The following is a 144179-nucleotide window of genomic DNA, read 5'->3' as shown; positions in this document are numbered from 1 at the left end:
GCTGTAGTATTCAGATGACCTTTGAATTTTCGCTGATTGCACTTTTTTTTGTGCATTCTGATAAATTAAATATTTTAATTAATTTTTACCTATTAAATGTAAACTAAATCCTTGAATTTCAAACGGATTAATTAAACGATTGGATATAAGAAACGACTTTATACAAAACAAAGTTATCTCAAATTACGCATACATTTTTTCTATCTACTACTTTAGTAGAAAAAAAAAATTTTTTTTAAAACATTTGAAAAACCTATAAGTATCGCTAGTAAACGGTTAATGACAAAATATGAAGAAAAAAAAAATTAGAAAGATTTTATTGAAAAGCAAAGACCAAATTATTTTGAATACTAACAACACATATAAAAAAAAGCCTCTAGCATTAAATAAAAATCTATAATCTAATCTAAATATATTGACAATAATGTGTGATGGTGTTGTATTATTTTTACCGCGATTCGACCGTTTTTTTATATATAAATAATTAATAATAATAATAATTAATTAACTATACATTATTTATGAAAATAATGTTAATATAAAGTATAATTCATTAAATCACATTGTTCTTGTTAAAAAAATACTATATTAATGTAATTTCAAATTTAACTTACATGTAACCATTACTTAATATTTTAAAATTTATTGGTAGTTTTGAATAATTAGGTAAAGATTAATACGAACCTCTTTCTTATAAGTCTTTCTACATTTTTGCAATGTTGAATTTTGTGGACTGTTAGAATTAATTTTTGCCATTACAATCCGTTTTTGGCTTTCGTATTTATCTCGCAATTTTAATCGGTCATCTAAAAATAATGTTTTAAATTATAAATATATTATTTTGGGAATAAAAATCAAGTGTAATGAGGTTTTTAAAAAACTCATATAAATAAATATAAAATTACACACATAATCAATTTTTCAAGAAAAAAGAAACTTGATAATGTTGTTTATTGATTAATTTCATCAACTAAAATTAATTTCATACAGAATTAAAACAATTTACATATTTTAATAATTATATTAGTAGATTAATGAAAAGAATACCGTTTGTATCAATGATCTTTATTCCATCAAAATTATAGGTACTGCTTCTTACACACAAATTATCAAAGTTCATATCTTCATCAGTAATATGTTGAAATTTGTTTTTTCAATCCAACTTGAATAGGCATTTTGTAGGTATGACAAAATAACTACCCTGGGCATTGGCGATAAGGGCATATCCTTTCATTTTCGAATAATTGTATTCTGTTCTAAAAAACAAAAAAAAAATTTTAATTATTATTATTATTGATAATAGTAATAATAATAATTATGTTTAAATAAAAAATAAATCCAGCCAATACCATATGAGATTCATAACCAAAAACTGTACGATAGTTCAGCAAAAATAATTATTCATAAATGTCTTAAAATATTTTTTTAATTTTTATAAAAAATTAATCATTCAAACAAAAATAACTTAACTTAAAAATGTTGTATGGCTTATGCTTTTAGAACTGGAGAAACGAGGCATGGAGTAAAAAATATTTCATTTTTGATTGCTTTACCATTATTCAATGTATGCAAAGGAGTTGTTGTAGAGGCAATGCATGCAGTTTATCTTGGAGTAATTCAACGACACACGCAATTACTTCTTGGTAAATTTAAAAATACAAAACGACCATATTATGCTGGAAGTACCACTAATGTTAAATTAATTGATGAATGCCTGTTATCTATTACGCCTCTATCTTGTAGATCACGAACACCAAGGTCTATAACAACTCATCAAAAATGGAAGGCATCAGAGTGGAGAAATTGGTTGGATTATGCTCCAGTATGCTTGCAGAGTGTATTACCTACAAAATATGTAAATCATCTGGCACTTTTGTCACAAGCAATTCATTATTTGAATAGTGATTCTATTACATCGCATAATCTAAATCGGTGTGAAAAGTTACTAAAAGAATATGTGAGACTTTTTGAAACATATTTTGGAGTTGAAAATATGACTTTTAATATGCACTCGCTCACACATTTGGTACAAGTTGTACGGAATTGGGGTCCAATATGGGTACATGAAGCATTTATTTTTGAATCATGGAATAAAAAAATTATGGACTACGTAACTAGTCCATATGCTAGAGCTGAGCAAATCGCAACACGCTTTCTCACACAAAAATTTTTAATTTCTACTGTATACGATGATACCGTATCCTCGAAAACGAAACACTTCATTGCTAAACAAATAAAAATACCTATTGAAAGAAAAGATAGTGATAAAAATAGATTGATTGGTTTAGGGAAATGTACAGATCGTTCACCGACTGACGATGAACGTACTGCACTAAATAGAGCTGGTTATGAACCTACATGTATGAAATGTTATAAAAAAATGAAATTAAATAGCGTAAAATATGATTGTCAAACAAAAAAAAAATTTTAATTTTGTGATTCTATAATTTATGATGGAAATGGAATATTTGGAATTATAATTACAATTGCTCAATTCGATAATGGTGATGAAACAATCGGTGGTATTTTTATTGAGACTATGCAGCATAACAGATTTGCATTTAACTCTCAGTTTATTAATCAAGTAACTCCATCGAATGAGTTATTTTTTATTAAAGAATCTCCATTTATAAAACCTGCGATTAAAGTAGCTACAAAAAATAATATATACATTATGAGACAAGCTAATTGCTGGGAGACTGATTGATTTTCAATAACGTACTAATTATTTACGAAAACAAGCATTAAAATCTACTTGTAATCAGTTTCGCAATAATTAACTACTTGAATCACATATATTGTTTTTCACGAAGTTATTTTACTGGCAGGTTCGATCAAATTACGATTTTTCAAATAAAATAATGCATTCTATGCCGTGACTTGATATACATATACATTAGGGTGATTCGTTTGAAACGACTATTTTTTTTTCTGGTCCATCGACGGACTAACGTTATCATAATGCTATTCGCCCATAAAATAAGTGTGAAAAATTTCATTAGGATCCGGTAAGAATTGTAGCCGCAATCGTGTTCTCAAAACTTGGTTCTATTACATATATATATATATATATATATATATATATATATATATTTGAGTTTCTACAAAGATTTCTAAAAAATACCATTCAATTCAACATCATTGTAAAATTGTATGCTTTTTTTTTGTATAATTTCAGACCTTGAAATTGAATAACATATTGAAAAGATAAAAAATTTAATAAAAGTATTTAACAATACTAGTTCATTCAACGTAATCTCATTTTTTCGTAACATTTTAATAGCACGGATTAATAACTATCTTTTATGAATGCAGCGTGTGCTTCACAATTTTTGTGACGAAATGTACATTTCTCTTATCGTTTCAACTAATTATTTTGAGCTTTCCTTTCTTTTACATTAGTCATTTATAATTGTTTTGCAATGAAATTTTTCATTTGTACAGTTATTGAATTATTGTATATTGAAAAATTGAAAATTGATTGTCAGAAGAAAACGAATCAGGATTGTATCATCTTGAATACGTGAACTCGTTAAAAAGTTCATAATTTATTTATTTCATGATTCCAAAGTGAACTCTATGTGATACCATAGTGGAACCTAATTTAGTATTGTATCAAAGAAACCAAGAATCACGTTCATTCTGAAATTCGTATTTTTTAACCTCAAGTGTTATTCAAGTAATCTTTCGTATTTGTTTGGTGTATTATAGCACGGTTAGATCAAGTTATGCTAATAGAATCACAATTCATATACTATATTGCTAGTGATAAAAATTCAATGTGATGAATATATTCAGTGTATAACGTTTTTACAAGCACTCGAACATAATCTAACCTATTCTTGCATTTTGATGTACTCCATTGATTCTAAGTTGTGCTACATCTTTATGTTTTATTATTTTACAAAATGTCGGGATGATAAATAATAAGTAATTATAAAAAATTTTTGTATTAGTGAGTTATCAAAAGGAGATAGAAGTACCCGTTGAGATAAAAAGAATATTTTTATTACTTCCACATATTCTTAGAGGATGACACATAAATTTTACAACTCATATACATGTATATTGAATTATAGAAAATCAGTCAATAAAAAAACATTTTTTCGTCGTGTTACGTATTATAAATTTTTAAAAGAAACACCTTGTTTACTCGCATTGAAGTATTTGTTCTTGTTTTTTAGAAGCTCAGTTTTATTGAATATATGAATTATAACGTTTTAAACTTGGATGAAATGCATAACATTGTGAAATTTAAATTTTTCATTAATAAGATGTAAATGTTACCAATATTCCAGTAAGAGGGTGAAAGCTATAGTAGTTACTATAAATTTTGAAATAATTTCTATTGTAGTGATAACTTTTACATAATGTTTAAAGTAAAAAATTTCTGCATTTCATATGTTTATCCGGTTATAATATAGTTCATAAGTGTTGTGTGTGATCCAAATACGAATTGCCGCAAGATATGAATCTTTACTCATGTGGACAGCAAAATGGAGTGATTTATTAATTTCAACATAAGCTAGCTGTGCATTAGTATTCGATGAATTTAATATAAGGCATCCGTTAGTATTGAATATTAATGAAAATTATATACTCCTCTTTAAATTTGTCTTGTGACATGATTTATATTGATCTTCTTAATATGTATCTCCTATGAGATCAGAGTTTTTTTTTTTCTCAGGGATTGTCTTTCGATGTCTAAATTGTTTTTTGTTATAGATAGAAAATCTTTTATTTGTAGTTTCAAATTAAAATCAATGAAAAAACTGAAGTTAGATTTCAATTTATTTAGTTCACATATTTTATAAACTGTTTCATTAATTTTCATGTTTTTATGTATATGTATCACTTAATCTAGAATTATTAATTATCATACACACTGTAGAAAAAAATTTGAAAATAACAATACAAATAAAATTAAATAAGAATTAAAATTGTATTTTCTATATGAGAGAAGCTTAGAATTTAATGTACGTACTGTAATAATCAAGCTGGTATTTAAGATTGAGAAGAAAATCTGAATTTTAATAAACAGGATGACTGAAATCACAAAAAACACCAAGTAACGAAGTTTTAAATGAAAAGAAAATAAAAGAATTACTTTTGAATATATGAAAATCAAAAAAACAAAATCGAGTAATTGGAATGTTGTCGATTTAAAAAAAAAAATTTTTTTTCAATAACATTCGAAAATGAAAAGAAAATTATGGAACGTAGTTGGTGTGCACTAACGCTAAAATATGTTATTTAATCGTTTCAGATCTTTTGAGACCTCAAAAGCGCATGTATAGTGTAATGTATAGTATATGTGGGTAATGTAAGCTGTGTACACCACAGTTTTTATTAATGTGTAGTATTGTATATGCTCATTAACATTAATTCGTAACTTTTAAAAATTATATTTATTACAATGGAAAGTTAAGTGTTGAAATGATGGATCTGATTCGAAGTAATGTTAGGAAACCTAATATAATTTGATTAATAATTTCATAGAGATGTTAAACGTTAAGATAGTAAATATGTGATTTAACATAATGGTAGTAAATAATAATTTAATTTATAATAGAAGAAAAATCTTAAATATTGAAGTATTAAATGTAATATAGCATAATCTTAATAAACATAAGAATTAATTGTGGTTTAATAATGAAAAGAAATATAATAACTCTGTACAAACGATACCTGATAAGAAAAAAAAATGTATAATGTTGTTAGTGAATAAATGATGACAGTTTACAAAACATCAAAGTTTTAAATTTATCAATAAAACATTTTATAACATAAAATGCCTACAAATCTTTTATTTCCATGTAACCACACATTGTTAAACAATAGTTGGAATTTTGAAAACATTGTGGAGAACGTAATAAATACATTCATTTGTGTTTTCAATTTCATTACAAATGTACAGAATTTGAAATACACGAATACGGATTTAAAAGTTGATGCTTTGGATTTTTGAATACACATACTTGAAAATTGAAAAAAAAAAAAAAAACAATTGACAATTAAAAAAAAAATAATATTGAAAACTCCAATACGTATATTTGCATATTCAGAAACGTGTAATTCAAGTACCATATGGAATTAGCAATGCAATATCAAGCATGAAGGTATATATTTAATGCGTTAGATATAATGTTTTGAAAATTTCTTTTCACAGTGCAAGGATAGAAATTTTTTTAAAAACTTTTCAAAAATCATAATAAATAAAAAAAAAAATTCTAGGACATCTTGCAATATTGTGGTGAACATCTATATGAATAAATTCTCGAAAGAAAATTTTCACAATGTAATTATTTTAATTTGAACCAGTACTCTGTTTCAAATTAAAACTCAGCATATCTTAAAGGTTAAAACCTAAAAAAAATTATTTTTTAACATTCTTGCAACGCTCTATGATATCCAGTTATTAAGAAAATTTTCATATCATCACCGCAGATATATCTTGTACTCACCGTAAGCAGACCGTGTAATCACCTCAGATACACCGTGTAGTCACTACGTAACCGCCATGAATATACCGCGTAATCACGGTGATAATACTATGAAATTACAGTGGGTACACCGTGGAATTGCGATGGAAATACCGTAAAATCACAGTGAGTACACCGTGGAATCACGGCGGGTATGCCGTGTAATCACCGTGTAATCACCGTGGAATTACCGTGGAATTACCGTGGAATCACCGTGTTTACACGGTGATAAAATGGCACAAACCCACCGTGGAACCACCGTGGATCCACCGTGTTTCCACCTCCACGGTGTTTCCACCGTGATTCAATTCCGCCAGGGCTTCGTGTACACTCGTATTATAAGCAAAAATTGCATGAGGCAACCACATCCCAATCGCTGTTATTTGTAAAATGTTTGATATACTCTGTTAAGACTTGATGACTTCTTTCTAATGAACCATTAGATTGCGGGTGAAAAGCTGTCGTTTTTATTTGTTTCATTTTGAAAATTTTAGCTACACAACCCATAACTTTACCTATAAATGCTTGACCTTGGTCTGTTAAAATTACTTTTGGGCAACCGTGTTTTAATATAAAATTCTCAACTAATGCTATAGCAATGTCTTTGGCTGACATAGATACTAGCGGTATTGCAAAACAATATTTCGAAAGATCGTCTTGCATCGTTAAAATATATGAATATCCATTAGCTGAAGTTTTTTTGGTACTACTATATCTAATGCTAATTTATCCCATACTTCTGCGGATGTGTCTGTAATGACCATCGGCTGTTTTGTTTTTATCCTAACTAATTTCTTTTTCTGACAACTAATAAATTTTCTAACAAAATCTTCGACATGTTTTTTAATATTATCCCAAAAATATCTTTGTCTAATTCTGTTGTAAGTTTTAGTTACACCTTTATGACCTGCCATTGGGGTCTCATGATTTTCGGCTATTATCTTTTGTCTCTCTTCTACTGGAGGTATTATTATCAGATCTCTACAAATGATTATTTTAATATCGGTTCCTTTAAATGTTTTAGCTATAACATTTTTAATATTCGACCATACGGTTTTGGATAAATTACTTCGACCTTGAGAAATACTAATTGATTTTAATTTTGTTTTTGCCATATATAATTTTAAATTTTTAAAAGCTTTACAATAATTTTTTTCGGCGGGTGCATCTGTACTGGTGTTTTGAGTAACCAACGCAAATACTTTTCTTTTCGATGTTCCCATTTTGATTACCTGCCCTACTTTATAATTAGCTAATGGACTCAATTTTATATATCCTGATTCTAATAACTGTTTTCCCATTTCACTTGGGGCAGTACTATCTGCATTAAGAAAACATAAATAACTATTTTTTTGCATTTCTAAATTATCTCTCGTCTCTATTATATTATCATTACTAAAATCGTTCGACATTACTGAAACTACGGATGAATCTTCGTCCGAATCTATTTGTTCATTATCTGGATTATTATTTTCTACGATAATTACATTGTCTATTTGTTCTTGATTACTATCTGAATTTAATTCTGTTAAATTTTGTTGAGAATTTGTTATATTATTAGATGAGTTTGTTTGTTCGATTTGATCAAAGTTTCCGTCATTAAATGAATTTATTTGTTCTCGTTGATCGAAATTTTGGTCATTGAATGAATTTATTCGTTCGACTGAACTCAAATTTTGATCAACGGGTGAATTTATATGCTCAGGGTTTTGTGGTCCTCTATGAGGAAGAGAATTTTGAAAATTCATCGGTTCTACATTTTCATTTATTATACTTAAATTATTGTTTGGAAGTTTATCATTTGCATTTTGTTGGCCGTTAATTGCTTCGAGGGTAACAATTATTTTCGGCAATTTTGGTAGAAAATTATTTTTATTATTTTTAGGTTTTTTTGTTTTTATCTTAAAGTTTTTGTATCTTGTATGGAATGTGTTTTTGTGTATGTGTATGTTTATCATTGTCCGTGCAACACGAACACGTTTTGGGCTTACGTTGTCTTTTTGACCTGCGTAGCTGCGGTTCTCTATTAGGGGAATTATTTATTGTTTGACGATTTGTTACTACACGATGTTTTTCTATGGCTTTACTAGGACTTTGTTGTCGTGGTTCGTCGTTATTTGTTTTAGGATTATTTTTTATTTTTACATTTTCTACATTAGTTTTATTCCTATCAGTGTTTACAATAGTCGACGGCATTACGTTATCATCGGACGACGTCTGTATGTCCATCGGTCGTGCGAGTGAGTCATTAAAAGTAGTTTTATCAATTTCCATATTTACATGAATATTGGATTCGTTATAAGGATCGGCATGAACTAAAGCTTCTACATTTAAAATTTTTGGGTGGTCACCACCTTCTTTTCATGACCATGAAATCGCGCCTCCCATATTTTTAGAATTATTAATTTTTCTTATAGGACTCTGTATGGGAGTCGGGCATAATTTAATTGGACTTTTTGTGACATTTCGTGTGGGTATTCTTGGAGTAATAGGAATAGTTTCTATTGGCGATTCAGTGTCAATGTCGTTTGAGTTACTGGAATATATTTTTGATTTTATTATTTCTGTCTCGTCTGTATTTGATTCGTCATCTGAGGTGTCTAGAGTAATCATTTTTTTAGTCTTGTAATTAGTTTTATCTATTTTTCTGCGTGTACGAACTGCTGGAGAGGGTGTGAATTGTGCTATTCTATGTGATCTTTCAATTTGAGAAAGTATTGATTCATTTTTATTGATTTCTGTATTTTTGATATTTGTCTGTGGTTTTTAATTTGAGATTGAAGATATAATTGGCGTCTGTACGTCTGTTAATAATGGTAATGAAGGATCAATGATTTTAGAACTTTCAGGTATATATGAATGTGAGGATTGAGATGATGCTGATAAATTATAAGATTTCTTATGTTTTGGAGAATTTACAGAATTATTAGATATATAAGACAAACCGAAGTCCGTCATATCAGATTCGTCACTTAAATACGAAGGGTTATTCTTAATGAGTTTTTTTCTTAGAGCTACAGCATCATAAACTTCTCCTGGTGACGATGATCCGTCAGAATAATCAGGAAGTACAATAGACTTATTCGATTCAAAATTTTCGAAGGGTTTTCTTTTATAACTTTTTAAATTTTCATTAGTTTTTACTTTGTTGATTTCTTTTTTATTTTGATTTTCACTATCAAGCTCGGAATTTTTATTCGAAGGGTTTCGAGTATTATAATTTTTCAAATTTTTATTTACTTTATCATTTTTATCTTCCGAAATTTTTTTATATGGATTATACCGTCTAACGTTAGATTTTTTATTCTTTAAATTTTTATTTTCACCGATATATCCGTTTTCTTCATTTTTGTCAACTAATCGCCGATCGATAGGGTAGCTAATCCCATTGCCGTCGCTGGTATTTTTGACTGTTGGGTCCGTAGTTAATTTATCGATGGGCCCAACCATTGAGTTCTTGACTCATTTTCTTTACTTTTTTCGACCGAATTTTCGTTATCAACCGCTCGAGTTGTTGGCTCGAGAATTTGAATAACCGAATTTATTTTATTACTTGAATAACTTTCCTCTGAACTTACATTTCTTTTCTTATTTTTGCTTAAATTTACATGCGATTTATTTTTATTAATATTCTGCGTTTTTAATTTTTCATCTGAGTTGCTTGGCTCTGTATTAGTATATTTTTTAGTTTTTTTATTATGACTCTTCCGGAGTCAGATGGATCCAAAGATCGCAATCTAGCGATTCCAGGTTTACCGGGTCGCTATTTAATTTTAATTGGATAAACTTCGCGGTTTTCAATTATTGGGTTACGCGATAAAGCGTCCGCGTTTGTGATTATTTTTCCCGCCTTATATAACACTGTATATTCGAACTCTTTAAGCCTTTCTCTCCATCTCATTACACGCGATGTTGGGTCATTCATATCATTTACCCACACAAGTGGTCTGTGATCGGTGACAAGAGTAAACTCTCTGCCATAGAAATACGGTCTAAATGTTTTCATACCGAATAAAGCTGCGACCATTTCTTTTTCAGTGGTCGAGTAATTTTTTTCGTGTTTATTAAGTACACGAGAGGCTGCTGCAACAATTGTATCTTCGCCAATTTTGCCTTGTGAGAGGATTGCTCCAACTGCATAGTTAGATGCATCGGTCGTTAAAATAAATGGTTTCGAAAAATCGGGGTATTGCAATATCGGAGGTGTACATAGTTTGTCCCGCAAGGTTTCAAAAGCTACCTGATGTTCAGGCGTCCATGTAAATCTTGCGTTTTTGCTTGTAATGTTACGTCCCAGCCTGTACGTCAGATGACGTGGGCATTTACTTCTCTAATTACCGACCTGAAATCTAACTAATTATATCGAATATCGATAACCAAGTAATTTCCCTAGTATTTCATTAATTATATAAAATAATATAATATAATAATAATATAATATTATTTAGAATATTTGAAACATATTGATAAAGTTATTTTTCTCTTAATATTTGTTATGTACAAATAAACGCTGACGCCTCGAGTAAATCCTCGAGACGTGCAGCTGCACAAACATCTATTTTGTTCTAAGATAACTTTTGTTCATAGATAAGTGACACATTTGTTAATAACAAAAACGGAGAAAGCGTGAGAACGGAGAATGGATCATTGGAGAATATTGCTTATCACGATCCACCTCTCTATATCGAACGACGCGCGGGCCTGATGCCCAAGCGCCTCGTATTGATAGGAGACTTACTCTAGTTTTTCTCGATCAAGAGAATTCAGTCTGAAATATAGAATCATAGAGAGCAGTCAGGCTCAATACTAAACACTCAACTTCTTTCTCACCCTTTCGAAGTTATTGTTAGACGAACTTTAACAATTTATAAATTGATTCAATTGTATATTTTCACATTATTGAAACTATTCTTTTACAATTGAATAAATCGGATTGAGATATAAAATAATAACCAGTTTATTTCAACCACCGAATGGCGACTGTTCAACCCCTACTAAATAATTATTTATAATTATATGTAAGTTCTCATTACGTCCAATTCAAATCGACCGCTCAACCACGCCAGCGCCAAAACATCGACCAGGACGTAACAGTAAGATCAGATAGGCACTTAGAGATGTTTGCGAAATCTTTGATAAATCGCCGATAGTAACCAGCAAGTCCAAGAAATTCTCTCACTTGTGTTGTATTTACGGGCGTTTTGAAACATTTGATTTTTTTGATTTTAGCGGGATCAGGCTTAACACCGTCGGCAGATATAAGATGGCCTAAATAAATTACTTCTTTTTTTAAGAATTCACATTTATCGGCTTGTAGAGTTAATTTTGCGCTACGTAAACGTTCGGCTAATTTTTCGAATCTAGTATTATGTTCTTCTAGAGCACGTGCGTAAATGACTATATCGTCTAAGTAAACAAAGAGATCCGCTCCTTGTAACCCGCGTAACACTAAATCCATTAACCTTTGGAACGTTGCCGGAGCATTTTTAAGTCCAAATGGTATTCTATTAAACTGATAATGACCATGAGGAGTTGTAAATGCTGTTTTATGTTTATCCTTTGGATGCATTTTAATTTGGTGGAATCCAGATTTTAAATCGAAAATTGAAAAATAAATTGCGCCACCCAGTTGATCAAGAATGTCATTTATCAACGGTAATGGGTATGCGTCTTTAATAGTTTTTTCATTTAATTTACGATAATCAATTACTAAACGCCATCGTTTATTGCCTTTTGAATCAGCCTTTTTAGGTCCTGTCCATAATGGGGAATATAGGGGGAGGTCGAAAGTTCTACTATATCCATCAGCATTAATTCTGTAATTTTTTTTGAATTACGTCTTTTTGTGCAGGTGGATGTCTGTACTGTCGAGTATTTACCGGTACGTCATCGTTAGTAGGTATACTGTGTAGCGCGCAATGATTCTCCCGGAATGTGGAACAGGTCAGCGTATTATTCTACAAGAGAAACTATCGTTTTACACTCTTCCTCATTCAAATGTCCTAAGCGCAAGAGTTTTAACACTTGGTCAACACGATTTTCCCGGGCCCTGGTACTGTTATCGTATTTATCTGTGTCGTCTTGCGTCAAGCTAGTATCCTCATCCTCACTTGTCCCGAAAGGGTACAGAGGAATTAAGGGTACTTTCACTTTAACATCCTTATCAAGAGTATGTATTGCGTACAAATAAGCGATACCATTATTATTTCTAACTAAAGCTTCGCCCGCGTAAATACCGTTTTCAAATTCGATACGAGGTGTATAACCCTCTTCAAGTTTGCTATCGACTCGAACAAACATTGCTGTTTTAGTTCGAGTTTTCAAAACGAAATATTCTCCCTCGGTAAATGATAATTCTAAATTATTTAAATGTTTAAAAATTATAGTATTTTCTACTAAATTAATTATTCCGCCATGTTCGCGTAAAAATTCCGTACCGAGTATTCCACTATAATCCAAAAGAAATTCATCTGGGATGACATGAAAGTATGTAGTTTCATTAAAAATTTGTATCTGAATTCTACCCAAAGTTATAGCTTCAGATACGCCATTTAGTTTACAACACTAAGAATCATCAATTAGATTTTTATATTTTACTTCGCCGTATTTTATTAAATTTAAACTACATCCCGTATCAATTAATATTTTTCCCTAACTCGATATTATATCCTTAGATTTAAGCATGATAGACGTAGGTTTGTAGTCTATTGACATAGCACCTACGACATAAGTTCGCGTTGGTATTCTTAATTTTTGTTCGAAATTTGGCGCTGAGTTGCTACGTTTCCCATCGGAGTGCCGTCTCGAGGGAACGCTTGACCGTTTCCCGTACTTGTACTCGGTTTTGAATTTAATGCATCGCGTTTTCCTTCTTTATAAATTTTTTTCCAACAATTATTCATTAAATGACCATTCATTTTACAGTAATCACATTGAAGAATATTTTTGTCTATAACTCGATTAGATTCAATGCTTTTTCTTTGCATTAAATTTCTTCATTCATCGATACTATGATTATTTCTTTTGCAAAAATTACAAAATTTAGTAGTTTGATTAAAATTTCTTTGATTTTGATGTCTATTTGGTCCCGATTTTTGTGCGTAGTTTTGATTATTTTTTTGATATTGATTTAGATTTTTATAATAATTATTTGTATTACGAATGTTGTGGGTAGAGTCAGTATCATTTTGAAAATTTTGTTTCGTGTCTGAAGTAAAAACGTGGTGGTAATCTGTACTTTTTGTTCGAGAATCATATACATTGAAAAAATTATCAACATTTCTCATTTGTTGTACCTGTTTTTCGACTTTTTCGGCTGATTTTTTCGCGGAGTCGAGGTCCGAATATTTATTTTCGTGTAAAAAAATAGCAAATTTCGGATGTAAACCCGATATAAATGAACGAATAGCAGTTTCTTTAGCTAGCGTAGCTTTTTCTGTCTTATTTTCTCCGTCGGTATATTCAATTTCTGACAATGTATTTCGCAAATGTTGGCTTATTCTATAGTTAAAATCCCTAACGCGTTCGTGTGGGCGTTGTTGAAAGTTATCAAATTCTCTTATCCATAGTGAGATTTCTTTACTTTGTTTAAAGTGTAAATTTAAAAATGAAATAAAGTCGTCAATGCTTGTCGGGTCTACAGTACTAACTCTTTTTAACGGTTCGCCTTTACATTTGGTCTGTAATAATTTTACTAAAAATTCTTCGTCAATATCGTCTTTAAAAATTTTTTTAGCATTTATACATGCTTTTGTAAATGATTCTATTGGATAATCGTCTTTTGTACTATAACAGGGCTATGCTGTTACTCTGGTCGTCCTTAAATTATTTTTTTAAGGGCGCTACTGGAAGTGATAACGGCCTCCCAGAACCGGATCTTAAATCTTCCGGGTCGGTGTAATTTTATTTAATTGTAAGAGAAGGATGAGGAAGGATAACTTAAAAATAATTTACTTTTTCAATTCACAAGTTAAACCTTTTATTTTCCAATGACCTATTTAACCTTTATAATTTAACTTCACTTATGACCTTCTATAAATCTTATATTTTATACCTTTTATAAACCTTAAACCTTATAACATTAATTGACCTTATAACCCTTATAACTTCATTAAACCTTTTAACCTTCTATTTATTTACCCGCAATAATTTTATTTAATAAAATCAGCCAACTACCTTTGGCAATTCCACACACTCACACACTCTCTGATTAAAAATCGCTTAACCTTCGCGATACTTAATTACTTATATTTTCCATTAAATTCTTACTTATTTCATTCACACACTCACTCGGCCCCCTAGACTTATTTTACACACTGAATTTTTTAACATAATTTTTCCACGAAATAAATTAATTAATTTGAAGTTTAAATAATTATTAATTAATTTATTAATTTATTTTCCCTTTCCTACTTTATTGATCATTATTCCTTTTCATTAATTGCTTAACACCTATTTTAATATCACGACTTTCACTCAGTAATATACTAACGCGTTACTTCAGGTACTTTTCTCACCGCGATAATTATTCTTATTTTATTTACGCCTTTTACTTAATTAATTACAACTCTTGAATTTCTTAAATTTCCTAATTAATTTACCAACGACTTTGACCACGGATCTCTCTTATCTTTCCGAGACAATTTTAATTGATTTTACTTATTTTATTATTTTTATTAAATTTTATTTATAATTTATTAATTATTGACTAGCAACTATGACTAGATTCGACAGTTCCGGTGCGCGAGTCACTCGACCTACCTGGAAACTTCTAGAACAATTCCGGCTACCTGCCTGGAAATATTTTATTAACGCAATGGCTCCGGCTACCTGCCTGGAGTTAATTAATTACTTAAATTTTATAATTTTGTCTGAGTTAAATTATTAATTGTTATTAATTATTAATTGGCGAAATTCTTGGTTACGACACGACGATTTTAAACGCATACTAAGTAGTTAATGAAATTTTCCGGCTTACCGCCTGGAATAAATTTTATAAATACCTCTCCAGTTAAAAACTCTCCAGATCTTTTCCTTGTCGTGTTTCTGTCCGGGATTTGTCTGATTAATTTTCCTTGTTCTCGTTTTGGTCTTAATTGTGGTTTCGTCTCTCTCTCTGTCTTCACTCTCCTCTCTCTCTCTCTCTCTTTACTCTCCTCTCTCTCTCTCTCTCCTTACTTTCCTTCAACCTGTTACAATCAGACATACCGGCTACCTGCCTGGTATTTGTTATTAATAATTGAGATTTTCATCGCTTGGTTCCACAATAAACTCAAGCTATTAATTAATTAATTACCTGTTATAATTAATTTCGGTGTCTATTTTTCGTCGGTTGTCTCGTCACTTTGTTCTCTCCACCTCTCTATTCGGACGTCCCGATGGTTAATGCCCGATTCTCGTTCCGGTCCTCGTTTATAATTGCTCGCTCACTCTTGACTATAGTTGTCCTTTTTTCTCTCCTACTTAACTCTAGGTGGGGTCGACGGTTGAGCAAGTGAAATTTCCATTTCCGGACGACTAGTCGCTACCTACCCGGAATACCCGGAGTGGTAATGTCACATGACCGACAGTGCGCATAACAGATTTTATTTGAATTTACTTGAACGCGGTAAATAAGAATTTACCCCGTTACAGTACCGTCAAAGTCTGGGATGGTTTTTAGAAAGTCTTTATAATCAATTTTATTAATATTACCATTATTTTGAGTTCTGTTAGGATTTGGTGTGAATTGTGAATTTAAATTTGTGATGGCTAATTTATTCATTTCTTCTTTTACGCGTCGCACTAATTCGGTTTCGAATTGATCATTAAAAGTATTTTTTACTCGTTCATGATCTGAATTTTTGAATTTCATTTACTAATGCTTCTATTGTATCTTTTGCCTCAGTGAGAGAGGTTTCCATAAGTTCTAATTTAGACATTTTTATGAATTTATATTTTTAAGTTTATATTACGCAAAAAAAATTACAAAATTGAATGATATCGATAAATCGACTTACTATTTAGAAGATTGTAAAAATACATTATGGTCGATGCGAAGATCTACGTTGCCGTCGGAAGGTTGATGGCGAAGGTCAGCAGGTATGCACGATGTAAGTATCTCAGCACCTAATGATGTTGAACTGCATCCGTCGGGCGTCGTAAATAATGTTGGTAGATTTGATTTATTTAAAAATTTTTTTTTTATTAACTTCACTCACTTGAATTTTATTATGAATTTTATTTTTAATTCACAAAATTTTTTTTTCTTGATGTATATGATTTTTATAAATTTATATACTTTTTTTTTTTTTTTTTATTTATTATTTTGTTTAAGAGCAGAAAAAAAATTTAATTTCAGATCTTGAATAATAAAAAAAATTTGAATTTTCAATTTAAATGTTCGACGTGAAAAAAAATTTTGTTATTTTATCTTAATTATTTTTGAATTTTGGAATTTCAATTATTTAGATTTTTTTTATTATTTATTTCACTCACTTCAATTCTCACTTAACTTTTCACTTCTGTTTCACAATTTTACTTCTTTTTTTTTTATTTAGGAAAAAAAATTTCCGATGTCGATAAAAAAATTGGGAATATTTTTTTTGTGTTGCTCAATTTCACTTTGAGAACTTGATGGTAGTTTTTGTAAAAAAAAAAAAATTTTCGGATTTTTGAGATTTTACCAGTCTATTCGGAGGCTGTTCGAATCCGTCGCTGCCACCAATTTTAATTATATAATAAGTTGTTACGTCCTGGTAGATGTTTTCGCGCTGGCGTAGTTGAGCGGTCGATTCAAATCGGACGTAATGAAAACTTAGATATAATTATGAACAATAATTAAGTATGGGTTGAACAGCCACCATTTGGTGGTTGCAATAAACTGGTTGTTTGATTATATATATTATTTCATATATCTAAATCCGATTTATTCAATTATAAGGGTATAATTTTGAGTGATGTGAAAATATACAGTTGAATTAATTTATAAATTGTTAGTGTACTCTTAACAATAACTTTGAGAGGGTGAGAACGAAGTTGAGGTTTTAATATTGAGCCTGACTGCTCTCGATGATTCTATGTTTCAAAATAAATTCTCTTGATCGAGAAAAACTAGAGTCAGTCTCTTATCAATACGAGGCGCTTGGGCATCAGGCCTGCGCATCGTTCTATATAGCGGGGTGGATCGTGATAAGCAATATTCTCGAATGATCCATTCTCCGTTCTCACGCTTTCTCCGTTTTTGTTATAAACAAATGAGTCACTTATCTATGAACAAAAGTTATCTTAGAACAAAATAGATGTTTGTGCAGCTGCACGTCTCGAGGATTTACTCGAGGCGTCAGCGTTTATTTGTACATAACAAATATTAAGAGAAAAATAACTCTATCAATATGTTTCAAATATTCTAAATAATATTATATTATATCATTTTCTATAATTAATGAAATACTACGGAAATTACTTGGTTATCGATATTCGATATAATTAGTTAGATTTCAGGTCGGTAATTAGAGAAGTAAATGCCCACGTCATCTGACGTACAGGCTGGGATGTAACATATCGATTGTCGATGATTGATCACTGGGTGATCTTTAACTCATCTCTGATTGATCACTATCAGATTATTCTCCTCAGAGTGATCAGTTATTGATCTTTAAGTGATCTCTTATTGATCTGTGGTTGATTACTGACTGATCAATTATTGATCAATTAACTGTGAGTTGTTGTTCAATCCGTGATCAATGATTGATTAGTCAGTGATCAATGAGTGATCAATCCATTTTTGTTCGGGAAGCTTAAACAAAATCTAGAAGTTAAACCGAGACCATTTCAACGGCGCGCCGAGTGCTCTTTCAGTTGAGCTATCCGAGCTTATGCCATAGTCCGTTCAATATATCAGTATACAAAACATTAAAATAATTAAGAGCGAAAAATCAATATTCGAGAGAAATTTATTAATTAGCGTTTTTACTGTACCTGTACTGAAAGTTTAAATTCCTGCCCCGTTTGAGTGAAGAAAGTCGTTCTCTTTTCTTATATGAGAAAACAAATGATACAAACTTGCGCATGCGCCATTTTTCCTACAAACAGAGCCAAAAATTTAAACTTTCAGGTACAGATCTGGTGAAAAATCGTATACACACCACAGAGGAAAGTAGGAAATCCAAGTCCGAGTGTTTGCGACTCTTGCCTTCGACTCTGGTAGGTAATTATACACTCGATTTGGAATGTCCTACTTTCCCTCCTTGATGTGCAGCATACTATTAAGATGAAATAAAATAATAATCGAATTTTAGTAAATTTTTTAGAGGTCTCATTTTGCCCCAAATTAAAATTTTTTATTCTTGAAGCATATTGATTTCGAATACATGGCAAAAAACTCAAAAATGTAAACGCGGTAAAAAAATCATACATTAAAACTTTTTTTGGGAGGCCCATTTTATCCTGAATTTAAAGATTTTTAATTTTTAACAGACGCAACTTATTAAGACCAAAAACATGATAAGGGGCTAGAAAGAAGTAAAACACGTGAGAACCAATGACGATATGAGCCCTTTTTTCTTAAGGGGCCCATAAAAAGTAAAAAATAATTTCTCTGAGCCTCATGAAGATTTAAAACTGCATACAGCCTAAGCAACTCGTATTTAAGTTCTTGTATAAGAGCCTTGTGCAAGGCCCATAGTTACTAGTGTCTTCTTCTACGTATGCGCTTTGCGCAAGATTTTGTAGCAAAGATCTGACTTAGACATTATGCATGATTTGCTCATGGTATTAGGCATGGCCCTGGTTAAAAATACTGATTGAAAAAAATTAAGAAGCGGTTACTCCATGCAAACTGTATATCTATATATACAAACAAAAGAATTGAAATTAGTGAAAAGAATTCGAATTTCATCATTTTTAATTCTTTTCAATCAATATTTTTAAACAGGGCGATATTGAAGATGTTTCTAGCATGTTGAAGCCAAATGTTTCTGACGTATTTCTTGCCTAAGAAGCTTGCAGCAGATACTTGCACATGGCTTGCTCAAACACGCGATCCCCGTTGGAAAAATCTGATAAATTCCAATAAAAAAAATTTCCTATCAGAATCTAATGTGGTTTTGAATCAGCAGTCATCGGTATGTACTAGTGATAACTCTCTATTTATACTACTATCAACCTATTGAAAATTGCTTACAATATCCAATACATGTAATAGAATATGTAGACTTGAATCAGAAAATGCCCGTTACTAATTTTCACCGCCAATAAAAAAAATTATCTATTGGTTTATATTAGGTAATTTCAAAATCAAATAATTCATAAGAAATCATGAGTTTCAGTATGTATTTATCGCAGCAAAATGTATATGTTTAGAATCAGATTTGATTGATAGCTTTCATAAAATAGTAAGTACTGTTATGTCCGACTTCGCAAACTTTCCTACAGTCACTCATGTTGAACTCTCCATAGGAATACAATTCCATTTTCTCATGAGAGAAACAAGGATGGGTTCAATGGAGTGTGATAAAACCTATTCTACCAGATTTCTTTCTTTCTGTCTCTCATTCTCTTATTCTTCGGTCTCCACTTACTGTCAGCTAAGATTGCTCTAATGCGCACAATTAGCATTGACTTAAATTAAGTTCCGTCAACCGGATGTCACGATCGGAGTGAGTGAAGGCGACGGGCGAAAGGGTAATTTGAAATCTATTATTTAATATCAGAATGCAGATTTTCCTTTTTCTATAACTCAGCCAAGGAGTTCGATTGAACCTCACGTGGTTAGTGTGAGAATATAGGGATTCAAGCACCGATTATTAATTAATAGATTAATGTATGAAATTATTTTCATTCTGTCATCCAACCAAGGAATTACAATCACGTAGCTGATATAAGAATGTTATAATTTCATGGTACTCTACAACTTATTTGTCTATTTGTACCGAGCGGATGTACTATAGACGGTCCCGTTCAATGACCTGCGTGGCGTTAGGGTAGGTCAGGGATTTTCGAAGCGAGAGGGATATTGGGTCGATGAATATGGGCCCTCGAGAAGATCGTGTTCTTTCTCTGTCTTACTTTAAAGTTACTATGACTTAAATTACCAGCACTCGAATGCCAGAGAAAAGGACAGTAAATGAAAAGACAAATATATACAAAAAAACATGTGTAGTATATTGACAGATTTAATTTTACAAAATATTATAATAATGAACTTACCCCAATGGGTTGATATACCTGCACACACACTCACTTCAGATTCACCAATTTGAATCTTGTGTACACAGGAGTTTACAATGTTTTTATGGTTTTATCGAGATTTACAGATTAAATCTTTTCACGAGAATGCTATGCACGCTGAAACGATAGGCCGGCTTTGCTTTCTAGTGAATTTACGATGATATATATATTCTTTAAATGATTTTTAAAGAAGTATTAACTATTCCCGAACAAGGACTCCGATTGCTTAAGCGGTGGACGTCACGTGAAAGAGTTTAGTTAATTTTATCACGAACTCAAATGATTTTACTCCAGGTATCCAACCTAGGAGTCCAGATGCCTAGGCGAAGGACCTCACGAGGAAAGGTTTTAAGAATAAAATTCAAGTCGCGTAATTTATATTTTAAATAAAAGAATCGAGTTACGATTATCGATCTAGGACCCCCGATTGCCTAAGCGTGGAGCGTCACGAGAACGAATTTTGAAATCGACTCAGTGAGTCTTACTCGTGGATGAATCCGATTATCGATCTAGGACCCCCGATTGCCTAGGCGTGGAGCGTCACGAGAACGAATTTTGGATTCTTACTCGCGGATAGATCCGACAAGGGTTTTAGTTGCGGCGGTAATGACTTTTCGATGTTTAATAAAAGAATCGAATTTCGATTATCGAACTAGGACCTCCGATTGCCTAGGCGTGGAGCGTCACGAGAACGAATTTCGAAATCAACTCAGTGAGTCTTACTCGCGGATAGATCCGACAAGGGTTTTAGTTGCGGCGGTAATGACTGACTTTGATTATTTTTCCGGGGTTTTTATATGAAAAAGTTTGAAGGAAAAGTGGGGCCGAAGATGCCTCTTGCATAGGTTAAAGACGAAGAAGACAATAATATATAAGGGTTTGATTTCTTTTAGACAGCTGAGAATGACATTTTATTACGGGAGTTCTTGGAATTTTGTAGTAAACAGGATGTAAATAGAAAAATAAGTCCGTGGTGTACTGCTTAAAAATAAAGTAATGAATATATGATGACATTTATGATCGATATATTACATACTCTAGGAAAATATAATTTTAAAAATAATACAAAATTGAGATGAAAAATCTTTAGTGATAGGTGAAGGAACGGAGAGGTTCTGTGGGGGACCATATAAATTTTTAGAGACTGCGTGTCTATGATGACATTTATTATCAATATTTTAGGTGATTCCGAGAAATGTATTAAAAATTAAAAATAGAAGAGCTTCCTATGGTGGAAAAGAGAAAAGTAAGAATCCGTGAGATTCTGTAAAAACGATGTTTCTCCAAAATATATAGTGACATTTATTACCGATCTTTTGGACACTTCTGAGAAATGCAATTAAAAATTAAAAATAAAATAAAATTAGAGATAGATTTCTACATTGGAAAAGAAATAGTAAGGATCCGCGGGAGACGTGAGGCCTATTGGTAACAGATGGTTAAAATAGAAAGGTCGTAAAAATTTGAGTTGAACTAGAACAGGGAAATGTTTTGACAAATTTATTGAGCCCTTTTTGGTGACTTTTATGATGACAAGGGACTCGCGGCCGCGGAAGATTCAGAGAAATCTTTTCGTGGGACATCTGGAAGACATTGAGTCGGTGGATTCTTCATAAGGGATCGGCCGTAGTGGTGCAGCTGTGCATAGAGAAGGAAAGACGTACTATTTTCTAGTTGCTTGTTCTTATCTACGTCTCTCTCTCTTGTAACTTGACCGCTCATACTCGCATACCTTTCTGTGGGAATTCAGAGCAAGCCCAAAATATGTCATAGATATCTATATATGGTCAACGTACGCATACATAACACACACATATGTAGAAAACTCGTGCACATATACGTATGTACGGATACCCCTGTATTATTGTATCTTTGATGAGTGTGCTCCGAATTCTCCAGGTTAATTCTTATAAAATAAAAAAAAAAAAATAAGAGAAAAATAACTGAATTTAAGGTTCAGTTGAGTGGTGACTCAGGTGTACCGATTGTTACACGGACATCTCACAAGATGCAACTCACTTAAAATTTCCCCTTCACCAAACTCGGACCCCCATGGTTGTGGTGTTCAAAATTTTCAAGTTGAAAACCACTCTACCGAGCACCGGTTTGCATTGCGGTTTGTAGCTGAGTTACCCCTCAGCAAAGAGTCAATTATTAGGTACAGCGGTATCCTTAAATCTCTTATAAAAAAATAAATAAAACCGATCACGTCGCTTTTATAATTCAATTAAATTCATAAAATAAATCATTAAAAATCGCATCGCGAAAGAAAATCATAACAGAAAAAAATATATCAAGGTATACATTTATACAGTCATATATATATAATATATATCTATAAAAAAAAAAAAAAATAATAATAATCACGCATCGCGGAAACAAGTATAACAAAAATAAATATTAAATAAATGTTCAAAGAAAAAAAAACCAATTCCCTTTAAAGAGCACTGTATCTATTTCCTGCGAAGGAAAATAAAGGAATTGTTCTTTTAGTTTAATATAAAATAAAAATTTCTGTATCGAAAGAGATATAAAAAAAAAATTAATAAATAATAATAAAAGTGTTATTGGTTGTGAGTGATAAGTGTCAATAGAAAATTTGCGAAAATTAGTATATCCGAAAATTCAAACTTAAAATTTGGAGTGTAATTAATTAATGTATAAGATAATAAAAATAGCCCTTTAAACAGTATTAGCTCTATTTTCTTTAAAGAAAAATTAAAGGAGTTTTTAATGCCAAATTAAAATTGGGGTTTGAAATAAAGAAAAAAAGGAACATAAGTGATAATAAATTTCGTGTATTATTCATCAAATAAGTTAAGCAATAAGTCTTCACCCCACCCTCATCAGGAGATCGCGGGCACCGAGATCCAGTAGCCAATTCAAGGGTCTGCAACACGGGAACTAGCGCAAGGAAAAATATAAATTTATACCTCAACACTAAAGGTAAGGTAATAATAATTGACTTCATTTCTTTTCCTACTCTAATAACTTTTCCAATCAGCCTCAAAAGTTTAAGAGGAAATAAGGAAGCTATCAAGTCAAAAATCGTATGTATTGATCCGCGCATTTTTGATCTTCATATACCTATAAAGATAACTCTGTTTTTATCGAAATGGAAATGAAAGAAAGTCCACATCGAAACGTATCCCAAAATAAATAAATTAAGGCTTGAACTAAACATTTGAGCCGAAAATTGCATTGGTTAGTCCGAACGCCTAATCCACGCAACCAAAATAATTAATAAATAATAGTCGGACATAACAATGAATTTTCTGGTGGCAGCGGTGGGATTCGATCGTTAGAGTACTATTCTTTTATTTCACTTAATAATAGAGTCATACAAATGATATTATTTCAAACTGTTAAACTCTCGTCTGAAAGAAAAAAATCTAAGTATAATAAAGTTTTTGGGAAAATGTTAAAACTTAAAAATATATTCCTTTAAAGAGTTTTATCTCTATTTTCTTCCGGGAAAAATAAAGGAATTTTATTTTTAATTATACAAAGAAAATCGCGTTAAATTTTTATCGTTTTATTATTACAAGAGATCGGTTATAAAAAAAAAAAAAAAAATAAATAAAAAAAAAAAAAACGGTGTTTTCATTGTTATATATTTATTTTTGTTATTCAGTTATAAACTCGTAGGGTGTAGAAATTTTTATAGCATCCTTCTTTCCTCTTAAGAATAGAGTTAAGTTATAATAATAAGAATGCATATATTTATCTGAAACTTTGATATTTTGATTATTTTCGGAAATAATTTCTTCAGTTATTTAAATATTACTTTAATATATATAAATAAAGAAAGTAAATAGAGTATCTCTAAATTTCTGATCCGTACGAACATAGACAAGGTATTGTTTTATGGTGTTTTTGCTCCACTACAGATTTAATAAATCTATTTCCTGAAAAAATGAGGAATCCATTATATTCCATCATAGGAACATAGTGGAAGTAGAAACTCCATAAAAGAAGCACAAAGAAAAAAATATTACTCTCAAAGTTTCAACCCAATTGTTAGATTTACATTTATATATTTTATTATTTTATTGTGCATGTGATTGAGGCTGATCATAAATTATTTTACTAATATTTAGTTATATACACATTTATATGCCCATACTTTCACAAAAAGCGATATAAAGATCAATAAAAGTTTTAAGAAAAGAAACTTTTCGTTGGAAGGAAAGAAAAATAAAACAAAGGGATCTGATTTTGCAGTAAGATAGCTATTGACCGTTAAATATCGGGGAATTTGTTTGCATTCATCTATTACATAAATTAATTCGTCGAAAAATAATAATACGAATTTTGAGTAGGAAAATTAATGTAACCCTTTTTAAAACATTATAGAAAATTTTGAGAATTTAAATTCTAATTATTTAAATTTAATTTTTAATTAAAATAATTTAAATTTTCATAAAAATATAAGGAGGTTTGTTTCCTTTTTCTCGGTTTATTATAGTAATAGATAAAACTCAAAATAAATAAAAAGTATTCATATATGATATATATCTATACTTAGGCATTTAAACAATTATTCAAAAGTTATTGCAGTCTTATCGCAGGAAGTATCCTCTTACGATCACTCAAGATTCTGAGAGAAGAAAAAAATTTATTTAAACAAAACCCGTAATATAATATAATGATAAAATAAAAGAGAAAAATAATAATATAGATTAAAGAACTATAAATTATTTTCATATATATATCATCTTACGCGCGTCAGCAATTTAATGAATAAAATAAATTACCTTAGGTTTATGTCTACTCGGCAGTTGGAGCCGTGTGAACATTTTCGGTTACTGTAGCTAAGTATTGAAATTTAATATTTAAACTTTTAGTTTAATGAGAAATAGGAGCAAATAATTATTTGTATAGTCAGCGTAACGTATTTATTTTCGTGGGAGTCTTTGAAAGAAAAAAATAAGCAATAATAATAAAATAAATCTAGTTACAAAACTTTCACTTTTATATTTTGGATATTTTCGGTTCTTAGAAATATTTATTTAAGAAAATAAAATATATTTTATTTTATTAGTTTGAAACTTGAAGAGCATATTAAAAAAAAAAAAAAAAAAACACATTTGTGCAGCTAGAATAGGATAGCCAGCATAGGCTCAATTTTATGACCTCCGGTACTTGAGTGTACAAAGGACTCGTTGAGTTTTCATACCGTATAGCCAAATAGTACGATCCTAGCTTAAAAGAAAACACGTGTTTCACGGAGGACAATACGGAGCGTTAAATCTTAAAATTTCTTTTTCAAATAATTTAAAGTTGGACCTTCGACAAACTTTATTTGAACGATTTTATGTTTTTATTATAGGATATTTCGTTTTAAATAAATAAATAAATAAAAGGAAAAGTAACAGAAAAGAAAAATTTTTATACTTCATACAATAAAAAAAAAAAAAAAAAAAAAAAAAAAAAAAAAAAAATTCAAATAAACTCAAGCTGTAAAACATAAAATTATAAAACATAAATAAATTCCATTTCTATTTCTCGTACAATTCGAAAAAAAAAAAAACCCTAATAAACGGAAGTTCTGTATTATGACAGTACACTTGAAATAGAATTTATTTCACAAATTTAATTTGTACCAAAGTTTTCTTTTGAGAAATAGTTTACGCAAGTAAATAAAATAATATAATAATCTATCTATATTTGCCCTTTTGAAAATAAGCATATTGCTTTACGGTTATACAACGTTTGGGCTTCATGACGTCAAAATTGTCCTTTTACCGACCCAGGTACCTATGGTCATAAAAATCTAGAACAAATTGCTTTATCTTCCTTTTAAAAGAAAACGTATAATTTAAACTCATGCTTAATATTATTAAAAATTGAACAAAATATTTATTAGAAATTAGAAGAAAATAGTATTTTCATTTCGACTCAAACATCTAAGGAATAAAATCTTTCCTACTCGACAAAGTATTTTAATAACATTTAGCTGACTATTTACTTTAAATCTATGAATTTTAATATTTAATTAGCTGAAGTACAAAATAAAAAAAAAATTAAGAAGAAAATAAATAGGTAAATTTTTAAAAAATATTTATAGGCGAATATTACGTATATGTATCGTTGTAACTACGCACCAAAATATCACTTCTGAGTTATTAACTCTTTTCTCTAATTGAGAACAAAAGTGAGTGTTTTGTTGACTCTAATCATTTAAAGGGGTTATTAAGAATAGAGAAATAATTTAGGTTTAGTTTAACGATAAATAAATATGTCCGAGGCAGAGATTAATCGTTTAAGAGCGGAGGTAGAGCGCCAAAGGCGCGAACTCGAACGTCAAAGGCAAGAACTGGCGGCCGCCGCCACTGCGAATAACGCCGCGAATAATACTTTGAATAATACACTTAATAACGCGAACCTTACCGTTAACGTAGATCCTATCGATCGTTTTTACACCCCTGCAAAAGATTTTGCTGCTACGGTTCCCATTTTCTCAGGAGATGGTGAGATAACATATGAAAAATTTGATCGAGCGGTCACACAACAACTTCATCTATTGCCCAAAAATAATCAGGAACTATACGTGGGTCACCTGTTAAATAGAATAACAGGGCGAGCAAGACGTTATGTAGAATCAAAAGACTTGACTACTGTAAACCAGGTTTTGGAACTTCTCAGGAAAGAATTTAGGCCTCTTAATGCTATCAGATATTTAAGGAGAAAACTAGCGCGATGCCAACGAGAGCGTGAGGAATCTATTGAGGAGTTTTATTATCGTTTAAAGGATATCTCATCGAGCTTAGATGCGATCAAAAATAAAGAACCAAACGGACCCGCAGCTTATATTTCAGCTTGCGTGGATGCTAAAGACATTCTTTACGAGAATCTGCCGAAACATTTAAAAATTCCTTTTGTCAATCAGTTTAAAGATGAAGGAACCACATTAACCACTCTGTTTGAGGAGGTTAAGGAAACACATAAACTTACTGGCGAGCACGCTAATATTTCGAATCGAATGCGGAGATATGATGGTGAAAATCCTCGCCCTGATGCTTGGGAAGCTTCTAAATTATCTCGGGAATATGACGATTACAGAAATCAATTTAGAAATCGTCGGGAATATAATAGCGCTTCCACCCCTATTTACAGGGCCAGTCCTACTAAGGAGGCTGAATCGTTTGCTTATTCTCCTAGCTACGATAACAAAATCAATCTTTTGGAAAACGAGCCGTCATTGTCTAATTTCAGTAATTTAGAGGACCCAATGTCGAGGACAGAGGGATACCGCATCGCGAAGCGCGTGCAATTTCAAGAGAAGGTACCGATTCAGGGGTCGGATAACAAGAACTAGGAATTAGAATTTTACCGAGAGAAATACGAAGAACTGTTGCAACAAATGGAAACATTAAAAAGCCGTAATTTAAACTCCAATGGTGCTCGACGCATGGGGGGGGGGATGTCGGGCAACCAAACTACCCCACCCCTCAGAGACGGAACATGCAAAGCCTAACACGTGCTGGGAATCTGCAGAAAAAATTAAACGCAAAACCTTTTCCAGAGCAATAGGAAATGGCCCAGTGGTCATTTTAAATAATAAGGACTATTTTAATAGGCCCGTATCTGTGTTACTCGATACAGGGTCTTCGCATAATTTCATTAACTTATTCACATTGAAAGAAGAGGTAGAAGTTCAAGAAATATCAAAGTCTGTAAATGGAATTACTCCAGAGTCTGTTCCCATAATCGGTATAACAACGTTTAATATTTGGGATCTAGATATCGACTTCTATGTAACAGCAGTTCCCATCAACCAATATGACGCGGTCATCGGTAATGATTTCTTTAATAATAATAAGGCTATTATCTCATTCTTTACCAACACTATGGTTCTAGGAAACAGGCCTATACGCCCTATTCCTATTGTATACAATACACAAAACCATAAGGTTATATTGAACCTCGATTCGGGCCCAGTTATTAAGACAGCATGTAGCGACTTACATGAAAACCAACAAAAATTTCTAATTGATACAGGTGGAGACGTTAGCCTGATAAAATTAAAAGCTCTCAAACCCCATCTCTTGATAGATACTAGTAGAATATTAGAATTAAGTGGAATAGGTACTAGAATTATTGAAACTTTAGGAGTAGTTTTGCTAAAAATTTTTGAATCCGAGTATCTCTCGGAAGAATTTGAATTTCATATTGTAAGAGATGATTTTCCTATCGCCGGTATAGGAATCATTGGTTATGACATTTTAAAGAAAGAAAAAGCAGAATTATCATATAATAAACGATCACTGACATTAATAGATATACCAACACGGAATATACCTTTCGTTAACAGTGGTAGGGAACAGTGGTTTTCGTTACCGCCTAGAACCAGTATCTGCTACTCAGTTGCCGTTCAAGCGAAGTCCTTAGAGGAGGGGTATCTACCTCAAGTCCAGCCTTTTCCTGGAGTCATCCTAGGTAATGCCGCGGTTAAAGTAAAGAATGATAGAGCTATCGTAATGATAACCAATTTTAATGAATGCAGAGCTGAGTTTGAAATGCAACCAATTCCTATCGAAGAATATGAGGTAAACCCACATTATATACCAGGGGAAAGCGATAGCGAATCTCAGGATGAATTGCTTAACTCTCATCTAGAAACCTCAGATCGCATTGAAAAAATCTTGAAAAGAATCCCTACTAATAATTTAACGTCGGAACAAAAACAACATATTCGAGAACTAGTTCGGGATTTTCACCATAGATTTTTCCTTCCGGGCGACGAGTTAGGCCTATCAAAAACCACATTCTGCAAAATTCCACTGACTGACGATAAGCCGGTAAAGATCAAACAATTTCGGTTACCCAAAGAACATCAAGATGAAGCTAAACGTCAAGTAAGAGAATTAATTGAAACTAACGTTATCCAGAGATCCAGATCTCCATATAACGCTCCATTATGGATCGTTCCTAAGAAGGCTGATGCGCAAGGATGCAAACGATGGAGAATGGTTATAGATTTCCGAGCTCTTAACAAGAAGACGGTCGGTGATTCGTATCCTCTACCCAACATCAACGATATGTTGCTCAGATTAAGCGGAGCAACAATGTTCAGCCTCATGGACTTAGCTCGTGGTTTTCACCAAGTTCCCATGGCTCCGGAAGATCGAGAAAAAACAGCATTTTCTACACCCGAGGGACACTACGAATTTGTTAGAATGCTCTTTGGTCTTAGCGCAGCACCACCAACTTTTCAACGAATGGTGGATGACGAAACAGAAGATATGAGAAATGCCGGGGAATTGGAGAATTTGATAGACGACTTTTTGATACCCGCTAAAAACCTGACAGAACACAACAACAGACTGAGAAAATTTTTACAAAGACTAAGAGAGGCAAACTTAACTTTACAGCCCGAAAAATGTAAGTTTTTCTGTAAAGAAGTGACCTTTCTTGGGCATATAATCAATCCTCAAGGGATCAAGCCTGACCCAGCTAAGGTTTCAGCTTTAAAGGCCGCTTCCCAGCCCACTAATCATACTCAAATGAGGAAATTTTTAAGGTTGGCTAATTATCTGCGTAGATTCATCGCGAACTTCGCTGAAAGAACTAAACCTTTGACTGAACTAACAAAGAAAAACAAAATTTTTCAATGGTCTAGCGAAGCACAAGCAGCTTTTGACGACATAAAAGAGGCGATTTGCGAGCAAACATTGTTGCTCCATCCCGATCCAGACAAAGAATTCGTCTTGATAGTTGATGCTTCGGAGGTAGGATTAGGTTGTATCTTAGGTCAAGAATTTGAAATAGAATCAGAGTCTAATAATATTGAAAGAATCGTGCAATTTTTACCCATTGCATATGGGTCGCGTACATTGATAGACGCAGAAAACCAGATATACTAAACAAGAACGGGAATGTTTGGCACTTGTATTTGCTATTAAACAGTTTAGACCTTATTTACACTCTCGTGAATTTACGGTGCAGACAAATAAAGGTTGCATCTCATGGTTAAAAGATGGAGTCCATTTAACTGATAGACAAGTAAAATAGAAATCTCTGTTGAACGGGTATAGGTTTAAGGTTGTCCTTAAACGGAAGGTACGCGATCAACTAGCCGATGCATTATCAAATAATCCTCCAACTTGTTCGATGGAACCTTCTCCCACAAATCAAGTCAGCATGTGTCCAATTGACAACCCTCAGAATGTACCAATTAAAAGAGGGCCAGGTAGACCCAGAAAAACAGATAAACCTAACCCGCCAAGAAAGGCGAACCCCGTCTTTCTGGCGCCTAGGGACACCATAGCTTCCAGATTACGACAGAGAGTGACCGAGTCAAGATCAACCGATCATCTCTATAAAAGACCTAATTATAGAGAATTAGAAACTTCTGAGCTTTCATCAGCGGATAAAAACATCAGCAAGTCTAATCCACAATTATCACAGGTAACAACCTCGCCACCCAGAGCATTTCCCAAGGAAACACCCTCCGTGGTAGAAATAGAGCCGAATTTTACCGAAACTGATGGAACTGAACCTGAAAATCCTCAGTTATCTGAGAACACTAGCGCTCAGCCAGTGGATAAAGATTCGAGTCCTAAGACAGTCGAATCGGATAGCTTACAAGACAGTTTCTGCAAATTTGACGAAATCATGCGAAGAAGAGAAGAACAGGAGCAAGCTGCAGCTCAGTTAAGAGAAGAACAAGAACAACAGGAAGCCGAAGCCCGAGGAAATTTCGTGAAAGAAATTAGAAGATCTTTTCACCGCTTTGATCGTACCCTACAGGGCGCGGGAGAGGAAGATTCTGAGGAAGAACAGGGAGAGGAAGCCGCTTCTGATGCAGACAACGAAGATGTTGATGAGTCGGATGAACGTGCGGAGGAATCCGAAATTGAGTCTATTGATGAAGATATAGATGAAAGCCGCAGGCAAGTAACGATGCCCTCTTTCGGTGAAGTAACACCTTCTATCAAGCGTCAACTTATGTCATCCTTTGACGGAATGTACTGGGATGCAGGGGCCTATAACTTATCAAAAACTCCAGTGGGAGAAAATATCTGTTTTTCACCGCGATCTCCATTAAATTTTGATTTAGATATAACTTCAGAAAACCTCGCGGGAAGATCCGATGAGAATCGGAACTCAATTTCACCAAAACGGAATACACCAAGTAAAACCGAAAATCCGGTAATAAATAAAAGCCGAAATTTTGATACAACAGTTTCCCTGAAACCAAATCCGAGTTATATAGTACCCAAAGCAGTTATAGCTCAACAGATAACTAAAGCTTTCGAAACAGACCCAGAATTATCAGAAGTAGATAGAAATCCTGTTGGTACTGAACTGAAAAATACAATCAGTTCTGGCTCAGTAGGGGAACCTCTTTTAAAAATCTCTCATAGTCGAGACGGGCTCACGTACATTAAGGATAATATAGCTCACTTTCTTTCAGCTGATTGTAAATTCACTCAGCCAGTACCTAAGCTACTGCAAGCATTAAATTACATCTCTGAAGTAGAATTCAAGATAAATAAACCTAAAGTAGGACAGGTGTTTGTAACACAGTATGGATAAAGTCGAGTTTTTACAGTATTCTTTAAACCCCATCATTTTGACGAGACCACTCCAGAAATGATATCGGACGCCCTGTATAGATTAAGAGGCGCTCTAGAAAAATACAAAATACTAACTCTAAGAATAGCCGAAAACGGAGACGAAATCGGGGAGGTATAGAACCTTATTTGACTGAAATATTCAAATTCTGCCCTCTAAATCTCACACTTACTAAAGGTAAAATCATATGCCCGACAGAATACCAAAAATTACCAATAATTAACGAGTATCACTCCAGTTTAATCGGAGGCCATAAGGGCGTAGTAAAAACATTTTAAAGAATTCGCGAACGTTACTATTGGCCTGGAATGAAAGAAGACATACATAAATTCATACAGAACTGTGACGTTTGTCAGCATGAGAAATTATCCCGAATAAAGACTAGACAACCTATGATAATAACAGACACACCATTTGAACCTTTTGAAAAGATTTCAATTGATACAGTTGGGCCACTCGAGCTCACTCCAGACGGTAACAGACATATCCTTACTATACAAGACAATTTTTCAAAATTTTGTGCCACGGTCGCGATACCAAACATACGGACTGAAACCATAGCCGAAGCTCTAGTTAACAATTTCATCAGTCTATATGGCTGCCCAAAGGTAATCTTATCCGATAATGGCACTTCTTTTACGAGCAAACTTTTGAGTAAATTAGCACGAATTTTACGAATCAAGCGAATAACCACATCCGCATACCATCCACAATCTAACGGAGCATTAGAAAGATCTCATCATGCCTTAGTTGAATATCTAAAAGTATTCATAGAATCATTCTCAGATTGGGACAAATATTTAGCTATGGCGATGTTTAATTATAATACAACTGTACATTCTGCAACTAGTTTTACACCTTCCGAATTAATATTCGGCAAAAATGCCCGTTCTCCAACTTCATTCCCGGATCATTCACAGATAGAAACCTATCCTGAGTCAATTGGTAATTTATTGACCCGACTAAACGAAGCCCGAGCTATAGCTCGAATTAATCTAATAGACTCTAAGAAACACTCAAAAGACAGATACGATAAAACTTTACACGAGGTAGATTTTTCACCTGGTAAATTTGTGTATACAATAAAGGAACCGAGAAAAGGGAAACTAGATAGTCACTATCATGGCCCTTACGACATAATTAAAATCTTAGAAAACGGAACTGTAGTTCTAGAAACAAACGAAGGACACAGATTTTCGAAACACCCGTCAAAATTAAAACTAGCGTTCTCAGTCCATGAATTAACAAAAAAACTCTAAAATCTCGCCCTTCATAAAGGAAAATCTTTTGTTACAGATGTTAGTTATTCAAATCTTATTTTCGGCAATAATTTTCGGCATATGGAACCTTGCAAATTCAGATAAATTCTATGAAGTCCAGTACTTCGAACAGAAATCTGGAATCTATTATGAGAGATTCAACAATATTCATATCGTAAGGGAAAAATGGACCATGCTAATCACCATCGACGTAGGGAAACTCCTGATGGATCCATCAGAAGAACAGATTGAATATGAGTCCACGTTTCGAGATTGTTTCTTGGAGAAATATTTCTCTCGGGAACTATGTTCTAGAGCACTTCAACAACCGGCAATAGAATATATCAATAATGAGAATGTTCACTTAATGGCACAGCTCAGAGAAGTTATAGATAGAACCCCTGTAAGTGAACGCAGAAATTCGCGAAACATATGGTTGGGAATTGTAGGGGCAGTAGCTAGAAAAGTATTTGGAATATTAGATCAGGAAAATGATGAAAGTTACAGACGAGAAATTAATAAGTTGTACCGCAATGAAGCACGAATTATCCACTTGGTTAATAACTCTACACATATATTAAGAACAGAAATTGATTCCCTTGTTACACAACTCAAAAATAATGTTGAAGATATCAATACACTTGCCAAAAGCATCAAAGATATAGCTCAATCTCAAAATGAGCATATTAATATCATAGACCAGGAATTAGAATACAGCATTTATGCAACTAAAGTTTATAGGCAGATTCTGCATCGCAACAATTTGCTAAAAGCTGCTATTACGGCGATAGAAGAAGCAAAAAGGGGAATTCTAAATTCCGAGTTAGTTTCTCCCGAACAAATGAAAGAGGTTATGAGGGAAATAGAAAGTAAATTCTCGAATTTTAACCCTCCCCAACCGTTAGAGCATGTTGACCTCCAAACATTAACCAAAATAGCCCGAATCTCTGCTGCAAAATCAGACAACCTAATTATAGTTACAGTTGAGATACCCTTAATGGACAAGTATATGTGGCAAAGCTACAAACTAAGACCTTATAGAATACCCTATCTTGTAGGGGAATCACTTGCAAGCTTATCCATAGAACCAACATCAGATTATATCATTATTCAATCAGGGTTTAACAATTTCTATTCAGCTTCGCAAGAATATATAGACCAATGTCTGCCCGCAGGTGAGGAATTGGCATGCTTTCCGGATATACCTTTAGAATCAATTCCCGAGTCTAATGAATGCGGAATAGATCTATTCAAGGCTAAAGTCCCGAACGATATGAGCGCGTGTAATATAATTTTGCTTCAGCAAAACACCACTCAATGGGTCGCGTTAGCTACCGAAAACGTCTGGTTACTCTCCACATTTCAGCCGGAAAATCTTAAAATTAGTTGTGAGGGTGAACTACCGGATACTATAAAGCTGGATGGCATCGGGCTGTTAAAGTTTCCCCCTAATTGTAGAGCCGAGAACCATCGAATCACTCTATTAAGTCTAGGCGAGTATAACGCCGGGTTGTCCGGATTAAATCCCGAAAAAGATCTTCATAACACCACGGAATTTTCAAAATTTGATCAATCTATCAAGGATAACAATCTTTATAATCTTTGGGGTTCTCCCTTGAGACTTTCAAAATCGTTAGTGGGGAATAGTCTAAGTTTTATACAGGCGCGAGTAAAGGAGCTCAATTTCGAAAGTCAAAAAGATAAGAAGTCTTAGATCCTTTTATATGTCAGTATAAGTTTAGCGTCAGTTATAACTATCGTGATAGTAATCGTCGCGGGTTTTAAACTTAAATCTCGTTTTATAACAACCAAGGTTAAATTTATACAGGAAAAGACAATTGAGGAGAATGTCTCATCCGTTCAGGAAATTCACCAATCAACTAAAACCGTGATCTCTATGTTAGCGGAGGAAGCCGACGACAATTTGATTAATACACCAAGCGTTAGCATGCCATCTCCTAGCCCAAGGGCCGTGTGTCTGCAGGCCGAATCGGGATTTTAAAGCAGGATTCCGACTCACAACAAAAAAAAAAAAAAAATTTTATATAAAAGAAGTTTCTTTAAGGAGTATCGTCTCCATTTTCCTTTGTGAGAAGGAAAGGAATTTTTGGTTTAATTTTTATAAGTTAGGAAATAGTTCTAGTATTGATAGGTTACCAAATAAGCGGAGGATCGACTCCATTCCCTTAAAAGGGAGATTCGCTATAATTTTAATTTTAATTTATAGAGTACCCAATAACCATGTCCAAACGCACCAACCCTTGGACCACGACGGAAGCCAAAGTACAGTTGGAGAAGTACAAATACAGAGCCCAGGAGGAAACCGCGAAGCGCAGAAAGGAGTTAGACGCGAAACTAAACAGCACCCGGGTCTACCCAATTGACCCTCGAGACGGCGACTTCGAGTTTTACCACGACATAACCATCCGCGACCGTACTCCGAGACCCATGCCTGGGATAAGTGACGAGGATGGCCAACCCATATTGGAGCTGCTAATCTACGGATTGCCCAGAATCACAACAAAGAAGAAGCTGATGGAGGTCTTGTAGCTTAAATCGGAGGAGGTGAAAAAGTTGGCTATTTTCCCCGGAAAAAACAATTTAGCGGTAGGGCGCATCCAGCTCTACTCACTTTTGACGGCACTAAACCTGCAAACTCAGTCCCGGGACAATAAGTTTATCATCGGTAGAAATAAGCTGAGGATTGTTCCGTTTAAAAGGTTGGGAGGTAGAATTCCATCGGCTAGCAAGATTTCCGAATCTACCGAACTCCACAAATACCTGGACCCTGATAGCTGGTTTGAAGTTTTCCAATATCTTGAATTCGCGGATATCTGCGTTTTGTTAGTGGGTTTTCCGGGAATGTCTTCAATAATTCAGCAAGTAATGAGAACGTTTGAGGTGAACGAATCTAATATCGGCAGGATACTTAGCGTTACCGGGGCAAGGAGCACAGATGAATTGCTGTCTGGGATTTTCGAGACCAGGCGGCTAAACATTCGAATGTTCGAAATAAACGTGTCAGAAAACCACTTAGTATCACCAGAAGTGATTTCTTCGTTCATCCATTACCGAATACTCGATCGTTTAATCTCATTGGATATATCGGGGGCTATCATCTCCAGTAGGTTAATGGAGGAACTACACAGATTAAAAGTATTAAGGACTCTGGCTATCGGAAGATCTCAAGGGCCACTGGAAACAGAGCTGAGCATCATAATAAAGGAGCTTCCCGAATTGACTGAGCTACAAGTTAGTGAAAACAACTTTTTCACTGGGTCTGCGCTGAAGGAAGCCGGAGGCAACTTACAACATCTAAAACTAAAGGGTTTCTATCTTTTGAACCTTGAACATTTGATCAAGTTCTTCACGGGCAATCAGCTACTTAACACACTAGCCATTCAAGATTGCGACCGGTCTCGGCAACGATATCTGGAAAATATCGATATGCTTCCGTTTATCAACTCGATCGGGAGTATAAAGATCAGGGCACTCAAATTCGGCTGGGGAAATTACCAGGACGATAAATGGAATCAATATTCGGATAGGATCACCACTAATAATGAGCTAAGAACAAACTAGAACAAACATCAATACACTGGTAGTGTCAGGCGTTCACTTCTCCTATTATACGATCCATGAGATCCTGGATGCTAATCACAGCATCGAGACTATCGACCTGAGTGGAATCAAATATTTCACTCACTCACCAGCACTGTCAAACCTGATAAAAAAAGAGGATGAGGCCCGTTTGCGAGTGGTCACGGTCCTCATACCATCAAGAGGAAACCTGGGGGAAATTCGGAGCAACACCCAGAGATGCAACAAGCCATATCGGATCCTTGTGAAGATAGTAGAATAGTTAATAGGATTAGGAACTAGTATTTAGTATAATAAAATTAAATAGTTAAAAGTAATATTTTAGAATTCGTTAAGGAGTATCATCTCCATTTTCCGACAAGGAAACTTAAAGGAATTCTTAGGTTACCCTAGATAAGGAAAATATTGTTATATCATAAGAAGATAGTTACCTTATTGAAAATTTAATAAGACAATGCCTTTAAGGAGTATCATCTCCATTTTCCGTTAAGGAAACCTAGAGGTATATTAGGATAGTCCAAGTAGTTTTACAAACATTGTTATAAGAAAATATTTTTACTTGATAGATATACATATATATATATATATATATATATATATATATATATATATATATATAAAACAAAAAGGAGGGAAAAATTAAACAGGACCCCATTTTTCCTTTACACATGCCTTCCCTAAGTAGGAGGAGTTTGGGTCTCTGTTATCCTTCGAGGGTGACGAGAGGTTCAAACTTCTCCATGTTAAAAGGGGGGAGAGGATCTTGAAAAAAAAAAAATAATAATATATATAATGAATAGGCATATATTTTGCTAGAATAAGTACATTAATCTACCTAATTATAGGAATCAGCAGTATATTATGTTTCCCACTAGAGCAATTATATTTATCATTTTGTCATTTTTATAAATATGTCTAATTACAGAATTGGAGCTATCACTATGAACAGTGGTTGTAAACCCTAGGAACCCGAAAAGGATCAGGTATCGAATCCAACCAACGAAAAGGTATTAGCAGGGAAACCTTTGTTTCTAGTGATAGGCCTATACTTTATAATCAGTAATCTCTGTACATGTTATAGTTAGAATAAGATATTTAGTTATAGACTAGAATTATAGGCTCGCAACCAATAACTCAACGATTCTTGCCTGATCATTTATTATTGTAAAGAAGCTTTGTGGTCTACCGTGGGGAACCGAGTCAATTCCTTTTAACTTACTGCATCCATTTCCATCTGTGAACCGGACGTTTCATTTCCCCTCACTCTCAATAGGATGCCACTCTATTTGGTCCTAAGTGGGCATAAACCTGGAATATACAGCTCTTGGGAGGATTGTCGCGAGCAAATTATCTCCTATCCAAATCCAGTTTTTAAACAAATTTCATCCATAAAAGAATCCCATAAGTATTTACGATATTGGCAATCGATCCTCCACCTGCCCAATCACCTCTTCGAAAGAAATGCTGAGGGTCGGATCATCATCTTCACGGATGGATCGTGTTTTCGTAACGGATCCACAGAATCAGCAACAGGATTAGGTATTTATTTTGGACCAAACAATCCTCAGAATTTGTCTCTTCCGTGCTTTAACCGAAAAACCAACAACGGGGCAGAGTTGGAGGCTATTCTGCAGGCTTTGAAAATTATAAGAAAATTTGACTTAACAAAAATAGATCTTTTCACGGATTCGGAATACTTATGCAACGGCCTTAATATCTGGTACGAAAATTGGAAGGAACGAGATTGGATTACCTCCACAGGAAAGCCAGTTTCATATAAAGAGGAGCTTAAATATATCAAAACTCAAATGGAGGCCCGAGACATCAGGATCTACCACGTTCCAGGTCACGAAGGAATCTATGGTAGAGAGCAAGCCGACCAATTGGCCAAGGATGGAGCTAAATTATACGAACTATTCAGGACAGAAGCCAAGGCAGAGTTCAACATCAGTCAAACAGATACAAGCTCCGAGAAATAGATTCATTTCTGAGCTTGGGAAGGGGGGAAAGTTATGTCCGACTTCGCAAACTTTCCTACAGTCACTCATGTTGAACTCTCCATAGGAATACAATTCCATTTTCTCATGAGAGAAACAAGGATGGGTTCGATGAAGTGTGACAAAACCTATTTTACCAGATTTCTTTCTTTCTGTCTCTCATTCTCTTATTCTTCGGTCCCCACTTACTGTCAGCTAAGATTGCTCTAATGCGCACAATTAGCATTGACTTAAATTAAGTTCCGTCAACCGGACATCTCACAAGATGCAACTCACTTAAAATTTCCCCTTCCCCAAACTCGGACCCCCATGGTTGTGGTGTTCAAAATTTTCAAGTTGAAAATCACTCTACCGAGCACCGGTTTGCATTGCGGTTTGTAGCTGAGTTACCCCTCAGCAAAGAGTCAATTATTAGGTACAGCGGTATCCTTAAATCTCTTATAAAAAAATAAATAAAACCGATCACGTCGCTTTTATAATTCAATTAAATTCATAAAATAAATCATTAAAAATCGCATCGCGAAAGAAAATCATAACAGAAAAAAATATATCAAGGTATACATTTATACAGTCATATATATATAATATATATCTATAAAAAAAAAAAAAATAATAATAATCACGCATCGCGGAAACAAGTATAACAAAAATAAATATTAAATAAATGTTCAAAGAAAAAAAAACCAATTCCCTTTAAAGAGCACTGTATCTATTTCCTGCGAAGGAAAATAAAGGAATTGTTCTTTTAGTTTAATATAAAATAAAAATTTCTGTATCGAAAGAGATATAAAAAAAAAATTAATAAATAATAATAAAAGTGTTATTGGTTGTGAGTGATAAGTGTTAATAGAAAATTTGCGAAAATTAGTATATCCGAAAATTCAAACTTAAAATTTGGAGTGTAATTAATTAATGTATAAGATAATAAAAATAGCCCTTTAAACAGTATTAGCTCTATTTTCTTTAAAGAAAAATTAAAGGAGTTTTTAATGCCAAATTAAAATTGGGGTTTGAAATAAAGAAAAAAAGGAACATAAGTGATAATAAATTTCGTGTATTATTCATCAAATAAGTTAAGCAATAAGTCTTCACCCCACCCTCATCAGGAGATCGCGGGCACCGAGATCCAGTAGCCAATTCAAGGGTCTGCAACACGGGAACTAGCGCAAGGAAAAATATAAATTTATACCTCAACACTAAAGGTAAGGTAATAATAATTGACTTCATTTCTTTTCCTACTCTAATAACTTTTCCAATCAGCCTCAAAAGTTTAAGAGGAAATAAGGAAGCTATCAAGTCAAAAATCGTATGTATTGATCCGCGCATTTTTGATCTTCATATACCTATAAAGATAACTCTGTTTTTATCGAAATGGAAATGAAAGAAAGTCCACATCGAAACGTATCCCAAAATAAATAAATTAAGGCTTGAACTAAACATTTGAGCCGAAAATTGCATTGGTTAGTCCGAACGCCTAATCCACGCAACCAAAATAATTAATAAATAATAGTCGGACATAACAGTACAAAATAAAATTGATTGTATCGTAAACTTTCCGGTCGCTTTTCAGATGAGAATTTTTTTAATAATAACAATTAGAATGATCTTGGTTTTCGCATTATTTTCGATACTCATTTTTATGAGAAATACCAGCATTCAACTGATCATAATCTCTACAGGAATATATTAGAACTCCGACAACTAACTTATAAACTCCGATTGAATCCGATTGAAAACGCTCTATCAGATTTAATCGAAAATTTCTTATTGACATTCAATCAGTTTCAATCGCATTTAATCGGAAACTTCCGAATGATTCCGATTGAAAATTAATAAGAGATTTCCGATTGACTTTCAATCGAATTTTATCGGATACTTCCGGAAGGTTTCGATTGTAAATTGTAAATTAATCGGAAATTACCGTTTCTCGGGAAAAAAAATGTGTGTGTCAGCTCCGACACACGGTTGGAATTTACTCTTTCAGATCGACTGTTTAAATAGGCACAAAATAGTCTTACTAGTCTAAGAAAAGGGTTAATACCTGATCAATCGGTAAATAAACGAATCAATGAAAATACCTAAATAATGTATTTTTATTCTATTTTAGTTAAGTTGTGAAGTTGATTTCCTGCGAAAAATATTTATAGGTCTCCTAAAAATATGGTTGATGGTTCAAACTATCCTGAATGGCGTCTAGAAAAAGCCGTTTTTTGAATTTTTTCTGAAAGAGAAAATTACAATTGTTATTAACACAAAACTATTAAAAAAATTAGCCGTCCAGCTTTTTGGCAAAATCTCAAAAAGTATAAGTGAAAGCTCTAGTATTAAAAAAGTTTCTGAAAGAGCAGGAAATTTTAGTAAAAGAGTTCTCGACTTTCCGAATTGTAGCTCTATAGAGTATAAGCTCACATTAGCTTTCCCATTAGGCATACAATGCATGTGGGTGCCTTACTAACAGCTACCACAAGTTCGACCTCACATGAACCTCACCTCACCCAAACACTCCTCCCATCTCAGGAAATAAAGAGACTTTGGTCGAAGTGGGGCTTGGAATGGATCTCCCATGGTACCAAACTTCAGCTCTGGTCGACCGCTTGCTTAGGATTAGTAATGGGATGCACGTTCTTCCCAACCCATAAGGGTTCCCTCCACTTATATAAACACTAAGATTTCAGACACGCCATTATATACACTTGCCCTGATCCATCACCTAGTGTTCTCTTATCTCCGAGTTTTTGTGGGCGCCATGATGTTTTAAGACCAAAAATGGCGGAGGTTGCCCACTCGGGGTGAGAAAGAGAGATACAGATAGCTTGCAACTAGATATTAAGCTGACGGATGAAGTACTGCGAGGCTTCGGTGGAGTCATTGTTCATCCGTACGGGATCGCCAAGGCGAAATTGCAAGTAGACCTCGCTGAAGGAGCGGTCAACGTACACATCGTACCGGACGATCTACAGACTATTCCGGTAATTGTGGGACAGCCATTTCTCGACTTACCAGGAGTCAGAACGGCATCAGGGGATGGTGAGTTGAGAGTGTTTCACAAGGCAGCAGTTTCACTAACAGGGCTAGACACGCTGCCACCTCGTAAGACGTTACTGCGGACCATGGAGGCGACCGTCATCCCGCCGCAGCAATCAGCAGACATCAAGGTAAAATTGAATTACAATTATATTGGTGATTTGTATATAGAGCTTGGTGTACGCGGGCAGGAAGGACGGGAATATTTTATTCCTCGGTGTATGATAGACATAAATTTGTCAATATTGCCGGTCATAAAACTTTCTGATAGTCCACTCGTAATAAATAAAGATAAAATTGTCGCCAGAGCTGAACAGGCCCGAGAGGAGACAATAGACAAGCGTAGGGTTCGAGAAATTTGTGCAATGACGAAAGTAGAAAAAGACAGAATACCGAGTGATCAAGTCCAGGTAGAAGGTCGACTACCTGAGGTTGAAAAGGACGGTCTTTTTCAGTTGCTTGACGAATATAGAGATTGCTTTGCGTTTAACATAAGCGAATTAGGGCAAATGAATGCCACAGAAATAAAAATAGAATTAACGGGAGATAAAGTCGTGAATTACAGGCCGTATGAATTGTCATATGCAGAGCGGGAACAGGTACGAGAGATAGTCAATGAATTAAAGGAAAACGGTATTATTCGCGAATCCAATTCACCGTTCTCAAGTCTTATTTTGTTAGTCCGTAAAAAAAACGGCGAGGCGCGTATGTCTGTTGATTATTGCGCGTTAAATGCAATTACAAAGAAAAATCACCAACCGCTATCGCTAATAGAAGATCAACTGAACGAACTGCAAGGGGGCTCACGGTTCACAAAATTAGATATGTTTTCGGGGTACTACCAGGTACGAGTAGCGGAAAAATCGATCGAGAAAACCACGTTCGTAACACCAGATGGACAGTATGAGTTTCTCCGCATGCCGTTTGGGCTGGCAAATGCATCCTCAGTGTTTCAAAGACTCGTAAATCAAATAATATGTAATGGGCCCATTCGTTCAATTAATTAAGATGTGGCCTTAATTAAACAAGGGTCCACATATATGTGAAACTTAAGGTGTTTTACAACCTTTGCTCGATTAGTTAGCCTCAAGACAGGATTTTCCCCGTTCTCGGCCATGCAGTATTAAATTTTAATAGAGAGAAAATTATTATTAACTTATACTCTTACGGAAAATGTTTAGGAAAATTTATTAAGTAAATATGTTAAATTTGTAACAATCGATATATACGTATCGCGATTTAACCATACATATATATATATATAAATTTTTCATTTTCTTTCAAGAAGGGTTTACCAAACTGCACCCCAGCTCTTCTCATCGAGATCCTTTCACTTGTGATGGCAGACCAGTTGGGGCGGAGCCGTTTCGTTTTTTTTTACAACTATTGATTTCTTATATCTACTACTATACTAGCTACTATTTATCTAAATTACTACTATTCTTATACTATGACTACTTGTTAACTACTAAACCTACTTTTTTTATAATAACTAGGACTACTATTTAATTACTACTTATTTACTATTTGTGATATATTACTATTATTATTATTACTTACGACTAAACCTAAAACTAGGGTACTTATTCTAATAACTATGACTACTTAATGCTACCTGTAACGTTTAATGAAACCTAAAACTATGGTACTTATTATAACTACTATTTTGTACTTAAAACCTATTTTATCTAATACTAACTACTACTTGTTTGTTGTAATCTACTTAAATATTGGTATTATAACTATTATTTACTATTATTTCTATTAATATATTTAAACTATTGCTATAACTATAGTGGATTTATTTACTATGGCTGTGTCATATTAGTACTAAGATTTTGTGTGATATTACATTGGTACGAGTGTATAGAATGGTAATATGAATACGCGCCGAGTGAAAATATTCTAAGTCCCGAGCCAGTAAATTTAAAGGAGAAGGAAAAAAATGTGAAAAATAATTCCATATGAATCTTTTAAAAGATTCAAGAGATTGAAAGGAATATAAAATAAGACAAAATATGAAAAATAATGTGAGAGAGTTTTAATTTAACTTAGTATTTTAATCGCGTATTCTTTCATTCTCTCTCCGTTCGCTCGCGAGTGCGGAAGCCGTAAGGCTAACTTCTCCGTATTAGATGTTTACTCAAAGTCTTAAACACATTCTTTTTCCTTTCAAACCATTTTTATATTTCGTTAAATCATTTTTTTTAATTCTCACTGATATTAAAACACAAAACTTAGAAGAAATTCAATCTCTTGAATAATATTTCATCGTTTTTCTGCTTCCTTTGATTTTTGACGGTTGGACTTAGAATATTTTCTCGATCGCTACACTTTAGAAAGCAACGCTAGAGGGCGATGAAATTTATCCTTTTCCGTATGTGTGACGGATGGCTCAAGTAATAGAAGCGCTCGTTAAAGCCCGTATTGGGCAACTTAGTCTCCCGAGACGTTTTCTGGAGGAAGACCATTCCCTGGACAACATCTGGAACTTCGACTACCCCGAGTCCGACCGGACCAAGGTAAGCGAAATTTTGATTCTCGGGGAGATTTAAGGGTCCCCACTCTGAGGCCTTCTGCCAAGGGGTGGTAGGTAGAACTAGCCGTGTAGGTGGGGGTTTGACGGAGACCATCCGCTTACCCTCAGGGAAGGGGAACTCGTGCAGGGCCGACGGGGAAGTCGACCAGACACCCCTGAAGCATCCGGGAGAGGGGTAGACCCGCGTTACTAGTCCGCGTAAATTGTGTGTGTGTGGGAATTGACCGCGTAACCGTGTGTACGTATTTACAGAACCGTGATAAACCGTGATTGAAATAGTTTTAAATAATTAAAAAACCGTAATCATTTATTGTAAAGGTAGTAGAACAAGGGCTCGAAGCCTATGTAAAGGTTTGATTTGAATAAACTTTAAAGTATTACATTTAATATTGTCTATCTTTTGAAAACCCCCTTTGTTTTCAACCCTGGACTCCGGCGAGCTAAACCGAGCCAAAGGGGTAGTTTTGTATATCTTCTAATTTTGCTTTCTGGGATATTTTATTGGCTAATCATTACATTTCCTTGCATTCAGATATTATTTGTCTATTTACTGTTTTGTCTTTTCTGGTTCTGATTTGGTTCATTTCCGACTTATCAATTAATAACTTTTAATTGGCAGCTGAAATCAACCCCAGTTTTACCCGTTACACACTTTTCGCAGGAACCTATGTAAGTGCGTGCACGATGAGTAAGGATAGACGAAGATCGACAGATATGATAATATACCTGTCTCCCTCTCTCTTTCTTCATCAAAAGGGACAGAGTCTATGCTTAAACCCAACTACGTATTTTAGCTGTATACTCATCTTGCATCCACGCTTACCTGCGTACATCTATTTACAATACAGTTATAAGAGAATGTGTATGTGTGTGTGTACGGGCGTAGTACCCAAAAACAAGTTTAGCTGTGACTCAGCGGGACACCTGCACGTGTGCACCGGACTTCTAATTGAAATTCCAATATATACAAAGATTCTATGACCATCTCATTTCCATATTCCGAGTCACCTATGACATTTCGAAAGTCACCCGGATCTATGTACTTCCAATAGAGCATTTACTCATCCGCTGTTGTTTACACAAAAATAATATGATTCAATTTCCATATATGGACTTTTCTAATTTTTCGAAAGGTACCTAAACCGGATCCATGTAATTAATAAATCTTAAACACTACTCACTTTACAAAATTAATTATAAACTCAATACAAGCTATTTAAGTTTCGCAACAATTAATCAGTGAATAAATTTTGTTCTAACCAACGCAATTTTTACTTGCGTCTGACTACCGCAAATATAGTTTTCTTGCTAACTTCATACTATTTACCCAAAATTCACACTCTTACTATCTCTATATTACTTCTATAACTTTCTCCTATAATCAATTAAAATGTCGGACCACGAAGAGAACGGCGAAAATTTGGGACCACGAGGCAATGGCGGGTTGAACCCACCGGCTAATAATAATGACTTAGATCAACAACTCCATAATATTACCCGACATGCGAATATTACGGATCAAATGATCACGTCCCTTGGGGAAAGTATGACATTGCATCAGGCGTTAATGCAAGTCCCGAGTTTTGACGGTAAAAACATGCCTTTACAAGCATTCTTACTAGATGTAGAAAACGGTCTTACAATCGTACCAGATAATCTCAGGAACACTTATTTTAACGGAGTAAAATCTAAGCTTAAGGACACGGCTAGAGACGCGATCGCGGATAAGACAATTAATACAATGAATACTCTTAGAGACGCGCTTAAAGAATATTTCGCCACTAAGAAGACCTACCCACAATATTGCGCGGATATCCAAGCCATTCGGCTTAAACAAAATGAATCAATCCTGAGTTACTATACTCGAATAAAGAAAATTCGCGCTAATGCAATAACAGCATTAAACGAAAGCTTTAATAATGTAGCCGAAGTAAATGCGATGAAGAAAATGCTAGACGGATTAGCACTCGAGTCATTCAAACGCGGACTACCAGACGATCTAATATACGGAGTAAGTGTACAAAATCCTGATACTCTCGACGAGGCATATAAAATCGCACTACGGCTCGAAGAAGACCTAAGTCTAGTAGACCTAAGTCGGTAGTTCTCACCGTAATTCCAATTATTTAGCCTACGCGCAGTCCGAATCAGCAAATCTTGATTTACCGCGTAGAACTCGAACGGTTAGCTTTCAAGACGAAGAACGTCGAAATACCATACCGTTCAGATTTACTCGCGAAGACAATAACAGACCTTCTAATTCATACAGTAGATCTCCGGTGCGGGATACGACACTACCATGCGATAAACGCAACTATCCTGAGCGTGACAATTCACCCTATCGTTCGCGAAGCCGATCACCCGGAAACTACTATCCATATTATCCTCCACCGGGTTATTTCCCTCCAATTCCATATATACCTCCTATGCCATATCAATACCCACCTCCTGGAGCATATCCACCTCCAGCACCATATAATCCGCCATATTATCAAAGTTATCCTCCTCAAGATAACAATCAGCATAGCCCTAATAACAATTATAGCAACAATAACTCCAATAATTACAATAATCGTAACAATTATGACAATAACAATCAAAGATACGGTAACAATGGTTATAATAGCTATAATAGAAATAATTATGGAAATTACAGTCATAATAGTAACCCACAAAACCAACAAAATAATTCAAGACCAACCTCTCCTGCACCACCTAAGGAACCTTTAAACTCCAACGCGGTTCGACGGAACGACGCGACGTCGAACAGCGCGAACCCCACGGAAACGCGTCCATCATCAATCAGATTCCTGACCGTCGAAAATTCGTAATGTGGTCTGAAGTCCAGGGTAGAGGACCAGTCGTTACTCTAACAGCCCCTGAGTTGCGAAACGGCAGAGCTCGTTTTCTAGTCGACACAGGAGCTGACATAAATGTTATCAGAAAAGACGCACTGGCCCCTCGTACAGTAATTGATACCTGGGATTCAGTATTCATAAAAGGCATCACTACTGAACGACTCGATACTTTAGGAACCACAGAAATTACATTCTTCTCAAATCCCGAGAAATTTCACGTTCTCGAGAACCCATTGCCCATTCCAACCGATGGAATTATCGGCATAGACTTTCTAACTAAAGAAAAGGTTGAAATATCTTTTCATCACAATACCATAGTCGCAAATTCCGAACCCGTAAACCCAATCCCGCTCGGAAACACCAAAGGTGAACCATTTGATACACCCCTGGTAACTATGTTTCGAAGTGAAGACGAACCCTCAGTATTCTTTTTAAAAGCCAGAACTCGAACAGTAATACCAATTAATCTTCGTAAGACAGATCTAAAAACTGGGTTTTTACCTCGCATTGAAACTCGCGAAAATATTTTCATTGGTAATGCTTTGGTCACGAACAATGACAGTACTTGCTACGTCTACGCGAAAAACGCATACGAGGATGATATCGAATTAGTCGTTCCACCACAAGAAATTATTCCCTTCGAATGCGATGGGAGTTCAGAGGATTTCTTTGACGATTCTGAAGATAGCGATATACCGGAAAATGGTCAGGACAGATTCGAGCGCATTTGTGCTAGTCTCCGACTTGATCATTTAAATGTTTTGGAAAGAGAGCATGTGCATGAGCTTATCAGAGAATTTTCGATGCTCTTTCATCTCCCTGGAGATGATCTTCCAGCTACAACAATGATGACACACTCGATTCCAACGACCGATGAAATTCCTATATCAGTCCGTCAGTACCGTTTTCCACCTGTACATAAGGAAGAAATCGCTCGACAAGTAAATAAATTACTGAATGATGGTGTAATATCTGAATCTGTATCTCCATATAATTCACCCCTTTGGATAGTCCCAAAGAAGCCAGATTCGAAAGGTAATAAGCGCTGGCGTATGGTAATTGACTTTAGACAATTAAACGAGAAAACCATAGGCGATGCTTATCCTCTCCCGAATATAGTTGAGATTCTCGATAGACTAGGAGGAGCAAAGTATTTTTCAGTTTTCGACTTGGCTAGTGGATTTCATCAAATCAAAATGAATCCAAAGGACCAACAGAAAACCGCATTCAGTACACCAAATGGTCACTATGAGTATAACAGAATGCCATTTGGACTGAAAAATGCTCCAGCAACCTTTCAACGACTTATGGACCGAGTTCTTCTAGGTCTACAAGACGTTGAGCTATTTGTCTATCTCGATGACGTCGTTATTTTCGCATCATCACTCGAAGAACACGGCATACGTGTCCGAAGACTCTTCAATCGACTAGAACAAGCCAATTTAGTCTTACAATCAGATAAATGTGAATTTCTAAATCTAGAAGTTGCATATCTTGGTCATATTATTGGCAATGACGGTGTACGTCCAGACCCAAAGAAGACTGAAGCTATCGAAAAATTTCCAAGACCAAAGACAGTTACGAACATCAGACAGTTTCTTGGACTAGCTGGCTATTATCGTCGCTTCATCGAAAACTTCTCAGGCCGTGCGAAACCATTAACAGAACTATTAAAAAAAGGATAATCCATTCAACTGGACTTCAGCTCAACAAGAAAGTTTTGACGAGTTACGCAAGGCACTATGTACATCTCCAGTTTTGCAATATCCTGACTTTTCTCAACCATTTATCTTAACTACTGACGCTTCAGATCTCGCTATTGGCGCGGTATTAAGCCAAGGAAAAATTGGTGAAGACAGACCAATTGCTTATTTATCAAGACTTCTCAAAAATGCAGAGCGAAATTACACAACAACCGAAAAAGAATGTTTAGCAGTTATTTACGGTATTTTGCATTTTCGACCGTACTTATATGGTCGAAGATTCACTCTCGTCTGTGACCACGAACCACTAAAATGGATCGACTCCGTCAAGCCGCCAGTACAACGGTTAGTTCGATGGAGAACGAGATTAAGAGAGTATGAATATGTTTTCTATTACAAACCAGGAAGATTAAACGTAAATGCAGATGCATTATCAAGGAATCCTGTTGTTTTGCCAATAGTCCCTACAGGAAAATCTGAAACAGCTGCGAGGCAGTCTAGTTCAATTGCCAAACATCTAGAACGGCTGCGATCATCCGCCGTAAAAGCAGCACAGGCAAACGCCAGTACTATAGGTGAGAGAGTAAGATTGAGAAGATTAGCGAGTAACCCCTCGCTAGCGCAACCACCTCTCATCAGGCGTACAAAGACTATTGCCGAAATCCCAATGCCTCCAACAGAGAATCGTAAAGTTGGTCGACCTCGAAAACAACCAGATACTGGTCAACCAAGTGATCCAACACCACCAGTACCGCATGCAAGAAGCAGTACTTTTCCGAGTCTCGCTAGTAATCGTGTACCACTCTCTAAAGCTTCTGAAAAACCAGGACCGTTATCTACCAAAACTCAAACAACTGACTATCAACTCACATACGTAAATAATCAATCAGGCGAAGAAACTCCTTCACTAACTGAACCGATACCAGTACCACCGCCTAAAAATGTTATCGAAGTATCACCTGGACCATCGTCAAGAAATGATAATTATTACTGGGATCGACGCGCTGAAGATCCAACTTACGAATCTCCATGAACAGAACCTCCAACTAGGAAACCCGAAGCACAACCCCACAGACCATCTGGCGTAACATTTCGACATCCTGTAGGACGATCAACCCCTGCAGTTGCTTCAGAAGGATCAACCACAGAATCAGAGGTAGATGAAGCAATACCACGAGGAGCAGCAAGCAGACGATGGGCTAATTTACCACCGATCGATGAAATCCATTCGAGTACAGACACGGATGAAGAAGTTCATGAAGACGAAGAAGTCCAACAACCACAACAGATAAGAAGAAAATCCATAACCGATACTGTTCCTTGTGAATTATTTTACCCTGGTATGAAGAATCACGAAAGTAAGATATCCTTACACACGACGAATGAAAACTTGACGTATTTCAGAGATAATTATTTGCACTTTATCTCTGCTGATTGTGAACTTACAACCATCACATCACGACTACTGATAGAAACAGACAAAATAGATCCACAGGATCTGAAGTTGAAGAAACCAAAAATTAATCAAGTACTAATAACACCACACGGAAAACATAAAATCCTCAGTGCAGTGCTAAAAAGGAACCACTTTGACTCATTTTCCATACAAGAATTAAAAGATGTACTAAAAACCGTCAAAAATGTACTAAACCACTACAACATAAAAACTTTGCGAATCTCAAAACCAGGAGATATGCTCGAAGGTTTGAGCCAATCACTTGTCACTGACGTTCTTAAGGAATGCTTAGATGACTGCGAATGTTCACTCACCATTTGTCATGGAAGTGTAACCATACCAGACGAGGATGTCCGCAAGGATATCATCGCAGAGTATCATGAAAGCCTAACAGGTGGTCATAAAGGTATAACTAAAACATACCGACGAATTCGTGAACGTTTTTACTGGCCAAATATGAGAGATGACATCACAGAATTTATTCGTACATGCAGAAGTTGTCAAGAACAAAAACTAGTCCGGATCAAGACTAAAGAACCAATGATCATCACGGATACTCCTGCAGAACCCTTTGACAAAATCTCAATCGACACAGTGGGCCCATTACCTCAAACACCATCAGGCAATATGCATATCCTTACTGTGCAAGACAATCTCACGAAATATTGCGTAGCAGTACCAATACCAAACATTAAGGCTGAGACTATTGCAGACGCACTTGCTCGCCACGTTATTATTCAGTTTGGGTCACCTCGCGTAATATTAAGTGATCAAGGCAGATCATTTGTTGGTAAAATATTTCACCACCTAGCAAAAATTTTCAAAATTAAACAAGTAACTACCTCAGGATACCATCCACAAACCAATGGATCCCTAGAGCGTAGTCACATAGTATTGGCAGAATTTATTAAACATTATGTAAATAAATATGAAGACTGGGATAAACTTGTTCCCTTTGCAATGTTTTCATATAATATTGCTGTGCATGAATCTACTAATTTCACTCCTTTCGAACTTATATACGGTAAAAGAGCGCGCATACCCAGTTCTTTTCCACCTCCAGACAAAATTGAAACTTACGGAACCTACCTAAACGACTTGGTCAACCGCATGGATGACATGAGACATTTCGCGGCATCTAATTTAATTAAATCTAAACACCGCTCTAAACGTTGCTATGACGCTCGCCTGAACCCCAGTACTTTGAATGTTGGAGATTAGGTTTATGCTATAAAAGAACCACGAAAGGGTAAATTCGATTCGCATTATAAAGGTCCATATGTTATAGCCGAGTTATTAGATAATAATACGGCTATAATAGAGGATGAAAAGGGCAAACGTTCCCTTAAGCACATAGATAAGTTAAAAATCTGTAACACACGAGATTCTATTAATTCTAACACTGACACTCAATCCGACTAACATATTACTATTTCCCGTATGTCCTACTAATCGTTATGTTCTAGTTATATAAAATTACTCCAGGTGAAACAAGTAAAAATCCAAACACCATGGGGTGGATAAAATTTATCCTCTGGATGATGTCAGCCGTCCAATTGACGTATGGATTCGTGGCATACGACTGTGGAACCCCATCAATAAACGTTACTTCATTATCCTTACTAGACATTAAAGACTGCAACATGCCTACCGCAAAACCAGTAATTAAAAACACCAAGGTCCAACTATTACAATCCAGTAATTTCTCACTTATAAAGATTATTCAGTGCAAACTCTCCATCCAACGTACGATTTTCCATTGTGGCATACTTGACCACCTATTCGGAGAAACGAGTAATAATATGGAGTTTATGCAAGAGTTAAGTCATGAAGCTTGCAAATTCGTCCACGGATAATAACTCAAGACCTGGATCCTCGCGAACCTAGGACTGAACCCGAAAATACACAACAGCCGCCAAACTAACCCCATGCATGCTCCTTACGTCCTTACAACCTAACTTTAAGATTAAATTAAGTTTACCAAATCTCAAGTACTCAGCAAAATTAAAATGAATAATTTTAGTGCAACCATCATCGACATGGCAACTCTAAACAAGATAATCATAATTTTCATCGCCGTCATAAGCACCACGAAAGGAACTGCTGTCCATCTAAAACCACTGGAACCCAGTTCGGGGCTCTACTATGAACACCTCGCCGATATCCACCTTACTCAAGACGACTGGAAACTAACCACTATGATAGATCTAGGTTTTCTAGAGCAACAACTCCCTAACATAGCAGATTTGGAAATAAATCTCCTGGACCAAAACTGCCGATCGACAATTGAAGAAGACGACTGCAGACACTACGTACAACTTGACGACTACAAGCGCATTCTTCGAGAATCAACTGAGCGAATGAAGTTAATAAGACAACTGGTCGGTTCTGGACAAGTAAATAATCGATCATCTTTGGTTGAACAGAACAAACTAGACATTCTTCAACATTATCTCGACAAGTTCAACAAGATTGTTTTTGCTTCCTCTCCTGAAGATTCAGTACTACTCGAGAAGAATAGACAAATAATTCATTCAGACCTACACGATGACTTAAATCAATTAATACTACGCCGCGGTAACTACTATAGATACACAACTCCTTTAAAAGAAACAAGTGGTTTAATCACCAAAAATAATGTAACTTACTTGCACTACGTTATGCGACTGAGTTCTTGGAGTGCCCAGGCTCGAAGTTGTTTCGAAGACTACCACAATCATATGGAAGCCGTTTTGGAAGCAGTTAATTTTGTTCTAGCCGGAAAGATCTCTCCGAGAATTCTCAGTCCAAAAAGGATTTCAGAAGCCATAAAAAATTTCATTAAAAATAATCCACAACATCAATTTCCAATAACTGTCAAGGACCTCTACAATGAAAAAGCTTCTCAGATAATGAAACTTAAATATGAATCACTCAATGATAAATTAATTTTGACACTTCAAATACCACTAATACAGCCATCAAAATACAACTTGTACAGACTTCACGCTTATCCCGTCCAACAAATCTTTGGGAATAACACCAAGGATTCAGCTTATATCCAACCTCGATCTGATTACTTGATGATGTCTGCAAACCACGCGAGCTACTCGCTGATTCAAGAGAATGAACTCAAACAATGTATAAAATCGAAAGGATCATATATTTGCAAACCAAATTTTGTAATATATGAAACTGCCGTTCATCCTGCATGTGAAGCTGACCTACTCACCAACTCAGATTTCGAATCATTCCAGAGATGTGACATAAGACTCAGCAAGACCCACTATTTTTACTGGAAATCCTCAGAAGAAATTAAGGGCTGGATCTACTCTATACCACATCTGAGCTTACTTCAGGTCCAAAATCCAGGAAAACCTACAGAATATGTAAAGATATCCGGCACCGGAACCTTAAGCCTAAGCCCTGAGGCTTCCATACGGATTGGCTATGTAAATTTATTCGGATCTGCAGATTCAAACCTCGAGATTCCGCTTCAATCACAACCTACCATTGGACTAAACGTAACACAACTATTCCCAGAAATAGACAATTACGAATCTCTCAGCTTCACCAACTATACGAACAACAACTCTACAAATCTACCTCTCATCGACTCATACGGATTTTTATCCTACGATTTTACTTTGGATCAAGTAAAAAGAGAACTACAAACAACTAATTTGCCCAAAAATCAAACCTGTTTACCCCCTTATTTCTTGCATGGAATAGTACTTATTTCACTAATTTTAGCGGGATGCTTAACACTCTTATTTAGAAAATTAATTTTTTGTTATACTAGGAATAAATTGCCAACCTTAGAGACCGGAATAACTTATCAGCAGTGCACCAACATCCACGAAGATCTGGAATTTTCAGACTCTGACGAAAGAAAGTTATGTGCAAAGGTCTCCCCAATAATAGACTTACCACTGACGAAGAAAGAGACGCTAGTATAATAACGATCCAACAACATAAAAACTTGAGCCAAAGTTTCGAGGATTTTTGTGAACTCACGTCATTCCTAATCCATCGAAACCACTGGAAGACAGCACAAGCTACAAGAAAATTACGGACAAGATTAAGAATACGAAATAATCTCCTTTGCGACGACTCCTTTAACGAGGAGGCATACAACATAGACCCCATCAAGGAACACCGAGCTTACCAAAAGGCTCTGGGAACATTTCAGTTATTTCTACCATCATCATTGGATATAACTGACCTGGACCGAGCTATCCAAGCCAGTCACCGCGAACACTTCCGGAAAATCTTTTTACGAGAATATTGGATAGAGAATTCACTACATCGTTGCATTCGACACAGTTATAGAATCAGTTCGCTAAGCAATCGGTTCGAAAACTTAAGAAACACCTTCTTTTTCCACTTGTGAACAATACCTTTCAGGGTATTATGGACATAGTGATTGACATCCAAGGATTTTGGGACAATAAAGAAGAATTCATTCCAAAAGAAATTGCATTAGTTGTGACCACCGAAGACATCTTGGGCCACTGGATAGTCGAACAACCATTCCCATACCACAAATTATCACCTAAGGTACGCGAAAGAAACGACTGGGTCACTTCAAAGCATCACGGTATTTACTGGTCAGAAGGTGACACGCAACTCCATCAAGTATTAAAAATCTTAAAGAGATACGCTAGGAACGCACGCGCAGTTTACACCAGAAGAGAAATTAAAGCTACCTATTTACAACAAGTATTAAAACGTGACATAGTAAATTTAGAAAACAGAAAATACAACTGTCCTAAGTTCGACGTCATTCGGAAATCATCAACCACGTGTACCAACCACGGACTCCAAAAGAACCATTACTGCGCCTTAACCAACGCAATCTGCCTGAGGTAGTGGCTACGTGATCAACAATTGAAAACATTTCCTTTATAAAAACTACAATGTCGCATAAAGTAACCAAACATTTCCCCCGGAATCTCTCAGTTGGTCTAGACATGCAATTTGCTTACATCGTCTCGTCCATAATCCTCCAAGACCACTGGTACAGACGAAAACACATAAGAGCGCTGCGACGACTTCGCCGCAGTAGCATATATCAACAACACTCCGACCCACTGGACCTAGAAAAAGATCTACGAGTATTACCCAAACCTGTGAGAATCAATGAAGACATCAAAACGAGCCCCTTAGAAATACACGCCGCTTGGATTATTGCCCAAGACAAACACCTAAGGATACAAGTCATGAGGAATTACTGGAAAAGCAAGAGCCACCTCAGAGAACAACGCAAAATACGTAAAGCCCAACATGAATACTTTCCAGAAATAATCTACAAAGTAGACTTGCTTCGTCTATTTGGAGAGATACCATGGGCGGACGTTCGCACCAGTATTTACCTCGAAGAAACTATAATCCGGTTATCCAACCTGATTACAGTCAGACACTTTCATCAACGACCTTCAACCTACTGCTACCTCGACCTCATGGACGATATATCAAGATTCTATGAGGAACCAGACTTACCATCCGGCCTGTACTCATGCAATTACCAACCCAGTGTGAGTTTATATCATCCATACGCTACTTCCAGCATAATAAGCCGAGGTTCATCTACGTATATGGATGACATGGTTTCCATAAGAGATAGAGTTGCTTATATCGAGAATAACCGCAAGAAACAAGCTCGTCGACGCAAAACAACCAGGATACGAGGTTGTAAAAGGAAGATCCGAAGGAAGAAGAACTCACGGAAGAAGTTAAAAACAAAACTAACCTCTAACTAAGGGATGAGGGTAATAAGCAAACACTAACAAATTGCCGACTTCTCCGCATGCAGAAGTAAGGCAGGTAATATACGTATTCACCTTATAAATACTAACCGATGGTAACGAACTAATAATGTAAATAACTAACCATATTTCAAAAAGGAAAATACAAAAAAAAAGGGAAAAATAAGAATAAAAAAAAGAGAAAAACACAAAAATACAAAAAAAGTATATATATATATACATATATATATATATATATATATATATATACATATATATATATATATATATATATATATATATATATATATATATTCTAATGCAACTATGCATTCTTTTATATATAAATAATAACTAACCGCTTCTAACAAATTTATTCATGCTCACGTGAGTAAATGCTCATACTTATGAATACCCGATCTTCGCCGATCTTAATCATTCCAAGAACGCCGAAGTCATAGGTGTGTCTAATTACTCATAAATATATCTATGCATATACTGCAAACAGTTACGTAATATGCCTCGAATTAGAGATCGATGGATTTGGCCCGTTAATCATCGATCAAAATACATCCTACCATGTAGATAAATATGTTAATATACAAGGTGCAGGGTAAAGTTAATAAATTCATATGTAGATAGAAAGACAAGGAAAAAAAAGAGAAAAAAAAAAACAACAAAATATATAAAAAAAAAAAAAAAAAAAAATTTTCAAAAAAAATTATATTTCACAAAATAAAAAAAAAAGAGAGGAAATACATACACGTATACAATAAGGGTGATGGGTAGACATATAAGAAAATTGTTTAAAATATCTATAGTTTATGAATATAATAATAAATGAATAATGCAAGGTACTAAGGCACTATATTTAAGAATAAGCAATAATAAGAAATATAATTAAAACTTGATATACGATGTAATAATGTTAAGTAAGACAGTGACTAGGTATCGTAAGTTAGCTATTTACTTTTAGTCTAATAGAGCGCGTAATTCTTAAGTTACTAGATAAGTGCATTAATCTGAATAAGCTAATTATGTTAGTTATTTGGCCATAGGAATATTCAAAATTTAGATTTTAATTGTTAATTATAAGGCTAGATATATGTGTACAAACGTGAAAACCGGCATGACAGAAGAAAAAAAAAAAAAAAAAAAAAAAATAAAAATAAAAATAAAAATAAAATAAAAATATTATAAAAGAAACCAAAAAAAAAAAACAAAAAAATATATAAAACATGATAAAACAAAAAAAAAATAAAAATATACTTTTATAAATGTTTATTAAGTAACTTTTCTTTTATATACATAATCTCAAAATATACGGCATCGTTACATTATAAGTATTACTAAATTTTACTTATTTTTAATTTTTCTTCGCATCATTTTATTTAATGCAATTTACAAATAAGAAATGATAAATACAATTAGTTATAAGATAGGACTACGCAAGTGCAGACAACCATCGTCGTCCATCATGAATTCAAGAATACTCACGACCTAGGGCACGTTTCCCTTCACCCTCCACCACCTTCGGAAACCCCCTAGAGGCGAGAGATCTACGGAAAAACAGACACCTGATACGATGAACTCGTGCGTCCACAGGCTCTGTATATGATACGGCACCTATGCTGCGCATGACGTCACAAGCAGCCATAACAACAAGGCCCAACAACCAACGAAGAGACAATCAGAGGGGCCACTTAGAGTAAGCGTGCTTACTCTAACGTCCCTCCTCTTTCCAAAAAGGGAAAGTTCCCACTCGAAGACAAATAGAACATTCGGTACCAGCAACGAAACTAAAAGTCGGACTTAAATGTCCTCATGACAACGTCATTCGGAAAGCAAACAAAAAAAAAAGGGGGAAATATTTCCGAAGATCTAAATTGAATTAACTCAATGATGACGTCAAATGAACAAAATCCCAACATGATGCGAGAGGGAAACGATCAACTCCTCCGCCAGCAAAATTGATAATGAATCGCAACACTCAAAAAGGAAACAACACACCAAGACTTTCTTAATTTAAATGGAAGGAATGGATAAAAGGTTAAATGCAAAAACAAGTAAATAAAATTAAATTCATTTTTTTTTATTTAATAAACTTACAAAAGGAATACAAAACTTATATGCAGCTTAATAATAAAAAGGGACAAATTATATGGACTTGCTCCACTATGCCGAGCGAACACCCTGGGCACAATAGATGCAAAGTGCCCCCGGCACGTGACCTACTCTTCGCAATTCCTCCAGGATGGCGATTATCCTGGGAGGAGCACCCACGGTTCTACCATGAAAGTGCACGAGACATAAACTAACCAGCACCTGGAAACAAACAATAAAATACTATTAAATCCGGCAAGACAATACAAAAAAAAAAAAAAAAAAAATATAGAAGAAATATAATGATATATATATGTAACAACGCAAATAAAGTACTCACCGACAACATTGAATCATGCACCAAGTACTCCATCACGCGCCAGGGCGTGCATTCAACCAGCCACTGGGCATCTTGAGTTGTCATGGGGGAGAGAGCCGCCACCAATGGATCCGTATACGGGATTACGCACCCATGGCCCTCCTGGAACGTAATCCTGAACGGGATCCTGAATACCGGTTGGGTTCCCAGGAAGACATACGCCCTCGACAACGGCAGCAGTATGGGACCTACCGGTGGTTGAGCCAGTAGCCCCCTTAACAAGGGATTGGGCGATGCTGCGGGAGTGGCAGCCTTCCTCTTCCTCGGTTGACCCTTGTCAGATCTAGGCGCCCTCCGCTTCCTGGAATGACCAACGGACGGCCCTCCCTCTTCACGTAGAGCCCCTCGAATCTCACTAGAACCACTAGGCATTGGCTCCAACATCTGAAGGTCAAGACCTCCAGGGCTCACTATAGCGGATCTCTCATACTCGTCAACCACCAGTGCTGGACTTTGCCTGGGTGTCGCTATAAAAAAAAAAGGGATATATAATAAAATAAAATTCATACGAAAAGCAAAGAAAAAGAAGAAAAAAAAAAAAAAACGAATACTTACAATGTACTCCATAATATCCATCCAATGGGATTCCATTGGAGGGGCACTATTCGCCCACTCCAATGGTTCCGGAGTCGTTGGCACTCCAGGGTGCCGGAGGCGCCGCCTCACGGACTCTTCACTCTCCTCCAATTCGGGAAACTAAGAAATAAAAGGAGTTTAAATAAAAAAAAAGGAAAAAAAAAATATATATATATATATATATATATATATATATATATGAATGAACAAAACATTTTAAATTCTAACTTACCATAATCACTTGGTCACCTGTTGAAGTCGATGGCCACGGGTCACGGTGCCCCGTTACCACCAGGTTCGTCCGCCGAGACAAATCCAGAGGTTCGGACTGAACCCCAGTTTCTTCTACGAAGGCCGACTCCACCCGCTCGTGGATCACCACCTGTACCCGGGGATCCTCGCCAAGGAAGCCGCCTACCAGACGGTCACCCAGAATACCATCTTCTTCAGTGACACTAAAGTTCACCACTTCTTCGGTGACGACGATATCATCACCAGACACGATTTCATCAATTTTAATTTGATACATGGTAACCTTCACTTCACTTAGACCACTCGATGAAAAAAAAAATTTATAAGTGATAACTAAGAAATTTTCAACCACCGAAGAAAACTACCAAAACCCAAAACGGCAAGAATAGTGGGATCAAGGGCCAATCAACAACGAAGACGTCGACTAAAATCTAAATTTTGGAAGTGGTGCATCTCGATATAATGCAACGACACCGCGCCGCGATTTCTCCGAAAAGCTATAAAAAAAAAAAAAACAAGAAAGAAGAGAAATCATAACCGATCGATCTCATAACGATAAGGATTGACGGAACACCATCCACAAAGAGCAATCCGATACCAAAAGCTATAAAATTTTAATAAAACTAGAAGAAAAATTTTTCTAATTTAAAATAAAACGGGAATATTAACCATAAATATAAAAAAAAAACAACAACCATAGTGTCCCCTCAAGAGAAAACGCATCCGAATACTGAGAAAAGTCATGAAATTTTAAGTACCACCAAAAGACAACGACGGGCCATAGCGGAAGAAACGGGACCCGTAATCTAAGCAATCAACAAGGACCACCAGTATATAATTTTTAAATTTTTATTCAATATAATGTACAAATGTAAGGTTAAAGCGCAATCCGTATTAATCAGCTCTCTGCATTTTTATTTACGCCAATTGCATAAATTGAAGTCATCGAGGACGACGACGAATCTAAGGGTAGAGGTGTAACAATCGATATATACGTATCGCGATTTAACCATACATATATATATATATATATATATATATATAAATTTTTTATTTTCTTTCAAGAAGGGTTTACCAAACTGCACCCCAGCTCTTCTCATCGAGATCCTTTCACTTTTCGCAGGAACCTATGTAAGTGCGTGCACGATGAGTAAGGATAGACGAAGATCGACAGATATGATAATATACCTGTCTCCCTCTCTCTTTCTTCATCAAAAGGGACAGAGTCTATGCTCAAACCCAACTACGTATTTTAGCTGTATACTCATCTTGCATCCACGCTTACCTGCGTACATCTATTTACAATACAGTTATAAGAGAATGTGTATGTGTGTGTGTACGGGCGTAGTACCCAAAAACAAGTTTAGCTGTGACTCAGCGGGACACCTGCACGTGTGCACCGGACTTCTAATTAAAATTCCAATATATACAAAGATTCTATGACCATCTCATTTCCATATTCCGAGTCACCTATGACATTTCGAAAGTCACCCGGATCTATGAACTTCCAATAGAACATTTACTCATCCGCTGTTGTTTACACAAAAATAATATGATTCAATTTCCATATATGGACTTTTCTAATTTTTAGAAAGGTACCTAAACCGGATCCATGTACTTACTCATCATGTTGTTGTCCGAAATGATGAGATAGACCGGTTGGTTGCATAAGAAACCCTATGACTTCCCCATCAAAATTAGAGTATATAAACTGCCGAAAATCTAACGAAGGCAGTCAATCGCTAATCTGAACGAACCTCTGTCGGATCTCGAGTCACTCGCTCCGAAGTTCTATAAGTTAAAATCTCCGATTAGTTCTATCGGCCCAAGTCCGATTAGTACCGCGAATCAGAGATAAAATCTTAATCGTTGTCCACGTGACGGTCCACCGCCTAGGCAATCGGGCTCCTTGGCCAAATACCTAGATTTTAATCTTGCAAAAATCGCGGTTGATTCGACTCATCAGGATCATCGGTCTCGTGACGGTCTATAGCCTAGGAAACCAGACTCCTAGATCGAATTCCTAAATAAAAATTAAATACTCATACTCGTACTCGACAGATAGGGGAGTGTATCCGCTTGGCACCCCAGTAGCTCCGAGTCCGAAAAATGCATCAAATTCCGCTGAGTAAAATCCCTAAGCCACGGGCAGGGTCCCAGCGAATTAAACAAAACCAATTCCGCGGTCATAAATTCAAAGTGGTGAATTGTGAGAGAGTGTGATCAGCGAGATTGTAAACCATCTCAAGCTGAGTGGTAAGTTAATCATAATTGTTAATTTTAGTACACACATGTAAACAACATTATAATTTTATAAGAATATACAGATTCTTTTTCTTTTTTTAAAATCATCTTTCTCTTATTTATACCTCTCACTCTAACATTCCTAAGTTAACGGGTACAGAAAGAGACAGACGTAAAAGAACAGGGACTTCTCGAGGGCCCATATTCACCTACCTGCTTCCCTCTCGCTTTAAAATCCCTGACCTACCCTAAAGCCACGCAGGTCAACGATTGGGATTGTCTATCGTACTTCCGCTCGGTACGAAATAGACTTATTTAGTAATCAAAACTTGCCAAATATTAAACATTCTCACACTAGCCACGTGACGGTCCTATTAGGCTCCTTGGTTGAGTAATAGAATAAATATTGTGGGTAATTTTACTAAATAATTAATTAATAATAACCCTTCGCCCGTCGCCTTCACTCTCTCCGATTGTGACAAATTAAAATAGGAAAACTATTGCATTTGTCCGACGAAGCCACCTTACAATTAAATGAATGAAAGTGAGCAATAAAATATAATAAATAAGATGGCTAATGCAATGTGACTCGACAATTTAGAATATTCAACAATGACTCTACTAGTTACTTGTTTATACTGACTCTACTGATTTGATAATAAATTTACCAATGACTCGACAGTTTATAATTAATTAATTTTACAATTAAATTTTAACCAACTAGACAACTCGACTCTTTTCAAACTATACAACTCCTTCCAATTCTCCGACCTCCTTTGAATCCAACGTCCTCCAGATCCTCCAATCCTCCAAGACTCCAAATCCAATTCCACAATAATCTCTAAGGTTTCAATAAATTATAAAATAAACTCAGTACAATAAGCTTCCACAGCAAGTGGGCTCATAGGCTTTCGGCTAAATAAAAGGCTATGGCGTATATCACAGGTACTTGATGTAGTAGTAAGGTAGTAGTACCGTAGCGGTCCGGGAAATGTACGTCCGTCGCTGATGCGTGCCAGTCATCAATAGTTGAACTGGTTGCAATGGCCAGGAAAAGCGTCCGTCCGCGATGCGAGACAGTAGCCAAGAGATCATTAGCTCGCAACCTCGAAGCTTTATACCCTCACTCTCACACGTCTACCAACTTCTAAAACCAATAACTTCGTTGACACTCGACGGGAGCGACCCCAATGATAAGTAGGAGTTTACTTGTTCGGCCGTTGTTGTAGGAGGAGGTCGCTTTAGTTTTTGGCGCGAGTCGATTTCAAATTTAAACAAAATACAAAAATTTCTACCCCGTTACAAATATCACCTCTTAAAGGAAAAATTCATGTCCTTGCGTACATGGATGACATTCTTATACTATCAACGAATGTGCAAACCGGTCTTGAAGCATTGAGATGCGTGTTGGAACAAATACGGCATGCTGGGCTAACTTTAAAACTATGTAAATGTACGTTCTTACAAACAACGGTCGACTACCTGGGGTACGGAATAAATGCTGAAGGGATTAAGCCGGGCGGTCATAAAATCGAAGCTATCGCACAGATGCCAGTACTCGAAGATGTGCATGGAGTTCGAAGATTTATTGGTCTTGCCAGTTACTTTAGAAAATTCATACAGAATTTTTCTGTAATTGCCAGACCCTTAATTCTGCTCACAAAGAAAAGTGAAAGCTGGCGTTAGGGCGATGAACAGAGAAACGCGTTCGAAACACTAAAGGAAAAACTTATAAGTTGGTCCGTGTTAGCATTATATAAACATGGGGCGGAAACCGAGTTACATAGCGATGCTAGCAATATCGGTGTAGGTAGAATATTATTTCAAAAACAGGACAATGGAACGTTGAAACCCATCGCGTACTATATTAGACAAACAACAAAGGAAGAACAGCGGTATCATTCTTACGAGCTCGAAAAACTGGCGGTGGTGAGTAGCCTACAACGATATCGTGTCTATCACTTCAATTGCAGGAGTACGATTGTGCGAACGACTACCGATTAGGTATAAAGATGCTTCACGTTGACGCGCTGCGTCGGAATCTGGTCACGTCGGAGCAAGATGCTGCCAGAACCGACGATATTGGATATAGAAACGGGCGATTGGCTGCTGTATGCACAATTACAGGATCGACGGTTAAAATACGTAAGGGAGGTTCTAAATGCTGAACCTAAAGACGCCGAGGATAAGCGTCCACAGCGTGTTTAAACTTAAAGATAATCGAGTATTTCGGAAGGTAGAAAAGGGTTAAGATGGGCGGTACCGCAGGCGGCGAGGCAACAGATCATTAAGTTATGCCACGATGATATTGGACATGTGGGGCTTGACAAAACGTTAGAGAAATTGCGCAGTGATTACTGGTTTCCGCCAATGAAACGTTATGTCAGGCGATACATCAGTTCATGTCTGGATTGTTTATACAATAAAGAACCGGCTGGAAAAAGGCCAGGTCACTTATATTCCATAGAAAAGGTCGCCGAAGCCATGCATAGCGTACATATTGACCATTTGGGGCCCTTCGTGCCGAGCACTTGCAAAAATACTCAAATACTTGCAATGGTCGATTTATTTACAACATACGTATTCGCACGTGCGGTGAAGAACACTCAGACTTCACTGGTTATAAAATTTTTAAACGACACCGCGGACACGGGAGTTGGTTGTCCTCGACGCATAATTAGCGACCGTGGCACTGCGTTCACGAGCAAGGCATTTGAAAATTTTTGTAAAGAGAAAAATATACAACACGTTAAAACTGCGGTACAGACACCCAGGGCAAACGGGCAGATGGAAAGGTATAACCAAACAATATTAGGTATGTTGTCTGCGAGTGTTGAGGAAGAACCTCAATGGGATCGAAAATTACCCGGGGTAATCTGGGGATTGAATAACACCGTAAACAAAGCAACGGGGAAACTACCTTCGCAATTATTTTTCGGGTTTCGACCGCGACATTCGACTGAGTCACGAGTGTTAAATAAGTTGGGTGAGAATGATTGCACTTATGACAATATGAAAGATATTGAGGAGGAACAACGGATTATCGAGCAGACTCAGCAACAGCAGGCTACTCGGTACAATCGGAAACGAGCTTCGTCTCGAGTGTTTAATTGTGGTGACATAGTAATAGCTAGACGCGTTGTAAGCTCAAATGATGGGCTGAGTAAAAAATTACTGCCGAAGTACACTGGGCCATATCAAGTCACCAAGGTCCTCGATAAGGACCGTTATGTCGTTGACGACGACAAGGGAGTGGAGCGGACACAGAAACCCTATACTGGGGTATTTCCGGGCGAGAAGCTGAAGATTTATGATACTGAGGTCAGCCACTCCAGCTCCAGTGATGGCTCAGAGGACTCTGATTCAACACCTGCGCTGCTGGGTACGATCCATATCTACATTAAGACAGAAGAGGGGCCTCTAGAACTGCGAAAAGTTATAGAGTATGACCTGTCCGGTTGGCGGTGGTTCTGACGAGAATAAAGACGCACTTGAACTGCGAACCGTCATAAAGTACGACCTGCACCGGTTGGTGGTGGTTCAAGGTGCGAGGCCCGAGGCTGACAGGACTGCGAAGGGTCGATATGATCACACCAGTTGGTAGTGGTTCTGGAGGCTGGTAGAACTGCGAAGGGTCGTGAATACGATCACACTGGTTGGTGGTGGTTCTGAGGGCTAAGAGTTATCTCGAGTTGCGAAACGTCGTGAGATACGACCTGCACCGGTTGGTGGTGGCTAGAGTGACTATCGTTTTGATGATCTGGCAATATGATCACGTTGTTGAGGTCACCGAGACTGGCGTATGGTGCTACTCGGAAAACGTCAAGTAGCCACGCATGATTTTAGCATGTTGCATGAAATTAAGGCAGTTAGACTGCACCCACAGCTGTCTATTTGCATGTTGTGTGTTACTAGGAATACAAATTACTAATATTAATTTCTACTGTTATAGAAAAACGTCGAGTGACTCGGAGTATGGCCTCCGCGTGCTCTCCTCCGGATGCTGACGTCCCGAGGACGTGACGGATGTCAGGAAGGCCGACTGTAAGCAGCAGCAATCCTCATAGCCCAAGCTCGTGGTTGCGGGCCCGTGGGACTCAGCGCTCTGACGTCAGTGTGACGTCAATCATACCCCCACCGATTACAAGCAGTGGGACTAGAGGACAACGAGGAAACATGCAGTTCCAGCGCGACCCCCGATACCCTCGTCACGTAGTGACCCATCTTGTACATCCCTCACTAGTACCATAATTATAGTATTGTTATCATTTGATTGTATATCACCACTGCCACTTTGCGCGGTATATTGTAGTAGAATATTGAGCACTAAATAAAGTATCTAGTTAAGTCAGATATATAAACCGCTTTTACAATTGGTTTATATTAGGTAATTTTAAAATAAAATAATTCATAGGAATATCATGAGTTTTATTATGTATTTATCGCGGCAAAATGTATATGTTTAGAATCAGATTTAATTGATAGCTTTCATAAAATAGTAAGTATAAAATAAAATTGATTGTATTGTAAACTTCCCGGTCGTTTTCCAGATGAGAAATTTTTTATTAATAACTATCAGAATGATCTTGGTTTTCGCAATATTTTTGATACTAATTTTTATGAGAAGATTCAGCATTTTGTTGATTATAATCGCTACAAGAAAATATTAGATATTGCTGATGTAAAGTGTACTATTTGAATAAGACTTGACAATCCCTGATAAAAAACTCCGATTAAAAACGTCCTATCGGATTTAATCGGATACTTCCGGAAGGTTTCGATCGTAAATTAATCGAAAATTACCGATTCTCGGGAAAAAAAAATTTTATATAATTTTATATATTATCCCTGGTTAACAAAAACAATTCAAATCAATTCGAAAATTGGAATTTGGGATAAGCGAATAGAAATCATTCGAAACGGTTCAAAATTGATAAATCAAATATTTCAAAATCTACATTGAATCTAAATTAACAATTAGTTTGCATGTCATGAAGTAATATAAGATATACTACATTACCACCGAAAATAGCACTTGTCACTGTGTCGAAGGACAGAGGAGTGTCCGTGTCAGAATTGCTTCAAAGTTTGGAATATAAAAACTCTAAAATATTTATCTAACTAGGAACAACACAAGAGGTTGAGTGCCACCTACTGGCGAGCACCGAATGACTTCCAATGCTATTGCCTAGCACTGGTGAATTTCCTCTCCTACATAGATATCTTTTCTCCTAAGGAATTTTTCTCTTGGTTCGAGCAACTTTTTTTTTCTTAGTTGGAGCATACGAAAATCTTTGCGTTTAAAATCCCCATGAAAAAAAAATTATTTAAAAATTATAAATTAAAATACACCAAATATATTTTAGAACTCATAAAAAATTAATCAGAAAACAATTTTTTTAAGAGCTTGACATTGAAATGAAGGTAACTGGAAAAAATGCGGATTTTTGAAAAACTTTATTAGTAATGACTATTAAGAAATAAAATTACCTACAAAAAAGTTTTTATAAGATTTTCTGATAAGACTGATAGTTTCGCTGAAAAAGTAAAAGGAACTTAAAATTTACTATAAATTTGACTTTAAGCTCAAATAACTTTCGAACAGTCGGATTTTTCAAAAAGACCAGTCGGCAGCCGAAATGGAAGGTAGATTTCTTACTTGATCGATCGAATAAGTTAATTTCGTACATGAATATCTTGTGATACATGTAAGTGTGTAGTCATGGTATGATGATTTCTCGGCGAACTTCAGATAATTCATTTGACAAAACATTGTATAGATAATATACCAATATAAACTTTTCGCAAATAAATTATTGCTATATTCATAGTCTACAATGTTTATTTAATTTTTGAATGTTTACTATCACCTAACGGTATTATTAATAACAAAATATTATCTTCCAGTGCAAACAAATCAAAAGATTATATTATTAGCGACAAGAAAAATTTAATGGAAATAGATTTCAATATGTAGTGCGCAAGTTATTAAGACTTAAAACCATAAAAGATGCATGTTTCTAAATTAAAAAAAATTTTCAATGCTTTGAAAGTATTATAAAACAGTAAAAACGTCAATCATAGAGCGTACAGGTACATTTGAAACATCATTAGTGATAAAAGAAATACTTTTAAAATAGAAAATAGCTGTGAAATTCGAAGGTTTTTTTTTCACAACAAAATGCAACTGACGAAATTGGATTATAATGGGAAATGCTTAAGTTATGTGGAATAAAATCCATATTTTGAACATTTTTGATTCCATCAAAATTTTCAAGGCTATCAAATTATTGGAAGAAATGGTCAAAACAGAAAGTTTAAGGTTATAAATTAAAGCTTATTAGACAAGCTTTCAGATACTTTTTATGGAAGTTATCTATGAGTATTAGTTTTAAAATTATATGAACATGAAAGTGGATAATAACTAATTTTTTCGAAAAATCGTGGAAATTTCAAACAGCCATAACTTCTAAAGTAATTGAACGATTTAGCCCATCTTCGAACTTAACCGTGATAATCGCCCATAGAGTAAGTGTGAAAAATTTTATCAAGATCTGATAAGAATTGTAGCCGCAATCGTGTCCTTAAAACTTGGTTATATTACATATATATATATATATATATATATATATATATATATATATATATATATATATATATATATATATATACATAAATTTTTCAACGAATGGAATTTTCGAACTCTATTCAACTAATTGTGATAGGTTATGACAAAATTCCTTGAAAAACCGAAAATGCGGACAAATACAATGCTTAGATTTTTTAAAAAATCTACCTAAAAAATGATGAGACTTTTTTTGTAGAAAGTTCGATTTCCTACAAAAATATCTATCGTGCATAAAAATCCGTTGATGGCCCCGCTTAAAAAATCCGATAGATTCTTATAGCTGTATGTATAAGGCCCTATACTTAACTATAGCACTTCTCATAGAACTCATTCATTCTTATAAAATTCCTATAGGAATGTATGAGGATCTATTAGATTCTATGAGATTTTCTAAACAGGGTGGCCTGTAAGCTAGAAAATTCTAAAAAATAACAATTTTTTTTCCCGTGTTATTTAAATAGCAAACAGAAAAATGGATTGACGTAAACCGTAATATTATTATTAAGAGTTTGGTACCGGAATTTTTATTTTAAGGTATACTTTCAATTTTTGGATACCAAAAAAAAAGTTTTTTTTTTCTAACCATCCTCATTTATATATAATTTTTTATTGATGTTTTTTTTTATTTTCGTGATCGTATTAAATTCAATCGATACAGTTTTTTAGGAAAAGTTTTAAAATTTGTTTTATATAATCCTGGAAAATTCTTGTTTTAATTTTTTATAACATTGATTTAATTAGAAAGACAGAAAAAATTCTATACTCGGATATTTTTAAAATTGCTGGATTCATGATAAATTAAATTCATATCTGCCCAAATTTTAATAATTATTAATACTATCTTAATTGTCATTTTCTGATTGAATCCGATTAAAACTGATTGAAATATGGATGATTCCGTTTTAACTGTGATATTCAATGTCCTGTTTTGTTGATTCTCACAGGACATCAATTAATAATCAATTAATGAAATTTTTGTGTTAATTGGATAGTGATGAACATATTTCAACATTATTTTTCTATAATATAACTTGCCACTCAGAGAAAACTTATAATATATCACTTGAATGTCAGGACCGTGTCATGTCCATTTTTAGAATTTACCTATAAATTGTTCATTTCTTTCCTCGCATGAAATCATTTAAACTAATCACCTCATAAATTCAAATTTTTATGATCCAACTGAAAAAAATTGGCACACTTTCTGTTTAATGTATTAAGTTAACATTGAATTTCGGTTCAGTAACTTTTGTCTTTAAATATTAACGAATTTTGGAATTTGAATTTGTGTGACTCGAACGCCATGTTTCTTGAGATTTGTGAAACGCCTAGTGAACTATCTTAAAAGTACGTTATCTGAGTAATATTTACAATCACTGAGTTGATGAAAAAGTGCCAAGAGTTCGTGTTATGTTAGAACTTAATTTTTGAAAAGATATCTCATAAGTTGTCTTGTCGATACCGTGGTATTGATAAACTTCATTAACTATTAATTTTTTTTTGAACAAAATATTGAATTCTTGTACTTAATACCAGTCTAAACTTCACAGTCAATAGATATTATCAAATACATAACCAAATAATTACAGTTATTATTTAAAATGGAACTGTCAGTACCGTGTCTGTCAGTACTATGTAAAATAATAAAAATAGCATATAGTTATAATAATTAGTTGTAAAATTATTATAATCATTACTTAAAATTTTTTCTAATACAGATGGTACCAATACTTCATGCTAGAATGTTACCTGATACAAGTGACAATTAATTTATTCAATGTTTATTAACTTAATTAATTAATGAATTTTTTAATAAATTCTATAAATTAAATTATAGTTGGGTTACGTCCCAGCCTGCTCGTCAGATGTCTCTGACTATTTTTAAATACTAATTATTGAGAGACCGATCTGAAACCTAACTAATTAATTAAGATGCATATTGATAATTTAACAAGTGACATAATTAATAAGTCACCCTACATTATCAAACATAATTTAATATAATAGTATAATGTAATATAATAATATAATATAATATAATATAATAATATAAAGTAATAGAATGTAAAATAGTATGATATTATTTAGAATATTTAAAACATATTGATAAAGTTATTTTTCTCTTAATATTTGTTATGCCCAAATAAACGCTGACGCCTCGAGTAAATCCTCGAGACGTGCAGCTGCACAAACATCTATTTTGTTCTAAGATAACTTTTGTTCATAGATAAGTGACTCATTTTTTAATAACAAAAACGGAGCAAGCGTAAGAACGGAGCATGCATCATTCGAGAATATTGCTTATCTTGATCCACCCCTCTATATCGAACGATGTGCGGGCCTGATGCCTAAGCACCTCATGTTGATAAGAGATCATTCAAAATTATTCTTTTATAATTGAATAAATCGAATTAAGATATATAATAATATATAATCAAACAACCAGTTTATTCCAACCACCAAATGGTGGCTGTTCAACCCATACTTAATACTTATTTATAATTATATGTAAGTTCTTATTAGGTCCAATTCAAATCGACCGCTCAACTACGCTAACGCCAAAACATCAACCAGGACGTATCAACTTATTATATAATTAAAATTGGTGGCAGCGGCGGGATTCGAACAGCCCCCGAATAGACTGGTAGAATCTCGAAAATTCGAAAATTTTTTTTTTACAAAAATTAACATCAAGTTCTCAAAATGAAATTAAGCCACAAAAAAAAATATTACAAATTTTTTTTGTCGATATCGGAAACTTTTTTTTTTCTTAAATAAAAAAAAAAAGAAGCAAAATTGTGAAACAAAAGTGAAAAGTTAAGTGAGAATTAAAGTGAGTAAAATAATTAATAATAAAAATCTAAATAAATGATGTTACGTCCTCGTCACCCTTCAACACTTTACCATAATGCACCTATCCAAAAATATCATTATTATTCTGGGAAATGCCCAGCATGTACAACTCATATGGACCATTCCCGTATGATACCTTCATAAAATTTATACGTTAAAGGAAAATGTAAATTTAACTTGATTACTATGTATATGTATATGATTCGAAGAGTGTACACATATATATATATATATATATATATATATATTTGTACATAAGAGATACATATATATATATATATTTATATATAACTTCTATTATTAAGAAAATGCAGTACACATAGGAATAAAGGAATCTTCTACCAAGAAATAAATAAGAATAAGGCAAATATTTGTAGCTGCACATATACAAATGATTCATGTGCGTATACATACATATCACAATATTGTGTATATGCACATATGGAAGTATATGTGTAGGTATAAATGTGATTTAAATATTAGATCTTAAAAATAATTATTTACAATAAATTAATTTAAACACAGATACTAAATTTAAGAAATAATATGTGCATGTATAACATACACTAAACTTTGCATGTATGAAAACATACAAACATTCTTTTCTATATACAATTAAATTTATAAAAATATTTTTTTTATGTATATATTTAATACATAAATATTGCTTGTATGACATACATACACAAAACATTTAGATGCAGCATGCATAAACATAATTTAATTGATTTTTAATACACCATCTTTGTACGAAAGAGAGCATATGAGTAGGTGAAACAAAACATGAGTGGGCGTTAGGAATACCATGCGGTAACCTGAGTACCGGGCGGAGTAAAACAATAAGAGCAGGGCCCAAGAATAAAGAAAAGAAACGCCCGCAGCCAGAGTAAGCGACCAACTTACTCTTTCTGCTATCCTGATACTAAAAAACGAGAAAAGACACTCCAGAGGGCTGTAAAACCCTCAAATTTAAAACACAAAATTACCAAAATAGTAAATTTGATTATTATCTAGTATCTATCATATTTTGGCTTTGTAATATTTAAGAGTATCTATAATTTTAAATAATTTATTCGTTAATAAATTTATCAGATGACGACAGCATCTCAGATTTGTTTAAATAAATGTGATTGCTTATAAAGCATATCGTATTTATTTAAATAAATAAAGATTCCCGGTATTTCATCTCCGATAACGCCGGAAGAGCTGGATCATCGATAAATTTTTGATGATTAAAACAATAACTATGGGAGAGTGTTTCTGCGTTTTTTCTCATAGCCCCTACCATGGGGGTCCATCTAATGTTACAATGTAAATAAAGGTCACTGCAGCCGCTAATTAATCAGTTCGTTTTTACGCTCGTTACTGCTGGATGTGACCCCGTTTGAGTTTTTTCTTACAAGTACAGTTTCGTGTGATTCCATTTTTTATACGAGGATTTTCATTCTCATTCACGGATTTCATTTTTTATACAAGGATTTTCATTCTCATTCACGGATTCCAATTTTATACGAGGATTTTCATTCTCATTCACGGATTCAAATTTTATACGAGGATTTTCATTCTCAGTCACGGATTTCAATTTTTACTCGAGGATTTTCATTCTCATCTACGGATTTCAATTTTATTTCAAGGATTTTATTTTTTTTCACGGATTTTAATACATCAAATTTTATTCAAGGATTTCTAATTGTTACAAAGTTAAACGGATCATCTCAAGGATACATCTAATCGCAATCGATAAATTTCAACAAAATCGGTTAACTAAAATTCATTTTTTTTCCCTTCGTTAAAACACTAAAAGGGTGCAGTGATTTTTCTTTACTTGTGTTGTGAATATATGGGCAATTAAACAAATAAATTAAAATACTACTCGCGGAAAATCTATAAAATTTGGTAAATTTAAAACAAGTGTGTGAAATTTAAAATTTAGAATTTCTTTTCCAGTTTTTACCACAATAACAGGATTAAAAAACTCAAATACAAACTGATCCCGATCACTGAGGTCGAGAGGCCCATACCTCTCATTTACATCAGCGACGCGGATCCAAGGTTCCATTTTTATGCTGATAAATTCCTGTCCGGACCTTCCCAGTTGGAGCCGTACACGAGGGTTCCTGACGACCACATAGAACTCATAGTCTTGGAGTAATTTTTAAAGGAAAAGGTACCCTCTTTAAAAATCGGTCCCCTTTTCCCACCAACGTAAGTAGAAATAAAATTTTTAACTTATTTATCGAGATCAGGGATCATTCCTAGGAATCAGTAGATTTCTAAAATATAAAATCTCTTTTCCCCATTGTCCCAATTACCATCGGGACGTAACAATGAAATTAAAAATTTTAAAATAATTAAAATAAAATAACAAAAATTTTACGACGAACATTTAAATTGAAAATTCAAATTTTTTTTTTTATTATTCAAGATCTGAAATTAAATTTTTTTTCTGCTCTTAAATAAAATAATAAATAAATAAATAAATGGATAAAAAGTATATAAATTTATAAAAATCAGATATATCAAGGAAAAATAAAAAATAAAATTTTGTGAATTAAAAATAAAAGTCATAGTGAAATTCAAGTGAGTGAAGTTAGTGAAGAATTATAATTTAAAATAAAATAAAACTACCAATATCATTCACGAAGTCCGACGGACGCAGTTTAACAACAACTACAGCTGAGAAATCTACAGTCATCGCACATTCCCGCTCAACGTGTTTTCATCAACCTTCCGACGGCAACGAAGATCTCCGTATCAACTACAACTACCGATTCATTTGAAATTCAAACCTGTAAGCATCTAAGTAGAACGTCAATTATATTGTTAAAATTATTTTTTCTGTCTTTCAAAATATTTATATAAATAAAAATGAGTCTTGAACAAATGGAAGTTTCTCTTACGGAAACCCAAAATCAAGTAAAAGCGTTAAAAGCTCAAATCGAACAATTACTAGCACAAAAACTTGGAATGAAAAATAAACGAAGACGCGCTCGTTAGAATATTAAAATTCAAATGTAAAGGCGAAACTTTAATTAGAGTAAGCGGCTCAAACGTAAAAACAATAGACAAATTCATCGCATTTTTAAATTGAAATTTTAGATTAAGCAAACAAGTTTCAGTTTGGTTAAAAGAATTTAATGAGTTAGAACAAAAATCGAGCGAACGCGTAATGGACTTTTATCATAGAGTAAATAAACGTCTACAGGATGATGATTTAAGAAATCAAGTATTACAGTGAAAATTAGAACTAATCGTTCGAATTTTAAGATACTTTTCACAAAATTAAGTAATAATTTTCGGCTCAAAAGTTATTTTAGGATAAAGCCAGAAAATTCATTTTTATGAAAATCAACAAAAATTTCAAACACCCACAACTTCCAAACTAATCAACTGATGGGGTTCATCCTCGAACTTGATCAAGGTATTCATCAAATAAATAATTGTATAAAATTTCATTAAGATCCATTAAGAATTGCGGGCGCTATCGTGATGACAAGGCGCGTTATATTGTATATATATATATATATATATATATGTGGTGGTTCAGCTTCACTCCACGAGATGGCATTCACAACTCACGCCTCTCGCAATACCTCGTCTCTATGCCTGTTTCAATATATAACATTTCCAACATGTAACTTCCAACACGGCTTCTTAGATGGGGTATACGATAAACACACCTAACTGAGGAGTTTCAGCTATCGTATACTTAGACGAAACGCCTCTCACCCCATAAATACCTGTTTCCATCTCTCCTCTTTTCATGATCATTCACAACGTTTCACTCTTTGGTAGTTGGTGACTTAGGCAGTGATTATTGTAATTTAAACTTAAAGTATCGTCGCCACACATACATACATACATACATACATACATACATACATACATACATACATACATACATACATACATACATACATACATACATACATACATACATACATACATACATACATACATACATACATACATACATACATACATACATACATACATACATACATACATACATACATACATACATACATACATACATACATACATACATACATACATACATACATACATACATACATACATACATACATACATACATACATACATACATACATACATACATACATACATACATACATACATACATACATACATACATACATACATACATACATACATACATACATACATACATACATACATACATACATACATACATACATACATACATACATACATACATACATACATACATACATACATACATACATACATACATACATACATACATACATACATACATACATACATACATACATACATACATACATACATACATACATACATACATACATACATACATACATACATACATACATACATACATACATACATACATACATACATACATACATACATACATACATACATACATACATACATACATACATACATACATACATACATACATACATACATACATACATACATACATACATACATACATACATACATACATACATACATACATACATACATACATACATACATACATACATACATACATACATACATACATACATACATACATACATACATACATACATACATACATACATACATACATACATACATACATACATACATACATACATACATACATACATACATACATACATACATACATACATACATACATACATACATACATACATACATACATACATACATACATACATACATACATACATACATACATACATACATACATACATACATACATACATACATACATACATACATACATACATACATACATACATACATACATACATACATACATACATACATACATACATACATACATACATACATACATACATACATACATACATACATACATACATACATACATACATACATACATACATACATACATACATACATACATACATACATACATACATACATACATACATACATACATACATACATACATACATACATACATACATACATACATACATACATACATACATACATACATACATACATACATACATACATACATACATACATACATACATACATACATACATACATACATACATACATACATACATACATACATACATACATACATACATACATACATACATACATACATACATACATACATACATACATACATACATACATACATACATACATACATACATACATACATACATACATACATACATACATACATACATACATACATACATACATACATACATACATACATACATACATACATACATACATACATACATACATACATACATACATACATACATACATACATACATACATACATACATACATACATACATACATACATACATACATACATACATACATACATACATACATACATACATACATACATACATACATACATACATACATACATACATACATACATACATACATACATACATACATACATACATACATACATACATACATACATACATACATACATACATACATACATACATACATACATACATACATACATACATACATACATACATACATACATACATACATACATACATACATACATACATACATACATACATACATACATACATACATACATACATACATACATACATACATACATACATACATACATACATACATACATACATACATACATACATACATACATACATACATACATACATACATACATACATACATACATACATACATACATACATACATACATACATACATACATACATACATACATACATACATACATACATACATACATACATACATACATACATACATACATACATACATACATACATACATACATACATACATACATACATACATACATACATACATACATACATACATACATACATACATACATACATACATACATACATACATACATACATACATACATACATACATACATACATACATACATACATACATACATACATACATACATACATACATACATACATACATACATACATACATACATACATACATACATACATACATACATACATACATACATACATACATACATACATACATACATACATACATACATACATACATACATACATACATACATACATACATACATACATACATACATACATACATACATACATACATACATACATACATACATACATACATACATACATACATACATACATACATACATACATACATACATACATACATACATACATACATACATACATACATACATACATACATACATACATACATACATACATACATACATACATACATACATACATACATACATACATACATACATACATACATACATACATACATACATACATACATACATACATACATACATACATACATACATACATACATACATACATACATACATACATACATACATACATACATACATACATACATACATACATACATACATACATACATACATACATACATACATACATACATACATACATACATACATACATACATACATACATACATACATACATACATACATACATACATACATACATACATACATACATACATACATACATACATACATACATACATACATACATACATACATACATACATACATACATACATACATACATACATACATACATACATACATACATACATACATACATACATACATACATACATACATACATACATACATACATACATACATACATACATACATACATACATACATACATACATACATACATACATACATACATACATACATACATACATACATACATACATACATACATACATACATACATACATACATACATACATACATACATACATACATACATACATACATACATACATACATACATACATACATACATACATACATACATACATACATACATACATACATACATACATACATACATACATACATACATACATACATACATACATACATACATACATACATACATACATACATACATACATACATACATACATACATACATACATACATACATACATACATACATACATACATACATACATACATACATACATACATACATACATACATACATACATACATACATACATACATACATACATACATACATACATACATACATACATACATACATACATACATACATACATACATACATACATACATACATACATACATACATACATACATACATACATACATACATACATACATACATACATACATACATACATACATACATACATACATACATACATACATACATACATACATACATACATACATACATACATACATACATACATACATACATACATACATACATACATACATACATACATACATACATACATACATACATACATACATACATACATACATACATACATACATACATACATACATACATACATACATACATACATACATACATACATACATACATACATACATACATACATACATACATACATACATACATACATACATACATACATACATACATACATACATACATACATACATACATACATACATACATACATACATACATACATACATACATACATACATACATACATACATACATACATACATACATACATACATACATACATACATACATACATACATACATACATACATACATACATACATACATACATACATACATACATACATACATACATACATACATACATACATACATACATACATACATACATACATACATACATACATACATACATACATACATACATACATACATACATACATACATACATACATACATACATACATACATACATACATACATACATACATACATACATACATACATACATACATACATACATACATACATACATACATACATACATACATACATACATACATACATACATACATACATACATACATACATACATACATACATACATACATACATACATACATACATACATACATACATACATACATACATACATACATACATACATACATACATACATACATACATACATACATACATACATACATACATACATACATACATACATACATACATACATACATACATACATACATACATACATACATACATACATACATACATACATACATACATACATACATACATACATACATACATACATACATACATACATACATACATACATACATACATACATACATACATACATACATACATACATACATACATACATACATACATACATACATACATACATACATACATACATACATACATACATACATACATACATACATACATACATACATACATACATACATACATACATACATACATACATACATACATACATACATACATACATACATACATACATACATACATACATACATACATACATACATACATACATACATACATACATACATACATACATACATACATACATACATACATACATACATACATACATACATACATACATACATACATACATACATACATACATACATACATACATACATACATACATACATACATACATACATACATACATACATACATACATACATACATACATACATACATACATACATACATACATACATACATACATACATACATACATACATACATACATACATACATACATACATACATACATACATACATACATACATACATACATACATACATACATACATACATACATACATACATACATACATACATACATACATACATACATACATACATACATACATACATACATACATACATACATACATACATACATACATACATACATACATACATACATACATACATACATACATACATACATACATACATACATACATACATACATACATACATACATACATACATACATACATACATACATACATACATACATACATACATACATACATACATACATACATACATACATACATACATACATACATACATACATACATACATACATACATACATACATACATACATACATACATACATACATACATACATACATACATACATACATACATACATACATACATACATACATACATACATACATACATACATACATACATACATACATACATACATACATACATACATACATACATACATACATACATACATACATACATACATACATACATACATACATACATACATACATACATACATACATACATACATACATACATACATACATACATACATACATACATACATACATACATACATACATACATACATACATACATACATACATACATACATACATACATACATACATACATACATACATACATACATACATACATACATACATACATACATACATACATACATACATACATACATACATACATACATACATACATACATACATACATACATACATACATACATACATACATACATACATACATACATACATACATACATACATACATACATACATACATACATACATACATACATACATACATACATACATACATACATACATACATACATACATACATACATACATACATACATACATACATACATACATACATACATACATACATACATACATACATACATACATACATACATACATACATACATACATACATACATACATACATACATACATACATACATACATACATACATACATACATACATACATACATACATACATACATACATACATACATACATACATACATACATACATACATACATACATACATACATACATACATACATACATACATACATACATACATACATACATACATACATACATACATACATACATACATACATACATACATACATACATACATACATACATACATACATACATACATACATACATACATACATACATACATACATACATACATACATACATACATACATACATACATACATACATACATACATACATACATACATACATACATACATACATACATACATACATACATACATACATACATACATACATACATACATACATACATACATACATACATACATACATACATACATACATACATACATACATACATACATACATACATACATACATACATACATACATACATACATACATACATACATACATACATACATACATACATACATACATACATACATACATACATACATACATACATACATACATACATACATACATACATACATACATACATACATACATACATACATACATACATACATACATACATACATACATACATACATACATACATACATACATACATACATACATACATACATACATACATACATACATACATACATACATACATACATACATACATACATACATACATACATACATACATACATACATACATACATACATACATACATACATACATACATACATACATACATACATACATACATACATACATACATACATACATACATACATACATACATACATACATACATACATACATACATACATACATACATACATACATACATACATACATACATACATACATACATACATACATACATACATACATACATACATACATACATACATACATACATACATACATACATACATACATACATACATACATACATACATACATACATACATACATACATACATACATACATACATACATACATACATACATACATACATACATACATACATACATACATACATACATACATACATACATACATACATACATACATACATACATACATACATACATACATACATACATACATACATACATACATACATACATACATACATACATACATACATACATACATACATACATACATACATACATACATACATACATACATACATACATACATACATACATACATACATACATACATACATACATACATACATACATACATACATACATACATACATACATACATACATACATACATACATACATACATACATACATACATACATACATACATACATACATACATACATACATACATACATACATACATACATACATACATACATACATACATACATACATACATACATACATACATACATACATACATACATACATACATACATACATACATACATACATACATACATACATACATACATACATACATACATACATACATACATACATACATACATACATACATACATACATACATACATACATACATACATACATACATACATACATACATACATACATACATACATACATACATACATACATACATACATACATACATACATACATACATACATACATACATACATACATACATACATACATACATACATACATACATACATACATACATACATACATACATACATACATACATACATACATACATACATACATACATACATACATACATACATACATACATACATACATACATACATACATACATACATACATACATACATACATACATACATACATACATACATACATACATACATACATACATACATACATACATACATACATACATACATACATACATACATACATACATACATACATACATACATACATACATACATACATACATACATACATACATACATACATACATACATACATACATACATACATACATACATACATACATACATACATACATACATACATACATACATACATACATACATACATACATACATACATACATACATACATACATACATACATACATACATACATACATACATACATACATACATACATACATACATACATACATACATACATACATACATACATACATACATACATACATACATACATACATACATACATACATACATACATACATACATACATACATACATACATACATACATACATACATACATACATACATACATACATACATACATACATACATACATACATACATACATACATACATACATACATACATACATACATACATACATACATACATACATACATACATACATACATACATACATACATACATACATACATACATACATACATACATACATACATACATACATACATACATACATACATACATACATACATACATACATACATACATACATACATACATACATACATACATACATACATACATACATACATACATACATACATACATACATACATACATACATACATACATACATACATACATACATACATACATACATACATACATACATACATACATACATACATACATACATACATACATACATACATACATACATACATACATACATACATACATACATACATACATACATACATACATACATACATACATACATACATACATACATACATACATACATACATACATACATACATACATACATACATACATACATACATACATACATACATACATACATACATACATACATACATACATACATACATACATACATACATACATACATACATACATACATACATACATACATACATACATACATACATACATACATACATACATACATACATACATACATACATACATACATACATACATACATACATACATACATACATACATACATACATACATACATACATACATACATACATACATACATACATACATACATACATACATACATACATACATACATACATACATACATACATACATACATACATACATACATACATACATACATACATACATACATACATACATACATACATACATACATACATACATACATACATACATACATACATACATACATACATACATACATACATACATACATACATACATACATACATACATACATACATACATACATACATACATACATACATACATACATACATACATACATACATACATACATACATACATACATACATACATACATACATACATACATACATACATACATACATACATACATACATACATACATACATACATACATACATACATACATACATACATACATACATACATACATACATACATACATACATACATACATACATACATACATACATACATACATACATACATACATACATACATACATACATACATACATACATACATACATACATACATACATACATACATACATACATACATACATACATACATACATACATACATACATACATACATACATACATACATACATACATACATACATACATACATACATACATACATACATACATACATACATACATACATACATACATACATACATACATACATACATACATACATACATACATACATACATACATACATACATACATACATACATACATACATACATACATACATACATACATACATACATACATACATACATACATACATACATACATACATACATACATACATACATACATACATACATACATACATACATACATACATACATACATACATACATACATACATACATACATACATACATACATACATACATACATACATACATACATACATACATACATACATACATACATACATACATACATACATACATACATACATACATACATACATACATACATACATACATACATACATACATACATACATACATACATACATACATACATACATACATACATACATACATACATACATACATACATACATACATACATACATACATACATACATACATACATACATACATACATACATACATACATACATACATACATACATACATACATACATACATACATACATACATACATACATACATACATACATACATACATACATACATACATACATACATACATACATACATACATACATACATACATACATACATACATACATACATACATACATACATACATACATACATACATACATACATACATACATACATACATAACGAGTAACGCAGTAACGAGCTTGTTGACTGTATATAAGCCTCGATTCTCGGACAAATGCTCATTCACTGTCGGCTTTAACGAGCGTGATTCCGACAATAAAAGATGATACTTTGGCCAAAATTATATATTTGAGGATTCACATGATACTAAAAGAATAACTAAACAGTAGTGAGGATCAGGATACATTACTATTGATATGACAGAAAATTTTTGAAGTCTTAAGGTAGGATTTAGTTTCCAGTTTATTTGAAATTCATTTATGATTTCCCGCCCGTTCGCATTGAGGCCTCTCAAGGGCAACTGATATAGTGATAATTAAAGTACTTAGCTGACTATAACGTCATATATTTGAGTTCATGAGTGGTGCGAAATATGTGATTCTAGCTTTGTTTCTTTTCTTTTTAGATGAAACGCACTGGAAAATTTAAGTATTATGTGATACAATTTCTGGAATTACCTCACCAAGATATTGATCAGTATGTGTGCATACCATGGTCATGGATAGTAGTACGAAGAAAAATGGATCAAAAAGTAATAGTATCGTATCCTGTCGAAGATCCATCAGAAACAGTTAAGCGTGTTAAAAGAAGGCAAAGATTTTCAGAAGATTGGAAATTATATTTGTCTCTTGTGAAATATGGCACTGGTAAGGATTTTTTTTTTACTTGCCTTTGAGTGTTTCAGTTCAAAAATAGTGTAACATAATTGATAGTGAGAAACTTTTAATTATGGAGTGCAATTGAAATGAAATGATATTTTCTTTTGCAGATGTGTACGAAGATGCGGAAATTTTTATCAAAGTAAGGATAAATGATGTGTACTATGAATATAAATGCTCGAATCCAAAGAATGGAGGTACATATCGTGAATTATAATCTTTGTTTGAGTTCAGTACTATAACTATTTTTATCAGAATCCATGAAATTGTATAAAAATAATGGTTCCAACGAGAATGTTTTAGATAGTGTGTTCGATAGGTCATAAATATCAATTCGATGTCAAAATAAATATTAGCATACAAAAGAAAGGTTTGAATGTCTTTTCCGCACAATATATAAAATAATAATAATTTTCGGTTTTAGATCAAGAATTACCAACGATGGCGAAAAAAAAACACGCAGACCCAAACGAAACTCGAAGTCAAATAATGAAATTGACAAACCTCTGGATTTAGTCGTAACTTCGAACAATGATGACAAATCTGAAACGAAGAAACTAAAACGAACGACGCTGTCTACCCCAGACATAGAAACTTCTTCGAAACGGTCAAAAGTTGTTGAGCCAAATGAATCTGTTAGTGACACCGTAGAACAGCCGAATCAAGCATCCGAATGCTTGAGTGAAACTCAACCCTCACCAACTCGTGAAGATTTTCCGATTCAAAATTTGTGTTCGTCAGAAGTATCCTTTGACGAATCTGACGACAGAAGTTGTGCTGAAGAGATAGAGTCCGTTGAAAATAGGGAACAGGAGCGACCATCTGTTATTCAGAATTCTTCGAATTTAACGAATTCATTGTTAAATCCGAAACCTATGCTTGACCCCACATTTTTCACAGAACTTCTTACGGTCTTACGGAATCTGCATGCAGTTTCTGCTAACTCATACAGCCTGGTAAATAACTTACGTAGAATAATAATTGGTAATACAGAAACATTGAAAGATCTAAAACAGTTAATCGTCAATAGCCGTAGTCCAAACAGCGATATTCCGACCACATCTCCATCAACAAACATTACAGTGGAAGTTGAGGAGATATCCGAAAAAAACAACAGCAATCAAGAGCAACGAGATGAAGCATACGATGACCATGGTGATAATGAGACTGATGAAGTTCCTAAGAAAAAACGTTTTCAAAAGCGAAAATTTGTTATACCTCCAGAATACGATGAAAATGACTCAAGATGGACCTTAAAGCATCGTTAAATGGCTCCGGGACTTGTAGAACTCATGCCCCATACCAATGTCTACATCAATGCCATAAAACTTAGTAATTGCAAGAGATTGTCAAAAGATTGCAAATCATTGGCTCGATTGTTATTGGTCGAAATTTTCACTAAGAGTGCATTGACCATCTGTTCATTAACCGGGTCAAGAGCTAGAGCTTACGATGTCGAAGGAGCAACTATCAGACCAGGATTAGATGAAAATGCCAGAACAGTGTTGCTCACATATGTTGAAGAGTACGGCCGTGGAAAAGGTTGGATTACATTAGACACTCAATCTATTCAGAACAGTATTCGTAATAAAATGCAAGAGTTTAGATTTAAATATGCATAATAAGTTTGTTATTGCACGCAGCCATTATTAGTATTATGTAAACATTTACGGGTATTAGTTTTAAGTGTATTTATTTACTAAGAACTAGTTTGTGTCATTAAAACATTATTTGCAGTCTTGTAATATAGTTATCTGAATAAATTCTATGAATATAATTAGTAAATTCTGATTTCTATATGCCCTTTTGCATCTCCCTTTTTCAAGAATACTATAATCTCGTTTGTGGTTAATTTAAAACAATGATATCCTGATACTTCTTCGAATTAAAAAATCCCCGAGCCTTGATCATGTGTAAATGACAAATATCCACAGATGCAATGTTCGCTCTAAAAATATTGCGTTAGTCAACACTCAAACCATGCTCGTCACTAAGTTCATTCACCTCAATTCCATTAGGTAGTACTGGAAATCGTATAATATACGGTTCCCTATGAAAATTAATTGCCAGAAATATATAGAGAATAAACATTTAGACTATCAACCAATCGATAGGACAATTGTGTCGAGTATCATTGACACAATTATTCATAATTTAAGACCTTGTGAGTTCAACTAACGTTCATTGACTTACTGAGTTATTTCACTTCCATTATAACTTAGAATCATAATAAGAGTGAAAAATCGTTTGTGTAATGTGAGTAGTATCACTTACATTTTTACGACCCGACATAAACATGTTTGTGTTAAAACTAGAACAAGGTGTGGGCGGTAATGACATCATTTGTAATAATAGTTTCTCAAAAGTAGTTGGTTGCGTCATTTTATCCATTTAGAGAACTCATGAAAATATCGAATTTTCAAAAACTTTTAGATATGCGCACTATTTATTCGACGTAATAACAAGTTGAAAATTTCAAATTTTGATATCTGTTATTTGCATTTGTCGTCCAATCAGCACATGTTATTGCGAGCGGTTCACATTATTTGATAAGAGAAAAGCCCCATTCCGATTTTATTATCAATTGGAGTCATTGGTTATATAATAACAAAACAAACAACAATATTATATAATAATAACAGGTTATATAATAATAAAACAAACAACAGTATTTTATCATGAGTCCTAACCGTCGATGACATTCCGTTGGTAGACTATTATCTATTCGTAGTATCAGAAAATACTATCAGGTTTTACGTTAATATAAATCATCTCTGAATATCTCAAAATGAACGCCAGGCGGTTCAAGGACTAGGTTCCAAATTTAAGCGATATGTTTCCGCAGTTTTACGAGCTCATTCAGTTTTCAACAGTATAGTAAATTTGAACAGATGTTGTTACGGAGGTACTTTATGAGCCTGACAGAACTTTAATTGTCATCGATTTGTTACATTAATTTACTTGCTGTTAAATATACTATAGAATTTGTCTAGTTGGCTGTAAGTTATTTGACGATAATTGTAAGTGCCTACCCTATTCCCGATCCGCCACCCTGAGCCGCCTGCGTCCGAGTATCGAATTCGGTGATTGAGACATCACCTGGCGCCCAACAACTGCAGCAGCCGAATCAGGTACGTCAACGAGATTGTGCGGGAATAGTTCGACTGACGGATTCCAGTCGAGCTAATCTTCGGTCACATAGTATATAAAAAAAAATTATAGAACGCAACGAAATTTGTTTTTATCAAGACATCCAAAACTCGGAAACCACTAATTTCAGCTAACGAAGATTTTGTCGATTCATTCATATCTTATAATTTACAAATAAAAATAATAAATATGCAATAAACAATCAAGTAACTTGAATAATTCAAATGATACGAAATTTATCTCTAAAATGACACATGATCTTTTCGAACTTTCAGCCAAAATCGGAACTATAAATTAATTTGCTAATATTATCACATGAACACGTGAAAACTAAATAGCTGTATGTTTTCTGTTTAAAATAAGCACTTAGATGCTAGGCTACAGATCGGTATACAGATTTCAAACCGTTAAAATATATAATATAAAAACAATTGTCTAGAATAAAAAATTACATTTTCAACAAGAGCTAAGGCCCAAAACAAGCGGGGCGCTTGTCTACCGGGTGGGAGGTGTTACGTCCCAGCCTGCTCGTCAGATGTCTCTGACTATTTTTAAATACTATCCATTGAGAGACCGATCTGAGACCTAACTAATTAATTAAGATGCATATTGATAATTTAGTAAGTGACATAATTAATAAGTTACCCTATATTGTAGAACATAATTTAATGTAATAGTATAATGTAATATAATAATATAATTTGATATAATAATATAATATAATATAATATAATAATATAAAGTAATAGAATGTAAAATAGTATAATATTATTTAGAATATTTAAAACATATTGATAAAGTTATTTTTCTCTTAATATTTGCTATGCACAAATAAACGCTGATGCCTCGAGTAAATCCTCGAGACGTGCAGCTGCACAAACATCTATTTTGTTCTAAGATAACTTTTGTTCATAGATAAGTGACTCATTTGTTAATAACAAAAACGGAGCAAGCGTAAGAACGGAGCATGGATCATTCGAGAATATCGCTTATCTTGATCCACTCCTCTATATCGAGCGTTGCGCGGGCCTGATGCCTAAGCACCTCATGTTGATAAGAGATCATTCAAAATTATTCTTTTATAATTGAATAAATCGGATTAAGATATATAATAATATATAATCAAACAACCAGTTTATTTCAACCACCAAATGGTGACTGTTCAACCCATACTTAATACTTATTTATAATTATATGTAAGTTCTTATTAGGTCCAATTCAAATCGACCGCTCAACTACACTAACGCCAAAACATCAACCAGAACGTAACCGTTGCTATAAATTATAGTTAATAGTTATTAATCATCTTTAATGTGTCAAATAATTATTAAAAAAGTAGTTTAAAAGTGTTACAACAGAATTTATAAATCAATTTAATAATTTTCTCAAATAATTTCTACCGAATTTATTTTATATCAGTACCATAGAACGCTAAATTTGAAATTTGTTTCTCCTTCTTGACGCTCTCAAGTTGTAGTATTGTCCTTTCAGATTTGTCTTTTTACAGTAAAATAGATGAATAATGTGCATACAAAAATTGAAAAAGTTTAACTTTAAAATCTTAAAAGTTTTAATTAAAAAAATCACAGTTAGAACGGAATCACCCATATACCAATCGGATTCAATCGGAAAATAATCGAAAATTAAAACTATTATTTTTTTATTGAAATATTTTAATCAGGTTCCATCAAAAACTAAAAAATATTTTTTCCGATTGAAATTCAATCAGAGACCTCGAACGCTCCCGAACATTTCTGATTGAAAATTTGTTTCGCATCAAAACTAATAGGATTCTGATTGAGTGTCTTCCCAGATACTTTCTATCAGATTCAATCGGATTCAATTGGAGCTTTTAATTTTAAACTTATAAATCAATAACATTTTCGACATTATCATCTAAATAGCTTTGACATCAATTACGAAAAACTCCAAAATATAATGTATTCGTTCTAAAATAATAGTTACCGTTTAGTATACAAATAAACTGTCGATTTCAAAAGCTCAAAATCTTTGTCAGGAGTTATCTAGTAAAATCTCAAGAGTGTTATTATTAGACTTGCATCAAACAATCTAGTAGAAAATATTGTAATAATATGTCTGAAGTAGAAACTGATACATTCTTATGCAACGCCAAGCTAAAATGTAAAAATACTGGCATAGAGATGATAGAGTCATTTTAACGCTTTAATTCTCGATAGTGACAATACTAATAAATTATGTATCAAAAGCATCTGTACAAAATCTGATTAGATGGCATGAGAAAAAGTTTAGAGAATTCAAATAAAACACGACTAAAAGCAATGAGGTTTTAGCCAATCAAATATAACTTTATTACGTGTCGATAACTATATTAAAATCGAACGATTCATTAATATTATTCACTGATTAAAAATAAACGAGAAAAAAAACATATACATTTAGTTTGTAATAACTACTGAGATATTTTAGATTCATTCCAATAACAAATCAAAAATCCAATAGGAATGTATTGTGTTTTTGACACAGTGATTGCAGATTAAGTTTCATGAAAAAATTCGTAATTTTGTAGAATAAGTATCTATGCATTCCCATAAAATCATATCTTTGCCAAATGCTATGCCAATTAAAAATTGTTCAAAACATGAAGTAGAAACTTCTTCTGAAAACATATAGAGTTCGGTGATGACAACTCTGATTGAAACCTTATACTATAAGAAAAAATGAAATAACTAGCAGAAAAATAAATCAATCAAGACCTGAGTATGCTGACATAAAAGTGGTCTAAGGTATTTCTCTTCGATTCTGATAGATATTTTATCAGTTATTTTGTATAGAAATGAATATAACTTTTCGTGCCCATTAAATCTCATACATTCCATTGAGGAAAAGTCAGTTAAGTTCTGAAACCTGATCTATTCCTATACATTCCCATAAATCAATAGAATGGAACTTTTTTCCGTTCAGATAGGTTATGGGAACTTAAATCGGATTATGACCGGAACCTAATAGTTTCTATAGGATTTTTTCAACAGGGTACTTAAAAAATGTTCAAAGGTTTCGGCAGCAATTTAAAAGTATTAATCGATATTGATTTATATACGAATATTAATAAGTTTATAGATAAATAGATTTCATTATATCTATGTAATGAATTCTATTGTAATTAACGTACAAAATTAAATTCATGATTAGGCATTATTTACGTAGGATGTGTATCAATTTCATTATTTGAGTTAAGTAATACCATAAACTTTTCTTTATTGTAAGTTCATAACAGACTAGAGAATCAGAATACTATCCAGCGATCACGAAAGTTGAGCAGCATCGGCTTAGGACATTAATTAGACGGGTGACGTAGTAAAGTAGTAGTCAACGGATAGTAGTTTTTTTTTTTAATTTAAATTTAACCGACATTTAGATTGATGAAGACAATACATCCTAATTAAATCTCCTAATTGATAATTTACAGTTATTCTAAATGAGATTCTAAAAATGACTATATTCGTTTATGCATGATTATATCTAATCATATATGACTATATATAATCAGATCTGGCCAATTTTCGGATCTGATCATATATAGACAATTAAGCATGATCATATATGATTAGACAAAATCTTTATTCATTGGGTAATTACGAAAAATTATTTGAAATGATTCAAAACGATTCGAAATAATTCAAAGCAATTTTAATCGACTAATATATACATATACACTTAGCATGGATTAAATCACTTTTCTTATTCAGGGTTTAATGATTGAGGCCCAATAATCTGAGGTTCCTACAGATTAGAATTGTTTATTGAATTATTTAAGAATTTTCGTAAATGATTATATTTTTGGCTCGCAAATAATTCTTTAAATGTTTTTCTGAAGAACATTTTTTATCGCGCACTTTTTGCACGTATACCTATTTTGTAGGTTAGACTAAACTAAACATAAAATATATGAATACCAAACGTCAGCTAATAAATTTAGGTTATGATCAAACGTTTACAAAAAGATATTTTTTGACCTCATAAGGACATCAACGAAAGTTATCGTAAGGTTATCTTTTAGATTTCGATAAATCGATATCCCTAAAAATTTGTCAAAAAGATAACATTTGTCTGGCCTTATAACGTTCCGTACTATTTTACGCGTCCCACGGCGGAGTGTGGTTGGCGCTCAGTAGCCGTTATGGCTCTCCGTTGGTGAAAAATAACTGAAAATAAAGTAATAATAACCAAAGTCCTACCTGAAGATATCCCGAATCTCCCTGGACACACAGCTCTACTCAGGCTGGGTTAGACAACCTAGTTGGGCGCCAGTTCGTGTGCCTCCACGAACAAAATTTACTCAAAATAAATACAACGGAGAAAATGAAAATGAAAATAAAATAAATGAGAGGATAGCGATTGTCAGATTTAGGAATAGGATAGCAAGAAAAAGATAGCAGTAATTAAAATAATAAAATTAAATAATACCGAGTTGCTGACCATTTGCATTTAATTATCATTTAATTAATAAATTAATTAATCAAATATATCGAATACTCACATAAATAATATCAAAAAAATAATATTAGTTCACTTACAACAAAAATAAAGATAGTATGCGTATACCAAAATTATAATCAAAATAATAATACTGAATAAACAATAAGTATATCAGCCGCAAAATAATTCATCGAACGTACAAAATATAATCACTCGCCGGTGATTTTCGGAAAATATAAATAATAGTAAATAATAATTTCACTCGCACGTGAATATAAACAAACGAAATAAATGTACTGAACTGATAACAATCTCAAAATACTACTTCAATAAGTATAAAGTATTATATCACTCACATGTGATCATAGAAAATATTAAATAAAATAATCTCACATAGGAATTTAAAGTATTTCCAATAGAAATTTCCAGTAATTTTTCCATGGTGAATTTTTACAGCATTCGCAAAATAATATTATGCTATACCCAACTAATAGTTATGGGATGGTCTTGAATCAAAATAATTACAAATGATATTTACACCTCTGCATCACTCTCACGTGATAAATAAAATAATAAAATAATAATACGCACCAGAAAATAATTATAATAATAATAACTCAAATTAATAATGAATAATAACTTAGCAAGTATAATATATTGAAAACCCAGTCGCATATGTTTGTCACAACCAAAATTAATATTGACCACGTGACATAAAATAATAATAATATCAAAATATTTCCCAGAATTAATATCCGGTTTTAATAAACAATAATAAATATTTTCGATCAAAACTTGAACATCCACTGGGCTCAATAACCACTCATTTCCTCATATGCCTGTAAATTTTATCAATAAAGAATCGTTATCTCAGTTATGCTCACACGATCGCAAATGGCCACCAACGCGGGAAAGCAAAGTTACACGCCAATGAATTACCAAAGGAACTTACAGTCGTCGTTGTAATATAACCGACGAACAGGCTCCATTGGGTATTATTAACAATCACTCGATGAGTAAACAAGTTTTTTTTTTTTTTGCAAAATAATAAGGCTAACTCTGATGGCTATTTTATTAAATATTTACGCACTATCTCAAATGGCGTCTTAATGATAGATATTACTATATAGCAGCACACCCTGCCCGTACAATTGTTTATCCACGTCTGACCATGGCAGCACGTGAATCTCACGCCGGCACCTCAGCCGGCGCCATGTTTGTGTTTATCTCTCCTTTTAACCAATGGAGAGCTATCTCTGTCGCATGTTAATTTTGACCAGTAGCAATACTAAATTACTCGATGTCAACTGTGTAACTTCGCTAGTTCCCGACGGTAAATGTCCATTTGCTTTCCTATGTCCTAATTATAACGTCCATGTAATGCAAAATCCACCGATGATTTATTCATAACAATCCTAAATTCATTCATAATTAAGTAAATTTCTCGATGCCAACTGTTGCGTCGACGCGCATGCGCCGATCAACCAAAAACTACAAGCATATAAATGAAATGACTAATTATCTCCCCAGCCTCATAAAATTTACTTGTATTCTCAAAATAATCAGTGAATTTTCATGAGTTCATCGCAGTTTACACATAATAAATCCATTAAGTATAAGTAGCGTAGTAATTAAAATAAAATTTTACATATAAACAAAATAATCATAATATTAATAAATGAAAAGACGTGTGAGCAGCGTGTGCTGCCATCTGTTGCCCACCGACCTGATGTGAGACTGCCACGATATTTAAATATCGTGACAGCCTCTAAGAGATATCTTTCTTTAGATAACATAAAGATGCTTTTCTGACATGGTTAGTATCTGCACAAATTAAATGTTGTCTATAATACCCTTATTAAAAGAAGTGATTTAAAACAATTTGTAATGTTAAATGCCTATAAGAAGGGCGATTTGAAAGTTTTGAAAGTATTCAAAGGTATTTAAAATTTTTTTTTTCTAATCACTAAATCGTTTCTTTTAATAAGGGTATGTAACATTTTTTTTGTGTGTTAAGCTAACAAAAATAATATGTCATAAATCTCCACCTCACACCGTATAAATTCTCGGAATTTAGTCAACCGTTCTTCTGTATTAAATTTGAGTTAACACAAAAAATGTGTTCTTTTGATTACTCATAAACTTATCAACTTAAAAAACTTGTTAACCTCAGACAACACATCCCCGGCGGTCCACATTCACCGTGATATAAGGTGAATCACAGTAAATCACGCCAATAGAGTGAAATTACGGTAATTCACGGTGAATCACCGTAAATTACCGTGAATGTGTGCGTGATATCACGGTGAGCTTTTACGGTGATTCGGGGTAATATCGCGGTGATTCACGTCTATTCACGGTGAATCTCATTGAAAAGAATTTAAAATTGTTTCAATTCTTTTCAATCCATACGGAGGTTTTGAAAAGTATTGAATGATATTGAAATTGTGATCATTTGAGTATTTTGTAATTCTCAAAATGAAATTCGAATGTATTGAAAAAGGAATTCAATGTTTCGTCATTTCAATACCTCCCAATATGGAATTATTTTGGTATTGAAAAAGATTCAAAAACGTCAATTAGTTGTAATTCTTTTCAATCCTACTCACGATCCGAAAAATCGAACTATTTTGGTATCGAGAATGATTCAAAAAGATTCAAAAATGTCAATTCATTTGAATCTTTTTCAATCCGACACGTGACCCAAAATGTGATGTTATTTTGTTACGGAAAAGTATTCAGAAAGATTCAAAATTTTAATTGATTCGAATTTTTTTCAATTCCAATCTTAACCCGAAATATGGAGCTATTTTGGTATTAAGAACGATTGAAAACTGACAATTCATTTGAATCTTTTTCAATCTAAGTCTTAACCAGAAATATGCAACTATTTTGGTATTGAAAAAGATTGAAAATATCAATTCTTTTGGCTCTTTTTCAATTTCTCGGAAGTTCAGAAATTCTTATATTATTTTTGGACTCAATATGATTGAAAAGTATTAAATTTATGTCCAGATGGAAACCTTGGGGTATAGAAAGTATTCAAAACGATTCAATTCTTATCTTTTTCAATACTTTTTAATGAGTATTTTTAATCAGGGTGATGTTCTATAATCAAACCAGGAGATTTATCGTGATTTACGGTGAATTTTTGTAAAATTCTGCTACCCCATCGAGATTTCATAATGTATTGCCTTTTTAACTTTCCGCTAAGAAAATTGCAAATTTTCAAGCATTCGGGAAGTTATTAGTTTCACCCCGATTTGTGAAAATCGATATTCCAACAGATGTCGACATTTTGAGGTTCTCGGAAGCTATTCTGACTAATTTCAAGATGATGTCCGAGTGTATGTATGTATGTACATACGTACGTATGTAAATATTCTGAAACTTTTGAACGGATGAACCGATTTTGATTGTCGAGGTGTTATTCGACGCGACTTGTTAAATACTATAAGCACTGGAAAGTTGAGCTTAGTCGGTAGAGTACGTTCGGAGATATTTCAAAAATAAAATTTTTTCAAAAATGTTTTTTTTGGATAACTTTTAATTCGCTGAATGGATTAATTCCAAAATCTACTCAGCTTTAAAACTTTGTAAGCCGCGTCGAATGCCACCTCAACCATCGAAGTCGGTTCATTCGTTTAAGAGAAACCATTAACGAAAAAATTCAAAAAAATTTTTTTTTTAGTTTTTTGTGAAATTTCTCAAGAACGACTTGATGAATCCATTTTAAAATCTGATCAGTTGTAGAACTCAATAAAACACGTCGATTACCACCTTAAACGTCTCAATCAGTTTATTCGTTCGAGAGATATCGTTTGAGAAAAAATGGTAAAAAACGTTTTTTCTCGCCTCCGGGCGGAAAGCGTCAACTTTCGTCCCGCTGTGCAAAACGAAGTTGCCGCGTTCTGCCTCCATCGACGAGAAAAATATTAGCAACTCCTCGTGAAGTAAATAAGAAAGCCTCAGATCACATGTTTTTTGTTAAGATTACATGTTATCTGAGACATTTCTTACTTTACTTTCCTAGGTGTATAATATACTATTTTTTCGAAAATGAAGGCATACAAAAGTATTTTCGAGCTCGAGGAGCTCGAAAATATATCCACAACAATTTTTCGAGCTCAAAGAGCTCTAAATTTTGGGAATTTTTGGCGGGAAGTTTTGGGGCTGGCCCGCAGAGACAACCGACAGACCGATTTTTTTTATACAATAACCGTGATTTTTGCGAAATCAACGTGATCTACGACATCGTGGTGAGATCTCACGTCGATTAACTGTGATTCACCGCAACATCACAGTGAACTCTCACGGTAAATCACCGTGATGCTACCGTGAATCACGGTGAATCGCGGTGAATCACGGTAACATCACAGTGAGCGTTCACGGTGATTCCCGGTGATTCACCGTAATACCCCGTGATTCAGGACCGTCAGGGATATTCAACTTTAGTCAAATATACACTCGATGGTGTCAAATAATTGACACGAAATATTGAACCATTGAATTTTTATACACAAGAACACAAAATTTTCAACTGTGTAAGATGAAAACTATAAATATACATTGAAACTATAAATATTCATTTTTAATTTAATAAGTTTTGATAAATTGAAATAAATTTAGATATTTAGAATAATGACTTCGTTAAAATTTTTATTATTTATTATTAATATATTTTAATACAATTATTTTATTCAAGTTTTTTAGTATTAACTGGCACATCTATTGATAACGATCACCAATTTTCATGGAAATACAAATTAATTCCGATATTAATTTTTCTTAATTTTTTTCTAGCGCGATTGTTTATTTTTGTTTTATCATTATACTATAAATTAATTTATAAATATTTGTAACATTTTTTATTCAAAAATCGCGACTATAGCAGTCATTTTAATCTTATAGTTTATACCCCCTTCGTTCCCCTTGTCTACCAACGAAGATCCAATAACAATCGCTTCTATAATTAAAAAGTAGGTTTTGGAGGGTATTTTAACATTCCTGCTGAATATGAATTTACCCTTGTAACGGGGTAAATTCGTATTTACCGCGTTTAAGTAAATTCAAATAAAATCTATTATGCGCACTGTCGGTCATGTGACATTACCACTTCGGGTATTCCGGGTAGGTAGCGACTAGTCGTCCGGAAATAGAAATTTCACTTGCTCGACCGTCGACCCCACCTAGAGTTAAGTAGGAGAGAAAAAAGGACAACTATAGTCAAGAGTGAACGAGCAATCATAAACGGGGACCGGAATGAGAATCGGGCATTAACCATCGGGACGTCCGAATAGAGAGGTGGAAAGAACAGAGTGACGAGACAACCGACGCCATAATAGACGCCGAAAATAATTATAACAGGTAATTAATTAATTAATAGCTTGAGTTTTTGTGGAACCAAGCGATGAAAATTTCAATTAATTATAACAAATACCAGGCAGTTAGCCGGTATTTTTATAAACATTACTGATTGCGTCTGATTGTAACAGGTTAAAGGAGAGTAAGGAGAGAGAGAGAGAGAGAGGAGAGTAAAAAGAGAGAGAGAGACGGAACCAGATTAGACCAAACGAGAACAAGGACAAATAATTAGACTGAACCGGACAAAGACACGACGACGAAAAAATCTGGAGAGTTAATTGTAGAGGTATTTATAAAATTTATTCCAGGCGGGAAGCCGAAAAATTTTATTAGATACTTAGCATACGTTTAAGATCGTCGCGTCTAAATAAAATTCTCGCGAATTAAATTAATTTCATAAAGAAAATTAATAAATTAAATTCGGATATAATTATAAAATTTTAGTAATTAATTAACTCCAGGCAGGTAGCCGGAGCCATTGCGAAAAAATATTTCCAGGCAGGTAGCCGGAATTGTTCTAGAAGTTTCCAGGTGGGTCGAGTGACGCGCGCACCGGAACTGTCGAATCTAGTCATAGCCGCTACAATTATGAATTACTTATAAATAAAATTTAATAAAATTATTGAAATAAATAAAATCAATTAAAACTGTCCCGGAAAGATAAGAGAGATCCGTGGTCAGGGTCGTTGGTAAATTAAATAGAAAAATTTAAGTAATTAAAGAAATTATAATTAATTAAGCAAAAGGCGTAAATAAAATAAGAAGAATTATCGCGGTGATTAAAGTACCTGAAGAAACGCGTTACTAAATTTCTGAGTCAAGGTCGTGTTATTATTGAAGTAAAATAAGTGATAAGAAATTGAAAAGAAATAGTAATCAATAAAGTAAGTAGGGAAAATCAATTAATAAATTAATTAATAATTATATAATTCTCTAAATTAATTAAATTTATTAATTGCGGGAAAATTGATTTAAAATTTCAGTGTATTAAATAAGTCCAGGGGACAGAGTGAGTGTGTGAGTGAAATACATAAGAAATTAAGGGAAAATATTAGTAGTTAAGCGTCGCGAAGGTTAAGCGATTTTTAATCAATGAGTGTGTGAGTGTGTGGTAATGCCAAAGGTAGTTGGCTGATTTTATTGAAATGTTAGTAATTAAGTATCGCGAAGGTTAAGCGATTTTTAACCAGAGTGGGAGTGTGTGGTAACGCCAAAGGTAGTTGGCTGATTTTATTAAATAAAATTATTGCGGGCAAGTAAATAAAAGGTTATAAGGTTAATGAAGTTATAAAGGTTATAAGATTTTACGTTATAAGGTTTAATGTTATAAAGGTTATAAGGTTTAATGTCATAAGGTTATAAGGTCTAATGTCATAAGGTTTATAAGGTTTAATGTAATAAGGTTTATATTAGAAGTTATAAGGTTTATAAAAGGTATAAAATATAAGGTTTATAAAAAGGTCATAAGTGAAGTTAAATTATAAAGGTCAATTAGGTTATGAGAAAATAAAAGGTTTAACTTGTGAATTGAAATAGAAAATTATTTATAAGTTATCCTTCCTCATCCTTCTCTTACAATTAAATAAAATTACACCGACCCTGAAGATTTTAAGATCCGGTTCTGGGAGGCCGTTATCACTTCCAGTGGCGCCCTAAAAAGGTAATTTAAGGACGACCAGAGTAACAGCCTAGCCCTGTTATACCCTATATTTGGTATAAGCGAATAAAACTCCCGAAATTAGGTCAGATTTACAGTTCTACTCGATAGCTTACTTTATTACTCGAATACACTGAGAAAAAATTTCTCTTCGGACAGTTAAATTGTTTTGGTTAATTCTGTTAAATTAAAATTCATTTGAAACAACTAAATTTTATTACGTCAACATAATCTCAAAAAGCGTAATGCATGGCAATATATGTTTCATTTTCACGGGTAAATATATGGTTGAAATTATATTCAATATAGTTTATTTCAAAAAGATTTCTATTTTAAGAAATGTATATCATACACGGAAAAAACAATATAGCAATGGCAACTCTCTGGGATAGAACAGAGTTCTTTCTGTAAAAGAAAAATTTCAGACAGTATTGTATGCTATCTAGACTGTATCCACTATTATCCGAAAAATAAAATTCTTCTTTGATTTTTCCTCGAAAAACTAAAAAAAAATTTTTTTGACATGTATTTCAAATGGGAAAATGAACTTGTAAACCGCCACCTCAATTTTTGAGATATCGAGCTGATTTTTTAGGATGATTTTTTTTAGGTCTCAAAGAAACTTTTAAGACTATGAGAATTGAAAAAAAAAATCATTTTTTTATACACTTCAATAGTCATACGTTTCTATGTATGGCCATATCTGCCCATACATGGACCACATACGGCCATACATGGTCATATATGTTAAATTAATCGCAGACATACATGGCCATATATAGTTATACAGGGCTATGTATGACCATGTATGGCCGTACATGGACTATATACGGCCATATATGGCCACATATGTTTGATTAATCATGGGCATACATGGGCATATATAGCCATACAAAACCATGTATGGCCATATACGGCCTCGTATGATTCATATATGGTCATGCACGACTATATTAAAAAAGTTTGAATGCCCATGTATGGCCATATATGTTCCATGTATGGGCATATATGCTCTATGAATGGCTATATATGCTTCATACATGAACAATATACAGCCATGCATGGCTATGTATGATTCATTTTTCACAGGTATTTGTTCGAAGTTAATAAATATATATTTAAACCTAATGATTATTGATTTTAAAAGTTCTGGTGCTATGCAGCAGTAGCGGGAGTAGTTCGGTGCTTGCCACTAGATCGTGCCTACCACTTGTAGTGTCCGTGGTAAGAAACTTATTTCAGGATTATTATATTCCGGTGTATCCTGTATTACACTATGACATTAATGTTTAATATTAATGTTTCTCTGAACAATTTTGGTAACCCCATATTAAAACTGAGATGAGATATATGTGGCATCAATTTATTCGTAACGTGATTGGTCAAAAGCAAAAAAAATATATACAAACCACAGGAAAATATACATTAAAATAAATATATGAAAAACGACACGAGCGCGCTTGCGCGCGAAACATGTACGCTAGTAGCACAAAAAAAAGTACGTGCCAAGGAAATAAACTATTTTTCTAAATATGCATTTATTTAATTGTTAAATAAATATTATGTCAATTCAAAATAATATTTAATTATTATAAATAACTCATTCTCTGGGGCTCACATATATATTTCATTATGACTACTTTATAAGCTATACAGGTAATCAATTTCATTCTATGCTTGCTATTTCCCCTCGCGGTTTTGAATCAGCCTGGAAACACCCTGAGAGTGGAAACACGATAGAATCATGGTAGATCCAGGGTGATTACAGGGTGGGTTTGTACCATTTTATCACTGTGTATACACGGTGGTTACACGGTGTTTCCACGATAGTTACACGGTGTACGTGAAATCATGGTGATAACATGATAAAAAACCCACCGTGTAACCGCCGTGGATCCACCGTGATACCACCGTGTTTCCAGGGTGATTCAAAACCGCGAGGGTAACACGTAATTATCTTTACTAAATATTTTTTAGTTTCTAATAATTTGTTTTGTTGGTGGATTATAAAATATTTAGTTAAAACAACTAAATATATGATTGGCAATGAGCAATCAATTCATTTTGTTGTCATAACTAAAATTTAAGGTAAGTGACCCCTCTATCGGCCAGGCCCTCTTTATCGGCCACTTAGTCGAAAAATCGATATATTTTCACAATAAGGACGTCTTAATGCGTAAATAGTTTTTTAAAAAAAAGTCAAATTAATCTAGTTTAGATTAAACATACTGTGATGGTGGGAGAACGAACCAGTGTTTTTTTTTGTGATTTACTTATTACTAATGTTACGTTCTGGCTTTAATTAAATTTGAATAAAAATTTTAGAAAAATTTTTTTTGAAGTCTCGAATTATTTATTCACCGTGATGGGCGAATAAATGGTTCGACACTTTTTAAAATGATAAATAAGTTAATAAACGTTTAGTTGGCGATATTATTTTTATTCATCGCCAACAATGTAACGGAAATCTCTTGCGATAAGGGGATCGCCGTGACTCGCGGATAGTCTAAACAGATGACGACGCATGAGACCCGGGCCACGACGATTCTTTCACAGGGAACCTGAGATGCAGCGTCAACATTTTATCAACTCTGTTGGCTTTATTATATTTTTATAACGATTAAATAGTCAGTCTTACGAGAGAGCTCATGGAGCTCGAACCTCTGCTCTCTATTCTTAGTAAACTATACAATTAATCCTAATTTAATTCAACCTTATTTTGGGCTGACATTAGACAGCCCAATATCCTACGACTCCATGGTTATATTGGGCACAGCTACCGGCAGCCCAATAATCCAAAAATCATCAAGTAAATATTGGGCGCAGATACCGGCTGCCTAATAATTTATCCAGTTCTGGGCACTGCCACCGGCTGTCCAGGATTATCCAAATCCTGCATCTTAATAAACAATATGGAGACCGGGTCGCGCGATACTACACATTAAATCGCGAAAATAATAATTCATAAAATAATCGATGACCTGGACATTAATAGAAAATTAAATATTCAAAAATATTTTAATTAATATTGGAAATTATCCAGTATGTAACACTATTTTTACTTATTACTATTATTTGTATTACTATTTCCTATGAGCTATTATAATTTAAATATGACTAGAATTGATGCTACGGTTAATTCTTATATCTATGACTATACTAAACGTGATTACTACTATTATTTAATTACATTAATTTCTTATTACTATGACTAAATTGCTATTGTGATCATTACTACTAAGATTTGTGTGATATTACATTTGTACAAGTGTATAGTATGATAATATGAATGCGCGCCGAGTGAAAAATATTTTAAGTCCCGAGCCAGCGAAGTCAAAGGGAAAAAAAAGAGCCATCCGGCCTTACCCGGAATGGAAAGGGAGATTTCTTATGTAAATACAATAAAGCTACAATAGTGTAATTAATACTTATTTTGTAAGCTTAAATATGAATTTCAAGGAAATGAGTTATGCCTTATCAATTAGAAATTATTAGAAGACTAAGCTGCAAGACCAAGTTGTTTTTATTTTTTGTGACATTTTAGATATCATCAAACTGTTAGAAAATATGCTTCATAAAATCAAGTATTACAGTGAAAATTAAAGCTAATCATTCGAATTTTAAGATACTTTTGTCACGTAGCGATTCAAACGTGAATCGATGCGCGCGCTTTTGCATCTCGCCGTAAATTTGACAACACCTCCTAGCTCAAATCAGGCGCATTTATTTATTAAAATTTATTATTGTTCAAATATTTATATTATTTTGATAGATTATTTTAGTATGATTTAATTATGGATTTATTGATATTATTGTTTATTATGTTTATATATATATGTTTTGATAATTATTCTGAAAATTATGTACTTAATCGATATTTTCATTTCAGTTATTTGCACACGTGCGCGTATATTATAGATAAAAATATCGACCGAAGGAAGAGTAAGTCGATATAGTTGGGATAAAAATCAATATTTTTATCTAGCCACGTGGTGCACTAAATTAATTATTACTTTAAAATTTGAAAGAGATAGTAATGATTATGTTTATGTTTATAGATAGGAAATATTATTCAATTTATTATTATGATATAACTCAGGTCGTGTGACAAGTTTATATGTTTTATTTTAATTAATAATTTCGGGTCCGAGGTCATGAGAGGGGATAACACGTGAGTGATTACCCTCCCTCGGAAAAATCAATGAAAAATATAGTCAGAGAGGACCGGGATTTTGTGAAGGTAGGACGTGTTGTTGTCCGTGATTAATTTTGAGTAAATTGTTCTGGCCCAGTTGCCTTAATGAAATAATTACATAGTTAAAGTTTATTTAATTTGGATAATTGATATTCTGTTATATAAAGTAAAAATATAGTTCATGTGATAGTTATTATCCAAATGCTCCAGAGGTTAATTGTTGTCAACGCCGGTAAGTCAGTTGTATCTTCATTTGTTGCATCGGCTATCGCTGGTCCTTCAGTAGAGTTGATCGCGGTATTTGCTTGATAAATAATTGACACTGAGGTATATTGTTATAATAAGTTGAATTCGTTCGGCGTACGTTCCATGTATATTGTTTTAAAAGTATAGTTGAGTATTTAATATTATTTCTCTCTCTAAACACATTCTTTTTCTTTCAAATCATTTTTATATTGCGTTTATATTATTTTTTTTTCAATTCTCGTTGATTTTATCGCTCAGAACTTAGAAGAATTTCAGTCTCTTGAATATTATTTTGTCGTTTTCTGTTTCCCTTTGATTTATTCGCCCAGGGACTTAGAATAATTTTTCAATCGCCACACTTACGCAATCGACGATAGAGGGCGATAGAAATTATTCTTCTCATATGTGTGGTGGATGGGTCAAGTAATAAAAACGCTCATCCAAGCCCGTATCGGCAACTTAGTCTTCTCGAGAGGTTGCAGTGGAAGACCATTCTCGGCCAACATTCAGGAAGCTTACTTACCAGGAGTCCGACTGGACCAGGTAAGTGAATTTTGTCTTTCGAAGCCCATGCAAAAAATTTTGTTTAAATAAAGTCTTGAATTATTGATATATTTGAAGCTGTCTGTCTTTTGAAGACCTCTTTTGTTTTCCACCCTGGACTCCGGCGAGCTGTACACGAGCTAAAAGGGGTAGTTTGTGTCAAAATAAACCATAGCTTTTGGTTCTAACTTTGCTTATTAATTTACTGGAATATTTCATTGAACCAGTTCTATTCTCATTGGTATAAATTAATACTTGACTAATAATATTGGATAATTACTAAATTTATCATATTTAGTTTATAACTAATTACTGGTTCATCTTTTCTTTGTTCTGTGTCTTCGATTTTTCCCAGGTTCATTTTAAAACATCAATTAATTAATAACTACTAATTTTGTGATTTAAACTAACCCAAATTTTACCCGTTACAATACTTTGATTATTGTAAACAGTCATTTTTTAATGAAAAAAAAAAAAAAAAAAAAAAGTAGTGCGTCAGACGCGATTTCTCGTGGTTTCTTATCAGGGAGGTTAAGTATTCTTGTTTTTTCAATAACCGATTACTAATTAAAAATAACAATAAAAGTCGGATTTTTTTTCTGTAATCTTATTAGCTCGTTTCATAGTAATTTCAGGAGTTAAAAATTTAATGATTTTTACCTTATTTGTGATAAAAATAGGGTGGCCGAATATAGATACAAAAAAATTACCTCTGTATGCATTATCGGCCACCTTAGTTTAATTTTTTTTGAGGTTATTATTTATATGCAAAATAGTCAATTTAATTTTTTAATGTCAAAATCAATAAACAAATTGATTAAGTTATATTTCAAAATAAATATAAATATTTATAATAGATGAAAATAAATTATATACATCCGATCAGCTAAAATTTTATCTAAAAGGTGGCCGATTGAGGGGACAGCTAGGCCAATAGCGGGAACATCGGAAATTGAAGTTATTTTTATTCATTATTGAATTTCTAATAAATATTTTTATATATATTCTTTTTTAATTTGAAGTTGAATGTATACGCTTCAACGTTCTATCACTGTTTTATACATGAATTGTCTTTTTATATTTTAATTCTTAATTCGACAAAAAAATACGCCTAACTCGCCAATAGAGGGGTCACTTACCTTAGTTGTTAGAAGAAAATTTTTTTCTCAGTATATGATTTTACCCTTTATATCCTCATATAACCATAATTTCAGCCTCAATAACCTGATTTAGAATATAGAGGGCAAATCCACATTCAAAATTTTGACTCGGGAAGTCTCCCGTGATCGGTTTAAGTTCGAATCTTGGGTAAGGTAAAATTATTTATTAAAAACGAAAAAAAAAATATTTGTTAAGGTACAAGATTAATCTGAACAACATTATTTAATTATTTATTCATTCATTTATACTGATTTACAGAATTAGTACAAACAATAACGACTCTAGGATTAATCCCGTCAGAGCCCATTTTCATAAAAGAAAGACACGCCAGCAGATCATACATACAATATGCTATTAATAAAAATAAAAATTATAGACATAATTAGAAAGAGACATAATACAATTTATCAAATTTTAAATATTTTTCTCCGATACCATTAAATACTTAAAACATAATTTCTTAAAAATACTTAAACTATCAGCTGATGTTATATCTTTAGGCAGCGAATTCCAGAATTTAATGCCAGTTATCAGAAATGATTTCTGATAGTAATTAGTATGAAATGGTGGTACCCATAATGAGTTGGTTTTATTTAGATCAACTTTCAATCAATACATATGATTTTCGAATATTAATTTATCTGAAAAAAGCCCTAAGTTGTTTAGATATAGATACTTATAAATTAAGGCCATTCTCCAAGGGTGCCCCCCACTTTTTTTCCAAAAAATGTGGCGCCGCCTGGTGGCCGGTAGCCGCACTAAAAAAAGTACTAGAGCTGAAAAACTTTATAATTAAATTAAAATTATTTAGAATAAGCAGATGCAAAAAATATAAATTTTATAATGAATAAAAAAATTAAGATTATTTTTTTAAATCATTAGTTAGTTTAAGAAAAATTTAAAACCTGAGATTGGAAAATAATATTTTCATTGACCTTGAACTGTCAATATCATATTTATTTTATATGAGTAATTAAAAAATAATTTTAATATTTATCCAAAAAAGGCTAACGTACAAGTAATTTTAAAGACACGTAGAATATTCAAAAAATTACTTACAGTAATTATAAATACCCAGTTGAGCGTAGTTTCTTTAATAAATTTCAGCATTATATTTGCCATTTAGTAACTTTTTATTTTGACAGATGTAAACATCAGGTCTGTACTATTTTGTGGGCGCGTGCAGGGCGCTCAAATATTGTAGCGGGAAAAATTAAATTTTTTAAAAATTCATTTCTTTCAGAAATAGTAATAATAAAATTTTATTTTGCACGCCTCGAACGCGAAGCGGAGAGGTTGTGCTTTACAACGGACTTGTCAAGGTCACGCGATTTTTTATTTATTGGTATCAATTAATTGAATTTCGTATCATTAAAAAAGTATTAAAAGAAGATATGTACCGTAGTTGTTTAATAATTGATTATTAATTTGATGAATCATAATTGATTTTAATATTAAATTTCGTTCGAAAGGAAGTATCTCATTGTGCCCGCAAAAATGAAATTTTTTTTTTAACGGTAGCTGAAATTTTCTTTAGTTGCTTTGAAAATCATTAAAAAAAAAGATTTAGCGTATGTGAGAACTCGAAAACTTACACTCAGTAAATAAATAATAGGAGTTACTATCTAGCTATGGTAAAAATTTCTACCATCAATCAGATAGTAGTAAATATTATCTACATGATTGTATATAAATCATGTAGATTGTAATATTCACCATATATTTATGATAATTGTTACAATCCTGTATAGTAACTAGAGTTCATTATTATATTATTTTAAATAGTTATATTTATAATCCACATGGTAACAGTTACCATCAGAAATTATAATTGTTACCATCCTGATAGTAACTGTTACGAAATTTATTGCAGAAGTAAATATTATCACCCTGATAGTAAATATTACCATCCTGATAGTAACTGTTACTACAATTTGTAGAAAATAAAATTATCTACAAAAAAGATTCTATGACGTTTTATGGTAAGTCCGATAGTTTCGCCGAAAAAGTAAAAAGATTTCGAAAATTACTCTAACTTGACTTCGAGAAAGTAATTTAAGCTTGAAGACAAATTCATAGTAAATTTTGAGGTCTTATTACTTTTCCGGCGAAACAAGCTGACTTATCACAAAAAGTCATAGCCCTTTTTTAATCAGTAAATTTATTCCTGACAATGTATGACGCATAAAATTTTTCGAAACTCCGCATTGTTTTCTAGTTATTTTTATTTCAGTGTCAAGCCCTTAGAATCGATCAGAAAATTATTTTTTCAAGAGTTATAACTTATGAGCAGATCGATAGGTCGAACAGATTTATATACATTTTTTATAGAAATTCGACGTGCTATAAAAAAAGGCCCTTATAATTTTTTGATAAATCGACCAGTTCATAAGTATTATCAAGTTAAAGTTTAAAGTACGAAGAATTGAAATATTTTTGACTATTTTGGCGAAACTATGAGACTTGTCACAAAATACCGTATGACTTTTTTTTTTAGGCTATTTCATCTCCTATAAACTGTCTTGTGAAAATTTTTCAAAATTCCGATGTTTTTCAGTTATGTTCTTATCTATGATTACTAAATCATTGTAAAAAAATCATGTACTTATTCAAGAGACAATCACAAATGTAAATTATTTACTTTCGCCAAATAATATTTGTTGAATAACGGAAATATCTTTATACAAGTTCAGTCAAATAAGTCTCAACGAAAGTGAATACGACCAATATTTGATCGTTTCTTGAATATAAGTACATGCATTTTTTTCAATGATTTCATAATCATAGATTAAAGAGTTTAAGTAAAAAAAAAATCTACAATTTTGATTTTTACATTGTATATATAAATGTTGATATGATAATGTTATACACATACATAATTATAAATAATTATATGTACCTCATATGTAATCATACGTTATTGTATATATATATATATATAAGTTGGGCGAATTCATTCTCTCCAGGGTTACTAATTCTGAAAGAAATGAATTTTTAAAAAATTTAATTTTTCCCGCTACAATATTTGAGCGCCCTGCACGCGCCCACAAAATAGTACAGACCTGATGTTTACATCTGTCAAAATAAAAAGTTACTAAATGGCAAATATAATGCTGAAATTTATTAAAGAAACTACGCTCAGCTGGGTATTTATAATTACTGTAAGTAATTTTTTGAATATTCTACGTGTCTTTAAAATTACTTGTACGTTGGCCTTTTTTGGATAAATATTAAAATTATTTTTTAATTACTCATATAAAATAAATATGATATTGACAGTTCAAGGTCAATGAAAATATTATTTTCCAATCTCAGGTTTTAAATTTTTCTTAAACTAACTAATGATTAAAAAAAATAATCTTAATTTTTTTATTCATTATAAAATTTATATTTTTTGCATCTGCTTATTCTAAATAATTTTAATTTAATTATAAAGTTTTTCAGCTCTAGTACTTTTTTTAGTGCGGCTGCCGGCCACCAGGCAGCGCCACATTTTTTGGAAAAAAGTGGGGGGCACCCTTGGAGAATGGCCTTAAAGTACCAAGTAGGTATAACCTCCTATTCTCAATAGATAACCAGCCTAATTGTCGCCTAAAAGTTGGCATATGTTCATGTTTGCTTGTACCTAGTATGTATCTTACACATGCATTAAATGAACGCTGTAATTGCATATTTAACACACTAGGCATATCTATAAAGGCAACCGCACAATAATCATAATGAGGTAATGTTAAGGACAACGCCAATTGTCTTTTCATTAATACCGAAAAAATTTTTTTGTTGATTTTTAATCTATGGGGCGTTCCACGCCAAATCAGACTCCATTTAGCTTTTGCATCTCGGATTTTTTTTTAATTTTTTTATCTTTTAGTACAGGTTGAAAGAGGCCCTCATGATTTTTTTCAAATTTTTTCCTCTAACCGTTTTCGAAATATAGAGATAATAATATAATATATAAAAATATAATAATTATCTGACACACAATTATCATCGAAATTTTCAAATTTTATTTCCACAGAAAAATTATTACTAATTCACATCTATTTCCTTACATGTTTAATAATTTTTCTGTGGGAATAAAATTTGAAAATTTTGATGATAATTGTGTGTCAGATAATTGTCAATAGTAAATCCTGAGCATGATATTTTTTTTTACACATTTTTCTTTTAAAAAAAACCGGAATGTGAAATTTAAAAAATCGAAAAAAAATAGATCCCATTGTTATCCCATTATGAGCATCGCTGAAAAAGTTGTAGAAAAGGTGACAGTTTGCTGTGAAAAATTATGAGGAAAATCGATTAGTAAGTGTTTTTTGTAAATCGACAATTTATACTTAAAATTTAAAATTTCAATAGTAGCGTGGTTCAAAAAATTTTTTAATTATTTTTTACTGAAAAGATGTCTAAAAAACAAACATATTTTGTCTATGAAAATTTTATTTAAACCACTTTTCACGAAGTCGTAGGCATTTGAAAAAAAAATCTCTATATGTTTCAAAATTTGATATCTCGAAAACGGTTGCAGGAAAAAATTTAAAAAAAATCATGAGGGCCTCTTTCAACCTATACCAAAAGATAAAAAAGTTTCAAAAAAATCCGAGATACAAAAGCTAAATAGTGTCCGATTTGGCGTGGAACGCCCTCTATATAACATTCGCATTGCTTTATTACTCATACTTGTTACTTGGCTTGACCAGGAAAGTTTGTCATTAAATATTACCCCTTGATATTTTATTTCATAAACATACTCAATTGACTTATCATCTATGTAGATATTAGGTACCATCGACAGATTAATCCGCTTATTTCCTTTAAAAATTATTGCTTTGGTCTTCGCCGAATTTAGTTGCAAGTAATTAAAGTTACACCATCTTATTAATTTACTTACTTCAATATTTATAACAGAAATACATTCATTTATCTCACTAACTTTACATGTAAAATAGATCACTAAGTCATCAGCATACAGTAAATATTTACAGGATAAAAAGTATTGCAAATCATTAATATACAATGCAAATAACAATGGTCCCAGTACACTACCCTGCGGTACATCATTGCTATTAAACATCAATGATGAATATTTTTGATTATATTTCACTGATTGTAGTCTATTAGTAAGATAAGCATTTAATAATTCAGTTAAATCTTTCAAAAAATTTAGAAGATGTATCTTTTTTAAAAGCAATTTATGATTCACTGAATCAAAAGCTTTTGATCAAAAAGCACCGCTACTGTGATATTGCCATTATCAAACCCTAATCTAATATCATCTGTAAATTTATTAACTGCAGTATGTGTACCAAGACTTTTTCTGAAAACTGTCTGAGATAAATCATGTAAGTTGTTATCATCCATATATTTAGTAATTTGATCATAAATAATACGCTCTAGGACTTTTTGACAGCGAACAAAGAATTGATATTGGTCTATAGTCTTTAAAACTCACTGGTATTTTAGTTTTTGATAATGGCAAAATATATGAGTATTTCCACAGCGAAGGAAATTGCTTCGATGTTATAGAACAGTTGACAATACTTTTAAGTAATGGTAATAAGACATTAATAAAGAGCTTATATGTTTTGATAGATGTTTCATCTGGTCCTTGGGCATTAGTTGTAATTTTTATCAACGCTTTTCTTACACTATATTCATTTACTTCTTTTAATTAAAACTCAACTAACCCCTTTTGAATTTAGAGATACCTATCATATTCTCATTATCAGGAACAAATACAGAATTTGAATTTAAATTAACATAATAATCATTTAATCCCTCAATATCCAATGGCAGACTCACACAATTATTTTTTGACTTTGTTAAACCTAATTTGTTGAATTCACTCCATATAACTTTCGTATTATTAGCGATAGTAAATTTATTTAACAGATAATTTGCTTTATTTTAAGAAATTTTTTTTATAATTCTTCTACGTAATTTCGAATATTTTGAATAGACAACTTTATTATTATTTCTACGATAAGAACGATATAATCTATTACTTTTTTTAATCATATACTTTATACCGCCTGTTATCCAAGAAGCAGAAGACCTCTTTATAATTTTTCTAGCTATTGGTATATATTTGTTTATTAAGTAAATCAAAAAGGAATTTAATAAAGTTACTTTATAATCTACATTATCTATAAAGTCAAACGCCATTACATTGAAATTTTCAATTTCATTTTCCATAGATTTAATGTCTGATTGATGCCAATTTCTAAATTCAATTACTTTTTTACTATTTTTCTTATTTGTATACTTGTAATTTACGTAAATTAAATCATAATTAGACAAAAATGGTTCTATTGACTGACCAGAGTTTATTAGTTTATCTTTATCATCAACTATAGCTAAATCAAGCCACGTATGAGAATCAAGAATATGATGAGTTGCTTTAAAAGACACTATATGCAATCCATGTTGAAGTATGGTGTTTTTAAAACGTTGAATTCTATTATTATTAATAAGTAGATTAATATAAAAATCACCCATAATAATATAATGATTATATCTTGGTAGATATTTATTTATCTCTTCATAAAATGAATCAGTTACCACCTAAAGGAGGCCTGTAAATTACAGCTATCAAGAATTTTGCAAAATTTGCTAACCATACTTCAACTAAATATTCCGGTGCTCCAGTTTCTAAATAATTAGAGCAGGCTAATCTATTAACATTAAAGTTATTCTTAACATATACAGCAACTCCACCACCTCTTCTTCCAACTCTATCATTTCGCAGTAATATATATGAATATAAATCAACTTGACTATCAGCTACAAAATTACATAACTATGTTTCACTTATACCAATAACATCAAAAAAATAGTCTTTAAAAAATTCTCTAAATTCATCTATATAAGCGTACAATGATTGAGCGTTGAAGTGACAAATCTGAAAAACATCTGCAATTTACGTTTTATGATGAACAGCAAACACTTCACTCTGGTCTGAATTTAGTTTATTAGAGTAATTTTGGCAATATCAGTATCACTGGTTATTTTGATGGGATCCTGTCCTTGTTTTAGACGAATATAAACTGCTCCTCTTCCAATCCATACCAGTTTTTTATTAATATCAAATTAAAAATTTTCGTTTTTAATTGATTTAAATAGGCTGGAACACGGTAGTTAATATTTATAATAATGTTCGAATCAGCATCATTTACTAATTTATTGGCAGTTATTTTACTCTTCTTCTTCTTCTTAGCCTTAATGATAGATTTGCACTCCAATTTTTTGTCCAAGTGTAATAAGATAGCACGGCTATCATTAGATCTCTTTTTCCCCATTCTAGTCACCTCCATGATACTAGAAATAGGTATATCAATACTTAGTTCATCACCGAGCTTACATATAATATCGCTCAGAGATGCCTTATCATTTTCTGGCACTCCTGTTATTACTAATTGATTGCGTAAGATTTCTGATTCTAAAGCCAAGAATTTTTGTTCTATTGCTTCAGTTCATTTATTTTGAGTATCAAGATTTTTCTCGAAAATGACATGGTTATCAGACATACTCTCAACACTTAATTTTAACTTGTCAAATTTATTTTCAAGAGCTTTATTGCATTTAGAAAGCTTACTTAATTCACTTTTTATTTCATCTAATGTATCTAATTTTTTATTGATCGAATTAATTACCACTTGATACTGCTCTGAAGTACCTGTATCACTAGTGCCGTTGACAGAGCAAATAATATAGTTTCGGCGTAACAAATGTTTAACATCTTTATTTGATTTCAGCATCAATCTAGTTTTAACACAAAAGTAATGAAAAAAGTGCTTACATTCTGCAGTACATTGAATACCATTATTGCCTTCTACCGCTCTGAAGCATAAGACACAATAAGATGCCATATTATAACAGCAAAAATATATTGTAAACAATATCTCAGATATATACAAAATTTAGTTGTACTATCAAAGATTTTTTCCATTAAAGGTAATATTAAAGATCAACAGATGTCGTTGCAATGAATTAGACAAAAATTCACAAATGTCCCAACCTCCAAGGCTAAAAATTTTTATCACGAAAAATTATCTTATTTAACTGTATATGCCAATAATATTTAATTATTTAATACAATCACTGAATTTTTTGCTACGATATTCACAGTAAACATATGCAAAATCACATTGATCACAAACAGTATCACTTGATAATAGCAATAGTGAGAAAACACATGTTGTTATACTGACGCCATCTTTCTTTAGATAAAAAAAATGCATATCTGAGAATATTTTTTTGATAAAGTCAAATTTTTTTCGTGGTATCCAGTAAGTAAATGAAATACTTGAATAAAGTAATTATTTTACTTTATTATTGAAGAAAATAATTGCTTGGCACTATTTACAAATAGTAACTTATAAGTAACTGAAGTACTTAAATCAAGCATGTTTTCTTGAAAATATACGTTTTTTTCTCTGTGTACTAATTAATTATCGCTACATTGGCTAACAGTTTAAGAATCTACTGTTTTCAAATAAAAAAAAAAAAAAAAAAACAGTATTGTCATTTTATTCTTGTAATTGGAAACACGTAAGTTTGACTTAAAAGATAATCAAAAAACGTTGTCATTTGTTGTACTTAATAACGCATGCATATCGTAATTCAACGTGACCAACTAGATGTTTAGTGCTGCAAAAAGAGTATTAACAGTTGCTTGTTCTTTACTTTGGTATACATATTCGTCTTTAATTCGTTCATGGTGTATGAATTCATCAATGTCAACCTTTTGTTTTTTTTACTTAACAAACAAAATTTTATCTATTTTAAGCATGAAAATTTGTATCATAAATTTCAGGAACAAAATTTATTCAAAAGTTCTTAGTTATTTTCGGTATATATGAATATAATATAATTTATTATAAAAAAAGATATTTATGATTTTTTATGACTTTTGTAATAATAAACACTTTGCATGATTCACCGTGACATTTCCGGAATAATGACAATTGTTCCAATGTGTATATAATACCTTTGTTGATTTGCATGAGATCATTAAATTTGTTATAAAAATCAAAATGTTGAATATTTTGATCTTAATTATATTAATATCTAATCTTTCTAATGTCCAGACACTTGAGTTTCCCCTTTTTGTTTGTGTTGATGGATTGAAAATAAATTTCACTCAAGTCTGTGATGGCATTGTAGATTGTCCAGATTCTTCAGATGAATTAAAAAAGTTATGCTATCATATTGTGTAAGTTTTCTATACATTTTGATAGAATTGAAAATAAATTTGACGATTTTTTAATGGTTTTCAATTAGATGTCCTGTGACTTTGTACCGGTGTAACTATGGTGCTTGTATTTTAAAATCACTACGATGTGATGGTTTTCAAGATTGTATTGATGGTAGTGATGAAATTCACTGTGAAGTACCCAATGTTTGTGCAGATCAAGAGTATCAGTGTGTCAAATCACTCGAGTGTATTCCAATTTTTCAAACATGCAATGGTAAAATTTTAAATCTGTCATAAAAACTTAAGATCAATTTAATGTGGTCGACTAATTTGTTATACAATAGGTTATTTAGATTGTAAGGACGAAAGTGATGAGAGTTCGACGTTGTGCAAAGATTTTTTGTGTCCAACTTACACATATCAGTGTGATTATGGTGGCTGTATTCATCCAGAAACAATTTGTGATGGTACAAATGATTGTATGGATGGTAGTGATGAAAAGTTTACAGTATGTGCTGCAATGAAATGCATCGGAGATGCTTGTCTTGCTTATAAATGTCAATTAAATGAATTCACTTGTGAAAGTGGTGGACAGTGTATTCCTTTATCTAGCGTTTGTGATGGCACTCAACAGTGCCGAGATGCTTCGGATGAAGACCCAAAAGTTTGTAAAAATCAGCAGTAAGTAATATTTAGTGATGAGAAAAAAGGAGGGTGAATAAATCCTCAAAAAAGGTAATCCCGGGAAAAACGATATCGCCTAATTATATATAGTTATTAAGGTATGTTGAAAAACAGCATTGATTTTTTTTGGGCACCACCGGAAATCGATTGTATATGACAAAATAAAATTCGGTCAGAAGATTAGCTCTTAAATTCAAGTTTTAGAGGTAGCTCATCGTGATTTTTGATTTCTCATTTAAATAACATGGAAAAAAAAAATTTTTTTCGTTCGTAATTTTTTACCTCAGCAATAGCTCTAGAAATCAATCAGAAGACTATTTATTTAAGAGCTTGACATCAAAATGGAAATAACTAGGAAATCATGCAGAATCCGAAAAAAATTTGTTGAAGATAATTTGTAGGAAATAAAATTTTCTACAAAAAAGATCTTATAACATTGTATGATAAGTCTGATAATTTCACCGGAAAAGTAAAAAGCTCTCGAAATTTACTATAACTCGACTTCGAGCTTTAATAACTTTGGAACCGATGGATTTATCAAAAAATGATGAGACGCTCTTTGTAGAGCGTTAAATTTTCTACAAAAACATATCCTGGGCGCATCTGTACGATGAGCTGTTGCTAAGGTAAAAAATTCCAAATTAAAAAATTTTTTTTCCCATGCTATTTAAATGGCACATCAAAAATCGTGATGACCCAGGCAGCATTCAAGTCGAAATGACTGCTTTACGACGTTTTTTTGAAGGCGTCCTCAAGAAGTCTTATAATGGCTTCTTAAAGATGTCATTTTTAAGAACTCTTAATTAAGAGTTCTTGAAGACTACATAAATAAAACGTCAGTTTTAGGACGTCTTAATGTATTCATTTTTAACCTTCTTTATGAAGTCAAAATTAGCAGCTCTTTGAAGACGTCATGATAAATTCATACTGAAGTCTTATTTGCGAACTCAGAAAAAAAAACTCTTTTTAAAGACGTCTTATTCAGTTCGCTAGGTGGCTCATTCGACATCTTAAGAACTTCTTAAAGACTTCTTTCAGATGTTGATGAGACGTCCAAATCATAAATAGAAATTCATTCAGAACTCATCAACACGTCATTTTGCTATCTGGGGAGCTACCTCTAAAACTTGAATTTAAGAGCTGATCTTCTGACAGAATTTTTATTTTGTTGTATACAATCGATTTCTGATGGTGCCAAAAAAAAAAAAAAAATAAAAAAATAATGTTGTTTTTCGGCACAATCTAATAGTTATATATGATTATTAGGGTGGCGCAAAAAAACCGAATATTTTTGTTTCGAGTCTCTTATGAATATTTGTTGGTTGACGATATTTTAAGAAGCCTCTCCAAAATTCAGCTCGATAAAAAATTTTTAAGAGGTCGCTCACGAATTTTGAAAATATAAAAAATAATTGAAATTTGAATTTTTTATTTCACAATTTTTCCTTTCTCGTAGCAGCAATAATTTATATTTGTGAAATCATGACTATGCTGAAAATTTAAGCCTAAAATTTAAAAATTTAAACTTCGCTCAAGAATTTTGAATGTTAAAAATAAAGCTTCTCGATTTTTTCACCATCAATTTGCATGACAATGAATGACCCAGTGAACACATGACCTTATTTTGATGTCATACGTAGGTCATAGAAATGTCACGGCATCTTATGTAAATTTGATGTCAATCTGACGTTCTACATGACTTTAATATGATGTAAAAACTTGACATCATATTGATGTACGCATGACTCTTGTCTGACGTCACAGTTATGACTCATGTGTTACGTACGCTTGACATAAAATCTACATCACATTGTGACGTAGTAATAAAGTCATTATTGTATATCATAATGACGTAATTTAAAAATCATACATTTATGTCAGTAGCAAAGTCACAGTTATACGTAATATGGATGTCACTCTTAAATCATATCTTTACATCAGTGACAAGTAAGTATTTTACGCAATACTGCGGTAATTTCCGAGTCATAGTTTTTTATCATCAATTTATTAAAATAAAACAATCATAGAATGAATTTTCAAAAATGTGTGAATGTGTAAAAATAACAACTAAATGTCGAATATTCTTAGGGCCAAAGTAATCGATAAACTCGAAAATGTATTTCAGACGTTTCAGATTAAAAAATTAGCGTGAGCATAAAAAAATTAACTTTATTTTTTTAAATAATATATCGAAAATATTATTGAGGATGACAAAGAAAATGTAACGACAGTTTGAACTTTTTTGATATTAAGATTGTAAAGTTTAGTATTGCAATTTTTCAATCGATTAAATTTCATACAATTTTGTGGAATTATTAAATGTTTTACAAAATTTTATCTAAGATTTTTCAAATTTCACATCCCAACAGAAAATTAAAAAATTTGAAGAAACGTAATAAAATTATATATAATTTTTTATAATTATCATTTAAAAGTTCATGGAGTTTTTTTAAACTTTGTAAAAATCCATCACGAAAACTTATGAACTATGTATTTACCGGCATTTCACTCTAAATACATCAATTAAGCATAAGACTTGAACTCTCATGATGAGCTCTTATGATGTGACCAGTGAGCAACGTTCAGGACTGCCAGCCACGAGGAGCCGTATTCGAACCCAGCAAACGTCCAGGCTTTTTTCATAATTTACTGCTATCAAATCTTGTTTCTGAATTCGTAATACGTTCGCGCGGTAATAATAAAATCAGAAATTCGGTAATTTTTTTTTTTCTTTTTCAAAAATATTTTTTCCGTATTGATGATTTTGACATCACCCATATGTCATGCTGACGTCATGGAATGTCACACAGACATATATCACATTTACGTCATTTATACGTCATTAGTTTTACATCATAATCTTACGTAAAAAAGTGTGAAATAATAAGTCACACCTGACTCATTCATGACTTATATCTTACGTAAATGATGACATAGCGTAACGTCACTCTGACCTCACATTTACATATATGTGTTTATAAACGAATAATTTAAACAATAGCATTGGAGACTTTAATAGATATCCCGTGGAAAGTGATACGGACAGTGAAGAAAATTATGAAAATTGTTGTACAGATTTAGAAGAAAATGAGTATGATGTGAAATTAAATTGGGATGGTAACCCGGTGGAGAAAGAGAAAAAAGAATGCTACCAAAACCTGATGATGTTTGAGGTTTCCCAAACAACAGCATGGGAAGTTTTTTTAATGGTGAAAGTTTTATGTCTACGTTTCCACCTTTCTGATGAAGCCCGTCAGGCGATTTTGGAGTTAGTGAAATATCTAGCTGGTCCAACTGCCGTGAACTTGGATGTTTCCAAATATTTAATGTCTAAACTTTTTGATCCACTAGACAATGTCATAAATTATGTATTTTATTGCGAAACATGCCACATCGCTTTAGAAGATCCTATGCCTAGAAGTAAAATTATTAAATCTGATAAAGTATATTGTAAAAAGTGCTCTAAAGAATATACACTTTCAAAATCAGCTGACAATAAATTTTTGATAATGAATTCTTGAGCGCTGTTAAAATATTTGAATTTTGGGCTCAGATTTTCAGCATAGTCATGATTTTACAAATATAAACTGTTACTGCCACGAGGAAGAAAAAATTTTGAAATAAAAATTCAAATTTCGATCATTTTTGATATTTTCAAAATTTGTGAGCGACCTCTTAAAAATGTTTTATCCAGCTGATTTTTGGAGAGGCTTCTTAAAACATCGTAAACCAACAAATTTTCATAAGAGACTCGAAAAAAAAATAGTCGGTTTTTTTGCGCCACCCTAATGATTATATGTGGAGTAAACATAATTACCTATGCAATTATATAAATTTATCCGAGAACTGAAAGGAAAAATGGCAGTATCGAAAAATTAAAAAAAAAAAAACAATTTGAAGTTTGAAATCTCTAGTTTAAAGTTCTTTTAGCGAAATTTTTTGAGCTATGGTTATCGTATAATGATAAGAAATAGCTCAAGACGGAAATTTCCTAAATTTTTTGGTATTGATTTTTGGGTCTATGAGCCCTGGAAATTTTTTTTTTTTTTTTTTTTTCAAGAAAAGTAATGGATTACTTAGTAAGAAAATTCATTCAGCCACAATTTGCTTTTTGTGTTGCCTCTGTAAGACAATTTGTTGCTGAGATATCGGCCTTAAAATAAAAAAACCATGTGAACTTCACAGACATAAGGTCACAAAAAAAGTGAAACTTCTTTATTAGTTAAGATATTCTAAGTAAATAAATAAATGAATACATAAGGTAAAAGACCTAATAGCGGAACGACGAAGGTCGTGTGTCAGTATTTATTATTTGAAAATTATTGATGTAACTCATGAAAAGAAATAATTTAATAGATTGTTCGGAACAAACACTAAACTATGTGAAAAAAATTTTAAATATCAGTTTATGCAAAGTTTGATAAATAAAAAAAATATTTTTCGAAAAAGTCCAAAAGACCCAGTACCGGAACGCTAAAAATGCCTAGCCCTAATACCGGAACATGGTTGGCACAATTTTTAAATTTTTTTATTCTCCTTCACTTTTGTCATCCTAGTAAAATCTGTAAAAAATTAAATGATTAATATATAAATTTAATGACTAATATTTTTTAACACAAGATTTTGAGGTTAAACTTTATAAATTAGTCTTAGAGAAAAACATTAAGTACAAAAATTTAGTTTTAATCTTAAAATTGAAGTTTTTGCTTATTTAATAAAATTGTTAAATCGTTATAACAAGCATACTGACTGTATTAATTATTAGCTCACAAATTAATTTTTAATTGCACTATAGTGTGTAGACCTTACACTTTAACAATATACACTGCATGTGTCAGTTAAGAAAGTAAACATGGCAGACTGTTCCGGTACTGGGTCAGGATAACTTCTAGCGTACCAATAAGTAAACAGCAAAAATTAATATTTTTACTGAATTTTGTTTATAAAAACATTTAAGATTGTGAATTCTAAATACCTTTACATAAAAATAAAAAAAAATGTTGAAAAAGTTGCATTCTATATTTTGACAAGCTCAAAACTACTGGCTGTTTTCTTAGCGAAATCCTTGAGAAATCGGGGTAAGTCATAGATCTCCGCTTGGTTCTACAATTTTTATTTTTTTGTAATATTATTGATGGACATAAGTTTTACTTATAAACTATTTCTGACCAAAAACATTGAGATTTTAGAAAAATAAAACTTCTTTAAATTCCGTATTGTACTCAATAAGATATATTATAATAATCTTGAAATCGTTCGGGTACTGGGTCTCATTACACTATTAGGTCTTTTACCTTTTACATATCTACACGGAAAAAAATAAAAATATATAAATTGAGAGCGACAAGTAATATAATGATAATTTGATCAGCAAATACCATCATTCTAAATAGTCATTTTTTCATTTCTAATTAAAACGTAAATACTTACAGGATAAGTATGGAAATTTATTGTCTATTTAAGAAAAATTACTATTCGAACTTTAAAAATCGTAACGGATAGTTAAAAAATTGACGACATGTATTATAAAATTTATTATTTGGAATGTTAAGATTCCCTATATTGACACCCAGGTTCTGGGTAATAATTTTAAACACTCATTTTTATAGTTTATTTTTTTCCGTGTAGGAAAAATGAGTTACATATGACCATAAATGTCCATATACAGAGATTATATACTTTTTAGACAATTTTATACATAACTATATAACCAAAATTACACATATGACAATTACTTACATGCAGGATTTAATAGTGTACAAAAAAAAAAATTTTTTTGTTATTAATAATAATAGATTTTCAATTATATTTTGTTGTTTTAAAAGTGATGTATTATTTCAATCTCATATAGCACAAGTAAACTTATTAGTCACTGTCGGTAGCATAGCCTAGTCATTAAAGCCTCGGTCTTTCGTTTGTAAGGCCCTGGGTTCGAGTCCCACTAACCCTCGTAGAAATAATCTAGACTTTACTCGATTTCAGACCAGTAACTGGCCAGCGATCCCGGCTAAAAACTAGAAATCCCGCCACCTACAACTAAGGCGTACACATTGGTCACACTAATATATTTTCTGTACTAGTGTGTATGTGTGTATTTATTTTTTTTCTGTTTAACCTCTATTTTGTAATGTGTACGTTAATATGTAAATAATTTCATGATAAATAATTAATATACGCATAAAAAAATGGAATCAATGAAAAAATGAATACAATAAGTAAATTGCGACTATGGGCAATTAAAACAAATATTGTAAATTGACCTTTAGACAAATGATTAAAAACTAAAAAGGAGGAAGTCCAAAAAAGGAATAATTAAAAAAAAAATATTATACATTATTAATAATAAAATTTTAATTATAGTTGATTTTTGAAAGTACGATTTAATGATTACATTTATTTTTAAAATATAATGATGTTGCCGGCTATATAGTTTAACATTCATAAATTCAACTTTGATTTTTTAAGTCAATGAAAGACTCAATAAATAAATTTTATAATAATTTTGTTTGTCAATCATTATTTTTATTATAAGTTATAGTTTATTTATTTGAATTAATTAATTTTTAATGTCTGTCAATGCGGGTCAATATTTATTTATTGATCTATATATATCTATGCTTCAGGTTAAATTTATCTTTCGCATATAAATTTTTGGAGTAATTTGGAGAAAGATACATTAATTTGAATTAATTTTTAATTTGTCTGGGTAATTTTTAGAAAATCGTTTTATTTTTCCAAGGAACTGGTAATTTTAATAACCTCAAAACCTAAAATTTTAAAATGACAGTTTTTTCAAAGCCGCCATGTTTTTCTTAGATCTCTAGTAAAACTCGCCAGTTACTTGACAAAACCTCGATTTCCCACTGGCCAGTTTCTGGTTTAAGTATAGTAAAACTGGCCAGTTACTAGACAAAAACTCGATTTCATTTCTACTAGGGAAAGCGTGTGTGATCGGTTGCTACTTCTAGCGTTTTTTCCCTATATTAAAAACTCCTACTCGGTTACAAATCTGATTGATCACAAATCTGATAACTCCCGCATCATTAAAATGATTGAAAAAAAAAAAAAAAAAAAAAAAAAAAAAAAAAAAAAAAAAAATACAGAAACTGAGTAAGTTTTTTTTTTAATTTAGTTGAATTTTCTATATGTAGCCATGTATATATTGGAAATTTTAATATATAATTCACTTTTCCCGGACAATTAAATAACTGTTTAGTAAATACAATTACTTCTATTCTATTCAATTAAATAGAATAATAAAAAAAAATAATAACAATAATAATAGTATAACTCCTCATCTTAGCGGCTGAGGCAGCCGTTTGGTACAGGTGTGGCGCGGGCGATCATCGAAGTTAAGTAGCATCGAGCATGATTACTACTTGGCTGGGTGACCCTTTAGCCATGCGCCAGGTTCGAACGGAGGTCTCTGACCGTTAGGCGTGGGATGAAGATCCAGTGATCGGTAAAATGGGAATTTTATCGATCACTGGAACTTCACTCAAACTGAAACTGTACTGGCTAGGTATTCTCTGTGGTCGCCCTACGCCACTACTTCTCCAGTGCACAAGGGAGGTAGCAGTGCATCACCGTAATGATGCAGTACAGTACAAGCACAAGTTAGGCCACAGCCGCACAAACACCCGGGTATAGGAAAAATAAGCTGAGTCTTGTATACCATGTGACAGACGATGCTTGTCTACATACATGGTGGATTTGCAATTAAATAAAAAAAAACTCCTCGTCTCTAACGTCAGCCATTTTCAGACCCAACGAGTTTCGGCCGAATTTCGGCCTAGCGAATTTCAGCCTCATGCTCACTACCTGGGCCTTTTCTCGGTCAATTTTCGGCCGAGGAAAAAAATGATTTTTTTTTCAGTTTGAAATATTTTCACCCGGAAATGGCTGGCAGTACGTGTGTAGTAGTAGATGGTAGTTCTATGGCTTCTACTCAAAAGTTCATGACCACGTTTACCTTCACGACTTTTACTCAAGTATTATTTTCCCTGATTTTACTTCTCAGGTACATTCATATTTTATCGGCTAATTTTTATCACAACAATTATTTACTTGACATTATCTTTTATTTTCGGTAACTTCGATTAATCATTATTTTATTTTAATTGATGTTTCGGTGACCTTGAAGCTCAGGCAAACTTTACGTCAATTTATCGTTAATTTAGCTTGAAAAATTGTTAAGTATATTTTTACCCTTAAATTGTAGACACTTTTGTATATAAATTTGCTCACCTTCTGAAATAGGAAGAATTAACATTATCGACTGTTTTTTTTTTGTAATAGTTTACCTTCAAATTAAAGAAAAATTAACCGCAAATTTTTATTTCCAACTTGTGCTGTGAAATTGTCGGCAATTTCCGGCAGCAGATTTCAGGTAATTTCTACATCAAATTCCTCGCATTTTCAAGCTAAAGTGGCTATTAGGGACTGTCCGAATACTGAAGGTGTGTTTCCACAGTAAAAATACTGTGCTTCCGCCGTGTTTCCACTGTGGCGTTGAAAACACAAGGGATATTGTGCAACAAGTGCGGTTAGTTCACAAACGCTATTTTGTGTGGTAAGTTACGGTTTTTTGTCGAGCCACTTCAAGTGCGCTAAGTAAAATTTTTATGCACTAAGTAATATTTACTGGACTCTAAACACTAAGTATCTCAACAGCAAACGGCAAGTTGACCGCACATAATAGCGTGCACTAAGATAGGGCTCATCCCACATTGGTGAAAAACAAAAAAAAAAAAAAAACCAAATATTGAAAGTAGTGAATAATTGTACTAACGAAAACTATATTAATTGTAAAAATTCACTTTAAGTTGATATTTGGTAATAAAATTGCTACGAAGATGCTAGTACATGTAACTAGCTAAATATTATCAATAAATTAATTTTAAAATGGATCATATATGCCTTGTCATAAACACCAACGAGTTTTATTGTATTTAAAAGCATGGTAACTCAAGTCTTATAATTTAGCTTACAGTAATTAACGATTTTGATTGTTAAAGTTTTAGAATTAAATATTGAGTAACAATTGGTTACAGTTATGGATTTTTGTTAAGAAAAATAAGAATTAGAATCAGAGATATGGGAATTGAATATGGAATATGGTTTAAGATTAAAGCTTAGAATATAATAAAGTTTGAGTTTTGATTTACAGTTTTGGTATTCTATATAGACAAGTTAGTGTTACCGTGAAGCGGGACTTAAATTAGTCACCTGGTATCATCTAATGATAGAACCTAGTTCTATTCCTATGAGACTTATTGGTAGATTATAGAGGTCTAACCGAGATACTAACGCTCCAGTATATACGGAAGCCGACGGACGCAGAATGGGATCAGTTTTGATGTTTTCGTTTAGCAGGTATCAACAGTAATTTTGTGACCGTTGCTACTGTGGAAGTCGTTTGGTCATTTTTAGTTGTTTAGTCTGATAGGCCTCAGAGGACAAGCTATGACCACTTGTACCGCTGAGGTCGTCATAGTTCACTTAGTTTTAAGTTTTATGATCCTACCTGAAGTCTGTTCTAGGAAAACAACTACCAAGAATATCCATATTCAGAATCAATTTAGTGAGCACGTTTATTATTAACTCATTTTAATTATTAATTAACAGACTTCTAATTAAAATTAGCAAAGATTCAGAATTTTTCTCAAGACTCTTCCGTTACTAGATGTTTCTAGGCGCAGACGTGAGCTAACCGCAGGCGCAATCACGAGTAATGCTTTTAGAGTACTTATGGATCAACAGATGGTGCCACGTATTCTATTTATTATCATTTATTGATTTAGAATTATAACTAAGATGTCGCTCGGCTCTTCTTTTTTTAACAAGTGCAGACCAGAGCATTCGCCGCTAGTCGCTTGAAGCAACCAGACGTGTTCAGAAATGACGCTACAGTTCATGACATTGTGGAAAGCTACAGGTTGAGATTATTGTTACAGAAGTATTATTTAAAACAGTGTAAAATGTTACTTAATACTTTATTCATCAGTCATAAGGTACATGGAAAAACACACAGTAGTGGCTACTCTCTGGTATAGTACTGAGTATTTTCTGTAAAAAAAATTTTTAGACAGTACTGTATGCTATCTAGACTGTATCCACTACTACCTAGACTACATTTACTACTGTCCGGGATAGTACTCAGTACTATCCAGAGAGTAGTAGATATAGTCTAGATTGCATACAGTACTGTCTGAATTTTTTTTTTTTTAGAAAGTACTCAGTACTATCCAAGAGAGTAGCTACTACTATTTTCTTTTTCGTGTATGAAACAATTATTATAATTATTAATAATTAACTGAGTTTCGAGGCAAAGTCTTGAGGTTCTATGATACTGTTTTAATAAAAGAAAAGATTTAAGACCTGAGAAAATTATGAGAATATTGTTACGGAATCACGTTCACGATTTATTGTTAATATTATTTCTATAAATAATTATAAGAAATATATTTAGTTATAAAACTCATTATTGTGTAATTAAAATCAGTATGAGACGCATGTACGTTCGCTTTATGATTTCTGTTAATGAAAATGTTCTAGAGTATCGAATTTATAATTATTGTTCTAGTTTACCGAATATTGTTTGATTATCGTTTAGTTCTAGTTAATTAATTCATTTATTTATAATGCATTGATACGCATCGTTTAGATATGAATTTACTTTCTGTGAAGATTAATTTATTGTTCTTAGATTCAGTATTTCGTTGTAGAGTCAAATTATTTGTATTATGCTATAGTATTTCATTTATTGTTAAATAGAGATTTTAGATTATTAATTGTTTAATAAAAATTGCAAATCCGCTGATAATTTACATGAATTTGGGATGCTTTCACCCGGACCACTTCCTCTCTTCATAAACTTACTCACTGAGCGACACCATGGCATACCGTAACTCTGTTTTGAGTTTTTCCGTCTCTGTTTTCGTTTTTGCTTATAAGTTCTAAGCATTTTTGTTTTAGTTTTAGTTTTAGTTTTACGTGGTTTTGAGATTATTCGACAGATCAAAAGTTATCTAATTTCGATTCACTGGTTTGGTATTTCCAGTGATAAAAATTACCTGGCGCCGGATTCGTATTGAGACTGAAGGCTGAAGGTAGAGATCAAAGTTATAACCCAGAAACTAATGTAATGCATTAATTTTTGCCGTTATAGCCTTTAATTACACTTAGCATTACAAAAATATCTTAAACAAACAAAATTTCTTTGTGTATAACTTGGAAATGCAATATTCATTTCACATTTTGTTTGGATATTTTATGGATTTTTTTTTGTTTCAAATGTTTAGATGTTCAAGTGGATTTTTTCAATGCGATTATGGTGCATGCATTCCTGATTCCCTAATATGTAATCAAGAACCAAATTGTCATGATTGGAGTGATGAGTATGTTTGTGACTCAAATCTTCCTAACGGAGCATGTCGTCTTCCACTGATTCAACCAGGTACTCACTACTCAATTTCTCAGTATCCTCTGGGTCGTCCCGGACAAATAGTCCCGGAGCTTACTCGACTTGACTTTTCGTGTGACGTCCGTAAGTCTTTAGAAGGATCTTCTCATGTGTATTGTCAAAATAATAAATGGGTTCCATATGTTCCTACTTGTTACTCTGGTAAAAAATATTTGTAGTTTGTTACATTATAGATGAAACATTCCAAATCACTGAGATCTTTACATAACAATTTTAAGCAGTTATAAATTTGCCACAGTTTAGTAGTATATTAAACTGCAAGGGAAGAGCGTTGAAATTCCATCACTGCGCGTATGGTGTATACTATTTTTTTATATAGCCAGTCAAAAATACGTTTACTAATTACATTTTCGATTATTATAAGCAATATCACAACGTACAAGCAGAGAGCCCGTTCCACGGTCATGTTTAACTTTTTCACCGTACCTGCACCGAAAGTTTGAATTATTGCCCTGTTTCTGTCGATAAAAAGTAATAAGAGACGGCGATTTCTTCACTGAGAGTATTGCTACGTAAAAAGTAGCATGTGGGAAAATTAGTTTTCATAAATGTAAGTCTAACCACGTATCTCTCCACTACTTAGAGAAATTTAACCGTTTCAATAAGAATAATAATAACTGTTTATACTATTTCCATGGAGTTTTTAGTTGACATCGTGTATTAACTTAAATTCACTAACACATAAAGATACTGATAAATTCCAAGCAAGCGGCTTTAAAGTTATGCGTAAAAATATGAATGACAGTTTATAGCAGCGACTACTGGTTGGCGGCAGTCACGGCTGTCTCATGTATTGGTGTACACAATAAAATTTTTTTGCTTTTGCTGTCACAGAGGACGTCTGTATAATCCCACCAATTCACAAATCTTAGGTTGTCTGTTGGAGAAACGTACTTTGGACTGAAGTAAACAAAATTTTTTTTAATGTTTTTAGCTTTTTAACGGGGACCACTAGTGTGATCGCCTTTAAAAGAGATGATTTTCGTGAATTTTTTTTAAGTAAAACTACTGCGTAGAACATTTTAATATCTCAAAGATAAATTTGTGGATACATACTAAATACAAGATAAAATTTTTGGACCAAAAAATTTAAAATTTAGCGAGTTATTCATAATCTCTCAACGCTCCAAAAGAAAAGCCCCTCACTGCTGCCATAATAGCGATCTTCCCAGTGCATGAAAGCCAAAAAACCAAAAAGTTTGATAAACTAGATGGTATTTCCTGTACCATGATCCTCGGGCTGCGAAATAATTGAAATTTAAGAAAATGGCGGAATTTTGAAAAAAAATATTTAATTTCGCGATTTGATGATTATTGGCCTGCCAAATATTGACCTGCCAAAATTACATTTTTGATTCGATGGGAAAACTGAAAGTTCTTAGTGCGTAGAAACATATATAAAAGAAGCTGAAATTCGAATCGAATCGATCGGATGATTTGTCTTCAAGTTATAACTGCAGCAATTTTAAAAAACGTGTTTTCGAGAACCGATAAGCTACTCTTTAGATGGCTGTAACTCAAAATAGCCATTTAGCAACCAGAATGGAAGATAGATTTTTCTAAAGACGTTCTCAAAATTTTGAATTCTCATAAAAGCAGTAAAATTTAATATAAATCGAAAATCAAAACAAGTTACAAACTCTTCGTAGAAATGATATCGGCGTATAACGCCGACTATCCACATGCTGATGAAACCGCGTATAAAACAAAGGACACATTTGTCAATGAAGTTATTATAGTGCTATTTGAACTATATTTCATCTGTGACAACATATATATATATAACAGAACTCTGTTACGTCGTATACAAAATTTGTCTGAGTTTAAAGCCGCAGAAAAGTTTTTTCGGTACTTTTGCAAAGTTTTCAAGTTTATTAAATTATTGCAAAAATAGTTGTAGTAATGAGGTCAAAATCAAAATTGAAAGCTTATCAATCCATATTCAAAATGATTTTAACAGAAATGAACTATAAAAATTGGAGAAATTAAAGTCACTTGTATCTTTTTAATGAATTGACCGATTGAGCTCATCGAGTATGGTCAAGGTAATCACCCAAAGAATAAGTATTAGGACGGCCCTTAGCAGGAATGATTTCGAATTTCTTTGCTCCTAGGGACTCAAATGGTTCCAAATTGATAAAAAAAAATTCCCTGAAAATGTGAGCTTTTAATATTAACTCTAAGGTAATCCGCATTCCAAACAAAGTTTCTTATGGAAATAACATGGAAAAAATTTCTGTTATTCTTTAGAAATTTATGACTCGGAGACAGCTAATTCTAAAATATCGAGATACAAATTTTCATAAAGAATTTAACGCTCTACGAAGAAGGACTCTTATGATCTTTCACTTTATTGATTCGAAAGTTATTCGAGCTCAAAGTTAAATTTCTATATAATTCTCAATATTATCAAGCATATTTTGTTACGTTGGGGTTTACGTACAAACTGAATTTGAGGTCTTTATATACAGCTTCTCGTGAGTCTGACCCTACTAGCTCAGATCGAGACTCGGCTGTATCAATTTTTACCCGAACTGGCCTTACAATATAAACTAATACTAGTACTTGGCTTAAATTGGAGTTCGGTGAGATGTCCTCGTTGTTCTTGAACTGGCTGGTGGTCCTCCAGCATACCCCTCTTGGAACCGTGATATTTGATCTCAATGGCAGCTTCTCTTACTCTTAATTATAGGAGGTGGACTTCGTTTCACAGAAGAATTTACTCTATTCTGGTTCAATGTTATTAAAATAAACGATATTTAACTAACGTTATTTCAACTTGCCACAATGCACACACGCTGATCACAAACATCTGGTATCAATCATAAAAATGTTTTACTGTACCTAACTGTGCAGGATCTTTATCAAGGTACTAGTACCAGCGTGGTTGAACCCGATATAATACAGTACTAAATGACTGCTGTATTAATTAACTAAGTGAAATTAATACACTGATACATACTAGACTAAATTAACTAAGCGTAATTCACTATAATGTCCATATATATAAATTATTTACTGGTAACGAGACTAACTGCTCTCAACTCAGACTACTCGATACGAGACTACGTGCTCTTAAAGTAGTTGATGATAGCTTCTAGCATTAGGCTGAGCTACTCAACATGAAGGTAAAGACTTACTGCTATTGCTGATTTCCAGTGAAGAAAGTGCGTTTACACGCCCTTTTATAGCCGTTCATGCCATATTAGCCCACGTGATAATACCACTCGAACGAATATGGAGGCGCACGACCTCACATTGTAACAATTTATAAAAGAAAGGTTCGTATTATGAACTCTGCTTATATTTGAAAAATCTAAGCATTTCTATTTTCTGAATCTTTGCCAGAACTTTTCAACTTAATCACCATCTGAAAGAAATAAAAGATATAAGTGACTTATATAACTTGAACATAATCATTCATATCGTCAAGGTCACTCCAGTTTTTGAAACGGTTTGGAATGAGTACAGATTTTCTAAGTATAAATCAGTCTGAAAGGTGCAGAAATGAAGATTTCAAGAAAAGTTTACGATTAGTGAGAAGTTTGAAAACTGTTAATGACATAGCGAAGTGTGCAGTTAAACTGATTGAAGATACAATGCTACACTGAATAAGAATCCAGAGCAGCAGCAATTTATAGTTAAGTTTTACTCAGAATATAAGCAATATTATGCTGATACTCGAAAAAATTCATTCGTTGAAAATATGAAAATTGGTTAATGTTAAGTATTCAAATTGTAAAATATTTCATCTGTTCCTTAATTCAGTATCATTAAACTTTAAGAAACTTTCAGTTTTTTAATCGACAAAACATCTGATTGATGAAAGTTACAAATTTAGAGCGATCATAAAGGAACCTCAGCGTATTTGCGTTTGAAGTGTGCAAAAAAATTATATTTCCAAGAGATAATTATAAATAAAATAAATTACAAAAAAAAATGTTATAAATTTTATAACACATTGGATATCTTCTAAAAATACTTAATAATATTGACAATTATATAAAAATTTAACTTTGAGCTCGAATAACTTTTACATCAATAGACTAAGTGAAAAATCATAAAGGACCTTTTTTGTAGAGCGTTAAATTCTTTATGAAAATTTGTATCTCATTATTTTAGAATTGGCTGTCTCCGAGTTATAAATTTCTAAAGAATAACAAAAATTTTTCCAATGTTATTTCCATAAGAAACTTTGGTTGGAATGCGGACTATCTTAGAGTGAATATTAAGAGCTCACATTTTCAGGGAAGTTTTTTTTCGCAATTTGGAATCATTTGAGCTCCTGGGGTAAAGAAATTCAAAAACATCCCTGCTAAGGGCCACCCTAATGTATATATTGTAACGAATGTGAAACTGATGTTTTAAAATATTTGAATAGCTAGAAAACAAATACTTTTTTCTCTTGTTTTTATAGATGCCCGACTAAGTCAGTTAGTCTTATATTGACATATAAGTGATATTAATTTAAGATACCAGTCACTACAATATATATTGAGACAAATCGCTTTTCGCTTTCGCGATTTTTACCAGCAGCCACCAGAATTCGCGGGTTGAACCCTGGCTTAGGCTGGCCTCTAACAAATTTTTATTTTACTTGGACAGAGCAGTGGGCTGGGGTTCTTGTAAAGCAAAGACCCGCACTTATTCAAACATGGCAACGTATGTAAAATTCACTAACTTACCTCGCGGCTTATGACTTATCAATAGATTTCTTATTGTTGACGAACTAGTAAATTCTTACTTAATTAATGATACTTTTATTAAACTATTGAAGGATCTTACCAGTAAAATAGGATATGAATAAGATGAACAAATAGTAGGTAAAATGAATGATTAACAATATGTGCAAGTTTATTGCCAATAATAATAATAAAAATTACTTACAAGAAATTGCAAGCGCTGGGTGTAATGTAGAGAGATGTGTAGCACAGTATAAATTTATATTACGAGGATCTCGCCAGTACGTACAGTGATAGTTACTTAAACTAACTTTACTTATAGAAATTAATAATTAAGCAATAAAATATAATCGCAAGTTAATTGCCTGAATTACAATTAGGTTTTGCAAGTAAATTGCCGGAATTAATACTGAATAATTAATATGAGAACGTCTGTACGCTAATTGATCCAGGATCGAAGCCTGACCGATAATTGAGGGCCTGGGACTCGCCTCTGAACTCTGTCCCCACTTCACCCTTACGGTCATGCGTCAACGTGAAAATTAGTCATGTGACCACGGCACTATGACTTGTGTAGTTTCAGACAACAAGAAGACGGGGAAAAATGGGAACCGCAAGGCTGAGGACGACGAAGACAATTCACATTGTCTCAATATATATTATCATGGGGGTAAAATTTGTACCTTATGAAAAAAAAAATTTTTTTAAGAAAAAAATTTTTTTCCTATTATTTTTGTATTTTAAGAAAAAAATCGAAAAATGAAAAGCATTTTCTTTTGAATTGAAATGAAAGTGGAAAAAAAATCGCATTCGACAATTATTAGATGTTTTCCACGATTTTGGACAAAAAAAATTTTTTTCGTTGGAACTACCCCGTATAATCAATTATTTATTTAAAAAACGTGTGGGCCACCTCAAAACGTTGAGTAAAAAAATTTTTTTTTTTTGAAATTTTTTTTTTTCTCATAAGGTATGAATTCTACCCCCATGCTAAGAAAAACAAAAAAAAAAGTCTTTTTTCAACCCGCCCTAATATATTTATAAAGGTGCCCCATTCGAAACGAACGTTTTTTTTTCGCTGACAGGTGGACATTTTGTACCTTCCATAAAAAAAAAATGTCCCTGGAAATTGGACTAAATCCGACTAAATAATTATACGTTTTTTTAGAGATTTCTTTAATCATAATGATATGAAAGAAGAAGAGAAAGAAAGATACGATGAAATCGACCCTCAATTTGACATTATTTTTGAGGTTATATTATAGCTTCAACGACGGACAACAAGCACACAAATAAATTAAAACAAAAAACACATGAATTTGATTGAGTTAGTAATTAAAGTAGAACTAAATATTGAAATTAATTGTTGAATAAAAATTTATTGTTGAGACAAACCGCTTTCCTCTTCGTGATTTTAACCAGCAGCCACCAGAATTCGCGGGTTGAACCCTGGCTTAGGCTGGACTCTAACAAATTTTTATTTTACTTGGACAGAGCAGTGGGCTAGGGTTCTTGCAAAGCAAAGACCCACACTTATTCAAACACGGCAACGTATGTAAAAGTTACCAACTTACCTCACGGTTTATTATTTATCAACAGATTTCTTATAATAAATAGATTTATTAATCCTTACTTAATAATATTCTTAATAGACTATTTAATAATTCTTACCAGTAAAATAGGAAAATAAATAATATGAGTGAAAGATAGAGTGAAATGAAATAATTAGAAAGATGCAAGTTTTATTGCCAATTATAATGAAGTTCAGTTACTTACAATAAATGCTCCGCACTTAACAATATAGAAAATATCCTCGTAGATGCCGGATACAATATTTCTCTACGTGGAATGGCGCAGTTTTACACAGAATTTATGATTTAATATTATAATCTTTAGTATCGCGAGTGAATCGCCAGCGAGGTACAATATTAATATTTTTATTAACACTTGATTTAAACTATTTATAACAATTTATAAAAAGTAAGGAAATAATATTGCAAGTAAAATTGCCAGAGTAATAATAGAAATATCTCAATATAAGTAATAAATATCGCAAATTGATTAGAAAGGTACTTCTAAGTACTAAGTGATCCAGGATCGAAGTGATTAACCGATAATTGAGGGTCTGGGACTCGCCTCTGACTCTGTCCCCACTTCACCCTTACGGACATGCGTCGACGTGAAAATTAAGTCATGTGACCAAGGCACTATGACGTATTAAATTCAGGCGGCAACAAGACGGAGAAAATTGGAAACCGCAAGACTGAGGATGACAAAGACAATTCACATTGTTTCATTGTTTTTAACACTGATTTTACTATCGTGAAGCCTTTAAATATACGTAAGTAAAACATATGCTGTAGAGTCCATAACGTCTTAGATTGCAATAGTTGTAATCAGAGCTTATTTCATTGCTCTCCCGCGGTAAAATTATAAAAGCTTGTAGGCTAATTGTGCCGTAAATAGAAATGAAAGTTACAAGTGCAAAAAATGATTTTTCAGATTTTACTTGTTTTCAAAGGTAATTTTGGTATATATCTTTATACTAAGAACAAAAAAATATTTTACACTCAACAAATATTAGAAATTCACATGAGACCTTCTACTCGTGAAAATAAAGTGTTGAAAAAATATTTTTTATATCTCTTCCCGATACTACCGATCGTTTTTTGAAAAAAAAGTTGGATAAGGTTAATTTTGTAAAAAAAAAAAGTAAGTTGAAAAATCATACCAATAAAAATTAAAATGTCATTTTTTTTTGGTGTTAATCCATTAAACTGTTTATACTTTCTAGACTATGCGCCTTAGAAAATCCATACAGGGGTATGTTTGTAGGAAGTTCAATTTCCTACTAATTGTTTTCTGACAACTTTTTTATAACTTCAACTGTTTTTGAGATAGGAACGAAAATATCATAATTTTCGGTAAAATTGGGTTTTCGAAGCCGACACCAGTGTGACGGGTTCGAGTACAAAAAAATGTTAGAGGGCACTTTCAAAGAATCACTAATATACTACAAATTCTGACTAATCGCCTTAGCTTCTCTCACAGCAGCTCGGTGTTGTTCTCTCGTCCTGCGATAAACAGTTAGCAGGATTGAAGACCTGTGACGAAGAAAACGCTTGTAAAGCGTGCGCAGACGATGCTTTGATTCTTTTAGACTGTGAGTTAACCAGGCTGCATGATGTAGTGAGTTGATAGTGACACTTTTTAGAGGAGCAATACTGGTGAGATGAGTTAGGAAGTTATCCGTAAAACACATAACTACAAGGTTGATGTCCATCTCCGCAGAGACAATCGAGGACCAGTCTAAGTTATCCAGAAGGATCAGTGCATTGGGATTAGCGAAACGATCGAGCTTCCTAGTCTGAATAATAGATGCAGAGGGAGCTATGTAGTTGAGTTTCAAGGTAGCATGTATCAAAAGATGTCCACCACCAATAGGAAGATCTGTTTTACCCCAAGAGCCAATGCAGTCCATAGTATCAACAATAATAATGTCTAGACATGTTTCAGAGTGCCCAGTGATATACGTTTCACCATGATTGATTAGCTTGAGGGAGTTTGCAGCCATAAAAGACCTCATAACATCATCATTCGACCCTGTACTAAGCTGATCAGCTTAAAGTCCCCAAGAATTAGTTTCTGACTACACCCATCTAAATCAGTTTTAAGAGTAGTGTCAAGGTCACCAAAAGGCGCATGTGGCGGCCGATAAACAACAGCAATGAAGATAGGTTATGCCCTCTTTTAGTAGAGGGCATAAGTCATATATTTTGGTGCGCCAGGTTGATCAGTCCAAATGATCATAGGCTTGAGAATAACTTCTAAGTGTAAAAATTCGTGGTAGTATAGAGCGATGCCACTCCCATACACGTTGTGATCATTCCTAATTAGATTGTAACCCGGTGGACTGATGACAGAGTCAGGAATATGATTTTCAAGTCAAGTTTTAGTGACTGTGACGATATCGTAAAGACTGTTGGAAGCTAAGAAGAGCCTTAGTTCATTCAGATGTGCTCTAAGAGAATTGGCATTCAGAAGACAAACTTAAAGTGATGCACTGGTAACAAGTGAGTTTGAGCTGCTGATGACATAGGGTGATGGGCGACAGATTAGTATCGATTCCTTCTAGAGTCATCATCAAGTATCTTAGCGATATCCTCAGTAGAAGTAATGACCTGTATCAGGGAGGGTTCGTCTTTTTTGACAAGTGACTAGAAGGCACAGTGGTGAAAGAAGAGACAATGTCGGGTTGTGTTTTTAAGGAATTTCAGTTGAGTACTTCATGCTTCTTCTTGGCTGAGATGATTTTGAATATAATGGCCTGCTTCGAATATTTAATAGCAATAAAAGTACGGTTCAGGTTGTCAGTCGCTGAACTGCCAGTAGCTCCAGTAGATGACTTGGTAGGAGTATTATGCTTGGACCAATATCTCACACTGACAATTTCACTGGGATCCAATTAAACATTCAGCATAGGAAGTATAGAGCTTACAAGGCGCAACGAGGCACAAGGGAGAGAGAGAGAGAAAGAGATTAGATTCGATAAAAGTTTATTGTTCATAGGATTTAACATAGTATAAAAAAAAAATAGCAACAAATATATGAGAAACAAGTTTATCATAGGCTGTCCACCAGTTTCTTGCTGTAAGAGCCAATTTTGTAGAACAGACTTAAATGCCGATGAACTCTGACTGAGCTTGAGAGAGTGAAGAAGATTGTCCCATAGGTAGGGTCCAGTAATGGAAAAATTTGTTCTGTAGGCATCTGTGCGATGATTTGGTATGACAAGACTAGTTGCTGAGTTTTGGCTGCGCAGGGATCTGGCAGGAATATGGACAAGCAACAGATCTGTTAGATATGGAGATTGACGATACGGATATGCATTCCTTACAGCAATGAGCAGAGAACGAGACCTTGCCTGACCAACTGATAGCCAACCGAGGTCAATTCTAGCTTGAGTGATTGGAGAATCCCACGAAGTCCCAGAACAAGCCTGACACTCTTGTCAACAAGTCTCTGAAGTTTAATGTCCAGGACTGGCCCAACCATTGTACCATGTAAGACAGCAGTAATGTACGTGTGGCAGAACTAAGACATTTACCAGTTTTTTGCGAGTATTTGAGTCGGCAAACGTACGCAAGCCATATAAACCATAAAGCGCAGAGTTAACCTTGGCAGTCACGTTCTTAAAATTATCTGCGAAAGTGAGTTTCAAGTCCAGGATGGCTCCTAGGTTGCGCACTGAAGAAACAAACTAAACATTGATTCCATCACAGTCAAGTTAGCTTTGGTTTTTCCCAGATTTGATTTAAGCCCATTCAAGGGATTCAACTGCTTAACTTGTGCAATATCTTCATTGATTTGGGCAATGCAAGTATCAATATCCCGTGGGTAGCAAGACAGATAGATCTGCAAATCATCTGCGTACAGCAGTCTCTTGCACCAGTGAATGCAAGGGCCAATATCATTGATGAAAAGTGAGAATAGAAGAAGTCCAAGGATGGATTCATGTGGAACACCAATATTAGTTTGAATCTAGTCAGTAAGTTTGTCACCAGCGTACTTTTCTTCTTGCTCTCTACCTGACACATAGAGCATAATCCTGTAGGCAGTAGGCGGGGCAAACCGAATTGCTATAAGCTTGCGTATTAGTAGTATAGGGTCAACTACATCGAAAGCCTTGGTGAAATCAAAGAGATCCAGAATGGTAACCAAACGCTTATCCATGTTGAAACTCACGTCATTAAGCAGAGAGATTAGATTAGATTAGATAATAACTTTATTGTCCAGGGTGTTTGAACGAACGTACGATTGGTATATAGAATAATAAAATAAATTATAAGCTAATTATTTAGATAAAAAAAAAGTATGAAGATATCTGTGAGTGAGATCACGTTGAAAAGAATTTATTCGCCCATGACTCGTCAGTCATAAACAGCCAGGATGTTAACTCACTTTCAAACGTAAATGCATTGTGTTCTAATCTCAGGGCTTCTGGTAAGACGTTCCAAAGATATGGGGCAGTAACAGCAAATGCGAATTTGTAACCCTGAGTGCGATGATTAGGTATGAGCAATTTATTTGAGTCAGCCTGATTCCTCAGCGACCTGGATGCAGAGTACACTGCCAACAGATCAGCTAGGTAGGAAGGAGCACGTTCTATAAGAGCCATACGTACGACTATTAGGACCACACGTATTTTGACCATACTAACAGAGAGCCAACCAAGACTTACTCTGGCTTAGGTGATAGGTAAGTCCAAGGCAGACCCAGAATATACCTAACTCCTTTGTTTACCAACCTCTGTAGTTAAAGGTCAAGATCAGAGCCTATGCCATGATAAACAGCTGCACAGTAGTTGATATGAGGTAGCAAAAGAGCGTCTACCAAAGTTTTACGCATGCTGACATCAGTGTAGTTGCGTAGCCCATACAGTTAGTAAAGAGTGGAGTTCATTTTGGCCGAGATATGTTTCACGTGTTCCTCAAAATTTAGCTTGAAGTCTATGTATACACCAAGGTTTCAGATGGTAGATTCGATGGGTATCACTGCACCACTGGAACCAAATTTGATGGTCGACTGATCAATCATGTTGATGTAAGAAGCAGAACCAAACAGGATAGCCTAGGTCTTGCTGAAATTAAGTTTCAGGCGATTTGCAAGAGCCCAAGCATGTATGCCAGCGATATCATCATTTACTAGCTGGACAAACCCATCCTATTCGTGCGGTAGACATTCCAAATAGATTTGGAGATCATCGGTATACAGAAGATGTTTACAGGACCTGATGCACTTTCCAATGCTGTTGATGAAGAGTGAAAACAGTAGCGGACCCAAGATTGAGCCTTGGGGAACACCAGCATTTGTATGGATCCAGTCAGTGATATTTCCATCAGGATCTTTGAGAGCTATGGATCTGCCAGTTAGATATGAAGCTATCCACTTAGCAGCTGACTCAGAGAAACCTATCATCACGAGCTTGTGAATTAAAAGATCAGGATCGACTGTATCAAAGGCCTTGGAGAAGTCAAACAGAATCAAAAGAGTAATCATGCGTTTATCTATATTGTACCGGATGTCATTGACCAGTTTGATAAGAGCCGTCTATGTACTGTGCTTAGTTCTGAATCCACATTAAAGAGGATCAAGAAGATCGTGTTCAGCTAGGTACTTCGTAATCTGGTCAAAAACCAGTTTCTCCAAAACTTTGCTCAGGACTGGAAGTAGCGCAGTAGGTCTGTAATCTTGCACACTCAAGGAATTTGACACCTTGTTAACAGGAACAATGATTGATCTTTTCTAGAGCTCCGAGAAGATCGATTCACGCAATGATCGATTGAAAATCACAGTGATGTGAATCAGAAGACTTGAGACAGTAAGATCAACCATTTTTCTTGAGATACTATCGGCACCAATAGCATCAGAGTGCATGGAGAGCAGAGCACGCTGCACCGCTTCCATAGAGACTTCATTGAAGACGAGTTCAAGGTGGTTACCTAGTTTTCTGGGCAATTCAGCAGACAGTATCTGAGTATAGTCAATGATCGCTACTGCAGCAAACGCCCGGCATAATTTCGTGGCATCAACAGCTAGTTTTCCAGTGTGAGGTGCCTTAAGAAGACCGAGTTTACGCAACTCTTGCCACATGGCTCCACTGCTCAATTTTGATAGCCTAGACTGGTAGTATCCAGCTCGAGCTTCTCTCACAGCTGTTCGGTTAATTTCTCCGGCTCTGCGGTACTCCGTGAGTAGGGTCAAGGAACGGTTACGACGAAATCGTTTAGAAAGCGTGCGCAGACGATGTTCTGCTTCTTTTAAGCCGTTAGTCATCCAAGGAGCATGCAGAGGAGAGTTTACAGTAACACTTTTAAGAGGAGCAATATTGTTGTCATGCATTAAGAAATGATCCGTGAAACTCTCAACCACCCGGTGTATATCCAATTCAGCAGATACAATCGAGGGCCAGTCCATGTTGTCTAGAAGAACCAATCCGTTGGGATCAGCAAGTCCAGTAAGCTTCCTAGTCTGGATGGTACATGCAGGGGAAGCTATACAATTTAGTTGCAAGGTAGCATGAATGAGTAGGTGACCACCACCAATAGGAAGATCTGTTTTGCCCCAGGAGATTGTGGACATGGTCCATTGTATCAACAATGATGAGGTCAAGTCATGTTTTAGAGTGTCTAGTAATATGAGTTGTACCATGGTTTATTAACTTTAAGGAGTTTGTGGCCATAAAAGATCTCATGAAGTCAGCATCTGCGATGAGACTGAAACTAGCAGCTACACGTGAGCAGCCAAACTCGAATCTCCAGGGACGAAACTGATGATTCGGGGCCCGGGTGTAAACAGAACGGATTATCGCGAGATGGCGTTAGCGGTGTAGATTAGTGGACGATGGAATAAGACTCCATTGATGGTAGGCACAAAAATTTAGCGAAGATCACTAGCCCTACTATACACTCTATGATTTGGGCAGCAGAGAGAGTATATGAATAAAAACGTAGGAAGATAGGTGTGCATGTAGGAGAAATCGGACAAATTTTGAATGATTATTAAATGAACAAAATACAAGATACAATGGAAATTTTTAAAAAATGCGCAGTTATAAAATTCGAAAATAACACATGCATTTTTTAACAAATATTATTTTTTTATTTATTTAAAATAATGACTTATCATATTTGATTTGTCTGCTGCATAGTAAATCCACACTCATGCACAAATAATAAAGATATTTATGATACTTCTAAGTAAGAAAAATAAAAATTAAATGAGTTATAATAATAAACTAATTCGAGAAAATTATCAATAACAACTTTCGTAGAAACGATTATTGTCATTACTCAGCACTGTTTATAATTATTGTTTTGCTGATTATGCAAATGAGATATCTTTGAGACATATGTTAGACGCTCTGTTGCGAGTTTCATGATTTTCGGAGCATGCTACCTACCAGCAGAAAAAAAAACTCAGAAAAATCCAGATTTTTAATTTATTTGATACGTAAAGAATTGTTTATGATTCTTGTTCCGCCGATTTTGCGTATAGAATATCTTTGAGACATATGTTAGACGCTCTGCAGCGAATTTCATAATTTTCAAAGCATGCTACCGACCAGCAGACAAAAAAAACTCAGATAAATCCGGATTTTTAATTTATTTGATAGGTGAACAATTGTTTGTCGTTATTGTTCAGCCGATTACGAGTACGGGATATCATTTAGACATATATTAGAGGCCTTGTAGCGAGTTTGAAGATTTCCCGAACATACTACCGACCAGCAGATAAAAAAATCTCAGAAAAATCCAGATTTTTAATTTATTTGATACGTAAAGAATTGTTTATGATTCTTGTTCCGCCGATTTTGCGTATAGAATATCTTTGAGACATATGTTAGACGCTCTGCAGCGAGTTTCATAATTTTCAAAGCATGCTACCGACCAGCAGACAAAAAAAACTCAGATAAATCCGGATTTTTAATTTATTTGATAGGTGAACAATTGTTAATGATTATTGTTTTGCCGATTGCGAGTACGGGATATCATTTAGACATATATTAGAGGCCTTGTAGCGAGTTTCAAGGTTTCCCGAGCATGCTACCGACCAGTAGATAAAAAAATCTCAGAAAAATTCAAATTTTTAATTTATTTGTTAGATAAACAATTGTTGATAATAATTGTTCCGCCGATTTTGCTCACATAATATCATTTGGACATATATTGGAGGCCTTGTATCGAGTTTGAAGATCTCTCGAGCATGCTACCGACCAGCAGATAAAAAAAAACTTGGAAAAATTTGGATTTTCTGTTAATTCGTAAGTAAACAATTGTTTATAATAATTGTTCCTTTGATTACGAGTACGGGATATTATTTGAACAAATATTAGAGGCCTTGTATTGAGTTTGAAGATTTCCCGTGCATGCTAACGACCAGTAGATAAAAAAATCTCAGAAAAATCCAGATTTTTAATTTATTTGATACGTAAAGAATTGTTTACGATTATCGTTCCGCCGATTGTGCGTACGGAATATCATTTGGACATATATTAGATGCCCTCTAGTGAGTTACATAATTTTTGGATCATGCTAACGACCAGCAGATAAACAAAAACTTAGAAAAATTCAAATTTTTTATTTTATTTATTGCGTAAACAATCGTTTTTAATCATTGTTCTGCAGATTATTCATACGGGATATCTTCACGATATACATTAGAAGTGCTGTAGAAAGTTTCTTAATTTTCCGAACATGCTGGTGATCAGCAGACATAATAAACTTAGAGAAGATCGGATTTTTTTTGTCTGATTTGGCATTCAAATAATTGTTTATTATTATTGTTTTTCCGATTTTGTTTACAGGATGTTTCCAAGATTTTCATCGACTTTTATAATGTTTTGAAGTTGACTGTTACTCATTGTCATTCATATCAATGCGTACACTATTAAATGTCAAAATTCTAATGAACTTCTATTTTTTGTAGTCTTTAATGTAGAGGTTAATATTTTTTTTGTATCATACGAATTCTTATTTAAGTTTTTCTAGAAATCCACCATTTTCATCCCTTCATTTACCGAATTTATACTTCTAGTTGAAAGTTAGTAAAGAAGATATTGGTGATAATGGATTTATCAGCATTCTCGGTTTGCTAAAGCTAGTGCTATGATTCTCAAATAGCGTAGTCATAACAGTATTTTCATATTCTTTATCACCGAGTTTATTTCATTAGTCATTGAACCACGTTATTTTATTCACGATCCAAACTATGTAGTCATTTTAAAATTATATTAGTTTTTCATGATATCCTCATCGAACCAAGATGAGAGCATTAAAAACTTTAAATTCAACTTTAACACTCATTCAAACTTCTTTCGCTCGTAAGATCTTTCATTGTTTATACTTACGTGTCACTCAAAGTGATATCGCGGTTTGAAACCTTTTCGAAGTATTTTCGAACTTTTGTAAATCATTCACATGCTAGAATTCTTAACTCAAGAAAATTGATTTCTCCGAACCTTTCATATGCTTCAAATTTTCTATTTATGGTTATTTTAAGATTGAAATCTCTATTTGTTTATGATTTATTATTCAAAATTTGAGCACAGTACTCTAGCGTCGTGCTGAAATTTTGCGGTGGCTTATTAGTGTTTGCTACTTGATACTATTCGTTGATCAATTTTTTTTCTTTTTTCTCTTGAGAAACATTATCCCATACTTGCTGTTTTGTTT

General features: G+C 32.8%; 4 protein-coding genes and 1 pseudogene across 5 annotated transcripts in view; all 5 read left to right on the top strand.

Moving 5' to 3' along the window:
• The window catches only part of LOC106693138 (TBC1 domain family member 12-like), a 26098-nt gene extending 23086 nt beyond the window's left edge, over nt 1-3012 (top strand). For both annotated transcript variants that reach the window (XM_053742409.1, XM_053742408.1), the window contains exon 3: nt 1501-3012. In XM_053742409.1, the coding sequence (XP_053598384.1) occupies nt 1501-2431 (931 nt within the window). In that variant the 3' untranslated portion in view covers nt 2432-3012. The remainder of the gene's footprint in view (nt 1-1500) is intronic.
• A 35394-nt stretch (nt 3013-38406) lies between these two features.
• On the top strand, nt 38407-39111 carry LOC128668841 (ribonuclease H1-like). The gene has a single exon (XM_053742644.1). It carries the CDS (start codon nt 38407-38409, stop codon nt 39109-39111), a length of 705 nt encoding a protein of 234 aa, XP_053598619.1.
• Nucleotides 39112-46082: 6971 nt separating this feature from the next.
• LOC128668840 (myb-like protein U) lies at nt 46083-47523 on the top strand. The gene is made up of 2 exons (XM_053742643.1): nt 46083-46703; nt 46834-47523. Exons 1-2 carry the CDS (start codon nt 46083-46085, stop codon nt 47521-47523), a joined length of 1311 nt encoding a protein of 436 aa, XP_053598618.1.
• Nucleotides 47524-85874: 38351 nt separating this feature from the next.
• On the top strand, nt 85875-87749 carry LOC103573785 (uncharacterized; annotated as a pseudogene).
• Nucleotides 87750-88423: 674 nt separating this feature from the next.
• LOC128668839 (low-density lipoprotein receptor-like) lies at nt 88424-116779 on the top strand. The gene is made up of 4 exons (XM_053742641.1): nt 88424-88492; nt 115988-116112; nt 116181-116368; nt 116439-116779. Exons 1-4 carry the CDS (start codon nt 88424-88426, stop codon nt 116777-116779), a joined length of 723 nt encoding a protein of 240 aa, XP_053598616.1.
• The last annotated feature ends 27400 nt before the right edge of the window (nt 116780-144179 follow it).

The sequence above is a fragment of the Microplitis demolitor genome, chromosome 10, assembly GCF_026212275.2.
Source record: "Microplitis demolitor isolate Queensland-Clemson2020A chromosome 10, iyMicDemo2.1a, whole genome shotgun sequence".
Lineage (NCBI taxonomy): Eukaryota > Metazoa > Arthropoda > Insecta > Hymenoptera > Braconidae > Microplitis > Microplitis demolitor.
The sequence above is the reverse complement of the archived record's forward strand: the minus strand, read 5'-3'. Positions and strand labels throughout refer to the sequence as shown.

Coding starts and splice junctions, on each gene's coding strand:
- LOC128668841 (XM_053742644.1), top strand. CDS start 38,407: ATGCCACTCTATTTGGTCCTAAGTGGGCATAAACCTGGAATATACAGC.
- LOC128668840 (XM_053742643.1), top strand. CDS start 46,083: ATGTCGGACCACGAAGAGAACGGCGAAAATTTGGGACCACGAGGCAAT. Junction 46,704..46,833: donor CAGACGATCTAATATACGGA/GTAAGTGTACAA, acceptor GCCTACGCGCAG/TCCGAATCAGCAAATCTTGA.
- LOC128668839 (XM_053742641.1), top strand. CDS start 88,424: ATGTTTGTGTTAAAACTAGAACAAGGTGTGGGCGGTAATGACATCATT. Junction 116,113..116,180: donor AAGTTATGCTATCATATTGT/GTAAGTTTTCTA, acceptor GTTTTCAATTAG/ATGTCCTGTGACTTTGTACC. Junction 116,369..116,438: donor AATTTTTCAAACATGCAATG/GTAAAATTTTAA, acceptor GTTATACAATAG/GTTATTTAGATTGTAAGGAC.